Below are 144,179 nucleotides of genomic sequence, written 5' to 3' on the forward strand. Positions count from 1 at the left end.
CTATGATATCAAACAACAACTGAATTCACACATCAGTGGACTTTCCTTTATCTATCCACCATCTAACTTCACTGAACAGTTTGAGTTTAAATAATGTATGTCATGACTATAATTTTGTAATGCACAGTAGAGTATATCATTATAGCATTATAGTAGCTGTGCAATATAAATATCTTTATCATTATCATCACTATTATATAACAATTCACATGCCAATGGCAACTTGCCATTAGAACCCCTCAGTGGTTGACGACTACATTGTATATCTGAAACATTCATTATAATGAGAAGATGAACATGTTTGTTACTGGCACATAGAGTCTACAGCCACCAGGAGACCAAACTAGGTCACCTCAAAATGAGAAGACGGATCACAATGGCCTACATATTACATGATTGCACATGTTACAAATGTATGTGCCATCATTTCATACATGACACATTAGACAATATTCTGTGATTTCTCCCAAGTATATGTACAATATATCATTTGGAAATATCAATCATGAATTCCTCTCCTACTAGAGGTGTACTGTTTATCAAAGAGACATAAAGGATTGCATCGCGTACAGAATTCACTTTCTTGCTTTTTTCCTCATCCCCTTTATATCTTTTTTGTTGTTGCAAATTTGCTATTTCTCTATTACATTTCTTTTCTCTTTCTTTCTCTCTCTCATTCAAAATAGTTGGTGCTGCGTACGAAAATATCTGTAGACTGTGTACTGAATAAATGTGCTATACATGCATACACATGAGTACTTCCTCGTTTTTATTCCGCCCCGTTCATATTCTACCTCTGACTGGTATTTCATGCAAAATACAGTCGCTACCATTTAATCAAGACTTGTACTCCATTTATATGCAAAGCTGGGCACAGAAGCTCTTCTGAAGTGCCTGAACTTGTGCCCCCCTGAGTTTGTTCATAAGGGAGAATCCCTGCGCACCGAGACCACACACAGAATGGCTATGGGGGCATAATGGTGACCTAGACTCAAGAGGGGCATAACTTCAGGGCCGATTGTGTGTTCATAAAGAGTTTACAGTGCATCAGGAACGCACTCTATGCCCTGTATAAATAGGGTATTGGATAACCTGTAACACTGCTTTCACAGAATAAAATGGAGGCAACTTTTCCAATACAGTAAACACCTCTGAAGTCTCTAGCCATCTGATGAGCAGAAATACACTGTGGATATTTCCAGTAAGTGGTACATTTTTGTAATCATGGGTGCAATGTGATATGAGGAAGGAAAAATAAATGCATACCTGGGTCTACTGTACGTGCAAGTAACAATCCTCTTTCTTTGTATTTGTACAATGTACATTGTAGCATCAATGAGTTGGGAATATACTTCAGGAATCTTTCATATGATACTTGCGTGCATTACAAAACAACTACTGGTACTATTTACCCTCACATAATCTCTGAAAGCAAGGTTTAGCCCTATCTTCTAATATGAGACATGATTCCATGACTTCTCCTTGGATTGGAAAGCCATGGTTTAGAGGAAAAAAACAAAAAAACAAAACCTGAATGAACCACTGCACAGTGAACACTAATAAATTCATGGCATATACCACATTCCTTGTTCTGAAATCATAATACAGTACAATCCATATGAATCACACATGTAGGTGTTAATGAAGCTTATATTGGAGACAATGATATACTACATATCAGTCAGTATAAATGACAGGAGGTTGTTTGTTTGACTACCATAAGCCAACACTGGACTCAAATCGATTGATTATGACGTAGTTGTCTGGCCTTTGACCCTTGACAGGCTAGGAGGCAGTATTCTTTGCTGCTTGGTTTCTGGGCAATCCACATTTTACGTATATGGTATGTAAATGCATGAATCACCAGGCAACATTGTCACGTCAGTGGCCTTGGTGGACAAAACTGGTGTTTCCTCTACAGCCTCTGGCTGAATAATATTGTCCATTTTCTTGCTTTACAGTACATCACAATCTATTCAGAGTACAATACGTGAGTGACTAGCTCAAACAGTATACCTTAAAAGGCAATGCTGTCTTATTTGGTTTGATGATTTAAGAGCACAATGGGTGTTCGTTTTGGGGGTATTCTTTAACCAGGATTTATAGGGTGATAATTGGTAGCAGATGGAATATCTTTTGGCAATGACTTCATTTTAGAGTGCCAGTATATAATTGCACAGTCAGTAGCATAACACTGTTTAGAGATTAAAAAGTAATAACAATTATTAAAGATAAAAATTGAAATTGTAGCAATTAACATGATTTCAATGATAAAATGACTAAAACAGTCATTTATGATGATAATAATAAACCTCATTATCATCTTGATCATGATTAATGATAACACTACAGAGAAGTAAACTGAAATATCCACAGAAAGTATCTTTGAAGCCAAGCATAAGGTCCTGCCACAATCAGTTTTGCTATCTAATGCCAATTTTGCAATGTGCCATTCACCATGTGCAGCTGGATTATAGTTAATGAACATAATATTATGAGGGCACATAGTGGTATTTTGTGCTGACGAGTACATCAGGATATTGTAACTTCTGTAAATTCATGTCACGCTTCTGTTTCGGATGTACTTGTCATGGCCAACAGAACTAATTATCAGTCTTTGGCATTTTCTACAAATTATGCCTGCCAACTACAGTGTACACGCAGGTACACATATTCCCATTTGATAAAAATGTAATATTCTACCATATCTATGAAAGAAGCTTACATCAGCTCCAAATGTTGTGATGCACAGGACATGGGTGAATATAAAACAGAATCGGTATTTTGCAAAATGTTTTTTCCATTCATTCCAACTTTTAAATTTCAAGATTGGCAGGCCTGACACAGCAGGAGGAGCAACATTCTTGGTGACTGATCAATATTGGGTGATTCTGCTCCAAACCATAACATAACGAATATTTGCTAGTTATGCATGCTTGCATTATGAATTATGTGTATAATAGCTGTAAATTAAATGGCAGCAACACAGAAATGCTTACTCCTAATTCATTCGTCTTCAGATTTATTATGGTTTTATGGTCACAAAGTGCGCTATCATCCCTTGTCAACATTCATAAATTTTGTTTCATATGATCAGGCAATGGGTAACCTTACACATTCCCAGTAAGTCAAGACATCAGTTTATTTGTATCTCTACCATTAAAAGTCACTCCATATTGATAAATGAGGTACAATAAGACAAACAAAACATAGGAAATTACACAGCTATGATATTGAATTTTACAGCTTCTTATGTCTTTACTTGATAATGATACTGGTTGCAACCACATTAGCAAATCAGCTGACTGTCAAGTTTTTAGGCCACAACATTATCATCTGATTTGATCTTTGCATGCATGATGTAGCTAAAAGTATCCCTGTTTTTGAAAACATGTCGGTCTAATTTTTGATGAAACCTTGACTGTTTTTTTTTTTTTTTTTTTTTTTTGGGGGGGGGGGGGGTTTCTCACTTTTTTAATCATATGTAGTCACCTTGGTTCAGTGGGGAATTGTGCTCTGAACTAGTACCTGCAGCAATGTTGTTCATGCTTTAACAACAAATGTATTAATATTATCAAGTGGTATTTCCCAAGTTTGTGACACTTCTCACAACAAACAGCTGGTTGTTTCCATAACTTAACAGGCTGCAGACTCTACTCATCCAGCTGCAACACACATTTTTCAGATTTGCTCTGCACAATCCAGCATACAATACTGTGATCTTTGTGAGCTATCTGCCATGCAAGACACAAAAATGGCACTTCTTACTGTGCACCCACACACAAACCAACAGAAATAAATGGAGTGTGGCAGAAAAAAAAAGAACAAAACAAAACAGAGAGCAAGATCAGATATAAGTTGAAAGAATATACAGTCAAACCTGTCTATTGCAACCATCGTCTACAGCAGCCACTTGCCATATGCGACCACTAAACCCAATACCCTCCAACAGAAAAGCCATGTTAATGACCCTGTCTATAGCGGCAACCTGTCTACAACGGCCACTTTTTTCGTCTCCCTTGGGTGGCCGCTATAGACAGGTTTGACAGTATTACACACATTGTCTCTCATGTCCAAGGAGAATCAACCCCTTATGGAAACTGTTTATCCTTGAGGATAGCGGTTCGCTTTTGCAAAATGTTATCGAGAGATGTTGAACAACAATATGCTCTGACGCAATTTGAATTACAATGCATGCTATATAAATCAGAATTTCAAATTCACAGTCACAGATTTTTCACAGTTTCAGATAGTATACTCAATGGTCTCATACTGTAGCATACTACCTCAAACCATGAAAAAAAAAAATACAGGACTTGTACTCTTTGGGTGACTGGACTAACTTGTTCCTTGACTACAAATAGTTGTAGTTCTTGGTGTTAAAGCAGTTAATACAAATCTTTCACTCAGTCAATAAATACGTTCCATATATTTCGCAATATGCTTTCCATATATGCTAGCAATTATAGGAGCAAGGACTTTAAAGGAAATGGACATAATGCAGGGGACTAAACATTCCTTTTGTGTGTGTGTTTTTTTTTTTTGTTTTTTTTTTTGCAACTGGTATCCCATTGCACAAAATGTGAAATTTCTCAATTGTAAATTGTCCCATATAACAGGGTTTTAATTATGGCAAAATTGCTGTTAGTGTGCTTTTGCACTAAATATTTTTGAGGAAAAAAAAGAAGGAAAGCTTTGGAAAAGAAAGGAGCACCTTCTCCGCAGCACTTACCTGTCTCAGACTGACAAGGTAATCTCGAAGAAAGTCCCGCAGTCTCTTGTACAGCTCTAGCCCCACAAACTGCGCACCGCCTTGCACTGTGCCCTTCTTACTCTTGGCTGATGATGTGCGTGCCTGCTGGAGCTGGTTGACGTTTGTGCAGTAATTATATACATAGCTGGAGCAGAGACATCCCAGTCAAGGAACCTTCTCTGAAACTCCACTTTGTCACAATTTGCGAGAGAAAGAAAGAACGTGAATCTGCAGTTGCTGCACTGCAGGAGCTCTGCTGGCGTTACAGTGGGGAATTATTTTATATTTTTGGTCAACCTGTCATTTCTATGCCAGGTTTATTTACAAATTCAACCCCACACTACATAATCAGTTTCAATGAATAATATTGCGCTGTATCTATACCTATGGCTTATAAATGTTGTACCTTTATTCCACAAATATTGTCCATCATAACAAACATACTAGAACATACTACATTCATCACCATCATCAATAATCACACGTCATAAGGATGGTTTGATCACAGATGGACTGACAGAGACTAAAAGATAGATGGATAGATAGATGGATGGCATCTAGACAGATTAAAAAAAAGAAAAGAAGGGCTATGTTTTGGTCTCCTTTTGTTTGCTAACACTTGTACTTATGCTCAGCTAATACAAAATATTCATGCCTACATCCTTTACTCTCATTTCTGCTAGTCTACATCTTCAACATAAATACAATATGTACCTGGTATGCAAATACAAATGCTTAAACATAAATTTTGAATGGTAAACAGGTCAGGACAGGACCCTTTCCTATCAATTTCACGGAATGTAAGAAAGGATACGAGTACAGCTCCATGTACCGCTTCCTGGCCATGGCTTGACTTGAGTAAACCTGCTGGATGCCCGCTCGCAAGTCGTCCCAAATCTGATCTAAGCTAGTCAGTTTCAACCCGTGTGGGTTCTGGCTTTTGCTGTTCTGTGGTCTCGCCATCTTGGTATATATGTGCGAGTCAATGTCCCCTAGGAGTTGCACAAGCCAAGAAGTGACGTAGATCACACAGGCTTCCTCGAATGGAGTCTGGGGACTCTTCTGGCGTCTCCGTCAGCAGCACCGCAGATGATCACCAAATGATTCTTTCCCTCTGCTCTGTGCCGTGTATTGGCAAACCCTTCTTTTACCACCTTTTTGATATCAACACTGGCCACACCTCAACAGATTCTAGCTGAAATCCACATATCTGATTGTCATTTCTGTAGAGTACAGCCGTCCCTTGATGTCAGCATTTGATTCTGTGAACATGTCAGTGATGTCATTGTTGCTGTGGCACAAAGAAAAGAAAAGAATATCACACTGCAGTGAAACATCACAATCTAAATCATAATAAAAGATAGACCCATAATCAGACTCACAATCACTGTACCCTCTCAGAATGATTTTTTGCCAACACTGGCTGCTATGCATGGATAAAAATGTTCAAAAACATTCTACGTCATCATAACCAGACACATAAATAGACAACCTCAAACAAAAGATACTGGTTATTGAGTTGCATAGCCCAAGGTCCAGCTGCACTAAAGTTAAAGTTTCTTTGAAATCTATCACAATTGTGAACCCAATGAATGCAAAATTGATCACAGTAAAATAAACACCAATTATGGCAAAATACCAAAAGACAAGAAGTGGAATCCACAATAAATCTTGCCATATTCAGTTCAATAAAAGTAACGAAAAAAAAAAACAATTACATGTACATTGCAACATCATTTGTTGGATAGCTTTCTAAACTTGTACTGTACAGCATTTGAAAGGTACCTGTAACTCGTTTTTTTTTTTTTCTTAGCAGCAATGATGAAAGTGGACAGCACAAAGTAACATAACAAGTTTTAATATAATCTTATCTAAGTACTGCATTTTCCCATGTAAGCATCTGCACAAATTGCAACTACTATTCAGTATGCACATGTCAATGGTGGCACTAGATGAGTGTTCCACATACCATGATCTATAGTGACCACGGTAACAGCATGCCCCTATACAGTCTGTCACAACACATTTAGAATACATTGACCCATCTTGATTGCCACTACAGTATGTTTGTACAAAGAGGTTTACATGGCTGACAGTGGATATGTTTTATGTTAAATACAGCAATCTAAGAACAGCATACAGACATTTGACACAAATGCATCATATTGGACTGTTAACAGGAAGCACTTACTGTTCCCATGGTGTACAATAATGCAACATCAGCTGAGGAACTGTGGCACAAACTCTTCTGTCTCAGCAGACCTAGAGAGAAGAAATCAACAATAACTGTAAATGTCTCTTATCAAAGCTACACAGATAATATGTACTGTTTTATAAGATCAAGACAGTGCAATTCATATATATGAAAATGACACAATATCAGCATTGAGATAATTGTCCCTCTTATAAATGTGGGTGCTTTGATTTTCACTAGATTCCATGCATAATGTACAGTCACTGGATTCATGACTCAGCAAAAATGCATGACATGGAGCCTTCTACACTGTTAAGTCCTGATGGTTGCTGTATTATACAATAATTCACAATAACCTATTGACACAGTAGACTTTGCTAAAATTCTTTTTCTACTATTTCAATGGCTATCTTTATATGCCTTTCTGGAAATCAAGTGAATGTTGCAAAAAGGCTAGAAGCTCAGTTTCTCACTATAAAAATTGTGATGCCACAGGATCATGTTGTGTATATGTGAACATTTATAGGACAGGCATAAAATGTAAGTCACTGAATTCTCTACTTTATGCCCAGAAGTACATTGAAGTTGAGAAGATTTTGTCCAAATAGTGTGAATATTTGAAAAATGTGTGGTGTGATGTCTGACAAAATGCATCATTGACACAAAGTACACTAAATAAACAAACATGTACAAGCCATTGTTTTACACTCACATAAAATCAAGGTATGATATTTTTGTAAGGAGATTACAAATATTTTAAATATGCAGTCCACAGTCATGTTATCCTGCCATCTTGTAAAAAAAAAGGGGGAAAAAAAGAACAAAATGGGTGCTGATGATAAACATCATAAGGCTCTCTTGCAGATTATTAGAGAAATGTACAAAAATGCTGCAGCTATAGCATTAATTGCCTCTTGGAAGTTTTGTGAACTGATTCATTTTGTCAGTACTGCAGTAAGCTGTAAACTTCTGAAAGAGAAATACATTACCACATCTATGGAGAGGTAATGCAGTTCAATTATGACATACAATGTATCTCCACTATCAAGCAAAATGTTGCTCACTAAAACAACCATACACAGTAGCTGGCATATAATGGACCATAAATACTAGAGCATCATACCAAAAATTATCAGACAGCTTGTTTGTGAGTTAAGAGAAGTATGTTGGGTAAATGTCACAAATCTTAACAATCAAGATTAAGATCTGCTTCTGTTTGACCTTGTTAAGTATTATTGACCATGTTGATGTTGTACCTTCCACCTCAAAACAAGCGTACAAGTCAAACCTATCACCATGCTTTGCATGGCATCTGACGAGTACCCATACAATTTCATAGCAACACTCCTGGAAATAGCTATTAAAAAATACTAAAAATTTCTATATTCTACCTCAAACTTTAAATTTCACTCACATGAAATTGATTGCTTGAGCCTAAATTTGGTATTACAATCCATAATGAGCCATCACGCAATGTCCATGGGGCAAAGTTTGCATCTCTCACTGCAAAACCTGTCCATCGCTGCAATAATTAATTTGAAGTGCTTCGTAGTGTGCGCGGCGTTTGCGTCACTTAAGTTTTGATAATCTGCAAATGCTATTTAAAGCAATCATTTCCATGTGCGCGCTGCTTGTGTACTCCGATCCTGTGCTGCACGCTGGCGACTCATAGCTAGTACTCTCGTTGGGTTGCCAGATGGAAAATACCAAAAAGCATAAGTTTTTTCCCCATAAATTTATGAGTTGTTTTCATCATAAACTGCATGGAAGAGAAAGGTGAGAATTTTGATTTTCACATGAGGAGATAGAAAGGATGAAATATCAGTTTTACTTGTTTTTAGTGTTATATTTGATAATCTTTATTTTAAAAAATGGCTCAAGGCTGTGCGTGCGGATCTGATGCAAGTGTGTTAACACATGATGCAAACTGCACACTGCTGGCGGCTCATCGCTAGTACTCTCGTCGGGTCACCAGATGGAAAATACCAAAAGGCAAAAACATGTATGCTTTTCCCCATAAATTCATGAGTTGTTTTCATCACAAACTGCATGGAAGAGAAAGGTGAGAATTTCAGTTTTCACATGACGAGATCATCATATGATAAAACATCAGTTTTATCTGTTTTTCATAATCTTTTTTAAAAGTGGTGATTTGATGGTAATTGGCGTCAGATTCCATGTCAGCAAAGCTTGCTGGCTGCTCACTGCGTGGTGGTTCATGCAAGGGATATCACCTTGTTGCCACACTGGGAACGGGGTACCACCATTACTACCAATAATATAGGGCCGTAACTAAAGTACATGATTGCCTGGATCTATACTCAGTATGCCATAGAACAAATTAAAGATTGCCTAGCTAGATAGCATATTCACAGAGAGTTCAAACACTGGGAGACTATTGGCTGTCGTTGAATTGATCATTTCGTTTTGTGACAGTGACAGCTCGACAGTGTAGCCATGGTTGAGATTAGTAATGAGAGAGTTGCCCGCACCTCGCCAGGGGCCCGAATACCGCCACCCGGCTTAAAATTGTTACAAGCGCACTGAACAAAAAATTATGCCCGGGACTGTGTTCAGTATCCCTTAAAAAACTTGAAACTTGGCAGGGTTACCACAAACAAACAAAGTGTGGTAAAAAACGAGCAGTTTTTTGCGAAAATTTGAAATTTATATTATTAGGAATTCGTGTTGTATCATCATATGGTCACCCGCCGCATCTTTTACGTGCTTGTCTATGGCCCATGGGAGCATCACGGTCACCCGCACACATATTTTATGTGCTTTGTCTATGGGAGCGCAGGTGGCGAGTTGCGGGCCCCTTCCTTAATAGTATAGCACACAACTATTCCGCATCGTTCGTGTTTGAGGACGATAGCCGCAAATTTCCGGCATCAAACAATGAACTTGTAGTTCCATTGGAATCTTCAGCATTTTTTCTGTATGTGAGTGGGATTTCATAGAATTTCAGTGACAAAATGTGATTCAAATATGCATAAACATTAACTATGATGGCGAGGTGCGGGTCACCCAAGACCAGTAAGTTTATAGACCCTACTAGTATAGTAGTAGTACAACTACAATTTACAAATTCAATCGAACTGCTTCATCATGTATGATGTAAATTAACGCTGGGAAGAGGCCCCCCCCCCCCCCCCCCCCCCCATCAAGTATCACAATACCCACAAGTAAACTAAATTGTTTTAGACAACTTTACATCGACATGTCATGCACAGACAGGCTTGCGTTTGACTTAGCAGTGACCGACCGAGTATTTTACCAGTGGCAGTGAAGGACGATAACCCAGATTTCATTATGACATCAGTTGATCAGAGCCATTCGAAATCAGTCTAGTAGAAGTGACAATTACAGAATCTTAACACTTACATATACAACATCATCTTTACTATTGCACTCAGTACCTTCATTCGAAATCCACCCGTTGAATGATCGCCAAAATATACGTCTTTCATTGTGTTTCTCAAGTTAGTTGATAGGAACAGGCGCAAATGATGTGTAGCCCAATCATACGCAGTGGTATGGTGTATGGACGGTAGATCGAGTAGGATACACTGTAGTTAGTCTTGGTCAATTCTCAATACGCTATGCATTAGGGTCGTGCCGTGGAACGTAATTTTCATCGTTGTCGCAATTGCTATGTGCGATCGGCGAGCTACCCGTGGGTCGCACGCACGCACGCGCTCTGCGAAAGTCATCGCATGTTCCTGGTACGGTCAGGCAGGGGTACGGTGCAACGCAGATGCACGAGACTTGTACCTGTCCTGTGCAACTAACAGTACATTAGGTAGTGGTATTTGAGTAAGATAGTATAGCGCAGTGCACAGCAGAAGGTAGCAATGATAAAAAGACAACAACAAAAAACTGGTTGTGTGTGATCGAAAGCTGTACAAAGAAATATGGAAAACACGTTATTCCAAAAATCACTAATAGATAGTTCTACCCATTGAATTTCAACTTCCACTCTCCATTTCACTCTTCGAATGAAAGCTCAAAACTGGAGACAAAATTCAGTATCTAATTATTTCGTCCAGTAATTTTGAGTACATTAATTTTTTTTCATGCTCGTTCTCCAACCGTGGTCCCATGGTGTAATGGTTAGCACTCTGGACTTTGAATCCAGCGATCCGAGTTCAAGTCTCGGTGGGACCTCTTCTGTTTTGCCACATTTTAGTTTTTGTCACATTCTTCTGCTTTAGACCTTGTGTGTATAATATGTGAAGATAACAACAATCATGGACTTTGTGCAGAAACAATTTCCAAAAATTTGAATGAATACTGAGATATTCATATTTTGTTATGCTTTATGCTTGGCATGTGACAGAATTACTCATTGGAAAGTATCATATGACAAGTTCAGCGTCATCTTGAAACATAATCTCACGTACTTCACACAAAAGGTCGACATTAAAAGTAAGCAACATTTATATAGCAAGTAGATTTTTTTTTCTGACTACGCAGGAAAGAGGAAAACACATGATGGAAAAAAGACACATAAAAAGAAACAATATAGGCCTAATGTACATTACTATTGTAATAAAAGGTGAGGGAGTTAACCACAATATGAAATGAATTTTATAAGATCATAATTTATGTAAAAAGACAAGATTAAATCAATGGTTCAGCAGATTATATTTAGCCCACATGTACCGAAATTCTAGAGCCACAATTTATAACCGATTGGTAATCATTCGTCTTGAACCCAGGTATAATTCTGCATTACAGAATGTTCACTTAGAAAATTAAAAAAAAAAAAAAAAACAGAAAGAAAAAGAATTAATTGGCACTGTAACTAAACTAGGGGCTGAAATTGAATTCATGAGATCTTGAAATTTCACAGGTCCTGGTTGATAATGATATTAGTGGCAACCCTATTTACGCAAATTGGTGACACAACATTTGCTCCTGCGACAATTGCTCCGATATTATTTTCTCTAAGGACTTAAACAATTATAGGTACATTAAAGTTAGTGTTGTGATGGTGTTTTTGGTTTAGATTGATGTGAGGATTAGGGTAAGGGTCATGTTTGTTGGCAGAACTTATGTTTGGCTTTAATAGCATGCAGATATTACATGGGAGCAATTGTCACAGGAGCAAATTAATGTTGGGGAAACAAGCAAATTAACTGTGGACTTGGTGTCAAGCTCATAGCTCTTGATTCAATTTGTACACAATTCATATTCAAATTAATGTCTGGCCAATCATTCAGCAGCTAAAACCAATTAAACCCCTCTCCATCCACTTTGCAGAGTAACTTTGCAAATTGTTGCAAAACTACAAGTTGATGTGAAGGATAAGTTCACAATCCTATCTACTGTGGAAAAGGGGGAAATGTAGGTAGTCAAGATCTGCATGTAAGTCAATACACAATAGATATATAATAGTATCATCACCTCTACTATGAAATGCAATCATTTTGCCAATTGTGTTTCACTGTTTCATGAAAGCCTCTCATATTGTCATATTACAAAGTTTCTTGTTTTTAAATCTCAATTTTTATGAAAATTATGCCATTCTTTTTGTTTGAGTTATACTCTACATGTATTTATCTATGTATTTATCAGCATTCTAGGCCAACTTGATGTGCCAAATTAGGAATAATGTAAAAGCTAGAAGAGGATATGAAATGTCCATTTTGAATTAGACAAACCAAAAAGTGTTTGACATATTATCTGCATGATTTTGTCATTATTATAGCCTCACTACATGCTGTCTCAGTATTTCCTGTTAATTGACAAACATAATAATAATAGTAATAACAATAATTATAATAATAATAATAATAATAGTAATGATAATGATAATAATTATTATTATTATCATTATAATAATAATAACAATAATAATAATAATGTCAATATATATATATATATATATATATATATATATATATATAACACAAAACTGATAACAAAACAAGATAAAAAACAAAACTGGAACAAAGTTCATGCTGTTTTCACCAACGGTTTATTTCTGCACACAAATTTTCGAGCGACTCCCTCTTTCTCAAGTGTTGATACAGAAAGAGCGAGAAAGAGTGAGAAAGAGCGAGTCGCTCGAAAATTTGTGTGCAGAAATAAACCGTTGGTGAAAATAGCATGAACTTTGTTCCTTTTTTTTAATCTTATTATCTCACCAACACGTGGACAACCTACTCAATATATGTACATATATATATATATATATATATATATATATATATATTAAATATTTATAGATAGATATATTGTGCCAAATTCACTACGTAGAGTGCTCAAGGAGCATACTATGATTAATGATATATAGAGGATATGGTGATACAAAAGAATGATATCAGAGCCTATATGAAAAGATTAATTTTATTGGGGATATATTGTTATCTGCCCAGGTGTTGTCCTAGGCCTGCTCTTCCATTTCACATACAGTATGCTACTTTCCCTTCCATCCACCACATACATCAAGGTGAACTCCATTCCAGCTTCAGTTAACTTTTCTAGAAGTCAAAGAAACAGAAATAAGCAGAGAATGAATTTCAAAAATGTTCCCAAAAGTGTAATTTCACCCACAATCACATAAACAAATAAGATGAGGTAATGGAGTCATCTTACTATTAGTATGTGGCTTGTTTGTTCATAGAAATTAGGTAAGTCTTTCTTCTTGCCTGCAATTCAGTTCTTTCAGTCTCCCTCTCTGCAAAGTAAACTTCTACTTCTTCTTTTTTTTAATTCCTGATGAAAATTATGACATAATGTACGGTATCTGTTACTTCACTGTTCTGAGAAACAATTCCACAACTTTCTTTTTGTGTGTATGTAATAAACACTTCAGTACCGAGTTTGTTTGATTTTACACTACTAAGTCAAATTAAGAATAAAGACTAGAAATGTCGCTATGGCGACTGATGCCTCCGCCATAATGCATGATTCTCCCAATAGGTGTATAGTACAATGTCTTCGCAATGTGTGATGACACTTTCACATAACTGGCAAAATATTGAAATGACAGGTTTGTCAGAAATATCTTGAATGTTCACTTTCCTTGAACTGGGTTTGCTATAATTGTCTAAGAGTGCAGGTACACATATTTGGGGGAATTGAGGATTTTTACTTGACTTCTGACCAACCCTTTTATAAGTTTGTGCATTGAGTAATTCTCAAGGTATGAAGAAAGAGTGTAATTTCAGTACAAAATAGGGTTTTTTTTCCATTTAAACCTGGCCTTTGACCCTTAACCTTTGACCTTTGACCTTCTGGCTGGAAATTTCCCAGAGAATCTCCATTAGGTAATACATGTATATATTAAGTTTTAAAACTAATAATGCAAGAATTGCATATACATGTACTAGTATATGAGGGAAATAGTAAAATTTTGAGGAGTTGACCTTGACCTTTGACCCCCTGACTATTGACCCATGACCCCTAAGTTCCCTAGATAATCTCTGCCAGTCAGTACATTCATATGTACCAAGTTCCACGAAAATACATTGAACCATTCGCAATTAAAGTGAAATTGTAACATTTTCCCCTAACCTTTGACCTTTTGACCTTTGACCTTATGACATGAAACCCTCTCTGGAGAATCTTTACCAGTAGTACATGTCTACACTAAGTTTCAAGAAAATACCTTCGGGCATTGCATAGATATGGGGGAAATAGCAACATTTATAGCATTTGACCTTGACCTTTTGACCTTTGACCTCTTGCCAATGTCACTAAAATCTACTCATCTAATTGCCCCATCATACATCATCCTTGGACCAAGTTTGGTGAAAGCTGCTTCATCCAGTTTTGAGTTATCACGTAAACAGATGAATTTTAGGATTTGACCTTGATCTTTGACCTTTGACCTCTGTCCGATTTCACTGAAAAACTAATCAATTGTCCCATCATACATCATCCTCGGAAAAAGTTTGGTGAAATTTGCTCGATCCAGTCTTGAGTTATCACGTAAACAAATACAATTTCATGATTTGACCTTGACCTTTGACCTTTGGCCTTTGGCCGATTTCACCCAAAATCTAATCAAGTAATTGCCCCATCATACTCTATACTTGGACCAAGTTTGGTCAAATTCCAGTCAATATTACTCAAGTTATCGCTTAAACGAATGCGGACGGACGTACGGACGGAAGGACAGACAACCCGAAAACATAATGCCTCCGGCACCACTTCGTGGCGGAGGCATAAAAAAAAGAAATGTGTGTACACTATGTGTGTTGTTGTGATTGTGTGAGGGGGGAACAGGAGAGAGAATGGATAAAAGAGAAGCAATTGGGGGAGTGAAGTGAGTTGAAATTGAGTAATCATGTCCATCTCTTCTTTTCCTCAAGTTAATCACAAAAGTAACTAGAAAACTGCAGGAGCTTCAAGCAAGTCAACTCTTGGGGTCTATAAACTTGAAAGGTCACACATTCTTCCTTTTTGTAGAAATGAAAAGAAGAGAGGACATTGTGCTCGATGCAGATAATTATCATGGTTGACATTACGAACAAATGAGCTGGAGGAAACAAGCATGAAACAGGGGCGGATCCAGGAATTCCGTAAAGGGGAGGCGCCTTTACAAAATTAAAGGGGTGCACGTGCCCCAACCCCCATTTTGTTCTTTTTATTTCTTTTGTTTTAACAAAAAATAAATAAAGAGGGGGTGCACGCCCGGTGCGCTCCCCTCTCCGCCACTGTGAAAGCATGTGAGCTCAATAACTTGTGAGTTTCAGCCCCTTCCCTCTCTTTTTGTTTTCTAGTTTTGGCAGGGGAAACAAAACAAATACAGTGTATACAAAGTCCAAAGTAACGCCTTAAATGAAGAAGCATGGGTTTCATAAAACATATCATATAGTAGGTGGAAAACAAGATGGAAGGAAACTCATACACAACTTATTTCATAGGTTATAGACACCACATAGGTGCTGATCCCCCCAAAAAATACTATGACAACATTTACATAGAAAAAGAAAAAAAAAATGAGGCATGCTGTATGTGTTCTTTGGTAGTTTTATTTGTCATTTCAACAAATTTCAACAAACCACATAATATTCGCATTTCATAAGTGCGTCAAAAGTGGTGGGATGTTGGCACATATGACAACAGAGTTATTTGTCATAGGTTTATGATGATATGCACACTGAATCGGCTGCAGCGATTAGACACGATTCAAATATGGGCATGGTTCATACAGAAACGAGGTGACACCATTCCAGAATAAAAGGGCTTCTATCAAACATACGACCCTATCTGCTAAACTTACACTGGTATAGCAGTGAAGTCTTTGGAGATCACAAACAAGTAAGTATCAGGACGAGAACAAAGATCACATGTTTACAGCTTACAAGTAATCTTCCACTTGTGAGGACTGAATGACCCATGTATAAGCCAGTTCACAGTTCCCCTTTGAGCATGAGCAGAAAACAAGGTCATTCGTACCAACAGGCATGTTGGTTTTTAAATTCACTGGGATAAGTATCTGTGATGTAATGATTATTCATATACATGTAATCCTCCTAATTGCTGCTTGGCAGCACATCCACCTGGCAGCAAAAATGGTACTGCTTATTTGGCAATATCATAGAAAGAGATTGTTAATACATTCCATGCAAAATAAAGAAATAGATGCTTTCCCAACTGGTCTACGCAAGTTTATTCTTTGTTTGAACAGGATTGATGAATCCCATAAATTGTTACATTAAGCTTATGTATTATGCTGCTCTGAAAACGAGTGAAGTCCTAACCGACTGAGAAAAAAAGAAAGGTCATTCGGACCAATGTGCCCATGAGCTAACTCCAAACTGGCTTATTCAGTCTATGGGGCCCTGTACTACATATATTTTTTGACATGAGCAAAATCCCTCTTTATGTCTGCGTTTCAGTCTCAACAAAACTCCATCCGCATGAGGTTTTCTAGAATATGAATGGCATCTATCAAATGTTTGATCAGGCTGACTTTGACTCTGGCAAATGAAAACGTCAAGTTTCCATTTCAGGAGCATATTTACAAATATCTTCCTGATACCGTCACAAAAATAAATGAGGATACACAGAAAATAGACCACTCATGAACTTTCTTCATGGAGGCTGTAAAACTTTACTGGCGGGACAAAAAAAAAACCCCAAAAAACAGTTCAGTGAGTCACTTTCCATGTTGTATAGCAATGAAAGCAGTTTCAACACACTGGGTAGAATTTTGGGAGAAGATGAATAATTACGATGAAGCAACTGAGCAATTTTGGCATCCAAAACCCTTCATACCCGTATGGGAGTAATTATTGGTAATCTTAGGGGGGGGGGGTATATTTTCCTTCTATACGATCATGAAATATTTATGTCATAAGATGTTTACACATTTTTTAGCAAGTGCGGGATCATTCAAAGCCCCCACTGAAAACATATAAGTTTGAGGCAAAACACTTGGCATAATGAAGAGAAGTTGTGCTTTTCCATAAAGTTATACAGGGCACATGTCCCAGGTAACCATAAACACACACACGTACTACAAGTTATTGTGCAGTCTCACATATAGCGATAGAATACGATATTTTGTCTTGCGGTCAAAGTATTCTAGAACCTCAATACAAACTTTCTCTCTACAAGTATGACTTGTCCACCATACAAAAATGACATGACCTTCGCAACCGCACATTCTATACTGTGTATGGTTGTATCCCATGCAGTCAAGTCATATGATAAGAGAAAACATACCTACTTGTATATCTGAACATGGCACTAAATAAAAACTGTGCACTTTCTAAATACCATACTCTATTATTTTGTGGGGGGAAAAAAAGGATAGCACCATCAAAATGGCAGTGAAATTATTCTACTGATGTGTGTGTGTGTTGTTGTTGTTTGTGTGTGTGTGTGTGTGTGTGTGTGTGTGTGTGTGTGTGTGTGTGTGTGTGTGTGTGTGTGTGTGTGTGCATGCACACATGTGGGTAGGTTTGTGTTTTGTCTTGTTTTATTTTTTGCCATCATTACATTGTTCTGCCATAGGCACTGCACTTTAATCCCCTAGATGCAAGCATCACATTGCCAAAGAACGAGCAGTATTGCAGGATATCTATGAGTGAGAAACAATATACTTGAATTGCCAGTGTGAGTTTAGTCATGGTGCATCATGAACTACTTTTGACATCACACACAGAAAAGAAGTATTTGAGGTGGCATTTTTGTTGCATGTCTGCACAAGAACTATAAGCTGGGCAGCTGTGAAAATTTGGCTCCATGGCAATCTTATTTGAAACAATTTCCACTGCTTCTTTCAAATACTCTGTAATTGCAAATATGTCTACATTACTGTCAAATGATACCAGTATATGAAGCCTTCTGATTGCAAGTATTGTCAACTTTCCAACACACTGTAATTGACTCTCAATTTTCAACAGTGGGGGGAATAATGGTCTAGTGGTTTGTGTGGTGTACTTTTTGCAAAGGGAAGTCCACGGTTCAAGACCTGCCATGGCACATGTCCTTGAGAGGGACACTCCCATCCACAATGAGAGAGACCAACTAAAATGCTCCCACTGAAGTGGAGTGAGTTTACTGTGGATGATTGTTGGATTCCAGTGACCAGGACAGTACTAATCATGTAGAGCACTTAAACACATCCTGATGAGGTGCTTAAAATGAAATAAAAAAACATAACTACAAATCAAAATGATTAGAGCTTATCTGAATTTTACCTTCCAAATAGGTTATGAAGTACATGTGCCAAGTTTAATTCAAACTGCCTTCCAGGTGAGAAATGCCAGCAAAAGAAGGCTCTTTGAATCTACCCGTATTCTGCACTAATTTCTACTCACAGTAGCCTCAGAAAGATATGGTACCCAAATTCAACATTGTGACTATGGACTCTTTGCAAAGAAACATATATGTGCTGGACAGGTGGTAATTTCAGGCAGGAATGGGCCCGCCTCTTTTGAAGAACACCCCACACTTTCATGCGACATACATTTGGAAATTAAGTTTACAGCATTGGTCACTGTATGCCAGCAAATGAAGATGAACACCTCTTTGTTGTAAGAACAGTAACCCTGAATATACAGCACTGCTTATGATTTTGTGGTACAGACATTATATATATTGCAGCTAACATCATTTCAAGAATTCTGACAATGTCTGACAAGTAGTAAAACATTGTCAATCTTCTGATCTGTGTTGATGAACATTTTTTGTTTGTTTGTTTGTTTGTTTTTTCTGGCAGATGGTTAGCAGGTTTAGATTTAGAATAGTAATTTCCTATTGATATGTCTTCTGGAAGATACACACATATTGATGTGTTATTCCCCATTGTTTTCACTACACTTTAGGGCTTTCACTACTCAGTTCCTTTTCACATTCTGAGAATGCTTGGGTCATCATCAGGACACATTACATTAAAGGTAGTAGTCTCATTCTCAGTAGCCAGGACAACAATCTATACACTTACATCCGTAAAAAGTGGAATTGCTGGATAGCTATTCGACATCACCAAACCTTACCCATAAGGTAACATGGGACAGGAATTACTTTTAAATTCATAGCCATGTACTGTGTCAAATAAAACTTTCGCTTCACATGATGATCTCACACCTATATTCTAAAAGATGGAGTGAACTTCCAGTGATTCATATCCATCACAAGGTTTTAAGTCTGGAACACTGTCAGCTGCATCAAAATCATACACAAGAATTTTTTTTTTTTAAAGTAAACAAAAAAAGACGAAAAAATGGTTTGGGGATGAAGTGCATTCATGACAGGCAAAACATTTAAAGAATTATGTATCATTCAAATAATACAGTACCAAAATGATGATGTCACAGTCTTTGTTATAGCCTGGGTTGGAACCAGGTGCGAGCATCGGTAGCAACAATAGTGTTCACAGACCGAACCACGTGAGGTTGTTTAGAGTGAGTTTCCCTGGCGATGAATGGCTCTGACATCATGCTTTGGTACTCTACAAAGAAGTTTTCAAGGGAGCATTCATGTGCATTGGTTTTAACCTTCAAATCATTTCCGACTTTTTTTCTTCACAACATGCAAAGTTAGTTAGTATTCTATCTACAGCAACTGCAGCACTGATTATGAGCCTGTTTATTTATTACATGTATTATCATCATGGTAGAAGAGCGTGGAAATAGACAACAGAATGGAATAGCATCAGGAATTATTAATTGTTTCTTTACTTCCATGACATGATAACAAGAAGGGGGAATATTCTATGCTATCGCATAAACACACTCATTTGTTATTATGCTGTACGCCTGATTCTGGTGATCATGCTAACCAGGCATCCCAGAATATTTTTTTCAGAGCATCACACACATTTCTGAGTTTCAATCTTCCAAACTAAGAACATCAGAATTGACCCACAAAGGTCAACAGAATAAAGTCTTTATTCCTGTCACTTTGTCTTCTTAACAAAATAATATCAAAACAAGTCCAACACCATATAACATGTCTTACACTGATTCCTGCACTGGACACTTCCCGGGAAACACATAAGCTGGCTGGACTCTTGCTGAACATGACGAAACAAACCTTCAAACCATACCTAGCCTCTTGAGGAGCTACATCTGAGCCATTACTTATGCGGCTGCATGCAGATCAAGAATCACCCACCCTGGACACTTCCTAGGGAACAAGCTAAGCTGGCTCAAAACTTGTTGAACATGACACAACAAACCTTCAAACCATAACTACAGCTGTAGCCTCTTACGCGACTACATCGGAGCCATCTGTTCAGCGGCTGCATGCAGCCCAAGAACCACCCACCCTGGCTTACTCTGCCACTCTCTCTTCCCAATATGGGAATGCCTCTTGCACCAGCAGCAGTGAGTGTATCGCAACCTCCTACTGTACCTGAATAGGTAATTCCTTTTTAGCTGCCCTTCAAAGAATACTATGTATACTTGCATATCCTGCAACTGGTCTTTCAGCAAAACCTGACATTCACAACATAATTTGCTTGTTAATGATGTGCTTACTGAGGTAATCCTCCAACGCTTAACTCATAGCTTGCTGAAGTGGCACTTTGCACCACTGACAATAATGCATCTCCAAGACAACATTCATATGGCACGCCCAGCACGGGAAGAGTCAAGGACATCTCTTTCCTCGTGTCTTCTCTTCTTTCTACACCTTCATCCACCTCGTCTCTCACTATCTCTCTCTTTCTCTCTCTCTCTCTTTCTCCTGCAAGCTTCTTGGAAGAATATCATTGTCTCATGGAAGCAAGTAACTTGTTACCAACTTCAAACATAACTTTAGGAACAGCCTGCTCTCTGCAGACACCTTTTGTCAGTCTACAACATCGTATTGCAGAGTTGCAGCAGAAGCAGCAGGCACAGAACCACTGCTTGTCTGCGACTGAGATGAGGGAGGGCGCTGTTTACTCTTCTTGCGGTGGGTCAGCTTGGTTGGTTTTTTCCGTTTCTTGGATGCTTGGCCATCGTTGGAATCTAGCACAGAACATGGCACAATATGTAGATATATTTCCTTTTTTTTAATGGTAAGAACAGCATGGAACAGAGTAGACGAAAACAACATTCTGGAATTTGAGTCTTCAGCAGATTTAGATAAAGATGTGGGCTTAGATGTACAAAGCCGTGCTTTAATTGACAGTTGTAAGAGCTACCCAAGGTCATTCCCAGTGGTGGATCCAGAGGGGGGCGCAACCGGTGCACACCCCCCCCCCCTTTATTTTTCGTTGAAAAGAAAAGAAATTAAAAGAAAAAAAAGAAATGAAACCCAGAAGTGGCACCAGAAATATTAGTTCCCCCCCCCCCCCCCTTTTACAGAATTCCTGGATCCGCCCCTGATTCCATCAACACTGGCATCACAGGTAGGAAAACAGCTTTTGTCTATCAGTTTATTCTATTGATAATCTCTTTGAAAGATGCACTAAGCTGTTCACATCCAATATGAATCATCTTCTTATGTACACATTATTAAGAAACAACTTTTCCAGATGGTCTATCTAGATCTGATCATAAAATTTGTCTCTTGGTAGACCCACTGACATGGTTGGGTATGGCTCTTACTTGTGGTGGACGTGGACTCCGCTGGCGATGGGTTGCTGATGGCATCCCACTGCTGCAGTCTGTTTAACCTCTCTCTCAGGGCCTGGCCGTCTCCATCCTCGTACGTGTCGATGTCAATCTCGTCCGTCTCTAAGACCCCCGTTCTGTGGTGGGTGGCAAGAGAAGACGAGGGGAATGGGCTGCATTACTCTTCAACTTCACGTCCAGAAATCCATGGTTTCTCATCAATCATCAATAAAAAAGCGAGTGACTGCAAATGCTGATAACAAGTCCGATAGTTGTGAAGAGTGAACAATTATCACAAGACCTTTGTCCCTCTGCTCAAAAAGTCTTGGAACCCACCTATCAGGTCTTGCTATGGAATACCCTAACTTCATTCAAAATCATTTTCCTTTGAAAGAGACACAGCAGAGGTCTAATTCAGGGGGTATTAAAGGTATGGTATAGTATTGGTGGAGATGAGAATTGGGCTTTTAACTTTTTGCCAGATACCAAGAAAACACTTATGATATAGTACAGAGCATACAATATCAAAAGGAATTCAAAGTTTATTTGATGAAAATCGGGTTTGGAATGACTGAAACATCAAAAAACAAAGTAAAACAAAGCGATCGCAATAAAGTGTGGGTCCCACACTTTATTAGAATCGCTCTTTTTTGGATATCTCAGCCATTTCAAAACCAATTTTCATCAAATAAATGTTGAATTCCTCATAGAATTACATGCTCTTTTATATTTCACAAGAGGTTTCTCCTTATTTCACCAAAAAATGTTAGAAACCTGAAATTAGGTCTCAACCACAACTGTACGATCCCTTTAAAGGATAGTGATTGGGAAGGGGAGAAGCAGATAGGAAGCTCACATTGGGGGGCTGGCATGTGGACTTAGCCCCTACCTCCTGGTGAGCCCATTCTCTTGCCAGTATATTATGCTTAATCATCAGCCAGCTTTCGAAGGGTCATCCAACCATACCCAGAGTCCAAGATGATTGCATATGGATCTTAAATTAAAATGAGGTTGCTGCTTCAATTAGGAAAGTTTGCCATTTATTTACCACAAGTTTTTACTAGACACTCTGGCCCTTTTTAGAATTCTCAACCCTGTCTTTCTTGAAGTATTGGCAATGGAGGGGGGGGGGGGATAAATCAAATCATGATCAAATCTTATCAATCAGTACAACCCATTATCAGTGGCACACATTAAACTAGGTGAATGATAATCTTGAACATTGAAAAGGTACGAGTTCCAGTTTGCATTGTTATATTTTGATGAGTTGGATGCATCAGTGTATATTCTTTGGTCCAATCCCACATGACTGGCATCTGTGAGTTGAATGGCTATTGAGGAAGAAGCTAACAAATTAAGATACTCCCAAGCTTTCTTCCGTAGTCTAGCTCACCCATCTCCTTTATGTCTCAGTCTCTCTTCCGTCTCCAAACCAAGAAGAAATCTCCTCACGTTTTGTCTCTGTTCATCGGTGTGCTGTGGACACCTCAAGGTTCTGGCCAGGAAAGACACACACAAACAGAGTTAAAACAAGGACTTAGAAATAATAAGATAATCCTGGGGTTCTGTGAATGAGGACTGCACTAAAGAGTGTCATTATTGGAAATAAAATGAAACGTCAGGGTATGCAATGACTCTGGATTTGTGCAAAGGCGATACCAAAACAGGGTCAAAATAAGAAATGTAAAAGGCATCATAACACACGACACAGAAAGGATTCATAAAAGGGGGACACAAAACAGGTCCATATTGTGAAGAACAGAAAAGACAAAGGACTAAACAACAGAATGACAACTCCATACTATAACTTCTTCATGTGTTTATACCTTGGTGGATATTGTTCATCACTTTTCCACCATCTTGTTCTATCAATATGATATCCCCTTCTTAAAAGGTTTGCAGTACCAGTATGTCTAATTACCTTTTATATTCTGTGATGCTATAAATGTTTACATGACATCATGCAAATACTTAAAAGCTGATGAGTACTTGGTAGTAAATATGACATCATGCAGGCCTGACATGAGTGTCAATATCAATCAGATTATTGTTTGGTTCTCCTATACTGCTATACAAGGAAAGAACTGTCCCGGTTTCCCAGGAGTGAAAGACATGCTTCTACTGAAGGTGATCAGATTATTGCAAATTCCTTGGAGCTGGTGACAAAAGAGTTGATTTTCAAGGGCATAGACAGCCACAGCCACTAACCCTTCCACCTGCCAATTCCAGCCCAAAGTTTTGATGCAATTAAAGCTCAAAAGAAAATAAAACTAGAAATGTCGCTAAGGCGACTGGTATGCCTCCGCCATAATGCATGATTCTCCTAATAGGTCTATAGTACATGTGGACAATGTGTGATTACTTTTTCACAAAATTGGCAAAATATTAAAATGACAAGTTTGTCACAAATGTGTTGAATGTTCACCTTCTTTGACCTAGGTTTAATTGGATGAATAGGAGAGCATGCATTTGGGGATTTAAAGGACTTTAACTTGACTTTGACCCATTCATAAGTTTATGCATTGAGTAATTTTCAAGGTATGGAGAAAAAGTGCAATTTTTGTATTGAGAAGTACACTGTTACCATTTTCATCTGGCCTTTGACCCTAAAATTCATAGGATAATCACTGTCAGGCAGAACATGCATAAGTATGTAGAAAGTTTCAAGATAACTTGAGCCACTTCCGAGATATGGAGGAAAAAGTTAGTTCAGCACTTTCCCTTGATCTTTGACCTTTTGACCTTCGAGGCAAAAAAAAAAAAAGAGAGAAAAAAAAAGAAAGTTTCAAGAGAATCTCTATTAGGTTATACATGCATACACCAAGGGGAAAAAAAATAATCCTGCTGGCATTGCATAAATGAGGGAAATAGTAAAATTTTGAAGTGTTGCCCTTGACCTTTGACCCCTGACCTTTGACCCATGACCCCTAAATTCTCTAGATAATCACCGCCAGTCAGTACAGGTATATATATACTATGTTCCATGAAGATACCTTGAACAATTTCCAAGTTACAGAGTAAAAAGTGAAGTTTTAATGTATTTACGTGACCTTTTGACCTTTGACCTTTGACCTCATGATTCCAAACTTTCACCAGAGAATCTTAATTGGGTAATACATGTATACATTAAGTTTCAAGAAAATATCTTCAGGCATTGCATAGATATGGTGGAAATAGTGAAATTTTACATATTTGACCTTGAACTTTTGACCTTTGACCTTGAGCATCTGCACCCAAAAGTTGATAGGCACAACTTCACCCCCTAATACATATACATGCCACGTTTCATCAGGATACCTCAAAACGTTTTTTAGTTACACTGTCCACAAAATTCATTACGGACGGACGGAAGGACGGACAGACGGACAGAAGGACAGACGGACGGACGGAAGGACGGACGGACAAACCGAAAACATAATGCCTCCGGCACCACTTCGTGGCGAAGGCATAAAAACAAGGAAAGGAGAATTTGAGGAGAAAAGGGAGTCTCTCCTTACTTTGTGCACATTTTCTTGGTATGTTCTGATATGACGCCGCATGTTGACATCAGTACCCGCTTCCTATCTTCCAGAGACATGGCCTGGGCAAGTGTAAACAGAGATGACAGTAATTAATATGTGTGATGATTATTTGTTCAAATTAACAATACAGAGATATAATATGACCTATGACATATGAATACCTAGGAGAGGTATCCATAATTTGCAGTGCAAAGGTGATCATCAATAAATGAACAGTAAGTTTTGCAGATATAAAGAGATTTGCACATGCACTGTGCGACAGCATTCTTCATAAGAATGAGTCATACTTCACTTTTGTCTCACTTTTGATTAACAACAATTTTTTTTTTTTTTGACACCATGTGATTATCGATTATTTTTTCCACATCATCGCAAATTACCTATCAGCACACTAATGTTTCTTTTTTCCAGTTTGACTGGACAGGAAAGATACATCAAAGTAAGAAGGAAATCCTGGCTAATTTCTTGTGTCACTGCCAAATGTCAAAAGGGCAAGATTAGCATGTTCTGACTTTGAGTGATGCCATAATGTAAGCATGTGATTTTTAGTGAGAATCAAAAGGCCCGCCTACAGTGAGTGTGCACTTTGTGCCTCAGAGTAATAACAAGAGTTCATATCAACAAATTATAGCAGCAGTTGGACCATGGAGCTACCAAAAAGATGGAGTAACAACGAAGGCCACCAATATTACGTAACCTAACTACGAGCGGTCAGTTCTGACAGACTTCAAAGCACCGCACTCGCTGGGACGGCTTAACTCGTCCCGCAGGGGATACTTTGGCAAACGATGCTCCGAGCCGCAAAAATGACGTCATACTCACCAACATTGCACATACAATATAGTGCTGTATCGAGTCGAAAACTCGACTTGCAACAACATATGGCTGCGCAAAACTTTGCTGAAGACCACGCGCATGCGCATAATATCCACAGGCAAAACAGAGGAGATACCGAGTGCAGTGCACTTTGAACGAACTGAATTGGCCCATGAACAGCGAAGGTACTGTACAGTGTATTGTCGTCATGCTTTGTGACTGTGGTAAAGTACATACCCTAAGAATAAAATTCTTAATAAAAATCCCTCACATTTCTCCACATATTTCAATATCTGTCCGTAAAGCTGACATTTGAAACTACAATCTTACGTAAGTGTTGACTGCGTACAATTGCGTACATTTTATCTATACCGTTGTGAAGCCAGCTGTTATTTGTCTTTGTGTTTGTTCGGGACAGCGTGACGGCCATTATTGATCGTGTCGAGAGTGCAGTGTTTGTTTACATGCCGGTCGTATCATATCGTGATTTACATACTAAACGACGGTATGACATGTTAAACAATTTGTTACACTGCAGATTCACTATTTGTAGCTATAATTAATTCAGAATCATGTTAAATCGAATATGCTCGAAGTCGACGGGGCAGTTGCAGTTTGTGTAGTCCCATGCATTGACGTTCCATGGTGGAACCATGGAGCTAGGTAGCTCCATGGTAAGAACCAGTTTGCGAACGCGCTGCGGATGACGTCATTGTGCGTACGCACTGTCTCATCTGTCATCGCTCTCGCTCACGGGGGCTTAGCGAGGATTACTTTTTACGAGTCGGCTTCGAGCATCACTTCAAAAGGACCCCAACCGTTGTTACTCCATCTTTTTGGTAGCTCCATGGTTGGACGACCTGTTCTTTTGTTCTCATCAAACAAAAATGAACAAAGATGAAATGTTTTCAGTCTCCTTTCCTCCATTTGGCCCAGAATCAAAATGCAAACAATGCACATACGTTCGACTCACCTTAAATACTGCCACACTGCTTTCTGAGTTGACACTCCCCACAGCCAATTCAGCCATATCTAAATGGAGTCAAATTGTTAGCGACATTATGACTATTCACTCCAATATGACAGATAACTAAGTTTATCATTAGTGCTTCTTTCTGCAAGTTGATTACAACATTAAAGGACAAGTTCACCGTCATATACATGTGGATCGAGTGAATGCAGCAATATTAGTGGAACAAATCAGTGAGAGTTTGGGGAAAATCCGACAATCCATTCAAAAGTTATGAATTTTTAAAGTTTCTGTGCAATCCCTCCTGGATGAGAAGACTACTACAGTGTATGATGTCACATGCGTACAACAATATCAGGAAAATAAAAAGAGAATTTCACAAAACTTCACTTTTTTGATAAAGTGCATATTTCTTCGACTTGTTACTGACGTATGCTAAGAGTAATATTATTCTCCCTGCCTTCTGAAAGAGAGAAGTCGAGTGTTCTTTTATTATGCGAGAAAAGTGAAAATATGTTAAATTTTCTTTATTCTTTTATTATATCATTGTACACATGTGACATCACAATCTATCGTAGTCTTCTCATCCAGCCGTGACTGAGCAGAAAGTTAAAAAATTCATAACTTTTGAATGCATTGTCCGATTTTCCTCAAACTCTCACTGATGTGTTCTACTAATATTACTGCATTCACTCAACCCACATGTCTATGAAGGTGAACTTGTCCTTTAAAAGTATTGAGTGCATGAATAATCGTACATCAATACTGCAAGATATAACTACACACAAATACAGAACGAGAAACACATCATCTTGGTTGCATATGATGTACATTGTGCATTTTGCACTGAAGACACACAGCATGTTCTGATTCTTCTGTAATTCCACCAAACATTTAAAAGTGCTGAATAGTTTACAAAATGCCTTCAACATTTATTTTAACTACAATTATTTGATGTATGCTGTATCTATTAGGAAAGGAACTGAAAATGAAATTTAGTTAATAGAAGTACAGTACTAGATATATTAAATTTCCTGCAAAGTCACACAAATATTCTTATGATAACTTGAACATCAGTATATAATCTTTACCTGCAATATATGGGCTACACAACATAGTATTCAATGTTGTTTCTCTCTGATGTCACTCACATAGAACTCTAAACCCAGTTTAATTAGCCCAGACTGTTAAAGATGTGGTTTGCAACCACAAGGACGGACTTATAAAAGCAAGAAATTAAGCACAGGGGAGAAGGTTAAAGTGTGAGTTTTCTTTCATTTGTATATAGGGAGATAAATTAAAGAAAACTCACACCTCAAGGATGGACTTCCTTTGACTTTGATGATAGTGTGGGAAAATAATATCATTAATAATCATCAACTTTAGCACAGGCATGAGAAAATATGATAGCAGCAATAAACAAGTAGATGATATTTGTTGTTACAAGCTGCACACACAGATGATATATCTCACCGCCCTTCAACTTGGACTTGCTTCTCCTTGGCGAGTTGTTTCCTAGTTTGTCCTTTCTTGTACGTTTTGAACCTAAGACACATAAACCAAAAATATGAGACAAACAGTGCTAGACTTCATATCTCCACATCAATGTTCATATCACTTGAAGCATAGTTAACACTCAAATTATTGCATGTTTTAATAAATAAGCCTACCTGTTATGGTTTGGATTTGAAATGGTATCATGGGTGTTTAATATTTCTTGCAGGAACCTGTCCACCCAATGAGCCCAGTGAAGATATTAACGGATAAGCCGTTGAGGATGAGTCCCCAGTATACTCAGGCAAGTGTCTACAAGAAATGCGTGTTGTAGCAAAATCAGCCCGTCCTCAACAGGTTCAGACAAGGATGTCAACCTTGGAAAACAGCATTGCAGTATTCCGAGGCCTGAAAAGCTATATTTTTGGTGGAAAAACAGTATTTCTACCCTTTTTGTCATGTCACGCTGAAATTACAGCTCATATATCTTGAGATTTGTTACCAAAATGAGTGTTGACAGGATGTTGCTTACTTTAATGAAAAACGAAAGAAAGAAAAAAAAAGCTTATGTCTCTACAAGAAGCTATATCTTTTGGAGGAGTAAGAATAGAAAATACCTGTGCTCACAAAATGTAGATCGTGATACAGGCACCATGGTTCATTCAATGACGCTAAAGTTTCAATGTATACACTTATTTTTTTTTTAGAATGCATTACTTATTCTTTATTCTGCAACAAGCTTTTTGATACACTGTACTGACGACCTGATATTCAATCTGAAGATGAGCATACATCATCCATGTATTATTTTTTTTTCTGCTTCCTTTGCCCTAAGTCTTTTCTATGATATTCCACTTACTTCAAACATGACTTACCTGGCTTGATTACATTAAAAACAAAATAAAAATCTGTTTAAATGCTCTCGTAGCTAACTTCCATTATGAGTGCTAACAACTACAGAACCAATAAACATTACCTTCTGACACATTCAAAGCTGACAGTCAGGCAGACTGTACTGACCTCCATCTGGCCAACTCACCTTTGACCGTGTAGGGCCAGTCAACATCCCTGTCATCGTCCTCATCGCTGTCAAGCTTTGCCGTGTTTGCTATTGCTATCCTGCAAAGTTCAACCAGTGGAGAGAGATAACAAGTCATGAAAAAATCTGACCTCCTGGTAAGGTCACTATAAATTGCAAGAGACGCTTCCCAATAATCTGTTTAACCTCAGACGACATTGCCTCTGCCAGTTTTTTTGATAATTCTTATTCCTTACATTGCCATGTTCTCAAATTAGCCAAGCTAATGGCAAGCTATCTCACTGATCACCAATGCAGCCATTTACCTCAGCGCAATCTCTTCAGCCATCTGCAGAAATATCCTGAATCAAACTAAACAGGGATCAATCACATTTAAGCAAATTATTGACTTCTAAGCTTAATCCTACGATATCAGTACATCACAATAGTCTTTGAGTGGGACTATTGCATTGTTACACCTATTTGGATTTGTATTTTATTACACTGTGGCCAAGATAGGGGAGGGGTGAGCAAACCAAATACCTGGTACCTAAGATACAATAGCTTGGCAAGTTCTGACCAAGAATACAGAGATATAGAGGGTTACTCCACTTTGTCCAGGAACATGGGAGTTCCTGATTATGTTGCTTTTACCGTTTGCTTGCCAGTCTGCTGCTGTTTCTTCCCATTCCCATACACTTCTCAAGGTGTGGGGCGAATCTGCTCGCTGCCAGATTCCGGTGACAGTTTGGACAGACACACTCTAGATGCTTCTTAATCAGGGGCTGTCCAAAGACATCTAGTCCAGGTTGGTCCACAATCTCATACTCCTGAAAAAAAGGTAATCATGTAAGGAGATGATAGGAGGGGCAAAGGGGGGAGGGGATAGGAGACAGGGTTTGGAAGAGTTCAGGGAGAAATCTCATTAGCGCAGCAACAAACAAACCAATCTGCCGATGTAGCATAAGAAGTTCAAGGAAATTACATTATGGAATAGACTGAAGAAGCTTCTGAATGAGGGAAAATTCATGAATGCAGTGCAAATATATGAAAAAAACCTGCATTCATTTGGATAATATAATTAGAAAAATTCTTAGATTTTACAAGAGCTCCAGAGAAGACAGGCATTATAATACTGTACCTGCTGTGCCTCTTCAGTCATGTCATCCATGATCATTAGTCCCAGCTTCACTGAACGATGAACGTCGAAGCACAGTCCTAGTGTCATTTCATCAATCAGCTCAGTCCAGAGTTCCTCTGCCAGTTCCTGCTCCTACAGTTAATGGGTAGCAGTGGAAGCAAATTTTGTAACACACTTTCCGCTCTTCACATACAATACTAGGGTCAAAGGGATCCACAGCATCATGGTTAGAACATCTAGGCTATTTAGCACTTTTTCCTTTCTGAAATGTTAGTGTATACATGAAATGCAAAACTACTCTAAATTTCACATTTTAATGACTACAAGTCAAAGTTTTTTCAGTTGGTTATGTCAAGTTACTTGCCTAAAAATGTCTTTTTTTAGAGGTTTTGAGCAAATCAGCGCAGTTATTTATTCATTTTTGTAAGGTACATTCTACATGATAGACAGACAGCGTGTCTTTCTGTTCTTTCTAAGTAACGTATCTACACAAATCAGGGCTGTTGCAAACTGCGTTTAGCAACCACATACACATTACGCCATGCGTATTTGACTATGGGGCTGCTGGTCGCAGTTTAGGCTTTTGCCAACTGTATAGACAGCACCAAGACTATCAAGAGTAAGACCAAGTGAGATAGATTTTTTCTACATCATCCATGGACTGGTCTATATAAACTAGCTTAGATTATGGCATAGCCATAGATAGGGTCTAGCCTAGCCCGACCAGACGCTGTGCGAAGCACAGCGACTGGGCTGTGTATAGTTAGGTCTAGCCATGCCTTTCATTAAAAAAAAAAAAAAAGATATTTAAATGTGCGCATTATTTGACAAAACACACAAAGCTATACGTGGGACTACGTAGAAGATTGCCTTCGAGGTTTGGAACTGAATCATTCATAGTCTACCTCTTCATCGGGTTCGTATTGCCCAGTATCTGCAAAAGTCAGCAACCGAGGTTCCATGCTCCCTTGTGTTGGAAATCCCTCAAAGTAATTGTTTTCTTGGTCTGGTGGTCAGCGCCCTTAAAGCTAATGAGAATTAAGCTGACGTCGTTGCCGTATTTCCGTGCACTGTATACTCAGCTCAGTAAACGGCTAGGCTGCCGTTAGCACATCAAGCTATTACACACACAGCTGGTACTGGGGATCCCTCATCAGTGGTGATCAATCCAGCAAAAGCACTGCATGCACAATAAGCATGGGCCACAGGTTGCGCAGGTACTAGCAGGTTTCGGGCTGCGACGGGATGGGACGGATCTCCCGCATGCGGGGAAGACATACAGTTTCAATGCCTCTCCTCCCCAGCGCCAGTCATATATGATGTATATATATTTTTTCACACATTCTGGTAACCAAACACAAACAAAAACAAAACTTTTCATACAAAATATTGACATCATATGCTATACCGTACCCCACATCACAAACTAGTAATAGGCCTACTAGTCTGTGGTATCTCCCTCTCCCATACATAGACATTGTTTCAACAATCTTTTCAAAAATCGTTTTCACTATGAAAAACAAAACAAAACAAAACAAAAATAAAAACAAAAAGCTACATTATCTTTGAAATAGGATTGTTCTGCATCCACGCCGGTTTGATGGGCTTTTTTATCAGGCATCTTGACATCATGTGAATGTTTACTGACATTAATTTTGGCAGCCAGATCATTTACTTGTTTTCTCTTTGTTTTTCTTCAGAAGTCCAGAAGCAACATGAAGCTGCAGAAGGGTAGCACTAACCACATTTTGTTTTTGTTTTTGTTTTCCTGCTGCCTCTCCAGTTCTCCATTCAGAAATGAAATATTTCGTGCTCAACCGGCGCCATCGCAATTCAATGCACATAGTGTTCTCCCAACTTTATACTGATACCAAAAACCGGACATGATATAAGGAAGTTCGTTGTATTAATATCATGTCACATTCATCACAGTTGAGGAAGATAGGCCTGTATACAATGTACACCCCTGTGAGCGAAATACTAGTAACTAGGCCTACTAGTAAGTATTCCCTTTACATTTTGAACTAAAAAAAAAAAAAAGTACCATAAACACTCACGAATAACGCGCACCCTGACACTGGACATCGAACACTAAAAACAAGCAAACAAACAAACAAACACGGACACACAGGTAGGCCTAATTTTCATAAGAAATGAAATACGGCATCTTATTTGCATAACTTTTGCAAAGCTGCGTGCAGTCACCAAGTGTCCGAAGTATACCTCCTCAATCCCCTCTTCTGCTTCTCTTGTTCAGAGTGTAGGCATTCTCTCTCTCTTTGAATATTCTCTCTTTGCCCCATTCCTTTCAATCGCATCCCCCTCAGTTTAGTCATGTCATGTTGTTGTGTCTCTGTTGTTTGTTCCATTCTGTCTTAATTACGTTTGTGTTATGTAGGCCCTATTTGTAATTACAGTAAGTATTTTTGAAGAAACTCTTGAGTGGTCCACAAGCATTGCTTTTTAGTGGACCTCTCAGTTCTCTTTTTCCCCTCTAAACATAACTAAGTATTTTATATATGTATATGTATGTATATCTTTATTAGTTTGTTGACTATCGTTATTTTTCGTACTTTGTAATATATATTATGCTTATGATAGAATTCCTGATTTACTTTGTGTCATGTTTTGTTGGAAGAAAATGAGAATGATCTAATGAATTGAACTGAATTGAATTGAATAATATACCCCCAACTTGACGATAGTTTTTTGGACACGAATGGGTGCGCCTTATCACACAATAGTTAAACGTTTGTTTATTTGTTTGTTTGTTTTTTTGTTTGTTTGTTTGTTTGTTTGTTTGTTTGTTTGTTTATTTGATTGTTTGTTTTCCTATTTTTTCCCCTCTGGGATATTCATTATTCTACATCAAACATCATCTGAACACATAATACATCATAATATTTCAAATAAAATACATGTAGCCTACTTTGAAAAACAGACAATGAAATATCGTAACTCAGACCAACAAATTATGATATACAATGTATATCAAGAGAACAGGTGTCTAAACTTTTCGACGCCATTCTTCTGAAACACTTGCAACTTATGATTATTTCTTGAAATAAATTTTTCTTTATCATTATATTCCCTTATACTATCTTTGCATAAATCAAAACGAGGTATTATTCTTTTTATTTTGCAAACATAAATTTTATATTTTGCAAGCATAGTAATACAATTCAATGCCGAATTGTTAATAACCCCGAAACCAAATAATTTATTTTCGGTTGTAAATGTTATTTCTAACCCAGCGTTAACGTTCATTCTCTTACTTCAACCCACAATCTATTAACATATTGACACTCACTCAAAAATGTATATTAAAGTCTCAGCATACACATTACAAAACGAACATTCTTTTTCTTTCAACTAGCCCAATTCTTTTCAACATCTTATTTCTTTATAAAATTATATTTATTTTAAACTGAAACCACCGTAAATTAACATCCACCGTGCTCTTGAACGGGGCCAACGAGAAAAATTGTCATTTCTTTTCCTCAAGTTGTATTGATTGTTGCCATTTTAAAAATCCTTAACATTGATACGCATGTACTCTATTCTCTGACAAAACAGCATGAATATAAAAACATCCTTTACGTTGTTTAATAATCAAATTTGACAAAACTTTTCCATATTATTCATACTTCTATCACAACCTGCTATTTTAACTGCTTGACACGTTCCACAGTAATCTAAAAAAAAATTAAGATCAACATCATATTTCCTCTTCAAAGCAGTAAATGCTAATACATTTCCTTTTTCATCTAACAAATCATTTAAAAAACGAATTCCATTTTTATACCACTTTCGTTTAAAAACTGAAACATTCCCTAGAGTAATAATTGTATTGTTTTTCTATAAAAGGTTGGCACTAAAAATGATTATAATAAGCTGAAAGTAAATCACCGTGAGCTGTGAATATTACACTTCTTTCAAAAAAGGATTACAGGAATGCGAGGTTTGTTCAAATTCCCATCTTTCTCGTTCTCTCCTGTCTCATGTGAAGGACAAAGCGATTGAGTAGAGAGGCAATAGGTAAAGGAGAACCAGGGCCCTGTTTCATAAAGTTGTTCGTAAAGTTACGAACGACTTACGAGCGACCGGTGATCAGTTCTTGTGGTGAATTATTGAAATTCTATCTAGTAAGTATAACACATCGCAACTGATCACCAGTCGCTCGTAAGTTGTTCGTAACTTTACGAACAGCTTTATGAAACGCCCCCCAGGTTGCTTGTCTGAGAATCCCTACTTGTAATTATTACAATGAAGTTTGGTTTGTTTGTTTGTTTTGTTTGTTTGATTTATTTTTCTTCCAACACAATTTCATACATAAATCAAAATTATTTTCAGTAATATCACATGGAATATCAGTAAGCAGATTACAAGTACATGATTCAAAGAAGGAAAATCGATGTGTAAATTAATTTCATTAACAAATTATAAATCGTATTACCAATTTTCAAATAATTATCTGAGAAATTATGCGGAAGAAGGACTGCCACTGAAGGACTGATTTGGTTCGTGAGATAGGTATGCTTTTGATCGTTCTGCTTTGTTGTTGCCTGTTAGGCCTACTTACATGGTTTCAGAACGCCCGCAACGGAATTATTTCAGTGCATAGATACGAAATTTGAAGAGTCATCTATCTATACAGAGCTATAAAAGCCTCACAGGCAGTATGGACAGGAGTCTGTGGTGCTTGTGCTATATCGCCATCTACGTTGCGAGTTTGGCACGTGGTCATGGTGGTGTTTCAGATCATGTTAATACCAAAGATCCTTACTAGTGATTTTTGATTATACCACGGGAAATGGATCTCCATGCAGTCGTCTATAAATTATTATATGAGATAATCTATGTTTATCACCAAGGAGCAAGGCTTTCTGAGCCGTAATCGTTCTTAAGGATTTAGCAAATTCAGGAAATGGTTGAAAGTGGAGTTCCTGACACTGCATGCGCGGATAGATAAGTGCAGTATACTCTCTCACTTACATAATGATTATTGAAGTGATAGATAAGGAATTTATATAGAGCTACACGCAGATTGAATCTAAAAAAAAAAAAAAAAAAATGTGTGTTGCTGTAGATTAGTAGCCATCGAATCGTGTTTTTTTTTAATCATTTCGTTTTCTTTGGTGCACTTTTTGCATTGTTTGAACCATAACCATGACCATTTACAGGGGAATTTAAGTGCTTCTGGATATAGGTCCTGATAATATGTAAGTGGGAGGATGAAGAAGAAATTGTCACTCTTTCCTCATGCAAGAAAGCTGATTCAAATGATAGTATAGAGACATCAAACAATAAAAATGAAAAATTGGAAGAATATCAAAAAATGTCCATATCTTACACTGATTGTGATATACCCAGGATTCCAGAGACTTCAAGAGACAGTGATGTGTAAACCGGATTTGAGACAGCAAAACGAAAGTAAAGAAATGACTGTTTTCCGTTCGCGAACCGCCTTTTGACATTGATCTACAAAATAATGTACATGTTATAATATCTGTCATGTTCGGAAATCCATACACAAAGATCCATATCCTCTTCTCTTACTCAAGAACCAATAAACACAATTTTCCGGTTGAGGATTAGGTGAATTATTGCAGGATAGAATGGTATCAAGGCAGGTGGGTTTCCTCACTTATACAACGAAAAATCGTCGATGTAAAGTTTTTTAGTGAAACATATCGCCTACAATATTGGCACAGATTTTCTATTTTACATGCAGAAAGTGATCTGATGAGACAAAATGAAAGAGTACAATACGTATACATCGACTGAAGACAAAACTGGGCTTTTATTAATTTTCGTCGGTTTCATTCACTAGACAAGCCACAAGAACAATTGTGTATAACTGCTTCTGGAAGCATTGTTCCTGCTTAGTAGTCACTGCTCTAAGTGTACGCAGTGTTTTGTCAAACAAAGCTAGCTGAAGGAGTATACAGTCCTCGCTTGGTGCACTTCGAGAGGAGGTTATTTTCACACACACACAAAAAAAAACTTATCCTGTTTGCTATCGTTATCTTGTGTTAATGATCGAGCTGCAAGGGAGTTGTCATCAAGATATCTCCATTGTTGTGTCTCCCCTCGCATCCATTCTTTATCACCGACTTTGGCAAGCATCAGTGTTGTTGTGGTTGTTTGGATATCACATAAAGGAGGTATACCTCTTTCAATACATGCAAACATCTATTATCGCCGTTTTAAGACTCCTCTCTTTTTTTTCCAATGAGAAATAGTCAATGATAAGCGCATTGGCACGGCTCTATTCTCTAGTTATTGTATTGTATCTATAACTTTGAATTTTGTTCTCTATTCGAAGACAAAGCTTTTCTTCGTCTTGATAGCAATTCATATTTTATAGAATGAAACGATAACAACATTCAGACAGAAACATGAAGCCTATATGAAATTAAAAAACTAATTTTTTTTTTTCGTTCATGCTACTGGTATACGGACTGGCGGTATAACATTTGCATGGATATCAGCATAATAAACTTGATGCTTTTTGCTTATCCTGGTGAAAAGGGAGCGAACGTGGGAAGAGGTCGCGGGGAAGGGCGGGGGGGGGGGGGGGGCATGACCATTACTTGTTGACTCTGGTTACGCCTCTCAGCCGCGAAACGTATATCAGTGTACAGAGTTCCCCGCCAGTCTCGTGACTTCAAGCGACTCAGCACAGAGGTCTGTGATGTTCTGAAAGGTATTCAGCAGACGACATCCTTTCATGCGCTCAGGCAGCGGAGTGAGAGCAGGACGTCCTTTCCGCCAACTTACCACAGCTTCTGTTAGTGCCTGGATCACCTTAAAAGCTGTGCAGTTGTGAAGACAAAGTTCCCTTTGACATCATTTTACAGGGAGGACAATTTCTCCAATTTGATCTTTTCGGTTGGAAACCGCGAGATCACCATGGCATTCGATCACGAAGTATCAATGTCGTTTTTGGTGGTGTGCGCTATCTTTGCCTCGCATGTCTCGGCTGCGGTGGCCCAGGGTACGAACACAAATGAAACGGAGGCGAAGATTTTCCTAGACACGTTCAACGAAAGGGCCATGGAGGAATACTACAAGTCCATCTCAGCATCGTGGACCTACAACACGAATATCACGGAATACAACCAGGCGAAATCGGTAAAGAAAGCGTTTTGGTTCAATTCATATTTATTTCAATCTAACACCGGTTCCGTCACCTTACTTGCACAATGATTTACCTTCTCACTGATCCGTCTAATTCTCAATTCCATTTTGTTTTGTGTTTTTTTAATGAAAACCGGTCAGATCTGTTTACTAATGCATTCACATTCATAAAAACGGTTTTCACTGATGATTTAAAGGCGACTCAATGCGAGCTATATTATATATGTATATATATATATATATATATATATATATATATATATATATATATAGGGCCTATAGTATATATTTATATATATATATATGTGTGTATATTAATATATATATATATATATATATATATATATATATATATATATATATATATATATATAAATTGAAACAAGAAAGGGAAAACTGACCAGAAACAAATAATAAAGAGTGAAAACTGTGAGCAAAGAAAATGGGTTTTCATCGGGATTCGAACCCGAGACCTCCGGATTACTAGACCGGTGCTATATATGTATATTGCATATACCTCCTTATGTTCAATGCACCTGTTCCAATTGAAAACATTAGATAAGAATCCATGTAACGAGCTTCAGTAGTTTGCTGTCGTCTTTTTTTTTAAAACGTCTATTCAACTATACTTTGACAATTCATTCCTTGAACAGCATTTAGAGCATGTCTCAAAATCATTTTTTTTTTCACAAACCATACAAGAACGAATATAATTATGACATATACGTATAATTATATATGTGTGTACAAATACACAATATATATATATATATGTATATATATATATATATATATATATATATATATATATATATATATGTATATATATTATATATGTATATATACGGATAATTTGCGTGTATGATTGTGTCAGTGTGTGGCTGTCTCCTCAATTGTATACATAGAAATCTACAGGGTGACTAAATGCAGAAGTATTTGTTTCCCATTATCAAGAACGAGAAAAGATACGTTATAAAGTACATAATAATGATGTCGATGAAATAGTTTATGGACAGCGAAGCAAAACGCGCGAGAGGAAATGCTGCGAACAAGCTTCGGCACTCTCAATTAAAGCGCAAAACAGGTGCCGGGGTTATGGACAATAGTTGGGGCGATCTCTGTGGTCACTACCCTGGGTGGCAAAGGGGCAGACACCCTGCGTTTGATTTCATTAGGGGGCACAGTCGAACAACCGTGTCGTGTCGTCCACTACCAGTGGCGACAAGCCAAGTGACTAATGCCAACGTAACATAGGAAAGAAAGGGGCGAAAACATAACGTAAATGTATGCATTGAAGGCTATAAAGCTTGGAGTAAAGCAATACCTCCCACCCCTGCACGGAAGTTCTTACACACAGGTGTATACCTGGAAATTCTATATCAAGTTGGCATTACTTTATACATTGAAATGCTCACCTCGTTGTCTATCAGATAATCCTTTCATAGAATTCCAATGTAAGTTTATAATTACGTCAAGATAATGTCGCATTAATCGCTTCATTTATTTACCCTTTGTGATCATATTTTTAAATCCATCAATTAATACGTTAGCTTAAGTAAGACCTCTAGCTGTGTCTGTATATGAGACATTGAGTCCATTTAACTATATAGGCTATCCCCTTGTGTTTCCCTCAAGGGCTTCAGAGAATTCATTTACAAACCGGGCGGATCCAGGAATTCCGTTAAAGGGGAGGGGGGCGCAAAGCGGTTTATTTACAACTTCTGGTGGCAAGCAAAAAAACAAAGACAAAAACAAAACATAACAAAAGCAAACAAAAACAAAACAAAACAGGCCTCAACCAGGTATTTTCAGGTAGTGGGCGTGCCACTTGCACGCCCCCTTTCATTTTTTTTTCTTTTTATTTCTTCTATTTAAAGGGGGCTTGCGCCCGGTGCGCCCCCTCCTGCATCCGCCATCACTGCAAACGTTTAAACGGTAAAATTCTGGTAATGTGCGATCGAGTCCATAGAACGATTCTGAATGTCATTTCGTATAATGAATGATGATATATGAAGGCTAAAAGAGTTTCATCGAAATCGAATGAAAAGTAACGGACGTTGTGGAACATTCTAAGATTATTAGGTTTGGGTTTGATAGTGGCATATCGGTCACAATCACTCACATACTGTGCAAATTAGACAAGGGGATTTCACGTCCTGACAATCTGTCATTACCAAATGCAGAAGCAGGTCATAAAAATAGATCTTTCTGACAATAATTCAGCAACTATAATGATTACCCTTTCCACTGTACTATAAGGCATTATAATACGTTACAGATTTATCGATACAATTAATAGAAAACAGTTTAATGCGAAGACTGTTATTTCCTTTTATTGGGAGTTCATGCAAAAGTGCTATGGGGTAGTTCATCGTGTAATAGATCTGGGGGAAAAGAGAATGAAATTGATGCAAGCAATTTAATGAGAAAATTATCAGGAAATGGTACACCTGTGCTAAGTAGATTGCGCACAGTGGCTGCGATCAATATTATACCACTGGTCCATAGGAATACTTGTAAAATGTGATAGTCAAATCATTACACTTTCAGGTTCAGTGAAACTTCTACCATCTGTTATTGTTGTTGTTTATTTGGTTGTGCGCTATACTAGTATTTCAGTCTACCTGAACGTGGAGTATAGACCTTGGCTGCATAAGAGGTCTCGGTCATTATGTTTTTACCTTGGGGTCATTTTCCAAAACCACAGGGGATTTCTGTTACAACTGTGTTTGGAGAGATGCCAACAACAAAATGAGGTCACTGAAGGACGACGATTCGAGGGACAGGGCGCCAGACATGACTATATGCCTGCACAAAGAGACGTGCAGGTGTGTTGGTGTACTGAAGTATGTTTCCCCGAGAAAGGGGTAAAAATCCGATATTCGGACACGTATACTGTCTTAGTATGTTGACGTTCTATAAAACGCACTTTCAGAGAAGGTCATTCATGTGCCGGAAAAACGGCGTATGGACCATGCATAAGCGGATTTTTTTTCTTTTTCTGTTGTTAACACAAAAGAAATAAAAGAAAAATGAAAGGGGCGCGGCGCCTCCTTTAATCTATTTTTGGAAGATACCATCTTTTTCAGCCTATTATAGTGTGAGCAGAAAATAAATTTATTGCGCTCGCTGAAGCCTCTTTTTTTTTTCTTTTGCTTGTCAGCCTATGAAACCCGGAAGTGGCACCAGAAGCATTTTCGGCGCCCCCGCCTCCTTTTTTTCGGAATTCCTGGATCCGCCCCTGTGGACGAATATTGTTACCGTCAATACAATCCCTCGTGATCGTTTAGCTCTAAAACTTTATATAATAAGGTCCTGTGAAGAAACGCCGTTATTTCAACTATCGGACATGCATCAGAACAAGTCTGTTCTCTTAGTCAAACTCTAAACTTCTTTTCCTAATAATCTTGATCTACGCCTTCAATAAGTTTGTTGATAAGCCCTGAGTAAAATCACAACTTCACTCGTATTTGTATACTATTTTTTTAGTGAGGCAGGCAAAATATTAAACTCATTCTGCTGGCATGTCATCATGAAGATAAAGTATTTCATAGTATCGTCAACCACTGTGTTCATTTTCTTTACACCTATAGGATATGTAACATCATTGGACCGACTTAAGGAGTTATTGTGTGGAAATGTGTCATCACCAATGATAACAATGATGATGCGACAGTAATTTCGATTATGGTGAAAACGGTAATAAGGATTTATAGTGTGTCAACTTAATTTTGAAACTGGGACGCCCAAGGTACATAGCGGGAATTATCTACACATTGTTCGAAAGCGGAAAAGAAGCGCATTATCCCTACATCCTTCCCGATAACCTGCGTGGTCTCTTGTTTTCTATTCTACAGTTCCTCCATCTGTTGAATTAGTCAAATTCAAATCTCAGCACATCCTTCCTATGTCCCCTCATCATCCCCCAGCCCCCCCCCCCACACACACACCACTGCCATTAAATTATGTACCACCATCATCACCTCCCCTCATATCCCCACAGTAAGGGGGGGGGGGGGTTGTGGTGTACAGGAAACCAAAAACCCATAGAGAAATGTGGATTGAGTGAAAGCAGAAACATTAGTAGAACACATCGGTGAAAGTTTGGGGAAAATCAGACAATCAATGCAAAAGTTCTGAATTTTCAAAGTTTTGATGGTTGGATCCCGCTGGATGAGGAGACTACTAGAGGTTATGATGTCATGTTTGGACAACAATATAAAGAAAATATAAAGGGAATTCCACAAAAAATTCACTTTTCTAGCATAATGTAAGAGCATTTGACTGGCCGCTCTCAGAAAGCAGGGGGAATAATTGCTACCCGTAACATATGTCATTAGTATCAAGTTCATGGAAAGTGTAATTTTCATGTAAAATTAATTTTTTGTGGAAATCATTTTATATTTTCATTATATTGTTGTCCACACATGACATCATAACCGTCCTCTAGTGGTCCCCTCATCCAGCTGTTTCAACACCAAAACTTTAAAAATGCATAACTTTTGCATCGATTGCCCGATTTTCCTCAAACTTTCACTGATTATGTTCTACTAATGTTGCTGCTTTCACTCAATCCACATTTCTCTTTGGGTTTTGGTTTCCTTTAATGTCATCGTCTGGAGCAATGAGGAATCCATGCTGTTCAGTAATGTCTTGGCTTCTGTGCCACCTCAGCGAAAGAACCCAAATCCAATCAATCTACTGAGTTAAGTCAGTCGGGCTATATAGGGTTCAATTGGTGGTGAGGCAATTGCCTCACCACTTCATGCGGAGATCGTGGATGCATGCGACTGGTTGTCATTTAGAATTATCATGACTTCCTGTGTTAATAGTTTTCCATGAAGCAGTGGCGGATCCAGAGGGGGCGCAACCGGCGCACGCCCCCCCCCCCTTTATTTTTCGTTAAAAACAAAATAAATAAAAAGAAAAAATGAAAGAAAACCCGGAAGTGGTACCAGAAATATTAGTCACGCCCCCCCCCCCTTTTACAGAATTCCTGGATCCGCCCCTGATGAAGGGTACATAGTGGTGCCTCGCAATTCCTAAAAATTCTAGCACTGAGTATAATTATGTACCCCGGTATATACAAATTGATTGCTCCAGTTTGTCATTATGATATGAGTTGTATCATATACCTGGTAAATTAGCCAACCTACTCAACAATGCATGTATTCCTATTTGAAAATATATATCAAGACTTTGTAAAGACATCATAGCAGAGAGGGGGAACCAAAGATAGGGGTTTGTTCTTGATGGGCACGTGGTAGTATCTGCTCGAAAAATCCAGTTTTATTCCCTATAAAAGTTTCATCTTGATGTAACGGGGCTTAATTGTACCTTCAAAACCCCGTTTTTAAAAAATGTGAAAGGTAAAAGCCTTGTTTGTATATGTTATGTGTACTTTCCAAGCCCTCCACGTGAACTTTATCATTTATAATGTCTATAGGATGAGTCGCGGGAAAGGGGGATATAATATGCATCCCGCTGCTTGTCAAATTACGGCATCATCGGGATCTGGATGCCAGAACGATAGGGGTGATATGAGACGTTCACGTACAGTAGTAAGATGTGACCGGCGCGGAATGTGCACTTGAGTAGAGAGTGTCAACTTCGATCATACGAAATTGTAGTAAATGAAGTTATCACATCAGGTATACGTTAGACATAACCGGATCAAAAATATTTGCGAAGCCATATGTCGAACATGATCTGGCTGAATTTTGAGAACAGTCCTTTAAACTCACCTCCTAGTTTCACAAGGGGACGTGGTTCTGACCTACACAACGTTCAGGATTAATGTATGATGAGCCCGACAGTTTTAAAGTAGCTTGACCCACTTCTATCACATTAGTGGTATCACAATCATGTCGATTCAAAGTCGAGAAGAAAAAGATGGTTATATACATGTGATGAGGGACACAGATGGAGCGCCCAAGTCAACTATCGACATAATTAGTGTGACCATTGTTTGAATTCTTCACACGAGACAGAGTAACAGGTGCAGTCATATATGTCTCTTTCGGGAACATAGTATTGTGTGCTACCATCGCAATGACAAATCGTATCTAGCGCTTCCAATCCTGGTGTAGTGTATATTCTATCATAACCTGCTTCCATCAATAAGTCGGTTTGGAGCAATGAAGAACATAAAAATTTCATCTAGTTTTGTTTTTGTTGTTGTTGTTGTTTTTTGTGTTTTTTTGGGGGGATATCGTCAAAGCATGCAATAAAAATATAAAACCTAATCTATGGTTATATTCCATATTTCATGGGGTTTTTTTAGATGTCAATATGAATATCCAAATAAGAGAATGAACTTACACATTTTGTACCAATAATCTTGGAAATTTCGAGTTTTGGTCTTTTTCGTTTTGTTTGTTTATTGTTGTTGTTGTTGTTGTTGTTGCTCAAACGCAGCCTCAGTCAAATTATGAGCGATCTGAGCGATTATTGTTGTGAAGTTATTCGGCCAAGAATAACAGTACATTTTAACATACGCTTTTCTATAAGAACCATTGAAATCTCTTTTCAGGTTTTCTGCACTATCAGTGGACAATTGTGAGGTGATGACATCATCAGCTCACTCAATTATCGCAAAACAGTTCTCGAATAGTTGATAAGATATATATACAAATGTATCTATATCAACTATTCAAGAACTGTTTTGCGGAAATTAACGAAACTTCAACATGTCATATCTTCCCTAGATTTTGTCTGCTTTTGATACAATTTTCACTGTTTCGTGTGCTAACCAAATTTTACTCTTTCTTTTCAGACAAACGTTTAAACTGGTCTGGAATTTGTTCTGTGATGATTTTGGCTGGTATACTCTTTATCTGCGCTGGGCTTAGTATAGTGCGATTTATATCACACTATATTACTCACTGTATGTGCATGAGAACAAGGTGGTGCAAAAAATGTCAGTGATTCTATACACGGAAACAGTTTACAAATTCAGAAATATTTTCCACTATCACCCATCAAATACATAACAATCATTTTCTCACATTAATTCTATGTTACAGCGATGCAATCCAATGAAGCTATGCAACCCCAAACACATTTTACCAGCACATGCACTTATATACGCACATAACAGGGAATCCTGTTCGCACAAATTTCTTGCCAGTCCCTTGGGAATATAATACGCTGGCGTAGTATACAATGTATATGTGTAGATGCTCTCATTTTGCTTATCTAATTTGGGGTCGCAATTAAGTGAAGCTCTTCTTCCAATGGCGGTCTCCCGCAGTTTTTTTTTTTTTAATCTTCACACATTCTCATCATTCTTATGGTAATGACATCCCTTCTTTTCGATGTTGTGTTCTTCGGAACAATAGCCATGGTCATATGGTAAAGGAATAGGTCCCTAAATGGACACTATATGTCGACTTTTATCTTCTGCTTTATTTGCATATTTTCTTTCTAGTTGTTACTGGGTCTGGATACAAAAATACAGCTATAAAACTAAACCACACCCTAAAGAAATAATTGCATCTTAAGCTATACTACAATTTTAAAAAAAATAAAAAAAACTGTGACCACAAAGCCTGTTGTTCCTTTAGCTTTGCATATCAAACTATGCCGATCACAATGTTTACTCTTCACCAGTAGAATGATCCAAATAGGTCAAGGAATTTAGGGGAAGGTGAGAAGAAAGAAGAAATCTTCTTCTTCTTTTTTTTTACACCTGTTTGCTCAAAGTAACTGAGTAAAGGTTGGTGGGTGGCAAAGCAGGTAGGAGATAATTGCGGGTTTATTGTACGCTGATGGACTGTAAAACATCTCTAATCACAAAATACGCCTACTTCATAAATAGGGGGCGCCAGGGTACTTAAGGGTGTACTGTTATATACCATATTGTAACTCATATGAGGAATTACAAGTAACGGTGGCTGACTGTACGTTGATAGGTAAGCTAGCTGAACGGTAATCAAAATACATATAAAACAACGACAAAAAGGTACAAATTGTATGTGTCTACTGTGTATATATACAGTACATTAAGGATTTACTGGCTCACCTCATACGCTGCATTGTTGATTCGATGGGCCGTGTGTATAACATTCCTCTGTGTAGTCTCCCGCGTATAGGAATGCGATGTGAATTGTCTGTAATCGATGTATTATGTATAATCACGAGAAAATCAAAATTTATTCTAATTAATAGTCGTAGGCTCAGAGATACACAAAGATTCAAGAGGAATAAAAGACAAAGCTGTCACTTCGCTTGTATCTGCTTTTTTTGTGTGTGAAAATTTCATTTTAGCCACCTGAAGTCGAAGCTAAGGAGACGATTTAGATATGTCAGGGTCCTGAAATTGGTCCTTTACTTAAAGAAAGATATAGACTTATGATGCGTTGATGTTTTCATGCTTATTTGTGCTATTGTTCTCATCATCAACGTCGTTGTCCTGATTAGTGTTCTATCATAAAATTCAAAGGAGCGCATAGATAGGTTGGTTCAAGGAAAAAAAACACCTTGATCTGTAAGTTGCAAACGAATCATGACATAAGTTATCCAAAATATACATTCCATCATAATTATGTTGGAGAATCTATCCTCTAGTGATTAGTTAAAAGACCTCCATGTGTATATTCACATGTATTTTCAACTATTTCAAAATGTTACCATGTTTGAGTCATTGTACATAATTTTGGAAATTACGTCCCTTTTTATGTGCGCTATTTGTGTAATGACGTCACAAACAAATTGTTACATCACAAAGCAGTTGTGACATCGCGTGCCGCCCCGTGCGTTCACTTTTCTCCGTACGATCGCAGTATCGATCCCTCCACAACTAAAAATTCACATCCATGCACCACACGACTGCTTGCCTTATTTCCCCCTTCTTTTGTCTAAATTTATATTCATCCAAAAAATGAAATTACTATAATTTGCCTAATTTTGAGATTGTTGTCAAAATTCTTGGCCTCGGTGCCTCCAATAGTATACTATTCACTTGAGGGCACCCCTCATTCTGGCGTAACCTCTGCCAATTATGGTTTTCACCAGAATCTCTCAAGGCAAAGTGTTCGTATATCAAATTCAATTCTGCTCCCTACAACGGGTTACCAATTAACCAAATAAATCATGCATGCTTACATGAATGACCAACATAGCAAAATGAAGAACATATACATGCTATTACTCTTTAATCTTATAATATAATATTCAAAATATCAAATGCTATTACGTATTATTAATTAATCATCACTCTCCTCTAAATCGTATATTAATAAGTATCCTCTTATTCTCTTGTAATGTATAAGAGCATTTTATTTTGTAAACATAAATGATAATCAAAAAAAGTATGATATCATACTACTAAAAGTGTATAATTTGGCATTAACTGTCTGTATCTCAGGATGTCTAATATTCTTGGGTCATCCCATGAGACACCTACGGGGTCATACGGCCCAAGAACTAGACACAAAGTAAAAAAGACCCACGATCTAGACCTTATACTAGGGAAATAGGTTTAAAACCCACGACACCATAGGCAAAAACGTCCATGAGGTCGTAATGACGTAGGTTATACTCGTTGGCCCTTTTTGCCAAGTGTTAGAGAGCTCGTGGACCTCATCTGCAAAGTATCTAGCCCGTGCATGGTCTTATTGGACCAGTGTCTGTCTCGTGATGCCACAAAAGGGAACGCGTGCAATTACGAATCAACGGACAGGAGAGCATTTACGTTCGATTTGATAAGGCATGGAAGGTGGTATCAGATATGAGGCCATATTTTGACGCGTTGGTTAGAACTGGAAACCCACTTGCGACATGAAAACGCTGCACCTATGAACTTCTGAAGCTGTCCTTCACCGCAGGTCATCGTCTGCTATGGGTAAGAAGTGAACTCGCAGGAACCTGTTGCAGTACGTGCGTGGCGAGTCGGGAGAGAGATTCGAAAAAAAAAGTTGACTCTGAATGAATCGTTGCAACGGGATTTGCTCTGCCCACGGTGTCGAAATCCACGATAATTCACTGTAATCCTCTTGAGATCTTTTCTTACGAATACTCTAAGGTGAGTTGTTTGGGTAATAGACTAAAGTATACGTCAGAGGCTTTGAACTTCATGACACTGAGCTATCTCATGCACAAAAAAAAAGCATTCGGCTATAAAGTGTAATATTGTTTATGTTCAAAACATCTTAGTTTAGAGACTGGTTCACCACCTAATATCAGACATGGCCGGCGCCACGTTCTCAGAAGTAAGTGTGTGTGTGTGTGTGGGGGGGGGGGGGGGGTGTCGCACTTCATACTTGTGCCACTTCCGGGTTTCATCAGCTGACAATAAATAAGGGGGGCTTCAGCGCAACTGATGCCACTTTCGGGTTAAACAAGCAACCCCCCACCCTCGCTCCTCCAGCCCTGTGAGCAAGTGAGGTGGAAGTTGACACGTCTTTTTATCTCTCTTTTCTCACAAAATGACTTAAAACAAAATTTTTAGTGTAAGTATTTCGAATATTTTCACTCTCTGAAATCGATTGAAAAAACGGAAATTTTGAAATTACAAACACTCAATATCTCCTATAAAAGTAACGAGCTTATGTCAAAATTATTCAAGGCATATAATATAACTAATTAGTAAAAGTCATGTCAGTTTCAAAACAAGTGTTAGGGGAGGATTTGTGTTGATCATCAGTTCAATCTGAAAAGTATGTTCCTTCAGAGTGCTGGGTTGTTTGATTTACTTCGTGGGGTGTTTGTTGTTGTTTTTAGGACTTTACATTAGCCTGAAGATGCAGTGAAATTTACAGGGGTTATTCGCGACGCAAAAGGCAGTGAAAGGTAATCATGCTCTTGGGCGGGGTCTTTCGTGGGTTCTCATATTTAATGCACTAAGAGGATCGTCTACGTTTTAAGCGCGCACGCCTTCGCTTCTCTCCCGCGCATCGCTGAGTAATGCCTGTTTTGATCTTACACTTAAAGGGATTTTTATCATCATTTTATTTGTTTGTTTGTTTGTTTGTTAATTGGTCCCCTTGTTTGTTTCAAAAAGGGGAGTATTGACGTGATTGAAATATAGGGAACTAAAAATAGAAATATTCTGGGAATTATTTTGTCATGTTCATCTGCCTTACGATAGGATCCAAGTGAAAGTGACATCATCAATGACGATCTAGACGTCACAAAAATATCTGATGAATTTATTATTATACTCATTATACATAAAAAACAACCATGAAGAGGCAATAAGTAAAAGGATTATGCCGACAAATCAGAGTGACGTCGAAATGAAAAAATCCGTTTGCTATAAGCCGACCCCTCGGGGCATCAACTCTATCGAACGCATCAGTGGCAAATTCTTTCATGGAATTCCTTTTCTGTACAGCCTCGAAGGATAGATGCGCACAACACTGATCAGTTATAGGACTGAGTACCTCCTTGATTATTTTCTGCATCTCTGCTAGTATTATTCATACAATAAGATTAAACGTGAATACAGAAGATTTTGTGGGTTTTTTTCTTACACCAGCTTATACCAAAACAAAAACAAAAAAAAATCTGAGTTGTGGGAAGAGAATGAGAAAAATATTTCCTTGCCCAGCACCGTATGAAATGATAACGAAAAACAAGAATAACGAAAGTATGAAATACATGTGGCTATGGACTACAGTGTATATTGCTCCCATGTATTTCAATTCAATTCAATTCAATTCAATTTTATTTCCATTTCCATTGAATAAACAGAAAAAATATATACAATACATTTACAGAACAAATTTATAACAATTTCAAAGAAAACGTACAAGTGGTCACGAGTAACAACAGAATTTCGTTTCTAAGGTATATTATACCTAATACAAAGATTAGAATGGAAATGGAGGGTCCCACTTAAAAAGCAAAGCTTGTAGGGTATGGGACCCTCAAAAAATACGTACACAAGGTCAAAGAAACCAATGTCAACTGACATGAAATTAACTTAGGAAGGGGAAAAAAAGAAGAAGAAAAAAAAAACAAAAAGGGGGGAAATAAGACTATGGTACAACACGCGCCATCGTGGACACAAGCATACTGTACTTCATGATTAAAATGCAATAACAAAACAATACAACGCTCCCTGGTTTGAAATTGCGATTGATTGGGTGCATATGCCGGTATGAATGCATAGGAACGGATATAAGAAAAAAGAGAAAGAGAATAGACTCACTGTTGCTGGTACAATAAAATAAATATCTGAGGTAAACTTATGTTAGACAGATTGTTTTCCTTAAAAGATGATTTCTGTATGATATCTTAATACTTGTAAAAACAAACAAACAAACAAACAAACGACTTGATTGAGAGAATGAAACCGAAACTAATTTGGTTGTATATCATAAGATTTCAACAGAAAGAATTTTAATTTATTCTTAAAAGAATTCAAAGTTTGTGCTGTTATTATGTCGTTGGGAAGTGAGTTCCAATACTTAGGCCCCTCGTAGATGAAGGTTTGCTGAGCCAGCAAAGTCCTAAAAAATGGTAAATGAAATTCGTTGGATTGCCTTGTAGGATAATTATGAACAGATTGATTTTTTGAAAACATTGATTCAAATATATATGGAAGATTATTTTTATTGTAATTATACATAAATTGTCCTAAATTAAACAAATACAAATCTTTAATTTTAAATATTTTATTTTCAAAAAATAACGGATCAGTATGAGACAAATATGCAGTGTGACATATAATACGCAGTGACTTCTTTTGTAGCAGAAGTAATTTATCCAAAAGAGTTTGATATGTATTTCCCCATACAAGAATACCGTAATTTAAATAAGGCAATATGAGGGATGAATATAATGTAATATAATATATATTTTGGTCGTTTGCAAACAGTCATGGAAGATACCATAAAGATTCTGTCTTGACATGACAATTGTGTTAAGATTTCCTTCCATAATCTGCTATACCCTCGAAATTATCACACAAGTATACACATTCACATGCTTACACGAGTGAAAATAAAAATGAGACGATGACGTTTAAATCTGAGCCAACGACACATGAACGAGTTTAGAAAGTACGTGGTTGTGATACAACTCGTTTCTTCTTATGCAGACGGACCAGCTGAAAAACAAAACAAAAACAAAACAACACAACACAAAAAATACGGAATTAAGGACAAAAAAAAAATCGTGATTAACTAAAGTTCACTTTGATTTGCAACGCGGTGTTGTTACAGCGCTATAAGATTTCTAATCTTATATGTAAATAGTACAACGCAGGGGATTGCGTGATTATCAAATTGTGTTTGTATTGGCATTCTATACTTCTTTGATATACCACCTTACATATCAATATTGCAATGTCGATTCCAGCAGCAGTCTTCCGTAATCGCTTTTACAAAGCAGTTCATATTCACTTTTAACATCATGCGTTGGAAATAAATTTCTTTACTGTGTCTCAAGAAGATAATCATCAATACTTTCGTAGCAGGCTCAAAGTGCATAGCAATTACAAGAGTTGTAAGCGAATGAAGAGATTATCTGTAAACGGACCGACTGGGATAAGACTCGGGTCATAGTGTGGTTCTTATAGCAGCGAATATAAAGTGTGGCCAAACCAAGCGATGCACTTCGATGAAGGTGTCAAGTGTCACGTCTACCGTCTGCTGCTCTTTCTTGTGTCAGATGATTATGATGTCATCTGACCTTATTTCCATCTATTTTTTTCTCATGATATTAATGATTGTATTTTATTGATTATGATTCTAAAGTGAAATATGATACGTAATGCATATATAGTTGTGTTTTGTTGATGCTGTTATTCTGCCAAAAGATGTGAAATAAACTAATCTTGAAACTTGAAACTTGAGGTAGGGTTACTATTTATGGTCTGCATGATCTTTTTTATGGTCGACGACCACTGTCGTCTTGGTATCCTTTCAAAAATAATATTACCCGTAGGATTGGAAGACAACAATCTCAACAGATCATAATGTGACACTAATGCTTTAGAAAGTAGTCATTTTCATTCAAATGCTTTGATATGAGGGTCGCGTTTCAGTCGGGGAAACCCGACGTAAACTTGATTGTTGTCGACTAAACGTTGTTTTCGCGCCAATTCGTTGCCCTTCTTTCGATTCGCTGCGCTGCGCTTTACTTAGATAAATATTTGGTTGTATTTTTGTGCACTCGAGCAAAATCCCACTCTCTTAATTTCTAGGACTTAAATTTTAAATCTTTCTTACGACTTAAAATATTTTAAGTCTTTAAGACTTATTTTAGGTGGCTTCGATTAAAAGTTGAGTGTCGAAGCTGTTCGCAATCTAAATCTAACAAGGACTTAAACTTTCAGCCAATCAGATGACTTGTAAATGACGTCATGCGCTATCTTGAACCGCCTAAAACCGGAATTGGCGCTGGCCGTCACTTTGCTTCATGCGATGCTAGATAGCGTAGTCTACACACACATTCAGTGCACAATATGTACATTGTGCATGTACTATAGTACTTGTACGTACCTACCTACCATCGACCATTTGCAAACAAACGCTATTGACTCGAACAGTTGAGTTGGTCTTGAAGGCAGAAGTCATGCAGGCCGGAGTTTTTTGAGGGCATGATCTGACGGAAGCTTGACCAAGTTGCTTAAAGGTGAGCATATTACTGTATGAATGCTTAAGAATGTGTTTGATAACTCTGGGACTCAGTAACCATGGATAAAAGATGTTAAGATGTGCACTAACCGCCCTACATTTTTGGCGAGTTTGGAGCCTTGCCGCTGTATACAGCGCTGTCCATCCCTGAAGCGCCAGTGCTAACGTTAGCTGTTCATGGCTAATGTGTCTATCCAAACATTGTAACAAGTTACATGTAGGCTAACGTTATACTAGTATTGTGGGGGCTCTATTTCGGTGAAACTGCAAGTACAAGTGTAATAACACAGGGACTCTTATAAAGCGCCCATTCTACCTAATGATTTACGATGTTGGTGTCTTGACTGAAAGGTAAAGCTATGGGCATAACAGGCTACTGTAGCGTAGGCCTAACGGTTAACTGTCGTCTAACACTGAGTAACAGTAACAAGTTAGTGTCAGTTCACCCCTTCCTACACTCTTGTAAGGTTTAATTTGTCAATTTCTACGTAGAAAGGCACAGTTCTAGGCCTTATCATGCCCCACTATGCTGTGATAAAATGTAGGGCATATGCTGTTAGATGGGTTTTATTTTTAACGTTGTGTTTAGGCAGGGAGGTGCTCCCTGGTTTAGGCCACTAGTACGTAGACCCTATATGGGCGCTACAATAGAACTGCGACCAGCCCAAACACGAAGCCCCCTTTGTGATGAGCGCCCCAGGGTTTAGGGCGCCAATGTTGCAATGCCAGTGCAGTGGCGTCAAGCTCTGAACTGTAAAAACTTCTATCGCATGGGCCATATTGGCTGACATCACCAATTTCTATTGACTCCCATAAAATAGGGGGTCTACAATTAATAAACAGTTTCTGTTCCATTGCATGACTAGGTCTACTGAGTCTGATGTCACAATAAACAATTACCTTTGGCGTGTGCACTCAACACTCTTACTATCAAGCGTGCATCATGTCACTCATTTTACTGGAATAATCAACTTCAATGCTACTTGCACTCGGCTGCGTACATGTGTATGTAATGTGAATGTGCTACTGATTTGCATTCCATGAAAATACTTCTACTATTATTACTACCACTCAGTAGTAGGCCTGGACACCTAGGCCTTATGGTTGCCATTTCTGCACTGAATTCAAGACTCTTTCTTGAACTAGTAAGTCTGTTAGTGTTATTGTTGAAGGCGTTGTATGAAACAAATAATGTATGGGATTAACTCGTGCAATGGAACAAGATTTCGCACCTGGATAAAGGTATTCTACTCCAGTCTTTCTCTTTGTAGCATAATCAATGTGGTGATCTGTGTTTGAGTAGAAGGATCTAGACTTAAAAATTCTACAGATCTACACTTCTGGCTGAGATGTATGCATTAAGCATCACATACACCAGTGAGAGAATGTAGTGAAGTTTTACAATATATGAGACCTTTTTTTATTTTTTACTTTTAATATTCTTTAAGATAACGGGAATGCAAATTACCTGTTATTTGTATAATTTGTACTCCAAGGAGTACTCTGTCAGGACTATCCCTTCTTGGTGTTTAGATATGCAAGACATCCCTGGTATTTCTAAAAATTGATTTTAACGATAACATCTGAAACAAAAATCAGAGATATCGGTCTCATTTTTTCCTCCAGCATGAAATACAACCCTCGAGACCAATAAGAAATAATTAATTACATAAAAATCTAGAAATGTGGCTATGGCGACCGTTTATACCCCCGAAGCATATTTGTTTTCTTCCTTTTTTTTTTTGTCAAGCGTTTCTGTTTTTCATTTTCCACTTCCTTATCACTGATATTTCACAGTTTTTGTGTTTATTTTCAGATCAATACGGACTTTGCCCAGTTGTACCGAGAAAAGTGCAGGAGATGGTGAACAGATGGGGGCCATTTTACGTCAATAGAATCTTGCACTTGCCAAGCGAAACCACCCTTAGTTGCAAGACATCGCAAGAAGATGTGAAGACATGGATGGAGACAGTAAGTCCTTCCGCCAATCCTCATAGATCTTGTGGCATGGATTATAATTACTGGAACAATTTCTGTCCAAAGTGTAAGAGTAAAACTTACTCATTTGTTTATGCTTCATTGCTATTACACCTTTCAGGAAAGTGAATGTGTACGAGTTTGCTCTTCATAGACTGATATTGATAATAAGTCGAAAACTGAATGTTAGGGATTGTCAGAGCTGATACAATACGTCATATCTAATATGTTAAAGAGAATGGGTGAAGTACTGAAAGTTGAAAAAAAAATTGTGTTGTGTTCCATTCTATAGGAATTTTGTGGAATGTCACTACTTGCAGCGATGCTTCACAGACCCAACATCCCCATGTAGAAGAAAGGGAGAGGACCTCTCATGCTCCCGAGGGATGCCCAGCAGTACCTGGTGCAGAATGACTATGTGCCTGTAAGTACAGTATATGCTTAATGTTTATAGACTTAAAATCAGTTTATGATCAAATCATTGAGCTTCCAATTTTGAGAATTATCAATATGCATGTTTCATTGGGCTTTTAAGTACCAGCTCATGTTTAGAGAAGAATATTTGAGCTTCGTATCTTACAAAGCAAGACTCGTGTAGAATCTGCATGTACTCAGTAACAGGTGGAATTTAAAAATCTGAATTTCTCATGCTGTCGTGAGAAATGCAAAGTTTTCTTCTCTGATATATCAGTGTTTTTGAAGCGATTCTTCTCAAACAAACTTTAGAACATTCAGCAATGAGTATTGTGTAGGGGTATCTACCGTGTTTTGACAGTTTTCTTTTAAATTCATTAAATTACGGATTAAAAATGCATGCTGACTTCTATTGATTTGTAATAATATGTACATCAAATATCTTATGAGTCTGGAACATGTAAATATCAAGTAGGCCCCACCCCGATGATGGCAAAAAGTAATCTGATTTCTGGGAATTTTTTTCAAGGCTTTGAGGTTTACCAGATGAGACAAAATGTTTTAAAATAATATGTTCCGAAATATATCAGAAATATTTACTTGTACATCACAAACTAAAAGTTATGTGATGAATATGTTATTAGTACATTGTATTTAAGATCAATATGTAAAATTATATTTTAATATTTTTTCCCTCCAGAGTGCCCTCTCACTGAGAACTTAACTTCCCTCTATGTTAAGCAAAGTTTATTTGATAATAATTGTAGCCTTTGTCATTTGCTCAAACGATTCAAGTGAAATTTAGTTCGAAATATCAGTAGTGCTATACATGTTTAATCTCTTTTCAGGTAGGAACCAATGTTCATGGCATTGCTGATGCAGAGACTCCAACCCCAGCCCCAAGCATCTTCTGATCTGGAGATTCTCCCACTTGAAAGCCCTGGCAAACGGGAAACGCCAAGTTGATCTGCGCGAAACGTATACATCACGAGCGAGAAGCGCAAAGTTCAGTGATGCTAAAGATGCCACCTTCAGCCAGCCCTGCTTAGTCAGATAAGGGAGTGACTAGACATACATCAAGTATTTTCTCATCCTGGACAAGACCATACTAAGTCCAGGCTGGAGATGACCGGAAGCAAGAATTTGACAGACTCTTTAAAGCCCACTGTGTCTTCATCGTCAAATATGCTTGGGTGCTTGAAGCATTCTTTGATTTTGTGGCGGCATATTCATGTCACTGCTACAATCCCAAGTGAGGGCTTCGTTCTGGGCATTAGCCACGAACTTCAAGAACACGTCAGTGTATGATGCTAGTAAGATTTTCCGACATTGTGCCACAAACCCATGCACACAAGAAGCATATCTGACTTGCCCTGGTTGTAGTAAAGTTTCCTTGTAATTTTTTTTTGTGTGCATTTTTAAATGAAAATAACACAATAAGGAAAGTTAATGCCGCAATGTTTCCTTTAGAGGTGCTATCATGTATGTGTGTGCCTCACTTTTGCATTTGCATTGCTACGTGAACATTTCAACAATATTTCTTAAAGTTTTCTTAATTTTCGGTGAATTCTTAAATCAAAGTAACACAGGTAAAATGCTGCAATGTTTCCTTTGAAGATACTATCATGCATAATGTTTGACTCATGGATATTGAGTTATGTTATGTGTGCCTCACTTTTCCATTTATATTGAGCTACAAATCCATGCACACAAGAAGCATGTCTGTCATGCCCTGGTTGTAGTAAAGTTTCCTTGTAATTTTTTTTTTGTGTGCATTTTTAAATGAAAATAACACAATAAGGAAAGTTAATGCCGCAATGTTTCCTTTAGAGGTGCTATCATGTATGTGTGTGCCTCACTTTTGCATTTGCATTGCTACGTGAACATTTCAACAATATTTCAAGTTTTTATACATGTCCAGTTTCAATTTATTTATTGTTCATCTTTGGCTTGTTTTCTGTATATTATGTCTGGTTGATGATGAAAAAAAAAAGTAATGCCAGATCCGCATTGATTTAAATTGAAAGAAGAAAGTTTAAGTTCCCCTGAACACTTTTGTAATTATTCAACGATTACCTAATTTTCATCACTCCCACAGTGTTGTTGAGCCATTGTCCATCACATTTATTGAGCGCTGATTTGTTGCTATTTTCATTATGACGTTGTGGCTAAACACTTTAATATGAAACTCTCTATTTATAAAGAAATAAACTTTGGTTTTCCAGCCAAAGTATGTGCTTGAACCCACGAAGAAGGATAGATTCAGCGCAGATGGGCACCTTAAACAAATTTAGAGCATTTGACTTGAAATTTGGCACACATGACCACTATGGTATATAGATATGGAAACAATGTGGTGAGCAATGCGTTGCCATGGTAACAGCTTTTTTTAAACCAAAAAACATACAAAAATATTGTGGATTCAGCTAACTTCCTTTAGTCTTCGAGCATTTAGCTAGAAATTTGGCACAAAAGACCACTGTGGTATGTAGATGTGTAAACGTATTCTTTCGTAAGTGTCGATCAATGTGTTGCCATGGTAACGGCATATTTTGAATGAAAATCATACAAAAAATATTGTGGATTCAGTTAACTCCCTCACTCTTTGAGTAATTGGCTTGACATTTGGCACATGCAACAACTTTAGCATATAGATGTGCAAACTTAATCTTTCATCAATGGTGAACAATGCATTGCCATGGTAACAGCATCTTTTCACTAAAATGCATACAAAGATATTGTGGATTCATGTAACAACCTCAGTCTTTGAGCATTTAGCTTGAAATTTGGCACACCTGACCACTATGGTACGTACATGTGCAAACTTAACCTTTCGTCATTGTTGATCATTGTGTTGCCATGGTAACAACATAGTTTGAATGAAAATCATACAAAAACATTTTGGATTCAGGTAACTCCCTCAGTCTTTGAGCATTTGGCTTGAAATTTGGCACATGCAACCATTGTAGTTCAGAAATATGCAAACTTCATATTTCATCATTGTTAAACAATGTGTTGCCATGGTAACGGTGCATTTTCAATGAAAATCATACAAACATTCCGATTCTCCTGTCTCTGTTTAGAGCATTTTGGCTTCAAATTTGGCACATGTTACCTCTACATTTCCTAGATGTGCAAAAAATCTTTTGTCAGTGTGGAAAATGTGTTGCCATGGTAACAGTATATTTTGCATGAAAATGATACACTAATGTGAATTCAACTAAACCCCTCACCCTTTTAGCATTTAGCTTGAAATTTGGCACATATGACGGCTATGATATAGGGCCTATAGTTGTGCAAACTTCATTTTTTTCTTAATGTCCAACATTGTGTTGCCATGGTTACACAATTTTTAGTAAAAACCATAGAAATCGTCAGTTTATTTATCTTGCTCACTCAGTTTTTGAGCACTTGATTTGAGAGGTGGAACAGTGCATTGCCATGGTAATTTTTTTCTTTATTAAAAAGTAAGAAAAAATAATCCTGGTTGAGCTAATTCCCTCAATTGTGGGTGGGGGTATATTAATCACAATGAGTGATAATTCTAGTTAAAAATTCAGATTGCATCACTTCAACATAGTGCTTTGTTACGAGATATGACATCAAAGTAATTAAGAAACTAGTGGTCCATCTCACTTGAACAGTCTCTTGAGATGGTTCCCTGTCATCAGTTGAGATGGATTCTTAAATATCAATAAATTAAGCAGGAATTTGTATATTCTTTTGTCAAACATTTTGTCTACCAAAATGCAGTATGGAAATGTACTTATGTAAATCCATTTCAGACAATCGATATTCAAGGAATTGTAGAAGTAATTTTAGAATTTAATTGTTATTTGAGCTTCTTAATGTTTTAAGGTGAATTTACTTCAGAGTTTACATAGATCTTGCTCCCTACTGTTGTATGTAATACAGTTTGGATTCAATTGTAAATTTTCCCTACGGAATAGTGGAAAAATTAGGGAAGTCTGGTAAGAAATAAGGAAATGTAACACGTTTTCAGAAAACATTTCTTGACTAGTCCGTATGAATATGCAAATACATGCAGGTGAAAAGTGTAAAAATATTTTGAAGGAATGACATCAATTCCCTCATTTGGACGTTCATAAAGACTGGACAAGATCTGTTTTCTGGAAATGTGTGAAATTGAAAAGAGGCATATCTTCCTTATTTCGTAGCTGATTTTCATAGTCTTTACACCATTCTGTGTAGGGAAATTTCTTCTCTTTTCTAATTTGATTACACTAATTTTGGCCTTTACTTCCCTCTTGATTAAATTTATACTATGCATCATTCCAAAAAATCAAATAATTCTTTAAATTGCATGCATGGGACGTACAAAGCGTGTAAATCTAAACGTCAACTTAATGGAGGCTGTATTGTTTATTACACAGCATCATTTCTAAAATTTAAGTTATTAGAATTCATATATAATCTTATATTTGTTCATAGTTTCCATCTTAAGACTTAACGATGCTCACCAGGGAAAGAAATACATAAAATGAAAGTGAATCGAGTCGTATGGAGTCATCTTGCAAGATTTAAAAAAAAAAAAAGTGAAAAAAAGTAATCTATTTGGCAATGAAGGTTCCAGTCGTCTAGTAACTTGTTTACAGAACACAGTGAAAGAAGCATCAGTAACATGAATGTGAAGATGTGACCATCTGAGACTATTGCAAAATGTGCTCTGTTTTCATCATGTCGTATTTCATTTTTTCTGGAGCCTACATGTGTATGACAATCATCTGTATATTTTGTAACTCATCGATGTTTGTGAAAAATGCATCAGTTTGATTTTGTTAAAATAAATAGACCTTTACATGTGAAGAAAGTGCATCAATTGGCTGTCATTTTCAGTAGTCTGAGTTTAAATCCATGATGGATTTATTTGAAATAAATCCAAGGAAGGCTTAAAATAAGTCTTTCGTCGCTTAAAATAAGTCTTTCGTCGTTTAAATCCAAGCTGGATTTATTCTAAAAACAAGTCTAAGAAAGATTTAAATGTAATCTAATAAGACTTAAAAAATAAATCCTATAGACTTGAAATTTAAGTCGAACATAGACTTAAATTTTTAAATCCTAGTTAAGACTTACTTTTAAGTCCTAAGGTTTTGTCTGTATTTACAGTCCGCTAGGACTTAAAGAAATAAATCCTTAGGACTTAAAAATAAATCCTAGAAATTAAGAGAGCAAGTATATACTTCCAGATGGCGAGCACTTTCTCGATTGTGTCCTCTTTGAGGTTGTCGAAGAAATATCCGAAATTCCCTATAAAGCAGGGTCGAAGTCAAGCATGCGTGACAATACACCTGATTTGAGTTCATGATACATGGGAATTCGGGTTAACACCAACTTATCTTTTTAGCGACGAAAATATATTCCAAGTTCAAGGAAACTCAAGTGAGCGACATTTTTACAGGGTTTGAAGGGACAAGATGAGATAAATATGAGGAAGAGATTCATGCTGATTTGCTGATGACAAATGCCATCATTTCACCTAAGAAATATTGGAAGAGCTTAAAATGGCGACAGGAAGTTGTTAGTCATTGTATTTGGGTTGACGGTACAAATAAGGTTACGTTAGTGATGTGTATGGTCAAAAGAGTATTTGTATCTATAAACCGGATAAGTGCATGTTATCTTTAAACAATTCATAACAATCTAGCCAAAGTGGAAAGGGTGCACGTCAAGAGCTCAACACCCACGAATTATACAGCCCACGAGTCATACCGCCCACAAGTTATACAGCTCACGAGTCATACGGCCGACGAGCGAGACGCTAAGTGAAAATAAAAATTCCCACGAGCTCACAAGTAGAAAAGGCCAAGGAACTTTACGGTCCAGTAACACGAGCTATAGACACAAGGCAAACAACAAGAATAAGGCCCACGGGCTGTAGACACTAGGCAAACAAGGCCCACACGGTTGACATTACATCTCGGGACTTTTTTTTTCCCGATAACAGTGTCGAGCTTGAGGGCCTTATCATTTTGTCTAGTGTGTAGCTCGTGGGCCTAATTTTGGCATGTATAGCTGCATGACTCATGGATCGTTTTCAGTGACCAACTCGTGGGTCCGATGACTTGTGGGTGCCTAGTTCGTGAGATGACCCCGTGGAACGTGCAAAAGGACACTGTCATGGTCCACATGACATCAAGGAAAGGTGCCATGTGCCTCACATTTCTCCCATCAAGATATTTAGTCGAATTGAAATTAGATTAATACTCCTCTCAAGTTGTAAGTACCAAAGTTATCAAAACTATAGAATAAACCTAAACTATACGGTCGTATGGTGCATGATGTCGCTAAATCCAGTCGAAATATACCAATCTGATCTTTTCTGACAATCAGAGCACCTAACTGTGAGACTAAGAGACCAACGATGAGTCATCAGCTGTCGTTGATGCCACATTTTGTTTAATTGTACTCGCTCTGACTGATTGACTCGTCATTTCGTGTAAAGTAGCGATCCTCTGATCCGTGCTGACACGAAGGTTGAAGTTGAACATGTTCAGTAGTCTTGCCTCACACGTAGAGACAACATGAATTCAAAATGAACTATCCCTTGTGGCAAAGACAAGTTAGATATATAATCGGAGGAAAATACGTAGGGACAATCAACACTGTTGAGAAATAAAAAATGAATAAGAACTTGTAATTTTACAGTTTCACGTCATTTCACGAAATAGTGATATTGGTAGCAATCATTATGTAAATAAGATGAAGTTCTGATGCACTTTCACTCGGTATTTTGCGTTGTATATTTCCTAAAGTGAGACTCTTGAGATTTTCAAAGGCATCGTTTGAAGGTCTTTGCGACTAATTTCGTACGTCCTGTAGACTACATCGCGTACATTAACCCTTTTCGTACCGCCTTAATTACTAATTCATGATAGGTTTGGGTGCAAAATTTGTGCACATCTGAGTCATTGACACAAAGAGGGTTAAGACTGAAATTTCTCCACGTCTCGCTGGAATGTTCTGCTGCGAGTATCCAGCATCGCCCTGTGCTCTGATGAGACGAGGGCTTGAGGGGCCAGAGGCATACCATCGAAGAAGGCCAGAGCGAGAAGAAAGATTAAAAAGGAATGGAGGGATAGCTTGTTTAAAGCTTTATATTTGACCTAGAATGAGCGCAAGATGTTTGTACGCTCGCAGGAACTTTCGGAACGCACCCTTGGGGACAGAATTTGAAAGCTAGGAATATATTTACTGAGGTTGAAGTTTACCTCCTGTGTGCGCGAGGATCAAAATTAAGGTTATGACAACAGCCTCAAATTACTAATTGACAGATAGCAACTATTTGGAAGAGCGATTCACTTTTTTTTTTTCTCGCAGCTATACGAAGACCGTTTTAAGTGTATATCATAAGCATCATTACGTTGCATGTTAGCGGAGAGGGAAAAAAACCTAAGCATAGATAAGAATGCCCGGATGATATGGATATTTACACTGCATTCAAATTTCTATAGAAAACATAAATGAGACTATAGCGATTAGACGGTACGAGGTATTATAGACCTACAGATCACAGATCTCCACGAATCTCAGTTGCACGTAAAGACTCTCTTAGTGTTAACACGATTCTTCAGATCTTTCCGTGTTTCGATTGTGTGTGTGTGTGTGTGTGTGTGTGTGTGTGTGTGTGTGTGTGTATGTGTGTGCACGCGTGTGTTTGTCAGTGTTCCAACATTTCCAAACCTGAACAAACATGAAAAGTTTAATACAAAAGTCAAACCTCATCCAAGTCCTCACTTTCTCTGTACCCCCTTAAAAGAAAAATTAACAATCGAAAGACAGAATATTGAACAAAAAGGTATTTAGATAAGACAACAGTGATGATATTAAAGAAGCCTTTTTTTTGCGAAGGCAAACATTATAAGGTAGATTTCTATTCTGAACTTGTGAAATCTGTTTCACTTCATTTCCTACACGTGCAGTTGTCCTATGGCTAGTCCTCCCAAGAGCTGTTACAGTATCAAGTGAAAGCGCCTCATGATCGTGGTATCGGCCTAGACTGAAACAAAAAAGGAGGAAAAGAGGTCGTTTTGGAGAGGAAATCTCTGTGAAAAGGAGGCAGTATATCATATTCTTCGGCGACTTTGATTACATGAGCTGCCAAGGGTTCTCAATAGCGATTGTTTGGATAAGTCAGAGAACAGATGAGTGTTCAAGAGTTCAAAGACGTGTGCTACAATATTTCCAATTTCGATCATCTCTCTCGTTAAAAATCACGCCGGGCAACCCTTGGGTTAACCAGTTCAGAAGGTCAGCCGTCGCATAAATGCAAAATCACCACTACCAGATTTGGAAAGCTCGTGATAGAGCGAAGTACCAGATTTTGAAAGCTCGTGATAGAGCGCAAATCAAAATCAAGTGAGGATGGGAGAGTGCCTTATCACTTGCAATAAATCAGATCCAACCATGTACGATTACTTAGCACAAGCGTCAGTTTCATCAGATATCAATCATGGGTAATTGTCTTATTCGGGAAGGAAAAATCACATTAATAATCATGATCTCCCCATTCTGTGCAACAACTTACTGACTTATCACCAGATTAATACGAGATCTTGAATGGGAAGCTGTATCTCCAGTTTAGATCTCCGAGCCATATTTGACTGGTATATATCCGTGCTGTCTTCTGCTACCACGAGGATATACAGTGAGAGGGGAAAATTATCGTTTAGTGATAAATTCTTTTGGAAACTCCTGCAGCGAAGGAGCTTACAATGCATACACCAAGGAATAAATAATACTTTAGGACGCAGTTTCGTTTTTCATGTTGTCAGTTGACAAAATAAACTTTAGGAGTGTTGGCGCTGCTTGGATAGTGATGATAGAATGCTCCTCTATAGAAACATAGTGATCTCAATGAAGAGACTGCCCTTAGTAAATCTGAGTGTATGCAATTGCAACAAAACATTTGAATTCACACACACACAAAATCAGTAAAACATAAAAAAAATACTCTGAACCGATATACAATAAATAATGTGACTTTTATGACAAATGCCGAATCAACTCCACAATCTTTATCATCAGCAGTAGTCGTGGTACCCTGTCGTGATAGTTACCGTTGCTGTTATTATTACATCGTTAGTAGCCGAGGGAGGTGGGACGATATAGCAGTGATAACGGTAAAAACAATGGGGAACATAATGGCACTTTTGTTCTGAGCAGAACATTTCTTACGATAAGGGGCTTGTCATTAAGCGGATGTATAGAACGGTCTTTGGGCCTCTCCGCTTGCATGAAATCATTAGTACGATTTTTTTTTCTTGCTTGCCAATTACAAATCATAGAAATCTGCCCAGTTAGCGGACGTTGGATCCCCAAGTTGATCACAGGTTGTGTTGTTGCCAAAACGTTTGATTCTGTTTGGCACAGATAAAGTCCCAGCACCAGTGTCACTATCTCGGGGCCAAATTCGCAGAAAGGTTAACAAAGGTGGACAAAATGATACGAATATGATAGAATATAGAAATAGTGAACGTGTTGGTTGAATGTGCGGTGGTAGTAGTAGTAGTAGTAGTAGGAGGAGGAGGAGGAGGAGGAGGAGTAGTAGTAGGAGTAGTAGTCGTTATAGTAGGAGTAGTTTGTAGTAGTGGTATGTGTAGTAGAAGTAGTACAGCAGTAGAGTAGTACAGCATTGTTGTAGTAGCAGTGGCGTATCTAGGGGAAACGGCGCCCGGGGCAAGTGCGAAAATTGCGCCCCTAATTTCTGAAAAAGTGTTCAACCCCAACCCCATCCCGGTAGGGACTTTAAACAAAGTCTACATGATATGCTTTTTTCAAGCACTTAAAAGGGGTCTTTTGAGGGTGATTTAAATGTAGCGAATTTTGATAAATTTTGGCGAGCGAGCGCAGCGAGCGAGCCGAAAATTTTTGTATTTCAGCTTACAAAACATGGAACTCTTGCCATTTTTTGCTTATCAAATCTTACAATTCTAATCAAGATATAGTGACGGCCTTATAGATAACGATTTATACCAACAAACTGAGGACTTTAAAAAAATACTCTAAATTAGTGCGCGCGAGTGAGCCGAAATTTGTATATTTCTGCGTCATTATCACGTTTTGTTCTTATCTCTCTTTTTCATATATATATATATATACATATATATATGAATTTTGGCGAGCGAGCGCAGCGAGCGAGCCGAAAATTTTTGTATTTCAGCTTACAAAACATGGAATTCTTGTCAATTTTTGCTTATTAAATCTTACAATTCTAATCAAGATATAATGACGGCCTTAACGATTTATACCAACAAACTGAGGACTTTAAAAAAAATACTCTAAATTAGTGCGCGCGAGTGAGCCGAAATTTGTATATTTCTGCGTCATCATCACGTTTTGTTCTTATCTCTCTTTATATATATATATATATATATATATATATATATATATAAATTTTGGCGAGCGAGCGCAGCGAGCGAGCCGAAAATTTTTGTATTTCAGCTTACAAAACATGGAATTCTTGTCATTTTTTGCTTATTAAATCTTACAATTCTAATCAAGATATAATGACGGCCTTATAGATAGCGATTTATACCAACAAACTCAGGACTTTAAAAAAATGCTCTAAATTAGTGCGCGCGAGTGAGCCGAAATTTGTGTATTTCTGCGTCATCATCACGTTTTGTTCTTATCTCTCTTTATATATATATATATATTTTTTTTTTTTTTTTTTTTTTTTGGCGAGCGAGCGCAGCGAGCGAGCCGAAAATTTTTGTTTTTCAGCTTACAAAACATGGAATTCTTGTCATTTTTTGCTTATTAAATCTTACAATTCTAATCAAGATATAGTGACGGCCTTAACGATTTATACCAACAAACTGAGGACTTTAAAAAAATACTGTAAATTAGTGCGCGCGAGTGAGCCGAAATTTGTATATTTCTGCGTCATCATCACGTTTTGTTCTTATCTCTCTTTATATATATATATATATATATATATATATATATATAAATTTTGGCGAGCGAGCGCAGCGAGCGAGCCGAAAATTTTTGTATTTCAGCTTACAAAACATGGAATTTTTGTCATTTTTTGCTTATTAAATCTTACAATTCTAATCAAGATATAGTGACGACCTTATAGATAACGATTTATACCAACAAACTGAAGCCGAAATTTGTATATTTCCGCGTCATCATTACGTTTTGTTCTTATCTTTTTTGATTTTTTTTAGCGCCCCCCCCCCCCCCATGTTCGAAACCTTTGGCGTCCTCTTTTGATCCAATCGGCGATCGCCTTCAGAACGAAAGAAATTGCAGCCGCTGCTCAGTGAAACATTTTGCCTGCTTAATGTTAAATGACATGTGTGAACACAATAGACATTGTCATTTTGTCCGCGTCGTCACGTTTTGTTCTTATCTTCTTCTTCCTTTTTTTGATAGATTTTGGCGAGTGAGCGCACCGAGCGAGCCGAAAATTTTTATATTTCAGCTTACTAAACATGGAACTCTTGCCATTTTTTACTTATTAAATCTTACAATTCTAATCAAGATATAGTGACGGCCTTATAGATAACGATTTATACCACCAAACTGAGGACTTGAAAAAATACTCTAAATTAGTACGAGCGAGTGAGCCGAAATTTGTTTATTTCCGCGTCATCAGTGCGTTTTGTTCTTATCTTGTTTGATTTAGGGGTTTTTGCGCCCCCCCCCCCCCCGTATGTTCGAAACCGTTGGCGCCTTTTGATCCAATTGGCGATCGCTTCAGAACCAAAGAAATTGCAGCCGCTGCTCAGTGAAACATTTGGCCTGCTAGGCTAAATATTAACTGACATGTGTGAACACAATAGACATTGTCATTTTGTCCGCGTCATCATCAAATTTTGTTCTTACCTTTTTTATATATAGATGTAACGAGCTGAAAATAGGGGGCTTCCGAATAGGATGGGTATTATAAAGAGAATAATAAAAATTTAGAAGGTCAGGAAGAAGATAGGGCAAAGCACAGGGTGAAGGAGTAAAGAGAATAAAAGGGAAGGGAATAAGGTTCAGACAGCGGGCTTAGGGCATGGTAGGACATTGTAGGGAATCAGACAAAGGGAATAAAGAAGAAGGACATTTGATAGACATCAGGTGATTTTTAAGGGAATAAAGAAATAGATAGGACCGGCAGGATGTTAGGAGTAGATGTTTGACGAGGAGTTGAAGTGTTTAACGAGAATATTGTGGTAGTGCGAGTTAAATTGGGAATCCTACCGGAGGAGTAAGTTAAAGGGCTCGTAGCGAAGCTAGGTTTTGTTTTATAAATATTAGGAGGAAGGGAGAGTGTCAGGTTGGGTTCGAAACGCAGGTAGGTTACACAGGTGAGAGGAGAGGGTCAAGTTGGGGACAGGTAAGCGGATTGGTCGAAAGAGGGGTGTCAATAATTCAGGTGTGGGAAATTAATTAAAATGATTGGATAATGGAATTGTAGGAGGGATTTAAGGGTTAGTTTAAAAGGGCATGCATGGTAGGGAGGAGACAGATTTTTCAGAATTTTAGATTTTCAGGAGAATTTTGCACATTTCGAGATAGATTTCTGCAGACATTTCAAGACAATTTCCGGCACCCACTTTTGGGGGGAAATTCCGCCCAGATTTCTGCGCACATTTTTGGGAGAGACTTCTGCGAGCAAATTCTTGCGAGAACTTTTGCCCGGCTCGAGAGAGAACTCTGTCAGATATTTAAGTTTAGCAAAGATGAAGTCCTCAGAGCAGCAGATTTGAAGATGTAGCCCGTTGGCATAATTTCCCTTTGAACGTTTGTGAGGAAAGACCGAGTTTGGCAACACACAGGTGGACTGAATTGAATTATAGTGGGGTGTCGTCCTGAACAATGATTGATTTTGCCAGACCATTCATTAAGATGTAGTGCCGTGGGCCGAACTTTAATTTCTGATGTGGGGAACGGCTGGTAATTCCGAATGACAATATAATTAGCGGAAAAATCGGAATTTGATCCTAATGGTAACGCCTAGCCGTGCCACTGTCCGATGAGTTGCCGTGTAAAAAGTGATTGTGAATTGTGCACAACCCCCACCCCTGATGCCCACTAATATCCCGATGAGGCTGAGGAGCAGGTGGAGCGAAGCCCAGACAGCCAGATCGACGCAGCCGCATACCAGCCGTTAGGGAGATGCTGCGACGAGCCGCCGGTGCGACGGAAGCGGTACGGGTCGAAGGCGACGAAGGCAGCCATCAGCAGAGTTACATGTAGTGCTAGCGAAAAGGACTGAGCGAAGGAAGGACTTCCGTACATGATTGCAGTAATCCACGGACAATTTCCCCTCCCAATTAACCCCCCCCCCCTTTTGCACTTGCACCCGAAGCTGTATGTAAGTACAATAACCGAGATGAGATTGTTATGCGCATGCCCAGTTAAATTGTGTAATAGTGTTTGAACCGCCAGTGTCAAGTAATTATGGATAGAAATTGATTGAACAAGAGGAGATTTTCCCCTTGAATAAAAGGCAATTAATTTTATGAATTTGATGCAATGTTTCCTTAATTTTTGTCCGTAAATTAATTTAATGAATTGCTGATGATGTGGCAGGTGTGTCTATTTATAAGAGTGCACTAACCAAATCCCCTCGCGTCTTACAGACCGGGCGCGAGCCCAGCCATCCCCTGCCGCTGGTAGCCCCAGCCCAGGGCGGTGTGTTGGGTCGGGAGTAGAGGGTTAGACAGAACTCACTCCCTTTTTGCCGCGTTTATCAGCACGATGTTTTGAATAAATTTTAATTAATTATAAATAATGCAAAATGATGTATTAGAAAAAAATCTCCTTTTGGTCTAATAGTAGTTGGTAATTTGTTTATTGTTGAGAAGTGCGATGTTGAAGTGATTGTTCAATTTCAGCTTATATGTTGGGAGGCTGATTATCAGTGAGTATTGTACAGTGGTTAGGATAGCTAAAGCGAACTTTAGGAGGCACAGCAGGTAGGGTTATAATCAAACATTTTTCTATTACAGTGAGATTGGTTGATGCTTTAACCATGGATACTGAAGTTTGTATGGATTTTTTTGTCAAACATTGGTGGCTAATGATGTTTTCCGCGATAACCTTGTTGGTGTCGTTGATCGTTTTGCTCGTTGTCGCGTGGATTTATATGTCGTAATAGGGTTTTAGTATTCATTCATCTTGTGGTATAAATTGTTTTTAGTGGATACCGTCTATTAGATTTCGTGACTTGTTTTGCGTGTTCCAGTTTTTTTTTTTTGGCACAAAATTCGCATTGATTTGTTGATATTTTTTTGCATGGACGAGAGCAGCAGGGGAATCTCCATACCCTGGGGAGATATCCGGAAGCTAGCTGCGAATTCGGGGTATTTCGCCTCTATCCGAGAACGAGGGTGGGGTCATAAGCTGATCCACTTATTGATATTACCGGAAGAGATTCGCAGGCCCCGAGACGCCTTTAGGGTTTTCTATAGGTATTCTCTGTGCCTGCCCTTGACCCGATCCAGACAAACATACCAATTGAAGATTTCATTTATCTTTGCGGGTACTTGCAAGTCCCGCAGGGTATCCTCCGACATATAGTCACACGCTTTTACATAACACCAAGCCGCAGCGTGGAAGCGCTGAGCGATGCGCTGCACTATTGCGCCACTTTGGAATATCATGACTTTGTTTCATTTTACTTGACCTTGCTGGGGATCCCAATCTGTATCCCTTTGCTGACCCAGCCGGCGACTCGCGAATACGCCCAGTGTGTCATGAAATGCGTTCTGGCAGCTTTACAAGAAAATTACCCGCGCCATCGCACCGCACACCTCTTCCCGCCGATCACCTGCCCCAGTGCTCTATTTTGCCTGAGTCCGGGTCATAATTATGTAAGACAACGGATCAAGTTGTTTTGTTGTACACCTAGGGCGACTAGGCGCTGTTGGTGCTTGGTATAAGCACATGGGATTATGCAGTAGTGGATAAATGGTATCATAGTAGGCCTATTATATTATGTTTTTGTTCATGTGGTTAATTTTGATATGTGTGTAATTTGAGTTACAGTTGTATTCAGATTATTAGAGGTTGTGGATTGATTTTTTTTTGTTGTTTTGTTGTTACATTAGGACTTAATTCCGATATCATGGCTTCATTGGCAGGAGATTGTTTGGTTTTAGTCCAAAACTTGAAACCGGATACGAAAGACGAGGAATTGAGGAAGTTTTTTGAGGGTGTGGGCTTTTTGACATATATAAAACTAGGGAGGGACTCCCTTACCGGTGAGCCCACTGGCACAGCTTACTGTGGCTTCAAGACAGCTGAGGAGGCGGCTAAGGCTAGAGAATTGAATGAAACGACACTTTTGGGGAGGAAAATTGGGGTAGCATGCATGCCTCGCACTTGCCTTTCTTTAAACATTTCGGAACCCAGGGTCCCTGAACAAAAACCACAAGTTGTGGTGCAAAACCCCTACAAATTGTCCTTTTTTAGTGGGGATCCAAAGCCGAAGGGGGGCGAAGTTTCGTTCGAATTGTGGAAATACGAGGTGGAATGCCTCGAGCAGGACGAAACGTGCCCCCCTGACGCCCTCAATAGGTTGGTCAGACGGTCGTTGAGGGGGAGGCGGGACAAATGGTCCTTAACATGCCTCCCGATACGACGGTCTCCGGCATTGTTTCAAAGCTGGAAGGTTTTTATGGGACCCTGGAGAGTGGGGCGATGCTCCTACACCAATTGCACTGCACTAGACAACTCCAGGGGGAGGCGCTAGCAGCTTACAGCGCGCGTCTCCAGCTGTTGATAGACCGCGCGGAAAAGAGGGGAGGGATCCCCTCCTCCTCCAAAGATGAGACCCTGCGAATCGTGTTTTGGAGGGGGCTGATGGACGAAACCGTGAAGCAAGCGATCCGGCATCGGTATGAGGTCGCGACGAGCTTTGACGAGTTAGTAAAAATAGCGCGCGCGATGGAACAGGAGGCGGCGGAAGCGCGCGAGTTCCGAGGTAGTGGACCGTCGCGGCCTCGCGCGCAACACCAGCCGGCTAGCGCGCAAGCGAGCGCTGCCCCCAAGGAGCTAGTAGCAGGGCTAGAAGAAATTAGGGATAGATTACAAAAGTTAGAACAGGGAGGGATGAATCATATTACTAATCAAGCTAGACCTAGGCAGGGAGGGGCATGCTACCGCTGCGGCATGGTAGGTCATTTTGCGAGGGAGTGTACCTTCCCTCCGGTACCTCGCGGCCCACCCTATATGGCTGCACATCCCCCTGCCCCTTTTCGCCCACCGCCCCCTCAGCATGCCCCGCCACCCATGCCCCCGCCCCCTGCACAGCCGTTAAACGGACAGGACCCGCGTCCGTGGGGCAGGCCGTGGGTCAGGAAATAAGTAGCCAGATTCCTCGTAGTAGCAGCGAAGAAGCCACGGTTGTTGACAGGTTAATAGGAGGGGCGAATGAGGGCATTGCAAGAATAGGGGGGAAGACGTGTCGATGTTTATTAGATACGGGCTCACAGGTCAGTACTTTGTCAGAGGGGTTTTATAGACGTTATTTATCGAGGTTCCCCCTACACCAGATCGACAATTTGATAAGGGTCGAGGCGGCAAATGGGAATGCCGTCCCTTATTTTGGCTATATTGAAGTAGACATTTCATTTGACGGGGCCCTCCCCCAGGCAGGGAAAACCCCAGTAAGTAGTTTGATTTTGATTGTCCCCGAGACCCCGTACAACAAAACCGTCCCCATGTGTGTAGGTGTCAATGTAATACGCGAGTGTGTTAGATTAGGGAGGGAGACCGTAGGACCCCGTTTTCTCGAAGAGTCTGGGACTATGGAGGGCGTGACTGCCGCCTGGAAGCTAGTCTACGCGGCCGTCAGCGGCCCAAACTCCCCGAACGCTAAGGGCAATTTAGGTGTAGCTCGAAATGCCAGTCGAAAAGCGGTCCCCGTCCCGGCCCAAAAGGCCATTGTCGTGTCCGCTAAGATTAAGTTACGTCCATCCCCAGTCCAGTATGATGTGGTGTTTGAGCCGAAATTTCACAACCTCCCGTCAGGGTTAGTTGTCGAGTCAGGCTTAGTGACAGTTAGTGAAGAGGTGCAAAAAGAGCAGAGTATCCCAGTTGTAGTTCAAAACCCGACAGACAGCACATTGTGGATTCCCCGACATGCCAAATTGGGGGAGGTATATTTGTGTGAGGAACTCACTACTGTACAGTCCCAAGAGCAGGTAATTGAGAGTCCCCCATCCCAGGCCGAGATAGTTGCCTCCCAGTTAGATTTTTCGGAGTCTAGCGCCCCGGAAGCGGCTATCGACCGCGTTAAACAGTTAGTAGGACAATACAGTGGTGCGTTTAGCACCTCAGAGACGGACATAGGCCATAGTAAAATCGTGGAACACAAAATCCCCTTGGTAGACCCCGCCCCCATAAACGAGAGATATAGGCGAATTCCTCCCGGTCAGTACGAGGAAGTGCGGAAGCATTTACAAGAAATGCAGGACGCAGGCGTAATTCGCGAATCTTATTCCCCATACGCAAGCCCAGTAGTGTTAGTACGCAAGAAAGACGGGTCCATGCGTTTTTGCATAGATTTTAGGAAACTCAATCAACGTACAGTTAGGGATTCTTATGCCCTGCCGCGGGTGGACGAGGTGCTGCAGATGATGGGGGGTGCCCGGTGGTTTAGCTCCCTTGACCTGAAGGCGGGATATTGGCAGATCGAAATAGCGGAGGAGGATAAATCCAAGACTGCCTTCGTTCTGCCACCCCCTTTTGGTCATTGGGAGTGTAACCGGATGCCCTTCGGACTCTGCAATGCCCCGTCGACCTTCCAAAGGGCTATGGAGAGGTGTTTAGGTGAGTTAAATCATACGTGCTGCGTTGTATACCTTGACGACATCATAGTTTTTGGTAGTACCTTAGAAGAACACACCGAGCGCTTGGGCAAGGTCATTGACCGATTGGCCACCCATGGGTTCAAGCTGAAGCCCTCCAAATGTCACTTACTACAGTCGAAGGTTAGTTATTTGGGCCACGTGATTTCGGAGGAGGGCATAGCAACGGACCCTGGGAAAACGGCCACCATCGATCAATGGCCTACCCCCACAAACGAACGCGAGCTGCGAGCTTTTTTAGGTTTGGCCGGCTATTATCGAAAGTTCGTGCCGAACTTTGCCCGCGTAGCGCGCCCATTGTACGAATTATTAGGGGGGACAGGGGGGAAGAAGGGAAAGAAGAGCATGAAACCACCCCCACCATGGACCTGGGGGGCACGGCAAGCGGAAGCGTTTCAAACATTAAAGGCCAAATTAATTTCTGCCCCAGTGTTACAGTACCCGGATTTTTCCCAGCCTTTTATTTTGCACACGGACGCGAGTAGGACCGGTTTAGGTGCTGCGTTATATCAGAAGGACAATTAAGGGAGGGAGCGCGTTATTGCGTACGGTAGCCGCGCAGTTAACAAGGGAGAGCGCAATTACCCCGCCCATAAGTTAGAGTTTTTAGCCCTTAAGTGGGCCGTTACGGAGAAGTTCCACGATTTTCTCTATGGTAACGAGACCCATGTGTACACCGACAACAACCCCCTGACCTATGTGTTGACCACTGCAAAGTTGGACGCGACCGGACACCGATGGTTGGCTGCTTTGGCAAATTATCAGTTGACCTTGACTTACAGAACAGGTAGGACTAACATCGACGCTGACATTTTGTCAAGGAACCCCCACCCCCAGACAGAGTCCCATAGTAAGGAGACAGAGGGTGATGTGGCACCCACAGTAGTTCACTCGGTGATCACCGCCGTGGCCCAGGGGCTAGGAGAAGCCCGAGAAACAGGTACCCCCTTAGTGGAAGTAGTAGGACATGACGGACTGGTACACGCCCCACCCCCCTCCCCAGATACGAATGACGCTGACCCCTTAGGTGGCCCCCTTGACTGGTGCAAGGAACAGCAGACCGACCCCCACATAAGTAGAGTAATTGATTTGAAATCGAGTGATAGGTTACCCCCAAGGAAAGAATTAAAGAGGGAAAGTCCAGAGGTACAATGTTTAATGAGAGAATGGGATAAATTAGAATTACGGGAGGGAGTACTCTATAGGAGAAGACTGGTAGATGGAAGCACCCAATATCAGCTGGTATTGCCTGCAAGCCGACGGGAGTTTGTTTTAGATCTATTACATTCCAAACATGGTCATTTCGGTGTTGAGAAGACACTGGATTTAGTCCGAAGTAGATTTTATTGGGTTCACATGGGGCAGGATGTGAAGCATTTTGTAGGAACATGTGAGCGGTGCGTGCGCAGGAAGGGCGCGCCGGCAGCGCAAAACACAGCCCCTTTGGTGAACATTAGAACCACACGCCCAATGGAATTAGTTTGTATGGATTTCCTTACTGTGGAAGAGGGTCAGGGCAGTTGCGGAAATATTTTGGTAATAACCGATCATTTCACTCGGTATGCCGTCGCCGTCTCGACTAAGAACCAAACAGCTACCACTACAGCCAAAGCACTGTATGAGCACTTTTTTCTCCCCTACGGTTTCCCCGAGCGGTTACATTCTGACCAAGGTCGAAATTTTGAATCCCAGACAATTAATGAATTATGTAAATTGGTCGGCGTAAAGAAGACTAGGACAACCCCCTACCACCCCCAGGGTAATGGCGCCTGCGAGCGCATGAACAGAACGCTGTTGGGAATGCTCGGCACTTTGCCTGAAGAGCAGAAACGGAATTGGAAAGCGCATGTGTCAACTCTCGTCCATGCATATAATTCTACCAAGCACGGGTCCACTGGACACTCCCCATTTTTCTTAATGTTTGGACGCCATCCAAGATTACCGGTAGATGCTTTGTTAGGGGCTAGGGAAGGAGAGGAGTTTATCTCCTCCGATGAGTACGTGGCGTGCCTCCGAGAAAGACTGGAACATGCTTACAAACTTGCGGTGGAAACCGATCAGTTAGTCCAAGATAAGAATAAGAAAAGGTACGACGCCAACACTAGGGAGAATAAACTTGAAGTTGGGGATAGGGTATTAGTGCGTAACGTAGGGTTAAAGGGAAGACAGAAAATAGCCGATAGGTGGGGTAGGGATGTGCATATTGTAGTGGGGCAGCCCAACGTAGATATACCGGTGTATCAAGTAAGATCAGAAACGGGGGGAAAGAGGATGCGAATGCTCCATAGAAATTTATTAATGCTTTGTAATTTTATTCCTATTAAGGTGACCCGGGCCGTCAGCCCCAAGCGAAAACAAAATGTCAGCTCCCCTCCCCCAAGTGAAATTGAAGTAGTAGAGGATGAAACTCAGGATGTAGGGCGGGGTGAGGCCGTCGCTTGGCGTGTAGAGCCGAATGTCGCCGATGAAATTAATCAAATAATTGACAATGGGTCGCAGGATAATGTTAGGGAGTTGGACCCATCCATTGATAATGTAACAACAGAGGTTAGGGAAGGAGATAGTAATGATAGGGAAGAATGTATTGAACTGGAAGAGGTAGTAGATACCAAACCGTGTAACGAAGAAATTGAGGAACAAGTTGAAGCCCCAGGGGACGTGCCTGCCCCTCGGGACGAGCCAGAAGCCGCCTCGTTAGAGGAAGATCCTCCTTTGAGGAGGTCACAAAGGTGCTCCCGCGCTCCCGAGAGGTTGGCGTATTCCCAAGTACAAAGAGGTATTGTACAGCCAGTTGTGGAGACCTTAAGTAGGTCCACTATTGTTCATGTCTTGTGTATAATTTTGTTAGTGAAGTGTATTTTTGCTTTCTTATCTGTAACAGAAAGTATTGTTGTATTGGTTTTGGTGTTGCTTTGTAATGATAATGTGAGAAGAGTTGCAAAGCGCTATATTGCAGAGTGTTTACGTGTCATTATGCTCCAATTGGAGGAAGATGCGGAGTCTCCACATAGGGGACGCCCTAGTTCAGAATAAGCAGATTTGTGATTTTCATAAATCAATACAGTAATTGCAAAATAGGCGAATGGCCAAAATTCAGCCTGCTGGTTTTGCTGTTTTATGCTTTGTGTTTTATTATGTAATGTTGGATAATGTTGTGTTTTGTGTTACGGAGCGGTCGGTTGATGTGCTATCTCTTTTAATCGATTTAGTAATCAAGCTGACGGAGTTGGAAGTAGGGATATATTTTTTTGTACCTTTGCAAGGACTAAGGAGATTTGTGCTGACAAGTCAATGTAGCAATTCTGAATAGGAAATTGGCCAATTTTAGCCTACCAGTTTGCTGCCCTTACGTTCGCATAGGGAATATTGTTAATTTGTTAATGGATATGTGCCTTAGGGGCGGTCACCGATGTTCCATATCACATAATCGATTGGCCATCGAGTTGACGGTGTAGTGAAGGAGGATAGTTTTTTTTGTAATGAAGCAACAATTAAGGAGATGTGCTTCGGAAAATTGATGTGATGTTATTATATAGGAAGGAGGGCCAGAATTTAGCCTACCCATTCATCGTTTTGGTTGACGTTATTTAATGTTGTGAATGATATTACGATGATTATATGCTTATTTGATTGTATTCGCGAGCATCAACCAGTGCATGTAAATAGTCGTAGCAGTAAGAAATTCGGGAAATGCTTTGGTTAAGCATGTGGTTGCCTCTTTATGGGAGGTTTCGTTAGCTAGAACGCTGTGCCTCCGTTTGAATAGTGTATAATGTCATGAGTGTTCAGTTTAGGAGTCATTGTGTTGTTGAAATTTATGTGGCATGTGGTTAGGGTTTGATGTTATGCATATATGTTGTAAATATTTTCGCTGACAGTGGCTGGCGACATGACAGAGTTGGTTCCCCACAGGCATTCCTGGTTAAAGGGTAGGGAAAGCAAGACCGGGCTGAAGGGAAATGATGAGGACATCATTTTGTGAACAGGGGGGAAGATGTAACGAGCTGAAAATAGGGGGCTTCCGAATAGGATGGGTATTATAAAGAGAATAATAAAAATTTAGAAGGTCAGGAAGAAGATAGGGCAAAGCACAGGGTGAAGGAGTAAAGAGAATAAAAGGGAAGGGAATAAGGTTCAGACAGCGGGCTTAGGGCATGGTAGGACATTGTAGGGAATCAGACAAAGGGAATAAAGAAGAAGGACATTTGATAGACATCAGGTGATTTTTAAGGGAATAAAGAAATAGATAGGACCGGCAGGATGTTAGGAGTAGATGTTTGACGAGGAGTTGAAGTGTTTAACGAGAATATTGTGGTAGTGCGAGTTAAATTGGGAATCCTACCGGAGGAGTAAGTTAAAGGGCTCGTAGCGAAGCTAGGTTTTGTTTTATAAATATTAGGAGGAAGGGAGAGTGTCAGGTTGGGTTCGAAACGCAGGTAGGTTACACAGGTGAGAGGAGAGGGTCAAGTTGGGGACAGGTAAGCGGATTGGTCGAAAGAGGGGTGTCAATAATTCAGGTGTGGGAAATTAATTAAAATGATTGGATAATGGAATTGTAGGAGGGATTTAAGGGTTAGTTTAAAAGGGCATGCATGGTAGGGAGGAGACAGATTTTTCAGAATTTTAGATTTTCAGGAGAATTTTGCACATTTCGAGATAGATTTCTGCAGACATTTCAAGACAATTTCCGGCACCCACTTTTGGGGGGAAATTCCGCCCAGATTTCTGCGCACATTTTTGGGAGAGACTTCTGCGAGCAAATTCTTGCGAGAACTTTTGCCCGGCTCGAGAGAGAACTCTGTCAGATATTTAAGTTTAGCAAAGATGAAGTCCTCAGAGCAGCAGATTTGAAGATGTAGCCCGTTGGCATAATTTCCCTTTGAACGTTTGTGAGGAAAGACCGAGTTTGGCAACACACAGGTGGACTGAATTGAATTATAGTGGGGTGTCGTCCTGAACAATGATTGATTTTGCCAGACCATTCATTAAGATGTAGTGCCGTGGGCCGAACTTTAATTTCTGATGTGGGGAACGGCTGGTAATTCCGAATGACAATATAATTAGCGGAAAAATCGGAATTTGATCCTAATGGTAACGCCTAGCCGTGCCACTGTCCGATGAGTTGCCGTGTAAAAAGTGATTGTGAATTGTGCACAACCCCCACCCCTGATGCCCACTAATATCCCGATGAGGCTGAGGAGCAGGTGGAGCGAAGCCCAGACAGCCAGATCGACGCAGCCGCATACCAGCCGTTAGGGAGATGCTGCGACGAGCCGCCGGTGCGACGGAAGCGGTACGGGTCGAAGGCGACGAAGGCAGCCATCAGCAGAGTTACATGTAGTGCTAGCGAAAAGGACTGAGCGAAGGAAGGACTTCCGTACATGATTGCAGTAATCCACGGACAATTTCCCCTCCCAATTAACCCCCCCCCCCCTTTTGCACTTGCACCCGAAGCTGTATGTAAGTACAATAACCGAGATGAGATTGTTATGCGCATGCCCAGTTAAATTGTGTAATAGTGTTTGAACCGCCAGTGTCAAGTAATTATGGATAGAAATTGATTGAACAAGAGGAGATTTTCCCCTTGAATAAAAGGCAATTAATTTTATGAATTTGATGCAATGTTTCCTTAATTTTTGTCCGTAAATTAATTTAATGAATTGCTGATGATGTGGCAGGTGTGTCTATTTATAAGAGTGCACTAACCAAATCCCCTCGCGTCTTACAGACCGGGCGCGAGCCCAGCCATCCCCTGCCGCTGGTAGCCCCAGCCCAGGGCGGTGTGTTGGGTCGGGAGTAGAGGGTTAGATATATATTTGGCGAGCGAGCGCAGCGACCGCGCCGAAAATTTTTGTATTTCAGCTTACGGAACATGGAATTCTTGTGTGAACACAATAAACATTGTCATTTTGTCCGCGTCATCATCATGTTTTGTTTTTATCTTGTTTGATTTGGTTTTCTGCCCCCCCCCCCTCTTCCGGGCGAGTTTTTTTTTTCTTCTTCTTCTTCTTCTTCTTCTTCTTCTTTTTTCTTTTCTTCTTCTTCTTCTTCGTTTTTTTTTTCTTCTTTTCTTCGTTTTTTTCGTTTTTTGCGCCCCCAAGGAGTGGCGCCCGGGGCACGTGCCCCCCTTGCCCCCCCCCCCCCCTAGATACGCCACTGTGTAGTAGAATTATGATAGCTTATAGCAGCAGCAGGAGCAGCGATATTTGCAGTATTTGCAGTTGAGTTATCATATCAAATCATTTCATATGATATCAATCAGCAAAATTCACAGAAAATGGAAACTATGAAAATCATAAGTCATATTATGCAGGGAATGAATCCCATCTTTTCATTGATTTCACTCCACAGCCTCAATCTTGGTAAAATGTATCATGGGGCACTAATATAGAGTTGATTTTCGGATCCATACCATCTAACCCTTCAATTTTAATTAATATTCACCCTTTTCCTTGATTACTTTCAGTATTCATCCAATATGCAGTTGTTGTTTTTCTTCTCTCAATCTGATACCTCCTTGGAAATTATATAACAGAAAGGTTGATTGCACTTTCCAGTTCAAGGGCATTTATTCGCGCACTACACACACACACACACACACTCACACACACGCACACACAACACCATTATCACATACACACGTACAAATTCACGCTCTCACACTCACATACACACACACTCACACAACACACATACAAACACGCACGCACACACGCACACGCACCCACACACAAACACAAATCAACCGGAACACTTGCGTGCCGTCACACAATCATAGTTATAATCCACTTAAGAGTCGAAATTAATGAGAGTGCTTCTGCTTAACTTTGGCAGATCTGATAGCGTGATGTGATTATGACTGGGAAAAATATTTGGCGGCGATACATCACATAGTTGAAGTACATGTACAATTGAAACTCCGCTCGACACCCACAAATTTCATCATCAAAATGTGTTTACGTCAAACAATTTTGTTTGTCTCTCTCTCTTTCTCATATAGTCCTCTCTCTAGATTTTATCTTGGTATTTCTTGTCTTCTTCCATATACGCACGCATATCACTATAGCTGTCTCTGTATCTATATTTGTCTGTCGTTTTAATTGTCTTGATACTGATTACTTTTCCAGTCGTCTGAATAGTCATCTGGTACATGACAACAAACGCCTCTATACCTTCACATTTCATACTGTGTCTGTACATACCTTATTTCGCTCTGTCGTAAGAATATACAAGATCATGTGATTTTCGGTGTCTCTTACCTAGATACATAAGAACTTCACCCACCTGCATAATCTGTCTAGCAGTACCTATCAATCTATTTATTTATTTATTGGTGTCTATCTGCCTACCTGCCTATGACGTCCCAGACAAGCTTTGAATAGCTTATGACGATCCACACAAAAATATATATGACATATTCCTTGCAAACTATCTATATTATTTGTGCATAATGTATGTGTATGCATTTTGTGAATAAATCAAATCATTTAAGTCAAATCAAACATGATAAAGGACATATGCAATATGAAACGCATGTTAACTTGTGCGGACTTATACTGCCATGATCGTTAGTTGATAATACGTGGTCAAAAAAAGCAAATATTGGCAATTTATTTCATAATATTTTTCTGCTATATTTTTTCTTTCAGATTACGGTACTTGGATCTGCTCACAAAAGTTTCCAAGCAAAGAGTCTGTCATCTGTACTATCAATGCTACTAGTAAACTACTAACAAAAAAGACATTGGAATTCACCTTCATATACCCTTTAAACTCACCATTGCGTAAATTGCATGTTTCCACGTTACTAATTAACATGATAAGCAAACGATATTGTATGAAACATCCAAACTATGTTCAGTTTAGGGGAAGGTGCATTCAAATGTCTTTTGTTAGTCATTTCAAAAAGTAAGCAATGATCGACCGCTGATGTTATTGAAAGAATTTTTGTTTGGAAGCTTCTTTTTAGGGCGGATCCAAGTAATAATGATAATAATGATAATAATAATAATAATGATGATGATGATAACAATTATGATAATAATAATGATAATGATAATAATAATAATAATAATAATAATAATGATAATAACAAAACAATTTTTATTCATTTCATACTTCTCATATATCAATATTACATTAAGAATAATAGTACAAGTTCTCTTATATCCTGTCGACAATGTACAAAACAAATATATATATGTATAATATATACATACATGATAACACAATGATAACTGGTCGAAATCGAAATGGCGTTGTACAAGTATGATGGGACCTACATGAAAGCAAGCTTGTTTGGCTGAAAGCCCCGAATAATCAGTGTCTGTGAGAGAGAAACGGTGATTTACTGATACCAAATAAGGGAATAATTATAAAACATAGATGTTATCAGTATGACCCATACAAAGATATTCTGTAAGCCACTTAATGATGGTCATGAAACTACAAATCAATTTGGTCAGCAAGCATAGGTCCTTTAAGCATGTAAAAATAATGTAAGCAGACACGCAATGATTTACAGACGATCAGGTAGTCAATTATGTATATAGGAGATGTCTTATGATGGCAGACATTTCTTACCCTTTCCCATGGCTTATGATGGTGCTGCTTGGGACTTAGATCATACTAATATATTCATACTATTTTGAATTATCGCGATGGTGGAAATTATGTATTCATGACATTATGTTAACTTTTTAAAGCATTTAATTGTTCTACGTCACACTCACAGTTTAAATTAGAGTACACTGTGAATCGCACTGTAAACCATAATTCCTTATTGCGAACTCAGACACTTGAATCAATAAGACAATATCAGAAATATGTTTACTCTACCACATTGATATCGCATCTTTAATTTATTTTGTCATTCACTGTCCTATAATCTATTATGTTTGAATTAAAAAAAACCCCGCATCTCACTTTCAGAGTAACGGCCATTGATTGGTCATCTAAGAAGTACCATCGCGGGATTATATAAAAATATGATGTCAAAATTATCGTTCTCATTATACAGCCATATGGGTATGGTGTTGACAAGATGGGGGAAAACTAAAGTACCTTGATAAAGAAGCAAAAAAAAAAAAGAAAAGGGAGGTCCAAAAATAGCAAAGAGGCTGTATTTTAAAGCTACTTTACACTGTACGTAACATGTATTTTATGTAGGCCTACACTGTATGTTGCATGTATAAGGCAGGCTCATCAAATGGACAGGCCTATGTATGCCTATGTATGTGTGTATGTGCGTATGTATGTATATATGTATATGTTATGTGTGCGTATGTACGTGTATACGTAAGTATGTGTGTACATTATGTACGTCTCTATCCATTGTACACCTAACTTGCTAGATATCTACATATTTCAAAAAATCGATATAGCAATATCCCTTATTTCAACCATTTTTGTTTTTAACCTCTCTCGCAGGTTGAAGCGAGCTTGGAAGCATCGGCCTTTTCAGCTGAGATGCGACTCGAGGCTCTCAAGTTTAACCGGACGGGGTTCTCTTTCGACACGGAGCGCCAGCTCAACAAACTCGTCTACGTTGGTGATGCCGCTCTTGGAGAACAAGATCTGGAAGAGGTATAAGACAAACACATGTCATGAGTTGTCTCACTTCGTACAATAATATAGTCAACCCTGAGGTCATTCGTCTGTAGTGATCACCTGTCTATAACTGCAGTCTTTTCGTGTTCCTTGATTTGCCGTTATCTAGAGACAGGTTTGACTTTTTAACTTCCACCCAATGCACCTAAAAATGGGTGAAGATTCGCCAAACCTATTCCAATTGCAACCACTAAAACTCCTCTGTCCTGCTTAATATGGGGAACGACTGTTATATACATGTATATAGTATTTCGAAATGTTGATGAATCACAGCTCATTCTCGTTGATACACCTTTTTTTTCTTATATTTCTTTTTTTATGATAAGGTAATTTTCTCTAATTAATTCAAGTATGAACGTTCCTATACATAATCCTTATAAGCAGAATATAATAGGTTTAAAATCAGAGTGATACGATACAATGTGTGAATGAGCAGAGATTAATCGACAACTTTGAATGTCGTGACACAAGTGCTTTAGGGTATTTCTAATATGACACTTGTTTCTTCCCTTAATAAGATTAACTTAAGATGCTCTGCCGTATATAACGAGTAACAAAGATACTAGTATATAATATTTCGCTATATCTTCAGATGACCTGGAAGTCTCCTTAATTCTGTTATTTGCGTCCCCTTCTTCTGAAATGGAATTGTGCCTGCTATTGGTGGAGAAACTGCTTACTGATTATCGGGATACAATTGTTGGGTGACTCTTTGATGTTTATTTCCATGTTGTTTGTTTTTTCTTGTTGTTGTCGGTTTTTTTCCTGTTTAGAATGCAAGCAAGATTATGTAAGCCTGTATGAGAGCCTTATTTTGAAGCTGTTTTTGAATCATCTTTCTTTTTATCGCAGTTGACCAACCTGCTTGCTAACATGGAGACTCGCTACTCGACCGGAAAACCGTGCAAAGAAGACGGCACATGTTACTCGCTGGAGCCTGGTAAAATAATGATCTGGTGTTCGATAGATTTTAGCTAGATACAATTCTGACAGTGTGTTAATTCTAGTGTTTAATGCAGAGATGTGATGGAGCCAGTGACAGGTATTAATGTAGTTCCTGCATAGTTTCTGCCAGCTTACATCCCATAGGAATCCTGATTAGTAAATGTGACCAATGAAGGGGCAATATTGCAGCTACCAAAATAACTACCAGATCGAACTATGACCATTGCTTTTATAGTTATACTGCGTCATGGCTACTGCAATTTATTGAGCGGAATTTGCATTTATTTCGTATATAATGGTACTGGGGAGGGGGGCTTCGATATGTGTCATTGCTGTTTTGTGATTGTTTTCGTTTTCTAATCTGGACCTGGTCCAGTTGGATAAGGTACAGAGGCTGACCCTACTGTTTTTCTGGTCATCTCCTGCACCGGCAGATCTGACTCGCATAATGGCCACATCTCGGGACTACGCGGAACTCTACTGGGCGTGGGATGCCTGGCGGGCTGAGGTGGGCGCGCCGGCGAGGGTTGACTACGCCCGCTACGTGGAACTTAAAAATATGGCAGCTCAAGCGAACGGTATTGTAAATTCACTACTCATAAACATCGATCTTGAGAAACGTTTCATTATCACAAAATAATGTGCTTATTTTATAAAAGGTGTATTGAAAGCGAAATAAGAAACGCTGACAACTGCGATAAAACCTTGTGATCGTGTATGTCCCTTAAGCTTCGTCCCCTTTGTCTCTCATTCACTTTTTAATGCCACTTGAAGGGAATTAGCTCCAGAAATTAGCAGACAGATGTGTCACTTGTACTTTGGAAAATTGAATCGGAATCTTAAATTCTTTAAAGAAGAGGGTGATCAGTGAATCGAACTAGTGAGTAACTTGTCACTTATGACATATTCACTTGCAGGTACGTTACCATGGTAATAGTTACTTCGTGTTATCAGATGATAAGCTTTTAGGATGGAGGCTGACCGTGTCCTGTAAAATTTAAAACAATAAGAATTATTAGTTGCTGCCGTGACGGAGCCCGATGACGGGGGTAGATTTAGAGTGAGGATCTAATTTAAATCATTCATCAAACGGTTGAGCTTTTATTATTCTTTCATCATGTCCACTGTCGCCCATGAATAATTTGACTCGAACTAATGAGCACATAAACACTGCTATAAAATCATTCGCTTGACTACTTGAGAGCCGCTCAATGCGTCCTGCCGCCAAGCGGAGACTATAGCAACACTTCAGGCACACTTGAGGAAGCTTTTTTTTACCCTTCTTCCGACTGTCGCGTAACCCTTGGCGGCTGAGGCTTTTGAGCTTTGCCCTTCGGCGCAGGAAGTGTCGCCTTTGAATTGGGACGATGTATAATCAGAGGCTCCATCACGATCAATTTGCTCTAAACCATTGCTCTTTAATTTCGGAGGTGACGAGTTCCCCCTTAATAATTCAAAATTCCACCATAGTTGGCTGTTATTGACATCACGCCAGGTCTATGTTGTTGGGTCCTTTGCAGACAAAAGTAAAACCTGCATCTAAACCTGCCTCACCTCCGTCGCTATGGCGACGCCGGAGAACGGGGATTCGCCGCATCACCTTTAGTGATTGTTGCAGCTGTGATGCACGTTGGATAGCATTGACTTGTCACCATACGTTGTATAGCAATTATGATTGATGTCTCGCGTTAATTACTCATCCTCAAGCTTTGGTATATTAAGAATGATTCTCTTCCTCTACCATGAGTGATGACCTATCTCGCTCACCTTCCCTTCCTCTCCCCTCCCCCTCCTCCTCCTCCTCCTCTATATCTACCCTCCTATCCTCCCGCTCTCATTTCCTCTCTACTTTTTTTTTTCCTGCCGGCATCACTGACACTCACACCCATCTTTTCTTATGTTCTGTGATCTCCCTCTCTTCATTTCCATGTCCCTCCCCTCGACCGTGTCTTTCACAGACCAACCGGACAATGGAGCGTATTGGCGATCGTGGTACGAGGTGGACGACCTGGAGGATCAAGTTCAGGATCTGTACAATACGCTGTCACCCCTCTACACGAATCTGCACGCTTACGTCCGCAGGAAGCTCTACGATGTCTACGGACCGAGGTTCATCAACCTTCGGGGACCCATACCAGCGCATGTGCTTGGTAAGACTATCAATGCGCGCAGAATCTGTCCCCTTCCCCACCCCTATCCCCCTCCCCACATACATCTCCTTGACAAAAATGATGATTAAAGATTAATATTAAGTGTCGATGAAAGGAAATAGATACCGTGCATGAAATCAATCAATTCCTCGATTGTGATCGGAGGGCTGGTATAATAATGTGGAATGTTCAAGTTTGAAAAGCAGTAAGTTGTCTGAAATAGAGCATTTCTTGAGTACAGAATCGTAGCTTTTTGGATAGATGCTCAAAATAGAATTCCTCTATAGCTCAGATATTCTTTAATGATCTGATTCATTCCAGCCACTTTCAATGTCAATCTCTGGGTGCCCAATCTTCTATTACTTTCTTCTTTCGTTTTTATATTTATGGGGGTGACTCTGTATCCATACCCCTAGCCTGTACCGTTTGAGAACACACATTACACACACACATATTGTAAACGACACCTCAAGTAAACGTTATTATGAGTGACTTCAGTATCATGTCACATGTTCTTGACATGAGATCAAAGTAAACCCATAAATCGATTGGGAAATATTCTTATAGATTCAAGTCAAAGTTACTGATGTGCTAATCGCAGCGAACTTTGTCGATGACTTATAAAACACAGCTTAATCGACTATCGAAAATACATTCGATTCAGCTTCTGTTTATCAAACTCCATCGAGACCTACGTGATAATGTTCCATAATGATGCCATGACGCTATTGTTATATTGGAAGGACTTCTCCTCGTTGACAAAAATAGTGTACAAGAAATTATTAGAACACACGAGAAGGAAAAGATGAGGAAAATGTCATGCCTGAATAAAACAGCTAGAATTTTCCTCCAGTTAGGTATCATTGGAGAATTGAATTGTAAGACATTGTGACATTTTGCCCTCGTGCGTGCATTAATGATAATCTCTATATCTCTTAAATTGGTTCATAGAAGGGAAGGCAGATTATAATATGACCTTTACACAGCAATTATAACACTAGTGCTATTGAATACAGCACTATGCAATACCAATTTTGTTCCCCTAAATTGCTACATCATGATTACACGTGATAAAGTATATCATGAAATCAGTCGACTTCTGTAAACAATGCCTCAATAATACGATAATTGACATTTAGGGCACCACGAACGCAAGCGAAATTGCGTGTGTTCCAGAGTTCAGATCCAATTTATGACGGTAGGATTACTCGATGGCAATACTGCAATGCTGTTATACACGTGAAAGGCCACAATCGGTTCTTGGAGTCAGCTGACCATATATGTGTCTGTAATTGCAAGGGAGTCTTTCAAGCTGCGTTTACACCATGTTCCCGGCGGCCACGGCAGCCCCATTAGCCAGAAACGGTATTAGTGCGCCGTGGGTAGATGAGACATCTCCTACATTTTCCCCCTTCGCATTCTAGTCTTGTTCAATCTAGACCTGGCCCTGATAAACATAAGCTATCAGACGCTGTTCTTTCGGCGTCTGGTCAGGCTAGAATATCAATAATTTCAGTAACCCGCGGCCTATTACATGCAGCCCCGTTTTGTTGCGTTCACCCCGTTTTAACACTGCATCCAAGATTCCTCATTAGCACCGGGACTGCCGTGGCATTTTTTTTTTTTTTTGGACAGTTTAAAAATCTGACAAGGCATCCACGGCAATCACAGCCTGTCGCGTTTGCCTATTCCCTCTCACCGTGTTGTTTCAAGTCCTTTCCTATTTGTCCACGGTGGCCTGAAACGGGGCTGCCGTGGTTGCCGGGAACATGTTGTAAACGCAGCTTTGAAGACACCTGAGAACACACACATCAACCGATGGTAGATAATGCAAACATCAGAACTCGACATTAACCTGTTTTTCTCTGGTGGCCCGCTCAGGCCATTAAATTCTTTGAATCTGAATTATTGGTTGTCCGCAAGAGAAACGTAATGGCAGAAAATAAAAGGAAATATAAATATTCATTTTGAATTAAAGCTGCCCGATCGGGCCACCGATAACTTGTTGAAATTTGATGGCTACATATCATTTTTTCCCGTGACCCTGGGCCAATATATACGTATTGGGACGGTTATCATGTTGTGCTTTGTTTTTGTTTTGATTTTTTCTTAATTTCTTCCTTCTAATTCTGATGATGTCACTAAAGGACAGGGACGAGGGTAGAGAGTCAATATTTGTCTTCTTCCGAAAGTGCTATAATTTGATCTGATCGGAGGAGATAAGGTGACATAGATACAGATAACCATAGATCAAAAGTCAGGTATTATGAGTATCACCCGTACTCTCGAGGGCGTAAAAGCTAAAGATAATGTATCTTTATAATAGGCTATAATGGGCGTGATGTCAAACAATGTAATCAGCGTGAGTGCGAACTATAAGCTGGTGTATTTTACCCAACATCTGCAAAGATTCTGGGGACGCGATTGGGCAGTTGCTCATTACGTCATGGCATCCTATAGCAATATACCACTTCAGGCTTTGAGGTTGAAAATAATGTCAAAACAGTTTTGGACATTATTTTCAACAGTTCTTGACAGTAATGAAAATACTGTCAAAACAATTTTTGACAGTGCACGACAGGAGCACTTCATCCAACCGTCCTGCATTGCCCATTCGTTTTGCCCTGAGAAATATACAGGTCTTGGCTCTTATACTATGCCCGTTAACGTCAGAGACGTTGTATAAAACGCTTGTTTAAAAAGCGGTTGTTAATCTTTGAACTTTCTTCAATGGTGCTCATGACAGTTCACTATAAATGTAATGCTATTTGAAGTTGAGTTGGTCATTGACATTCTGCCCCATCGTCATTCATATTTTGATGAAGTTAAGTTGCCGAAAACAGACGGAGGCAAAACACTCACATGCACACACACACACACACACACACACACAAACAAACACACAAACAAATGATCCTGTAAATGGGTGCCAAAACTGTCATGTGGAAAATAAGTTGAAAATTACACTTACAGTTTTCCTTTTGAAACCTTGGAGGAACGAAGCCTCCAAAAACAGCAACTGCGTGCTGTACTGTATATCCAATATAGTGGCTGAGAACAGTGTTACGAAACAGGGGGCATCTTGGTCCATGGCCACCGCCACCTTTTTAAAAGGGGGGGGGGGGGGTAGTTCATATTTCTGGTGCCACTTCCGGGTTTCCTCAGCTGACAAGGATGGGAAAAAAGGCCTCACCTGCGCTTCTCAGTCATCTGGTACAACACTGGTGCCACTTCCGGGTTTCCTCAGCTGGCAAGCAAGGGAAAAAAAGGCCTCACCTGCGCTTCTCAGTCATCTGGTACAACACTGGTGCCACTTCCGGGTTTCCTCAGCTGACAATCAAGGGGGAAAAAAGGCCTCACCTGCGCTTCTCAGTCATCTGGTACAACACTGGTGCCACTTCCGGGTTTCCTCAGCTGACAAGCAAAGGGAAAAAAGGCCTCACCTGCGCTTCTCAGTCATCTGGTACAACACTGGCGCCACTTCCGGGTTTCCTCAGCTGACAATCAAGGGGGAAAAAAGGCCTCACCTGCGCTTCTCAGTCATCTGGTACAACACTGGTGCCACTTCCGGGTTTCCTCAGCTGACAAGCAAAGGGAAAAAAGGCCTCACCTGCGCTTCTCAGTCATCTGGTACAACACTGGCGCCACTTCCGGGGTTAAAAAAAAAGAAGTGGGGGCCCAAGTGGTTAGACACTATGTATTCCTATGTAGTCCTATGCATTATCCAAAAAAGTTCCGCCGGCCCCGTGATCTGACAAGGCTCGCGCTAAGACTAGTTTAAACAGCGAATTAACTTTGACTTCATTTATGTCTGAAAGGTGTAACGTGTTTATTCAAGAATAAATGTATATATACCAATGCATCAATAGAGCGAACATAAATTAAAATCCTTTATTCTTTATTCTGTTAACGGCACATCGCTCTGAATTGAAGAAGAAAATACTGAAAATAAGGGCAATAATTCGTTCTACCCTTCCACTTCCAACTTTAATTTAAATTCGGTTTCGGTTTTATGGAAAAACACCAAATAAAAGTAAGAAGGCTAACATATTTAGTGACATCAAATTTGACAACAAAATGGATAATTAATCTGTAGGTTAAAGGAGACATAGAGAAGGAAATGAATTAAAACAAATTTACAGTAAAAACACACACACACACACACATTATATTGAAATGAATGTGTGAACGTAAGAACGATGAACATTACAAACTCGTGCCCAAGTACTTTAAACGCTTCTCATTGAAGGTCATCCGTGAACATGAAAATTGAATGTTGAAGAAGGAAAAATAGCTTTCTACACATCAACCTAAAATATATCATGTTAGCCCCCCCCCCCTCGAAAAAAAAAATGATTGTCGCTCTATGAAAAAGTTAAAAAGTCAAATATATATTGATATAGTCGAATACTAATCAATGTTCAGAGAACTGAAACAATAATTGCCTAAGAATATTTCATTTTTTACCTTGCGTGCTGGGAGTTGTTGCTGTTCTTTCGAAACTTCAATCAATTCATCACTGGACGGTACCCTATACATTCCCTGTATATGTGGTGCCATTTTTTCCCTCCAGGTAACATGTGGGCGCAGAGCTGGCTGAATCTGAACGATTTGTGCCAGCCATTTCCGGACAAGCCAAGCGTCGACATCACACCAACTCTCGTCGAGGAGGTACGATCACGGGTCGTCTTCTCTCCCAGGAACCTTGTTTTGATGTTTGTTTGGAGATATTTGAAACCCTAACCGACCAGGCAGGGACACCTGCTGAAGTCAGTGTGGTTGGATTACTCTCTCCCGTCATTTCAAAATGCAAGAAAAGAATCATGCAACTGTAGTTTGCTGTTTGCTTTGGTTTTGTGCATTTTTTGTAACTTTCTTTGCTCTTTGTTTCTCAGTGTTGATCTTGAAATCGATAGATTAAGAATGGCATATAAAATAGCTGCAAAAATGACAATACAATGTAGTAATAACCGATTCAGCTGTAGCAGCAACAACTACGAGTGAACATAAGCGAATAGGATAACCATCGTATCATTTCGAAGGATCAGGACAGTCGTTCGAAGTGATAATAACTATGATAACAATATTTTCAATAATTTTCGTTTCAGTCTTATGGCTATTTGAATAACACGCTGCGATATAATGGATTGATGATATGAGCAGGTCTTCTGTTAAAAAAGAATACCATGAATATAAAAAGTAGTCAACGGACTGACATCCCTCAAACGTCTTATTACAGACAGACAGTCCTGCGGAATAGGGTCACAAGATACCGTTTTTAACGTTCTCTTTAAAAAAAAGAAAGAAAGATGACAATCGCTACCCGTTCACAGTTCCCAACTCCCATTTCTACCTGTTGCCGATCTTGCGTTGATAGGGTTACACCCCCCTGCGGATGTTCGAGGTCTCCGATGAGTTCTTCGTTTCGCTTGGACTGATCGAGATGCCACAAGAATTCTGGGATCATTCCATGATCAAGAAGCCCACTGACGGTCGGGAAGTGGTCTGCCACGCTTCCGCCTGGGATTTCTACAACCAGGTCGACTTCAGGTTGGTTCTCTCAAGCTCAATAACTCACTTTTTTTTTTAATTCCATTCAGACAACTTTATCCTCGTGCAAGGGCTTTCACTCCATTCTCACGGTCTTTTGTTTTATAAGGTGAATTTAAAATCAAAGCAAAGTTACGATTGATTGGGGAACATAGGTTGATTTCGATAGTCGGAATCAGAGCTGACAAGGCAAGGGTCTTACTGTATGGAAGCCTAAGAAAACCTGCAGTTAAACAAAAAATGACAAGACTGGAAAAGGGAGAAGAAAAGACAATAAATAATGAAGTGATAACCACTGTAAGAACATGCAGTTGTTTAGACTGAAAGACATATTAAGTGATATTTTCGTAATGGTGGTTTGTGGTGTGCATAATCTGTGTGTTGATGTGGCTGTATCCCGCCAGTCGCACTCGGGCTATTGATACAATCACACGCGTGTGGTTGTACATCCAGCAAAAGAGATTTTAATCTCTTTCATATCCCGCTACTGTGGATACAACCACACGTGTTTGGCTGTATAATACGCCGCATTTTTTTAATCCTTATATCAAAATGTTAGTCTCACAAGTTTGGCCCAAGTATTCACAGTGTCATCAATAATCATGAATGTAAGGCTTGTCATTTTTGAATAGGGAAAGAGAACATTAAATCTTATGTAAAGATTGCAAATCGTTTTGGTTGATGATAATGTGAATAGCTTGTTTTTAAATATATTTTGTCTGCATGAAAACATTTCGATGGATTATGTATGACTCGGTCGGCTCAAGTCTCTTAAAGGGAGCAACTTATTTCATTGTTCCGATATTAAGTAAAAACAAAAAAGAATTGAATAACCAAATTTTTGGTTTTGATGACCATAATATATAACACTTTGTATTATCACATTGTATATTGTTTTTATAATAGCCTTTTTTTTATACAATACACCGTGTACCTTATAATATGGTTACTCTTTTATTATTTACAATATTTATGTATCCATATGCTATAGTTCATCATATTATGATATGTATTTTAAAACCCAGTTTGCATTTTCATTTTAGATTATAGAACTTAACTTAGAATATGTATTATAATGTACTAAACATAGCATAGCTTTGACAAATCTACAAAGAAGGATGTTCATAAACATGAAATCATGTCACTCTTTGTCCCTGCCACCCATTGACGCTCCTGTATCATCTATGGAAAAAACAAACAAACAAACCAACAAACAAACAAACAACCCTGCATGTCACTTGCTCATACAAGAATCCAGCAGTGTACCACAGTCTTTATGGAGGATTTCGTCACCATACACCATGAGATGGGACACATCCAATACTTCCTCCAGTTCAAAGACCTCCACGTTGGCTATCGCACGGGCGCCAACCCCGCGTTTCACGAGGCCGTAGGGGACGCTATTGCACTTTCTGTCGTCACGCCTGGCCATCTGTACAAAATAGGCCTCTTGGATGAAAAGGTGGAGGACTTAGGTATAGCGGTCGTGGTAAAAGAGTGTCTGTACTGCGTCTCGTCAGTCGCGTCGTTTTTTTCGTACTTCCTGGTGTGGTTTTGTGAGCCGGTCCTGTTTTCCGGTAGTTACGTTCCTTTGTGTATTTTGTTCGATTCCGCCTATTTGTCCTTTTGTATTGGTTAGAGACAATGTCCATGTTATTGCTGTGAAATGTTCGTTTTGACACTGTTACACCTCTTTCGATATTATCGGCGTAATGGCATGCTTCTGGCCAAATATTTAATATTTGCCTCAATTTTGTCGGTACTGATGTTGCTGTTGTTGTTTTTGTTGTTATTTCTTTCTTTTGCTCTTTTGCCTGATCTTTCGCATTTTACAGGCTTTCCTCGAATATTAGCCAATAACAACATGGTGTGTCGAAGCCACAGAGTCTTGCCAATAGAAATAAACAGTGCATCAGATTCAAATACATTCGGATGAGTCAGAATATCTTTCTGATCACGATTCTAATTTACTCTTACTACCATGGAGCTACAGCTTCGTGATCTAAGTTCGAAATAATGTCTAGTGCGACAAAGTCTACGAGAGCATGTCATCACCACTGTTGTCATCATATCCATGAGTAACACTGTTCCTGACTCACCTAAAGAACATTCAGAGTACATTGTATTAATGAAATCCAGAAACTAATTGCCCAGTTGTCAACCCCCACCCCTCCTATATTGTACGCCCCACACACACCTTCTTTTTTCCCTTATAATAGTTGCAGCAGATTGTCCACATATTTGCTTTGGGGCGATCTCTACGGCAGGACTTGGCATGAAGATTTTCTTTACTGTTCTCTTTGTTGATGTTGGGTGTTGGTGTAGATGATGTCGAGCAAGCATGGAATTCGCACATTGTGATTGTGAAGCACGAACAATGACATAAAACACCTTAAGATTGTAATGCCTAGTTTTGTTTCCAACAACAGATCATGTATGCAGCTCTCTAAAATAGTGTGCATGTACCATGATTATCAAGTTCCCCTTGTCCAGCTGTTTTGTGATGTTTTTGCTTTGTTGTTTCTTTTACTAGAGAGAAAATGGTACCAATGAAGAAAATTAGCAATAAAGAGGTATGGGGTTATGTGAAGATGTAATGAAAAGTGAAAACTAATCGCTATGTTGACCCATAAGATCAATACCTTAAGGTCACAAATCCATTTCATACAGTCTTGTGTCGCAGACAATAGAACACTCGGACTTTGAGGTCATATCCGTCACCGCGACCAGAAGGACCATAGAACTTAAAGATTTTCTTTTCAATACGTTATTTCCTCCGTTATGCACACAATAATTGCGTTCCGACTGATTTGATTTTTGTTTTGCTGGTCCGGGCTTATAGGCAGCAAACAAGACTGGTACGAAGACGATACGAATGACTCGATCGACGAGCTCTGTCCGCAGGACACGTCCTGCTGTCTGTCATAAAACTTTCCCGGCGGTCACGGGGCAGCCCAGTTTGCCCGAAATCGTTGGCCTAAATCCATGGGTCTTTGGTCATTTTCCCCCTTATTTATTCACAATTTTGTCTTTTCGCTCCGTATCGGAAATGCAGTAATGGGGTCGTTCACCCCGTTTAACCTCGCCCTATAGTATGTTTCTCATCCGCACCATGATTGCCGTGGCGAATTGTCTGACAGTAAATCTGATAATGATTTAATCAAGTAGCCGCAGCAATCACAGCCAGTCACGTTTGTTGATCTGCCCCCCCCCCCCCCTCCGCATTATTTCACGTCCCATCCCAACATTAGCCCATCAGCCTAAAAAGTCTGTCGAAGAGGCAATCATTATCACCCATCAAATTCACACAAAACACTAAACAGTGTCAGCTAAACAAATAGTGTTCTTCTTGGGAGAAGTACCGTGTTCACCCTTTATCATAAATCCTGTATGATGTCATTACATTAACGTACGAAATCGCATATGCACGTGTAGTATTCTAGATTCATCACGTTCATGACGTTACTCACTTTATTGCTGCAATGATTATGGTCCCAGTGTAACAATTTCCTTTCCACGCCAGGCTAGTGTAGAACCGTTGATGTGTTGCGTGCATTATTTTGACAAATAGATATTATCAGATTTTATACCATGCCTACATCGACTGCGTAGTTCAGTTCAGTTAAATCACCTATCTTGCCTTTTCTTTCCTTTTTGTCTGTGATCGAATTATTAGAGTCTAATACTTGTTTTCATGCTTATAATATTCAAGAATCAAACAATGCACAGACATAACAATGGATGACTTCATAACCATACACCACGAGATGGGACACGTGGAATATTTTCTCCAGTATATGGACCAGCCGGTGGTGTACCGCGGGGGCGCCAACCCGGGCTTCCACGAGGCGGTCGGCGACGTGTTAGCCCTGTCCGTGACAACTCCCAAGCACCTCTACGAGGTCGACCTCCTGGACGAAGTGGTGGATGACGAGGGTACAGCCACTAAATGCATCGTCGCTTTCACTTTGCCTCAATATTTCACGTGCTCGTCTTTCGCCGGTCTCCAAACAACAAACTTTCCTCACCCCATGATCATAATTATCTCACAACCGTCTTACCCTTTGATTTGTGATAAGCGCGATGCTGGATCAAGATCGAATACTTGTTAGCCTTTTTAGTCTATGTACTTAAAAGATAGTAAAACAACGAGTACATTTCCAATGCATTTTTTCATTCAAACGTTGCTAAACATTATTCAGCTATGCTTGACAATGAGAACCAATTGCTATACGCCAAAGATTACCCGTGTATCAGAAATGGCGTCATTTTATACTACCGCGTCATTGCGTGCCAGAAAATAACAAAATACGGCTCAGTGCTCGTCACAAAATCATTAATTCATGGTTTAAGGTCATACCTACATCACATTCCGCCTCATACTCCGCCTAATGCTGTCTTGCATGCTACTCAAGAAAGTGATACTGATATGCATTTTCCTCCGCCCTATTAACCATTATAAACGGCAATAGCGATGCAATAAAAGAAATAGTGAAAGGGGAATAGTGTATGGAGGTAATACACGAGAAAAGGTGGTATACTATGTAGGTGAATTGTATTTTCTTATTCGACACCTCGTCGGGCTAAAACTCGGCGGTCCAGAATCAAACAATGCACAGACATAACTATGGATGATTTCATCACCATTCACCATGAAATGGGACACGTGGAATACTACCTCCAATACGAGCATCAGCCGGTGGTCTACCGTCGCGGGGCCAACCCGGGCTTCCACGAAGCAGTCGGCGACGTCCTCGCTCTGTCTGTGTCAACACCTCAGCATCTCTTCGACGTCAATCTCCTGCCTGAAGTCGTAGATGATGAAGGTAGTCACGAGTTCAACACCACGAATCATACAGCCCAAGAGCCATACAGCCCACGAGTTGTACAGCCCACCAGTCAAACAGCCCATGAATTCGACACTAAGCAAATAAGGCCCTTGAGTCGATCTGACTAAGTCAAAAAGGCTCACGAGTTTGACACTAAGTAAACAAGGCCGACGAGACCGACACATTAAGCCCCGTAATGTCGAACTCATGGGTCGATTTTTTTTTCTTCTATATAGTGTCGAATTCGTTAGCCTTTTTTTTTTCTTTATGTCAAATTCGGAGGTCTTGGTTGCTTAATTTCGAATTATTGGACCTTGTTTGCCTAGTGTCGAACTTTTGGGCTGTATGCCTCATGAACCCTTTTCCGATGTCGAACTCGTGGGCCGTTTGTCTCGTGGATGTCGGTCTCATGGGATGACCCTGTCTCCCCGCAATCCTCTCATCATTACTAAAAATATTTGAAGAGATGGAAAATGTACTTGGTAGAGTTATTAGTGAAGGTAGAGAAAAACAAAATATGAACGTTGACTTGTATCGATTTTTTTACAAAACGTATAGTGTCCAGCACGGCATCCAGTCATTTTGATAGTAGAATAAGCATTGACCCCACCGTATGGTTCATGGTATAAGCGCTCCAGAGAGTCAGTTGGTTTTGAACTTCTTTACCAATCGAATGCGCAAATTTTGTTGCATGGAAAATGGTTTTGAAATATGAACAATATGGTATACATTGTGTTCAACATGCATAACTTCTCATTTATAGCGACGAGCGCGATGCAGTGTATAGTTTTTAGGTTTGCGATGGCAGCGCGATGAAGGCGCATCAAGAGAGGTAGTGAGTATCATTCTTTTTTTTTCTGCTTAATTTTCATCCCTGGAAAAAATGATTAAGACTGATATCCACTTTGTTTTCATTTTTCATCAATATTCTGTGCATGCGCTGCTTCCTTCTTTGTCTTTGCATTGAATGTATTTGAGTGTCTTTGCCAAATCACTTATTCATGACATAAAAAGAAACAAAGAGTGGTTAGTTTGCTTCAGCGGTTGCATATTATTTTTGTACGCGAATGAAATAATATTTTTTTTTTATGCCATGTGAATTTTCACACCACCCCCTTCAAATGTGTTTCTAGTTAACTCTTAAAGCGACTAAATGCCTATATTATGTGTCACTATGAGTAATACACGTTTGAAGATGAAGTCACTTTCAAATAAGTATGAAGCGATTCCTTTGCTCGTTAGCATTAAAAGTACAAGAAAACAAATCAAAATCAATATATCATAAAAAAGACAACTTTATCATGGTACTATCTTATTTACTGCCCTATACCGATTTGCCAAACCGCAGAACGGAAAACGTCTCTAAGTACAAGATTCAATAACCCATCAAAACGGCATAGCAGCGCTAATCCTGTCGTTGGTGATTTAAAAACAAAATGCTTATAATCTCCCGCTTTCATCCAGTACAGTGTGACATTCGAATACTTGAGTTCCTGCCTCATTCACCTTTATACGTTATTTCTGTCTGAATGGGGTGATGTAATTAATGTATCCATTTCTGTTTCTAAGATCACTGTTTATTTTTGCTAACATTGATGTTTTTGACGTGAATGCAAGGATATGAGTATATCCTGCGCCTTGGCTCCACCTTGAAATACTCACAAGGGACAATTCTTTCAACACAATGGTATGATTATTAACAAAGAATGGAATAAGAGTCTATTTGAAGAATATTATTCAAAGAGCAGTAAACAGCGCGTTTCTTACAGGCAAGCACACTTTATCTGTTAGTTTGTCGTTTATGATTGAAAGCTGTTTGAATAATTACTAAGATAGATAGGTTGATGAAAACGAATTATAAGGAGCCTATAATACATATATACATAAATATATTACATTATATACATACATATATTATGTGTGCTTATAAGAGCTCTCAAAACAGAAAAATTTCTCTCATCACAATACATGCATTTGCATAATTATGTTTTGTCCAAAATACTCATGAATATCCGAATGTCATACAGGGAGTGGGTTGCATTTTCCCAGCAACATGCATCTTCATCGTTATACAAACTGGCCATATCTGTTGTACCGGGTCATTCCCAGATGTGTCTCGTACTGAGAGTACAACCCCATTACATCACTTCATCTGTGTACATCAGTGTATCCGTTGTAGTGCACGCGTGTTTATTTCCCGTGTAACGTTTGGCAATTTGGTGTTTTATGCTGCGATACGAAAATCAAGCATTTAGTGTCATGTTGTCAAAGTGATACATTCCTCTTATGTCTGTTGATTTGTTTGTGTCAGTCCATCATGTTCGATGTCAAAATAGAGTAGACGTGCTTTCCTGTTATTAAGTCATTAAAATTTCGCAAAAAATTCTAAACTTGCCCTTTAATATAGTAAAATAAGTCATATTCCGAACAAAGGCCTAAACACATCATCCAATCCAATGCACATGAGTTTGTTAAATCAGTCTGTAAATTGAAAGCTTTGGCAAAATTACGAAGACTGTCATTGTATCGTGACAATTCAAATAATGATAAATGCCAAATAATAGAAAGACGAACAGAAACGATGAAAGGCTTCTTCTTATCATCTTTCGTCTCATTATTCTCCTTCCAAACCAAGAACATAAATACAATGTATACCGAACCCGGGGTTGTACCTTCCACTTTGCAACTGGTTACACAAAACCTTATGTATAGAGAACACTATAATGTGAGTTCTTTTCCTCACCGATAACAAGACTGGGCCACGATAAGATTGAGAAAACGGTGATACCTGTATGACGATGAATTATTACAGTTGTATACCACCTGTATACCATCCAACTCTTTCACCTGCCTGCATTCCTTCACCCCACAGAGGCGGATCTGAACTTCCTCATGAGCATGGCTCTGGATAAGATTGCCTTCCTGCCATTCGGATATCTCATGGACCAGTGGAGGTGGCGTGTCTTTGATGAGACCACGACTGAGGACATGTTCAACGAGGAATGGTGGAAACTCAGGTGTATTCAGAATTTGTTTAGTCTCTCTCTCTCTCTCTCTCTCTCTCTCTCTCTTGTATTTTATTTCCTTCTTTTTCTGTTCCTATTTCTATCAATTTTTTTCTTTCTATCTATCTATCGATTGATCTCGTTGTCCATCTATCTATATAATGCTTTATCTTCCTACATTATTTCTCTCGATTTCTCTTGACCGTTCAAGCGTCAAACAATGGCATTTTTGGACGGTTTGGAGGGGTAATTTATGCAATCATTGTTTTATAAAGTCGACTCTTATTATACAACTACGCTGCGCAGTAATGTGCATCACACATAAAACATGCACACACAAACACACACCCACACACACACACCCACACACACATCCACAACACACACACACACAATTATGTAACATGATACTAAAAAGTGGGTGTACTTAGTATGTATGTGATATTATGAATTGCAATTTTCGATGTCTCCTGCCGTAAGTGAGGCACGCCCAAAAGACTCACCTAAGATATAGGCCAAATTTTAATTGCTTTTCTTCCCCCATCTACCCCCTATCCATCTCCCCTTTCCCATTCTCCTCTCCCTAGACTGCTATATCAAGGCATCATTCCACCAACCAATCGCACGGAAGAACACTTCGACCCGGCCGCCAAGTACCACATTCCAGCTGATGTACCTTACATCAGGTAAGTATTTTACCCATGGCGCCGCTTTCATCTATTCTCCTTGATCTGCATCGCATGCAGACGACATGGCCTTTATCTCACGGTTGGGTTTTCGTGTAGACCATCAACGTTCGCATTAAAGTGGCCACTTTATTTTGCAGTATGATATTGACCAGCTGTTGACTTTCGTCAATATCTTTATGGCGAGGTTGTGGACCAAATTTTACCATCTCTGAGTGGGTCACTGTTTTTCTATGTAATAAGCCGGAAATCTAACTTTATCAGTGCTGTATGCAAGCTATGGTGACATTTTGGCAGCTCTGCACACATAAACGTTACAATTTATAATGACACAATGAGGAAAGAACACATTCTTTTGTTAAGTTCATGTCAGTAAAAAACAATGCTGCAGTTAAATCTCTTTGTGTGTATAGATCATTGGGAGACTAGTGACGGTATGACATCACCAAATCATTTAATTTACATAATGTGCTACGTAAAAACACGTGACTCATCCACTTGTACAATTTACTTATCTCGGGTCCGGATTGTGACGAAATGTCTTCCATTTTCCTCTCTTTCATTATCACTCTATGGTAACTGATTGAAGCCAATTCGGAAAAAGAATGTTGAATCGCACTTTAGATCTGTTAACAAAGTGAATCTGCGGTTAGGATTAATTCTTTAAAGGCAACTAACCTCGGGGTAGGCCTATACTGTCATTATCTGGTAATATAAGTAAAACTTAAATGTTAGTAGGGAATAAAGGTTGCCTCAATTTCATTTCCATTTCTCTTCCTAAAGCTGATGCGCTTCGATCTATTCTCACCTTGCCTCCTCAGGTACTTCATCAGCTTTGTCATTCAGTTCCAGTTCCACCAGGCGCTCTGCGACGCCGCCGGCCACACCGGCCCACTCCATAAATGCGACATCTATCGGTCTGAGGAAGCCGGCACGCTGTTGTCGTAAGTGTGATGTGACGTTAACTCTCGCCTCACCATCGGCAACCCGTTTAAAGGAGTGTCGATGTCATGTTGAGTTTGAGGTACTAAGGGGGTTAATGGGGACAGTAAACTTTATTTACCGCTATCCAAGTCTTGTAATGTACAGTATGAGATGAGAATGGATGATCGTATTAAATTCATGATGGCAATGTTGGTAATCGAAATGCCAGGTGTAATGTTAACGATGACGATAAAGGTATTAAAGATTACAATAACGTTCGTGATATCACAATAATGGCACTGATAACATTGGTAATGATCGTGCAAATAAACCTATGAAATATTAAACAGAAAAATTCATGAGAATTCAATTTTGAAGACAGAATATAGAATGACCTGTCACCCCCTCGTTGCCATGGCTTTGGAATTAACATAAGTAACGAGGAAGCCAATATTTCGAGAGCTCAGTAGACCAAGTTTACTTTTAGCGTATATGCTTGGACGAAAAGGTAGAGTAGGTTTTGAAGTGCGAAAAAAACAACAACGACATTTTTCATCATCATTGTTAAATGCTACTTTGATCTCCAGCGACATGCTTAAGATGGGCTCAAGCCAACCGTGGCCCGAGGCTATGGAAGCCATCACCGGAGTCCGCATCATGGACGCATCAGCGCTGGTGAATTACTTCCAGCCGCTTATTGATTACCTGGAGGAGAAGAACGCCGAAAACGGGGACGAACCTGGATGGGATGAGATGTACTATCCAGATGGTAAGACCCCCATGTCCAACAAGCATCAAAGCATAGAATTACGGTTTTTGCCACGGTTTTTGTCAATATAGAATACAGGCTCTTTCAAAATTGACACGTCGAATTACGTGATAGACAAAGCGTCATAACGCAATGTCCACAGCCTGTTCAATTCAATTCAGTTCAATTCAATTATTTATGTTTCCATCAATAAAAAGAAATACACAATACGAGGTATACATCAATGTTTTAACAATTTATTTGGATGGACAAATCATTGAAAATGATTCAAAATGTATGTAGGAGTAATATTATAAAGAAAAAGGGAACAATGAATATTTGCAGTTGTAAACAAAAAATAAGTAAATATGACGATGGAAAAGTGTTTCATAAAAAAAAAAAAAAAAAAAAAAAACGTTTGTAAGACGTGGATCGACGGAATTACTTTATCAAAGGGGATAACTATGAACAAGCCTCTTTTGTTTGCATTTTCTGATTCCTCCACTATCATATTGTATGTTCGGTATTTTTTTTTTGTATGTGTATTACCAATGTTGTATGTTGTTTTAATGCCTGATGTGAAATTTGGAAATAAACTCAATTCAATTTATCATGCTTATATGGAACAAACTCAGGTTCACACAGTGTGGTTTGTGTGAAAATGTCACATATTATTTATGATCACTCAGTGAAAAACAAATAGCAACACCATTGGTCTATGTACCATACTACCATTGGAACTTTTTAGTCATTTATAATGATGCTGATGATACAGAGCATACTACTACTAACAGTATCAACAGCCTAGGATTATTAAAATGCTTTGCCATCTCTCGCTTTGAATCATTCATCAGCATTCTAAATAGCGTTCCCGAGGTTTTTAGCGCATAATACTTCCAGGATACTTAATAAAAGAATAACGAATTACAATGTTGAAAAAGAAAATACAGCAGGGTAATTGATAAGTTTACGACACATTTATGCTCTGGACTTGAGAACAAAACATGATTATCGTGTTTCGTGTGCAATGCTGAGTTTTCCCTGTTTACAGGACATCGGACGCAGGTATATTATTTCAGCATACAAAGACATACCTAGACCCAATGAATGGTAACATACTTTGGAATAAAAACAAAGACATTTTGTATACAATTTCACCTGCATCTGGCTCCGTCATGGTAAGTATCGCTTAGTCATGGGAGACATCGAATGGACTGAAATCAACATGCACAGAATTATCTCTAAACACCTCCAAATAATCATGGATTTTTTTTTTGTTTTGTTTTGTTTGAATTGTCTCACCCAGATCCATATACATTCGGAAGCGGAACAATTCTCAAGCCTTCGATTGTAGCTCTGCTGTTCCCTCTGATGTACTTCTTCATTCAGCTGTTTTGAGTGGCCAAACGTAGTCAAGTGGAGCTTAGGGACCTTCGAAGCATCGCGTTGTATAATCTCACGTGCATATCACACGTCTTCGTCAATGGCAGCCTTTCAAGTTCAAGAGCGCCAGGCATTATACTACTGTATATGGTCTAATGAGGAACACACGAAACACCACTCGTTTTAATTTGTTGATCATATTCACTGATGTGTGGTTGCTGTCAAAGGCTTTCGAATGAAATTGTTAATGAATGTTGTGAAGATGCGATGAAGTTCATTATCATCAGGGAATGTTTGCACGCTTAGGGATATTGTTATTGATCATTTATACCTCAGTTGAATTTTCTGTCATTTAAGTCATTTCCTTACTTTGTATAATAAGGTGCTTTTGAATATGAATGTACATCTTGCAATGAAAAGCACGAATCGACGTACGCATACAATACAACACGAAGGTTCATTGGGTGGTGGTGTCTACTGCGTTATGGGAACAAAGAACAGCAATTAGCAATGAATAAGAAGATTTAAAATCAAACGAACCGTTATTTCAATGGGGAGTTTAGGGCATTGATGGTTAATTGTTCTTCTTTAAGGGAAAAATTCATTTGATTTATCATTTGACGAAAATATGTGATTTTTTTTCTAAAGCGACTCCCCCTATTTACCCGTCTTTCGTGACATTATGTAAAATACGAAATGCACTTATCTATCAATATAAATGGCCCACGTCAAAGAATATTTGGGAGTAAGTTAGGAAGAACATAGTATTATGATGGTGGTGTGAAATGACAGCGATCGTATAGTATATAGGGCCTGTGCCTCTCATCTTCAGAAGTAGGTTAATATGAAAATGGAGACGATGTCCCTTACAGCTTTGTTTTTAATTTCACTTCAGGAATTGTTGGCACTCAGGATATACTTCCTTTCTTCGAACCTGTTTACTGAGATGAAAAAAAGAAGAAATGTACAAGAAAAGCAAGTGATATTTTACTCACTAACAATGTAAACTGTGGGTATCATCTGTACTCAGGCATTGATACTTAAAGTAATCATTTTTTATGAAATGGTATATCAATGGATGCACATTATCATATTATATTTCTCGTTAAAATATTGTGTTGTTATTCTATCAGCAACGGTGTTTTATCTTACCATGTGTAATCCAGGATATGAAAATAAAATGGCAACCTGGATCCTCGTGATAGCACCATTGCCCGGTTTTTGTTTTTGTTTTCAAAGACAAGGCAATCATGTTTTACTTGTGTAGTCTCTGATAATGATGTCAGCAGAAAATGATTTCATAAGGATTTATTAGCTGGTTACAATCCGCTCATATGTATTTTATTACCTTTGTGCAACAACGAGCAAAACTTTCAAGTATATATCACATTTCGTATTGTCATTTTGTGTGTAATTATATAAAAACGTATAATCGCAGAACACTATATTTCACAACGTACCGATACTTTTTTAAGATTGAATATTGTCGATCAATCTACTATGATGTATACTCCGAAGCAATGTGGGGATATTTCAACTTTATTTCATTCACGTGACCAAAGGCAAAGGCGAAGAGATTGTTTCTATGCAGTTGGATTCTTCATCCGCGTCTTACAATTTTTCGTTATTTAGTCACATCATATTGACTGAATATTTTCTTGTATATTGAAAGATGACGGTCTGAAACTGATGGAAGTGATTTGTAGATTTTCAATTGTTCCCTTTATTTCTGAAATTTCTCACTTCCGTATGATGTTAAAGACTGCATGTTAAATTCATTAATCGTATATGTATATGCGCATTTTAGCAGAAGAATGATCTCGTATTAGAAAAAAAACAACAACATGACAATGTCACGAAAGAAGAGAATCTGTATGAAAAGGATTGCAAGAACTTATGACGAGTTTTAATTCAAGCAGCAACTTTCTGAAGAACTCGTATAACAGACTGTGAAGATAACGTCACACGAACAACTGACGAAGGCCTTTTATTGATAGGACGATGCCAGTTACAACGATTAATTTTCATCGACGTTAGTGCTTTGTCTCCTCATTTTTTTTTTTTAGTTTGTTCAAAGAGAGGTCTGCACATTTATAGTTATTTTGACAACATTGGTGGTATCAAGCGAGGTATATGTTATAATTTTCAGTACACTTTTTGTACTCGACAGAATGGATACAAGTAGAATAAGACGCAGTGTTTGAAAATAAAACTGATTTCTCTGGAATAATGACCGTTTTTCACAGTATAATGCGCAGATTTTAATGAATTGAGAAAGAAATGAAGAAGAACCATATAGTCACTATGAGGTTTCGAGTGAAATTTTCTTGGCAATGGATATATCATGTGAGCTCACAAAAACAACAAAATTGCAAACTGTAAATGAGTATGGAGTGGTGTTTACACTTTGATGCTCAAAGGAACATTAGTTAATTATTGTGTGGGATACATGCACGAAACTAAGGTCACTCTTTTCATGTGAGTAATTGTGTTGAACTGATATTCTTTTGCACGTCAATGCACTGTGTATAAGCTTGCGTCAAATAAATCTTTTGGATTTGACTTAAACAGCGACAGATGTAACAATTCATGCCCTTTATTTCATAAAAGTACTTATAAGACATCTTCAATGAAAACTCCCATGTATCAACACCATATTTCACCAGTTATATTGATTCCAGATAGAGAATGAAATTGGCATCTGTATATTGGTTGCAAAGGTTCGTTACCACATGACTTCTTTTCTTTTTCGGATTACCGAACCTTTGGATTAATGAACCCTATTCATTTTCGGTTTCACGAACATCTATGTAGGCATAGAAAATTGTTTATCTTTGAAATGACAAAACTTATTTCATTTTCGGATGAACGAACCTTCGAAATAACGAACATCACCCATCCGTCTCAATATACAATATTGACAATGTGCAAAGCGTTTGCAAAATGTTGATAACAAAATAAAGTTTTAATGACTTATAATTTGTATTATCTTTAAAAGGTGACGCCAAAAGTGTTTCGCATGTATAATAAAAGGAAAAAATAAACATGACAAATACCTTTTTAGATAATCTGGCGTCATGACACGCGAAGCAAAATACAAACAAACGAACAAACAAACGAAACAAAACAAAACAACAACAACAGCAACAGCAACAATAAAGCGAAACAAAAAGGCTATATGTGATTTGGCAAAACCACGGTATCTCGAATTTGTCCAGTCTCTGGTTTTTTACTTTTCCTATGCATTTCATATAATGCGAGGCCTCTCGTCTGTCAAATTACTGGCCTTCAGCAAGACCTTTTCTTTTGAAATCACATAACCATAAATTTTAGTAATTTTTTATATTGACTCAAAATAAGATTATGCCAAATTTAGAGTCTTTCGTAAGAGCTGCAATTGGATTTAGGAAAGTCATATATCTCTGTATCTAATACGACAAGACTTTTTTCTTTGAGGGGGTGGGGGAGCAAAACCGCGTATTTTCTGTGGTAGAGATCCGTGGTTTTGCCAAAGTTCATCGCACTCATGTGCACCATTTTTTTTTTTTATGTCGGTCATCCTCCATCAGCACAGTTAAAAAAAAACAAGTATAGCACACACCCGTTACATCATCGATATATATATATATATATATATATATATATATATAGGCCTATATATTTTAAATAAATCACTCTTTTCGGTCAATTCCAGTGACAGCAAAGAGATAAAAATGGGAATCAAATAACAAATAGAATGTATCAGATTACCAGGGGATTATGTTTGACTTTGAGCTAATTTTTGTATTCATGTTCAAGTGGCCTAAATTATATGAAAATAAAGAATGACAAATTGACAAAGTACTTTTTGATACAACCGACTGGGAATATAGTCTATTCGATAACAATTACTGTGTTACGTATAACAAAGTAAAAAAAAAAACACCTAATTTTATGATATACACAATTCATTTGGGATTGAGAGAAAATGCAATAAAATGAAATGTCATTCCCTTTTCAAGTAAACCTCATGGAGATAAAACAAAAACAATCGAAGTTTGATTGACACTGGATGTACAGTTTAGGAGAGAGATAATTAAACATTCTAATCACACCCCGTGTCTTCACGACATAGTACACGTAATAGCAACGATTTCAATTCAATTGAAATCAATTCAATTCAATTTATTTAATTGTCAAATAAATAAGACATTACAGGAAAGTCAATGATGGATTTTCACATATGTAAATAATGGTGTTTAAAAAAAATGTGGAGAAAAAGAAATAAATACCTGTACATAGGTACATGCTATGTCAGTATGACAAACTGGAAGAAACAATAGCATGACATAAAACCGACTCAGTTGGCATAATGTAAAACTCCATAAATGTTTTCTGTTACCTACATACTCTACTTGCAAATCAGATGAGGTTTATGCCTGCGTTAATAATACTATCACCAAATAGGTTGACCCATACACAAACCACGTTTAATCGTACATTACCATACAAATGTTTTATGGAGCGAATTCAGCTATAAAGGAATCGCTAATCCATGGCATACCTATATCAGAGATTATAAAATTGTAGTAACTTAGATAAAATGACTGATAATTAGGGCAAGAAGGGGTAGGGTAACACCGTCTTGCTACGTCATTGACTCAGAACACGATTTTCATTTAGTTACAAGTATGCACATCTTCTAATTTCCATACCAGAGTTGTAAATCCAAAATTAGATCAAAACTCTAAATCTGATAGATTTAAAAGTCAATATATTACATACATGTATATTCAATATCTAATGCTGGATTGGTCCCTCACCCCAGTCTTATATACTAATAGATTGATTTCCACTCTGAGGAATTTTGAGAGGGGAAAGATTACGACCAACGCAACACAACTGTTTCCGTGGAAACTTTTCATCGAGAGTTTATTGTAACTTGTTACATTCAAACGAAGCTCTTGTTTTCTTGATTTTACAAACCATGCACAAGTCAACTTGAACACGTAGATCCTGTAGTATTTTTTTTTTTCATTTCAGAAACCTAAAAAAAAAAAGACCGCTAGACTCTTTGACAATACAATTGATTGAAGAAAAAAAAAAAAGGTCCCCAATAACAGGAGTCTAGCTATTCAGTCTTTCAATGTTTAAATTATTCAATTAAAATCAATCCTTTAGGGCCCTAATTTTGTTCTGAAAGGTCTATGTATAAACCTAAAAGAGTAGTAATTCGATGATAAGTGATAGGCCTGCAGAAATGGGACAGAAATTGAAGGTGGGTGAAAATTTACAAGATGTCGAGGGCAGAGTTTTCCTTTCCCACTACAATTCAAAAACAAAAGTCTCCCAGATACAAGAACATTCAACATCATCATCATCGTCATCATCGTCATCATCGTCGTCATCATCATCATCATCATCATCATCAGCGATTACAACAACCAAGTAAGTTCACATGGTTTTTAGTGAGTCTCGTCTCACCTCCCCCGAAATCTTTTGACCGATACATCGTTTGTCTTTGACCCACGTGTTGTCTGCTGTGCGATTGCGCGTATTACGACGAAGTACGAAGTCACTGCACAGCAGCGGTGTCTGTCCCGCGTGTGTACAAAGATCGTAACACTCAATCTTTGGTGGTGTGTACACACGATCCAACGTACGCCGTTTCTTACGTGTGGGTCACGGCTAGGATCCTGCGATCTTTGGTCACGGTATATCATATCTTCCTAGCTAATTGCATAGATAGTATCATCTGTGAATAGGAAATGGAAGAGCTTCAGAAATCGGAGATTCACTTTCTTCAGAGGCTTCAAGAAAGCTTCTCAAATTACGAAGGAGTGATGTTGACCATATCACATTTAGGCGACCCCCGCAATGCGTTTCTGCTGTACTTCCCGATAGCTTTCTGTTTCATCAACGCCAAAGCTGGGCTGCAGGTGTTGTGGGTTGCTGTCGTGTCGGAATGGCTGAATGCAGTCTTGAAATGGTAAGACTTCGGAAATTTCATTTCTCCGTTTTGGTGGCTTACTCGAGTGAACATGCCGAACATACATAGAACCATAAGAGTTTGACCTGTATACAAGCTGTAAACTGCACATGTATCACAGACAGTGACACCACTGCTGCACTGCTTGACATTTTACAGTCGTTGAGTACCAGTGGTACTCACATTTGCAGTAGAACCTCTACATTTTAATTACACTTGTACAGCCTAGATCTATTGATTTCTGCAATTATGTGTCTAGTTTCTATGCACTATGTAAATCAGTTCCAATAATTAGTCATTCTCATTGTTTTCTGTTGATATATAAAATGTGTGTTTGGATGGTTTTATTGTAAATTTAATACATCTCTGCATATCTGTTTTTCTCTCAATTTTCTAAGGATCTTGATTGGACAGCGCCCCTACTGGTGGGTCATGGAAAGTCCAGTCTTTTTCGGAGAAGAGCGTCCTTTCATAAAGCAGTTCAGGCTGACCTGTGAAACTGGACCAGGTGTGTATGTCATATAATCTTTTCTTCTTCTGATAGTCATGAACAGCTTGTAATTTAGAGCAGCTACACTCTTTTGCAGTACCATGGACATTTTTACCAACACCTATACAGAGCACTGTAATTGTATATAGGCCTATATGCCTTTTGTCTGTCTTAATATCCCTTCTCATTTCCCTTGATATTATACAAATGATGCACAGGATAGAGTGTGTTAGTGGAGGCGTAGCGCACTCGAGGGTATTTACAATTGTGAAACATGCACGAGGCAAATCCGAGTGCATGTTGCACTACATTGTAAATACCCAAGAGTGAGCTGCATCTCCACTAACGCCACGAAATAATCCTGTGCATCATTTGTTTTATAAAATGGGTCGAAAACTAACAGCATTTTTCACGTACCTTTGTGGGTCAATACCAGTCAGCTACATGTAGCACTCGCTCGAGAGAGTCGAGTCAAGCACGTCGCACTCGGAAATCCCGCACATGTAAGTACTGTACGTATAAGAGTACTGTATACGTACGCCACATAATATGGTATGCACACAAGAAAGGCCGGCCGGCAGCCCGAACTAGAAGTTGTTTACAGGATTGACAGCGCGTAAAGTAGTGCGCGACGCACTTGTAACAACTGATTGAGTGCGCACTGGTACTGCAGTGCAATGGTACTAAAGTAATCAAAGCCCACGTGACTCATTTCAGCGCTTCCTATTGGCTGCGTTCTTGAACCCATTTTATAACAGTTTTTAAATCATTTTACTGCCCACTTTATGTTCGCTGCTGCCTGGTACAACAACAAACCTTTCAGAGAGTTGTTCGGATTTATAAACATGATTGATAAATTTGTTGCTAAGGGACAATTGTTCTACTAGAACTTTACAATTCTGTAACACATTCATTTTTTGTCCCCGCCAAACGAGTTCGAGCAGGGGACTATGAAACGGGCTCCGTACGTGTGTGTGTCCGTCTGTCCGTCCGTGCGTCCGTGTGTGATCAAAATTTTCAAAATGCTACTCCTTCGCCATTTCTAACCCGATTTTGTTTCTGTTTGCTTTATATGATAGCACTACATAGGAGCTTTGAAACTTCTATACAGAATTTCAGTTGTGACCTTTGACCTTGACCTTTGACCTATATTGTACATTTTGCTTCAAAATGCTACTCCTTCGCCATTTCTAACCCGATTTTGCTTCCGTTTGCTTTATATGATGGCACTAGGTGAGGGCTTCAAAACTTCTACACAGAATTTTGACCTTTGACTTCTTTGACCTTTGACCTTGATTTTTGACCTATATTGTACATTGCCTACAAAATGCTACTCCTTCGCCATTTCTAACCCGATTTTGATTCCGTTTGCTTTATGTGATGGCACTAGGTGAGGGCTTCAAAACTTCTACACAGAATTTTGACCTTTGACTTCTTTGACCTCTGACCTTGATTTTTGACCTATATTGTACATTTTGCTACAAAATGCTACTCCTTCGCCATTTGTAACCCGATTTCAATTCCGTTTGCTTTAAGTGATGGCACTAGGTGAGGGCTTCAAAACTTCTACACAGAATTTTGACCTTTGACTTCTTTGACCTCTGACCTTGATTTTTTACCTGTATTGTACATTTTGCTACCAAATGCTACTCCTTCGCCATTTCTAACCCGATTTCGATTCCGTTTGCTTTATGTGATGGCACTAGGTGAGGGCTTCAAAACTTCTACATAGAATTTTGACCTTTGACTTCTTTGACCTTTGACCTTGATCTTTTTACCTATATTGTACATTTTGCTACTAAATGCTACTTCCGGCGGGGACATATATTACGCACCGCGTAATTTCTACTTTTCCTTGTTTTTCTGTTCTTTTTGTTCAGTCAGTTTTTGCTTGTACAGTGTTTGAATGTTATTTTTACATTATGGCTAGTAACCACATTCTTAAATCATAAATGAACTTTCATAGGCCAAATATTCATGTATAATTTTCCCTACCCATAATTCAAATTAATTGTTTAATATAGTATGAGATGGAATTCTTGAAATTATTTTTTACTGCCAGAAACCCATACTTGAGTCATTTTGAATAAGAGTTCAACATTTGGTTATGTAATTTTCATGTTATTTTTCGATTAACTTCATTGAACTTTTTAGGGGTGCCATAGGGGGAGATTCACCATGTCAGTTGGGATAGTAAATGGACATCAATGTACACAGTGAAAAAGTGTTTTACAATTGATGAAATTTCTTCAAATTACTTTAAATTATTCTCTCTCTTCTATGCAACCATAAGGCTGTCCATCTGGCCATGCGATGGTCACCTCCGCAGTCTGGTTTGTTCTGATATCATCTATCAATGAGGTCATTGTCTCCGAGGCCACACCCAAATATTCTCACCACATCGCGACAGTGAAGAGGTTGATGTGGTTTCTCTTTGCTCTCATGGCAACAGTCGTCTCAATATCTCGAGTCTTCATAGCAACGCACTTTCCCCATCAGGTCATTCTTGGTGTAGTTAATGGTAGGTGCAGTTGATTTGCCCATTTGATATTATTTCTCAATATACAGGTACTTGGGCTGCTTGTTTGGATGCAATGCATGCCAGTAATTGTGCTTTCCCAAAGGTAAAAGGAAACTCTGATACAAAAATACCAAGTTAGAAATAAATGTTCAAGTTGTCATTTGCCATATTAACTGCAGCAGCTCTGTTTTTAAAGCTCCCCTCTGCCCTTTTCAAGCAAACTCACTTCATAAAATGCATTTGGTCAATATGAATCACAATTTACACCTTGTTTTCCCCTATTCTGTAAACTTGTTTTTCTTCAGAATTTAATGCTGTACTTTGTCGCATTTGGCTGAATGAATGTATTTGTATTAAAGAATTCAATGACTCTTGAGGGATGAGGATAATGCATTTATAGGAAAAATTGATGCATTCAGATGGCATTATTGATTGATTCAGTATGAACTAAGTCAGCACAAATAAGTTACCAATACAGTATGATTTTGATAGTAGAATAGCAATTCAAGAGAACTGGTTAAATTTGTCCTGAATATGTAATCATTTGGAGTTTATTTATGTGGCTCTGGTACAGATTTTGCTCATAGATTCTCTTCTTTGAGCCTTTGGATTTACTGTGTGATGAAGCATATTTTCCTCTTAATCTATGATAAATGGGTACCCCGGTAATAATTGATCCAGTACAGTGTAAAGATGCATTTCATATCAGCTCCCTTTCCTTGTGAGTTTATACTGAAAAGCAAGGCTCGACACTAACGGTGGCCCGATGGCCCAGGGCCACCAAAAATGAATGTCGGGCCACCAAATTTCAAAAAAGGGCAAATTTGGTGGCCCGCCTCGAGCCACCAAAATTTTTTGAAAAGTGTCATTTATTTATGTTAAGATGTTGCAATCCATGTGCCTGTCAATGAATATTAATACTTAGTCTTACCATTCAGCAGTTAAATTTCTTTAAAGGATGGATGAAAAGGACTGAATGAGTGCCTGAGAGTGAGTGTTGCGAGTTTGTTGAGGTTTATTTATGAGTAGATATGTCCAGCTTCCAATTCTTACTATGATAAAACTTAAATATTTGACTCATCAAAAAAAAGCAGGAATTCTAATGTTTTTTATTTTTTTGGGGGGGGCCACCAAATTTTTAGCTCACCTGAGCCAAAGGCTCAAGTGAGCTATTGCGATCGCCCTTCGTCCGGCGTCCGTCGTGCGTCGTCCGTCGTGCGTCGTGCGTCGTCCGTCGTGCGTCGTGCGTCGTCCGTCGTGCGTAAACTTTTTACATTTTCATCTTCTTCTTGGAAACCCCAAGACCGATTTTCATCAAACTTGGCAGCTAGCATCCCTAGGGGGTTAGGAATTCAATTTGTTAAAATGGGCACCATGCCCCACCCAGGGGGCCCCCAGGGGGCCCAAACCCCCCAAAATTAAGGAATCTGTAAAAATCTTCTTCTCTAGAACCAGAAGTGATAGAGCTAAGTCAATACTATGAGTTAGTACATTGATGACTGTAGTTTCAGGTTTGTTCTTGGCAGAATCAGGGGTGCCCCCCTTGGGACCCAGGGGAGGGGGGTGGGGAGGGGTTCTAATGGGGCCTAAATGGTACATTTTCATCTTCTTCTTAAGAACCCCATGACCCATTTTCACCAAACTTGGCAGGTAGCATCCCTAGGGGGTTAGGAACTCAATTTGTCAAAATGGGCACCATGCCCCACCTAGGGGGCCCCCAGGGGGCCCAAACCCCCCCAAATTAAGGAATCTGTAAAAATCTTCTTCTCTAGAACCAGAAGTGATAGAGCTAAGTTAATACTATGAGTTAGTACATTGATGACTGTAGTTTCAGGTTTGTTCTTGGCAGAATCAGGGGTGCCCCCCTTGGGACCCAGGGGAGGGGGGTGGGGAGGGGTTCTAATGGGGCCTAAATGGTACATTTTCATCTTCTTCTTAAGAACCCCATGACCCATTTTCACCAAACTTGGCAGGTAGCATCCCTAGGGGGTTAGGAACTCAATTTGTCAAAATGGGCACCATGCCCCACCCAGGGGGCCCCCAGGGGGCCCAAACCCCCCAAAATTAAGGAATCTGTAAAAATCTTCTTCTCTAGAACCAGAAGTGATAGAGCTAAGTTAATACTATGAGTTAGTACATTAATGACTGTAGTTTCAAGTTTGTTCGTGGCAGAATCAGGGGTGCCCCCCTTGGGACCCAGGGGTGGGGGGTGAGGAGGGGTCCTAATGGGGCCTAAATTGTACATTTTTATCTTCTTCTTGAGAACCCCATGACCCATTTTCACCAAACTTGGCAGGTAGAATCCCTAAGGGGTTAGGATCTCAATTTGTTAAAATGGGCACCATGCCCCACCCAGGGGGCCCCCATGGGGCCCCACACCCCCAAAATGAAGGAATCTTTAAAAATCTTCTCTAGAATCAGAAGTTATAGAGCTAAGATAATACTATGAGTGAGTACATTAATGACTGTAGTTTCAAGTTTGTTCATAGGAGATCCAGGGGTGCCCCTCTTGGGGGCAGAGGTGAGGGGGGGGGGGGGGGGCGGTGGTTGGGAAGGTCCAAATGGGGGCCTGAATTGTACATTTTCATCTTCTTCCTGAAAACCTCATGATGGATTTTCGTCAAACTTGGCAAGTAGCATCCCTAGGGGGTCAGGATCTCAATTTATCAAAATGAGCACCATGCCCCACCCAGAGGGCCCCAGGGGGCCCCAATCCCCCCAAATTAAGGAATCTTAAACAATTTTGGCCCTTATTGTACATTTTCATCTTCTACTTGAGAATGCCTGGTCAAATTTTGGTAGAGCTGGGAATAATTTAGATTTGTGACTGCGTGAAAGGTGAACTTGCGATACTCAGGTGAGCGCTAGACCCGCGGGTCTCTTGTTTTCTCGGGCCACCAAAAATTTGAAATTGATGATTTTGGTGACCCCATCGGGCCACCAAATAAAAAAGTTAGTGTGGAGCCCTGTGTAAAGGTAAACAGAAAAAATGACTTGAAGAGGTTGATACACATGGAGACTTACTGTATTTGTCTAATTTGAGGAAATGTTCATGTTTTTCCAAACAGACAGAGGGACTAGGTAGTATTTAGAGATGCATTTGAGAATACAATATGTAATGATGAATTTTTTTATTTTCTTGAATTGACAGCATAGTACACCCCCACTGCATGAAACATATCATTGACTCTTGATCTTTACCTAGCATGTTGAAATGACCATCCTATTTGCCATAATCCTAATTCTCTGATTGTTTTTCTCACCAGGGGTCCTGCTTGGGATTACAGTACGAAAATATCCGGTTGAAAACTACGGCTTCGGTCGTTACTTCCTCGGAGGGCTGTTTGCTATCACATCCGTGATCCTAGAATACTACGTCCTGAGCTATGCCGGCCTCAACCCCGACTGGTCGATGAAACTGGCATTAAAGCGATGCGTGTTTCGTGAGTGGGTGCACATGGACACATCGCCTTTCTATGCCATCTCAAGGGATGTCGGTGCCTTCTTCTTTGCGGGGATGATGTGCAGCTGTTTGACGCTCAACTATGACCCGGTCAGGGGGCATTACCCCAGGAGACTCTCTGCTACACTGCTGACAGTAGCTGCAGCGCAAGTGATCGAGAGCATTCACTTGCCAAGGTCGTATGTGTTTCTGTTCTACATGCTAGGGGCTCTTAAGTATGGGATGGTTGCCATGACTACCATAGGACTGAATCAAGCTGTGACATACTTTGGTGGGAGTAGTCCCACCTCGTGACGCAGTGTCTCAGGAGATAGAGCTAGCTTTGTTTATCTTTGTTTTACACTAGACAGGTTTGTAAGGACCTTTTGGATGGTTTTGGCACATTGATAGCACCGTGAAATCATTTGTCATGAAGACATTATACAGTGGAAACTCGATCGAGAGATCTGATATAACAAACTAATTTCTCCGGTCCCAATGAATTCATTTCCTTTGTTGTATACTGTTTGTTGACTGCCGAAACATCAAAATATCTGATATAATCAAAGAACAGATTGTCTTGGTCCCAAGGATCTCATTGTACTGAATTTCCACTGTAGCATTATATTGATGATTTGACAAAAAAAAGAAATTAATTGAACACTTTGTATGTCCTAGCCATGAGAGAGAAATATGCCTGTTCAGGAAATCCATTGTGTAACAAGCTTCTTAGGAACCTATGTTTATCCAATGTGTGTCTGTTTTCTTCCTCTAAACTATGGTGGCAAATATGTCAAAAGAAGAAAAAAATAAAAGAGGCTGAAATTACAGTGAGATCATGGAGAGCAAGCTTTTCCAGCTTGTATTTGGGACAGAAGTATAATTTACATCTTATTTCTATGTACATATGACTTGTCAAATGTGAGTCTAAAAAAAAAATTAGAATACTCAGTAGTTTAATATCGTTGAGTGGAAAAGATTTAACAGTTTTACATCAAATTCAAATGTAAAGGAAGTGATAGAAATTACATGTGCACACATGAAACTTGTCGCACATGTCAGACTGAGACTATTTAGGGTGTGGTTCACTTGCCAGCTAGCTCAGAACTAAATGCATGTGGTCAAGTTATATGAGCTAGGACTCGACAGTATGAAATTAAATGAAATGATTTTTGCAATGCCCTGATGTGGTATATTATTTGTCTTTTTGTTCAAGATTTGATGAATGTACTATGCACTTTCGAAAGTAGGCCATTTTTTTGCCATTTGCAGACATGACATTGCCCTCATTTGCAAGGAAATAATGTCAAATTTGGTTTATTTTCATGATGACCAAAATATCCAGGAATTAAAACTAGGGAAGAATGCATGTGATAATGTTATTGTGCAGCACGTACAAGTGTAGGGAATTGTGAGTGCACACACTACTCTGCATCTTTTCTGTCTCATGAATGTGCTTGTGAATGAGCGCACTTGCCAACTCTGAGTGGTGGATCAAGCTGCCTGGAACATTGTGATATGTTAGGTCTTTTGGAAAAGTTTTTTTTTTCCGGAGTCTTTATCTTTTTTTTTTACCCCAGCTGGGAACTGAGCAAAAGAGCATGTGCAATTTAAACACACTAAACGTCCTTAGGTTTGCGATTGTGTAGATATTATGGCTGCCAAATCTTCAAATGACGCAACTCTGTGTACTTGCAAAAAAAATTGACGATGTGAAATTGAACTTGTGGGACAATGCGTCACAATAGAATGGATTGAGAAGTGCTACGTATGGTGCTGCATCAATTCTGTCACCAAAGTCCTCATCTTACTGCACTGTTCTTGTCTTAGCAACATCATGTGATGATGCAAATGTATTTCCTGACATGTAATTTTGAGTGAAGAGAATGGATTGGTTGTAACTGAAGCACAACATTATTTTTTTATGTAAGGTACATCTTGTAGGAATGTGATGGGGATAGATTCATTGCAAATGATATTTCAGCATTTTTTTTTTCATGGTGTTGGTTGCATTTTGGTTTTCAACCCTTCCCATTACCTGAATTTATGTTATTCAATATTCATTTTATTGATGATATTTATTGCTTCTTTGTCATGGTGACAAAAATGTTTGCACATTGTGTTTGCATACAGGTAGTAACTGGCAACCTAGAACCAACTCAAGCTATTTAAATGAAGTTCTGTATATTCAAAGCTTACAGAGACCTGTTCATGTTATTTTAGGGGTTGAGAGATATAAAAAGCAGCTTTTTAAACAGAAATCGGGTGTTGTTCCATGTTTTTTCACTCTTTTTAAGCTCCAAGTCAAAAAATCAAAAGAGTCATAAGTTATTGTCCTTTATTTGTGGAAAATTGAGCAAAGAAAATGGGATTCCATCGGGATTCGAACCCGAGACCTCCGGATTGCTAGCCTGGTGCTCTAACGACTGAGCTATAGAAAGCCCTAGTTCAGTGTTCGTCCCAAAAACCCTAAATTCTCAATGCTTGGATGGTCAGAAGCTATAGCAGTGTGTTTGTGTGTGACACACACGTACACACTTGAACCTGGCATAAACCTGAAGGATAATTCAACTTGGGGCTAAATGCGAGGGATCACTGAAGTGATGCAGCTTTTTGAATATGTAACAAACACAAACAGAAAAACTGACCAGAACGAATATTCATTCTGGTCAGTTTTTCTGTTTGAGTAAGTTATTGTCTTCATACACAAGGCATTTTATTCTTCAGTAACCAGATGGTAGCGTCAGTTTTGCTTGAAAGTAGCATGTACTGTATGTACATGTCACTACATGGTGAGTGGTGGGATCCTTTTTTCTTTATGTTTTGGAGATATTTGTAATTTCTTCTTTTTTTTAGAAGAAATATGTAGGCTTTAAAGGGGAAGGCTAGTAACTGATCAGTGGGAATCAGTGGAAATGCTGGGAGATGATTGTTCCAATCCTTATGGGATTCATTCAAGAGTTCATTGTATATCTATTGTTGTGTGAAAATGATTTGCTTCAGAACGGTCTCATATTCAAGTAATGTGCAGATTAATGCTCCGTCACTGACCAGGGATGCTAACCTGGAAGCATTAAACTGCACATTACTTGAATATGAGACCATTCTGAAGCAAATCATTTTCACACAACAATAGATATACAATGAACTCTTGAATGAATCCCATAAGGATTGGAACAATCATCTCCCAGCATTTCCACTGATTCCCACTGATCAGTTACTAGCCTTCCCCTTTAACACACACAAAGGTGGATTCTAGTGTGGCATGATTCTTTGATAGGTAATGTGGTTTGTTTAAAGTGCCAGTTACATACCACACATATTACTTTAATACATCTTAGTTGGGATTTTCCCCCACATACAGCCTAAGCTCTTTATTCTACTGCCTTGATCATGTCATTTCACTACCAGAACTTCATTGATATACACGGGTGAAACTTGACAATCAATGAGTGTGCTTTCTTATATGATGCGAGTAACACAAGGCATTGATTTGAAATATGCAATCAGATGACAGAATGTCAAAAGATGTTCAGGCTTGTAAAATGATACTTAGTTTTGTCACCTCAGAGTCAGAATGTAACATTGTTGGACATAAGTCAGAACAAAATGATTCATTTCTTAATCTAGGTTTGTGCTGCCATTTCCTTGTTATTTAACAAGGGGGTTACATAATCCGTAGATACCTTGGTAGTTAGATCTTCAAAAAGGGGAGTGGTCTTTGGATTTATTCAAGCATAGGATGTTTTACTCTTCATGAGATTTTATGAGATTATTTTGAGCCATATGAGGTATTCAAGTTACTTTGGACTCTTCTCGCTCATCATGAAGCAAGTTGCTAACATCTTTACAAGCCAATGTATATGTATCACAATAATCGAGTGTGTGTACTGTTCATGTTTTGAAGAGAGCAGTGCAGTGTAATAGTGTTCCCATTAGACTTGAGTTCATATGCAAAATATTTTTTTCTCCTTGAACTTGTCTGATATTATCGCTCTTGTCAACGGTGGGAGAAGGGAAGAGTTAGCTTACATGGATCTGGATGTTACTGTAAACTGCCAGTATAAAAATCGCGCCATGATACATTCTTATACAACTGCATTCTCTTCACAGATATGTGATGCCACAGCTTAAAGTGAATTAAGAATTGCCAATCACGCACATCAAATTTCTACCAATGTCGATTCACCGACTGGTCCATTTCTCTGAAGCTAGGACATCTGGGGACTGTTTCATGAAAGTTGTCGGCCCTGACAAGTTGTCTGTCTCCAACAGTTTCAGTTATATCCTTGGTTTTGATTGGCTGTGAAGCTCTGCTCAGTGACTGTTACTATGGTAACTGTCGGAGACTGACATCTTGCCGGGGCTGACAACTTTCATGCAACGGTCCCCTGTTGACAAGACCAAGGTAGCAAGATATACTGCACTGGTATATTTCATAGTGTGAAAAGTTCATATTTTGTGTGTATATAATATGCACAAATAAAGAAAAGGTCTCACAAATTCTATGCCTGCAAAGAAAAAGAGTGTCATGAGAAAATGAGTGTCTTACGAAGGCAACATTAAGGAAGATGTTTTATGTTTGTATAAACTATGTTCTTTGTATTTGACAGCTAGTCAGACCTCATTAAATTGGTTTAAAACTACAGTATGACTGTGATGTCTGTGTTTGTGTAACTCCAAGAGTGCCTCTGTGTGTTCTAAATTACTTGTGATGTTTGATAATCTCAACACATTAGTGAACTTACTACATGGTACAGGAAAACCCTGTTGTAGCAATGTCAGCGTGGCTAGCAATTTTACCTTGTCATAAGCAGTACCTCGTACCTTGTTATATAATGCGAGCTCGTTAAAACAGATTTCTCTGTATGTCAGGGAAAAAAAAACAAAAACAAAGATTACTGGAAATATAAGGGAGAGACATAACAGTACACAAAATATGTGAAAAAACAAAGTAAACCTGCATCATCAACTAGCAATGGCATACAAATATTGGTATAACAAACTCATTAAAACAGTCATTTTTATCTGATCCCAAATTTCATATTAACATTGTGTTCATTCTGAATTCAGGTGTTACCGGAATCCAGAACAAGCTTGTTCCTAGATGAATGCCTAGAATATGAACAATGTGTTAATTAACTGGGCTTTTGTGGCCTAATTTGTGTAATCACAACATTGCTTTTTACTGGAGTCATGCACAGCATATTATACAGGTTTGGTACAGGTTATAAAGCTGTTGACCATTTGGACGCATTTACACAGGACACAAAAGACATGAAGCGGATGCATTTGTGTACAACTTTTTTTTGTTGTTTTTGTTTTATTGCAAGATTTGCGCTCCAATCACATACTGGATAGAGATGCTATGCAAAACATGTATACATGTATTACTTAGTGATCTTCACACAGCTGTTAGACGTGTGGTACAGGCAGGTAACCAGTGCTTTCCTGTACATGCCATCTACGGAGTATAAGACACGAAGCGGGTTTCATCATTGCCAGTGATGTACACATTTGACTGACGTAAAGTGCATACACTGTAACATACTAAATGCAGAGTTAAATATCACTTGGTCCTCTGAAATGCTAAGTACCTTCGCTGCTGAAATGTGGCCTTTGATGCACAAAAGTATGCATTTGCAAACTATTAATTTGTCATATCAAAGAAGGTACTCCACGCTTGTACAGAATCTAGAAACCAACGTAACTCACCTTGCAACATTTTTGTGTTTTTTTTTTACATTGTTTTGTTTTATATCTTCACAAGTCATATACATGTTAATGCAATATAAATTAGGTGGCAATCTTCAGTATCTTGTACATTGTAACATTTGTAACAAAGATTACATCTTTTAGAACAGCATCACATTTACTCATAAAATTCCAAAGTGAGCATAAATAATTAGAACATTGATATGTACAAAACAAAGCAAACAACACAAAGTATCATTATTTCAAAACACATTCTGAAGGTAATTGTCCCTGCTAAACCTCTTTAGGGAAGTGAAGGGAAGGGCCATAGTAAAGGGAGAGGAAACAGAAATTATACACAATGTGAGCAAAATAATATTTGCTTTCATATTCAAATATCATTGACATCACATGCCAGAAGAGATTGAAACAGTATGTGAAGCATTCTAAAGAGTCTAGGACACAGGTTTATCAAAAAGTAACCAAATGAGATGTCAAGTTGACACACATTACATTACTCACCGACAAATCTAGGAAGCTATATGATATTTAGTGTACATCGGGAATATGGGTCATCTGTGAGCGAACAAAAAGTGGCTCAAACACTATGAACTTTGGATGAGATGGTCAGATAATCTCCCCCCACCAACCCACCAAGAAACACTGATCTTTATTTCCATTAACACATACAGGCCATGCAAAGAGAGGGGTACACTCTCAAAAGCTTGCCTAACATATGTGACACAGGGAAATCTGGTATGTATCAACAACACCAAAATATTACACACTTACATATGTATGATGCTAAAACGCTACAGTACTTTCTGGTTATAGCACATACACAGGGAACTGATTAAGTTCTGATCTTGAAAGAAAAGTGAGAGGTATTTTTCCCCCCTGTAGCCCTTATACCCCCCCCCCCAAAAAAAAAAAAAAAATAAAATAAAATAAAAATAAAAAAAATAAAAAAATAACATTAGCTATCCTGTACACAGAAAAAGCATTGTCTTGAACACTGACTCCAGCTTTTGACTCTCAGTAGCAGAAATGTGAATTGTCATGAGGAAAATTCTTGTTTCTGTAACCATTATAATCAGTGGTCAACTGTTCAGAACAAAAAAATGAATGCCTTCTAAAGAGTTGCGTAAACATTTTGATTGAAAAAAAAATTAAAAATGGTGGCAGTTCTGAGTTGTCATATCCATATTCTAAGACCAGTATCCAGTTAATCACAATGATATATAAACTGTCTGAGACAATCAAATTTATTATTCTGAACACATTTTAATCACTCTATTTATGAGCAAATCAACTATGTTACAGCATCCAAAGCACATGCTTGATATATAGGTCTACTAGTAACAATGATGATGCACATTACTCATAGAAAATGGCAGTCAATAGAGCCTAATTATTTGATAATCATCAAATCACAAGAGTGGTTTATCCAAGCCCAAAATGGAAATAAAATAATGATAATACATGTATAAAATAGTACGCAGCATGTACATTTGTATAAAGCATATCAAAAGTATGCAAGCATCTGGTCCTTTAGGTTAAGGGAAGGATGCAAAACAACAACAATTATGATAAAGATGATAATAATAAAAATAACAAAACATTGCCAAACAAGATTACAAAAGCACACAAAAAACAAAAAAGTTTCAAAATAGGAAGAAAAGATTGAAATAAACACTGTTTGAACATTCTTAATCTGTTAATAATCTTAATACTCTAAGAGAATCCAGGAAACTGTTCCTTTGAATGTAAGCACCAAAAATGCTGAAGTGTTCACCTACCACTTAGATACACACCGGGTTTTTGTTGTTGTTTTTTGCTAAATGAAGATTTGTTTCTTGACATGTACTGTATTTAATCTGAACTTTTGATATACAGTGAAAAGAAATTTAAGTGGGTGTGGCAAGGCCACATTATGAAAGTAGATATATGTCAAATGTTCTTTCAATTTAACAAACAGTGTGATTCATATAATCAAAGAGACTGAACAAGACTGAACAATGCCAATTCTGTCAGAGAAGAAATATGTTTGCATATATCCAAAGTGGACACACCTGACATGGTCTTGTTTAAACATCGACATTGGTAACGGCCTTCCATAGGTGGTATTCTGAAAACTCTTTAATCTCTAAAATTTTCTTTGAGTCGGTGCTAAAATGAAATCGGTATTCCGACAACTCCCTGATCTTTCCTTTGATCTATTCTGTCCTCCCACTCTCCTCTCACATGTTGAATTCTTGCCCTTTGGCCACAAAGTAACTGCACATTTATGGTACCCTTGTGCACTGGTTCACACAAGATAGGTATTCTGAAAAGCGTTTCATTTTAACTTCTCTCATCTTATCCAAGATGAAACTTCAAGACAAAACGTTTGATAGGTCATCATTATTTATTCTATCTTCTTGGATGCACAACACGGCAACAATGTTTTTGGCCCAGCACAATGTTAATCGTAGAAATAGAATTATGAAAAGGAGAGTATACAGGTACATAGAGATCATCCCCGAGGGCACATTTCAGGATTGTAGAACAGAGAGTGAGGATTTCCGCAACTTGTTTGACCTAATCAGTGAGGAGGACATGTTCCATTGCCACGAGAGGAGCAACAGATGGCTCCAACTACCTTAAAACCTTGGTGAGTGGTACATTTCAGAATGTGACGGGGGTGTTTTACAAGCTTTAGCAAGCATTCACAGAGCCATTATTTAGCAGCAGATAAGCACTGCAAGCAATGAAATGAACAGTACGTAAGAAGAAGAAGAAAAAAAAAGGTAGTATTTTAGACAACACATACTGCATATCACTTTGCACCTCAGGGAGATAATCTCGGCCTTTTGTTGCATACAAGGCATTAAAAAGATAAATACAAGGCATTTAAAAGATAAATCTACTGAAACTGTGTGTGTGTGTTCATTAAAGCTCAGAGAGCACATGGAATAGGATGACATACACTCATGTTCTTTTGCTTCAGAAAGTGATGTTATTGGTTAAACATGTTTAAGAGAGATGTCTATAAAGAAGTTTTTCTTTATTGAGTACCAAATACGCAATGGGCATGTATACCCTGGTACAAGATAAAGAACAACCAAACTAATTTTCAGAATACAGATTTAAAGTTGTCATAGCAGTCTCTTATCTTTACAGAACTATACGACATGAGAAAAGAGAAGAGTTTTCAGAATATCAATCCAAGCAATTCATAGTTATGTTTTTGTTATGTTTTGTTTTTTCACTAAGCCAACAAAGTTACTTTTTCATTATATTCATTTGATATGGCTGAAAATATGTACATTGTTACAATATAAGCAATACGATAATACTGATCGGGATATCAACTGTAGTGACACTACTACAGGCAGTGTATCTTGACACAAATCTGGGGGGATGAAACATTCATTTGTCAGAATTTGGCAATTATGGTTACCTCCAAAATGAGCAAGGGTAGGAGAGAGCATGAACTGTATTCATTTCCTCTTCTGAAGAAGGTGGTGGATTGAAAAAAAAAGAAGATAACAAGCAAAATGTTGCCCCATTTGTTTCACCGCAAAGCTACCACTGGAATCACAAAGAATAGTTCTCCCACAAAACAGATTGAAAACAACAGCATGAACCTGACATTCCTATGTACTGCAGAATGTAATAAAAAAGAGAAAGGAGAAATCTAACAGAATCTCAATAAATACGTAATTAATTAATCAATCTATCTACCAGAAGCAAATTTGGTATTGACGCTATTGGTGAACTGAGGATAAAAGTCAAGGTGACCAGACTGTCATCAAGGAATGAATAGCGATCAGTTTTAAAATGATGCAAAGTCTACTAAAAATACAGGTCAGAATATTCTCTTACTCAGAACTCTGTGTGCTGAAATTAGAACAACATATCCCAGTGCACATTCAAGTGTGCTCCAGACATTGTAAGGGAACACAAAATTGGCCACAAACCAAAGATTTCCACAAGTGATGATCGCCTTTCAGTTATCAAGAACATCAGGAATCACCTGGAACGTACTCAGATCCCTTTGCATCAAAAATAACTTATCAAATACACATTATTGAAAGTATCACAGGTGGTTACTTTTTGTCGGTGTTCAATGTTACTATCTCTTTCTTTTTTTTTCCTTGCCTTTGTCACTTGCGTGTCAAAATGATGTAGCATAAAAATGATATCATGTACAAAATACACTCACTGAATTATGCTGATTTCAGTCACCTTTTGCCACAAAACCAACATACATTTCACAGGAAGAAGCAGTCTTCCTAGTTAAATGCAAAGATAAGGAATAGCTCTGGATCAGCCCATCAAGACTGAATGCCTGTCAGAGAATGGGTGCATTCACCCAAAGCACTTTATATGATGCTTTTGGGAAACTCTTCAGTATCTGATCTCAGCAATACATCGACAGTGTCTCTGAATGCAACATCAATGACTTTTAAAACTACCAAAAAAAATCACATGTGGTTTCAGAATGACCTACTTTTGTGTTCACTGCATCACAGTCAATCAAATGTTGGGAATAACTCAAATTAACAATTGATAGCTAAAAATTGGCAAGCAAGAAGCAAAATCTACACATAATAAGGTCTATTTGCCATATAAGGTTTCTTCAAATATGCAAACACACACACACACAAAACAAAAACAAAAACACACATGCAAACTCAAAAAGTACTTCAATTCTTCCTCCCAATTTGGGCTCAGATAATGATATCTTCAACCACTGCATTGCTTGGCACATATACATGTATACACATTTAGACTTCTTCAACCCTCCGTGATTTATTTTGTCACACAAGACACAGGATGGTCATTACTCCCAGTTTAAGCTGGGATTACTGTGAAAGGCGGCATGACTATTCTTCTCAAATTCGCTAATTTTAGAATGTTAGCTTCCAAAGGTTTGCATTCTTTCCCTGTAGACGATGAAACCTATATTCATATCATTATGCCATATACTCATCCAATCGCAAACTTGTTAACCACCATACACTTTGGGACACAAAGAGAGCCTAGATGGTACAGAGCATGTGTTCAACATTATGGAGTATTCCTAATCATTACCTCCAAATACTTTCTTTCTGCAAAAGAATTCTAAATTGTTAAGAGAATCCTCAAACAACAGTAATAAAACACATGTGTGACTCCACTGTTTCGCTCGCTTAAATAGAAGTACCATCCCATGTGAAGCATATGGCTTAGACGTCATAAAAATTGTGTGAACACCCTTTTGGATCTCATATACGCAGTTCGAATTTGGAGATTTTGTTCCAGGCAGTCAGTATTGACTGTTCACTGGGGCAGAAGAGTGGCGATATTGATCATCAATTGGCTCATTTAATATTTGAAAGGTGTGTACAGTCCCAGAGTCCAAGAGTGTACAGCTGTTAACGAGTGTTCAAGCACAACATAGAAACTGCAGGCATCACAAAACTGCCAGCTAATTTGCACGAAAATATTTGCAATTTCAGAGTAAGCACAGGCATAAACACTTCTCAGTGGAGACAGAAACTCTGCATGGCTGTTAAAACAGGCTTCTGCAAACAGCAGTTTACCAAAAAGATAAAACAAACAAATGCACAAACAAAACTGTGGCTAAACACAGAGAAAACATCGAACACAAATCAAACTCTAGAACATGTGTGCAGTACCAGAGACAAAATCACAACAAGAGAATGTACCAGACTTGGATACATATTTGTCATACATGACATCTTCATCGGTCTTTCAAACAATCAGAATTCTGTAATATACACTGCCTAACAGAGTCAAGAACCCCATGACACATTTCTGGGACCACATTGAGTACAAAGAAATAAGAACTGCAAGAAACAGTACCTCAGTAGTTGCTATGACAATCTTTGAAAAGTATGCAATGTTCTACAAGGTTGCTTTATTGTTGTTGTCGGTGGAATTGTTTCAGTTGATTCTTTTTATCCTATTTTTCCTTTAAAATAAAAAATTTGATGACACACTCTATATGCTGTATTTTCATATGATACAGCTATGGCATGGTTGGAAAATGGAGTGTGCTGGTTTTGACAAGACCGCAGAAACCTGTTTGAATGTTTCTACCAACACAAATTCTGTTCACACTGAGAAAAACATGGAAAATATATTCTACTGTCACTGTTCCTTTAATCCTTTCTTGCATCAGGAACATTGTTCTTGGCTCTCCTCATCATTGCCACTGGACGCTAAATACTTATTTACAAAGACTTAGAAAGAATTTATTACTTCAGAAATTTTTTTTTCATATTTCACATTTGAGTTGACAAGGAGATCAATCATATACATAGTACTTTTCCTTGGTAGCAAAAACACGCATTTCATATGATCAAGTAGTAAGCACATGTGATACACTCAACATTTTTTTGTGTGTCGTTAGTGATATACAAGAACTTTCATTTTTTTTTGTGTCCAAATTTCATTAACAAACTGAACAAACATATGGACAAATAATAGGAGGATGTTGACAAAATACACACACATTCAGAGCAAATGCGAGTCTGTTTCACACACACATTCAGCCTTCACGCTTCGAGTGCAGTAGTTCCGTTCTTGACGCTGCATCATTTATATCAGCATTACTTGTCAGAGACTGACTTGCAGAAGGAGAGCGTATCCGTATCAGTCATTTTGGCTGACTGTCGATGTCGCATTCGCTGTCCCAACAACATTGACTGCTTTCCACGCTGGTCGCAGTTTTGACGATTTGCGCATCTTGTACACGTAAACACGCACATTGTTGACGATATAGTCCCGCACAGAGGCAGTAAATTTGTTGACGAGGCAAGACGCTGTCGCGACGCCAAACATTGCGTTGTACATCAACACCATGTAGAAGTTATGTAATGAATCCAGTCTGCCATATTCACCGAGGAGATCAAAGTTTGTGATGCCTGGAGTTAAACAAGAACAAAAAGAAAAAAAAGGAGGGGACACAGCGATGAGAAACTACTTAACTAGCATACACCTCAAGGAGACTACTGACATATCATTACTCAATGTCATTGAAGTGTCCATAGTGATTTTACAGGCCCATTTCCACTGAAGCATTGTTTTGTTTTGTTGGAGTTTGTTTTCTTTCTTTTTTTTTTTTGGGGGGGGGAGGGGGGTTAAGTGCACTTTCATTTAAATGACAGGCAGTACTTCCAGTTAAGGGAAGAATCATAAATTTGACACTATTAGAATTGACAATACAGACATGTGCATTAATAATAAAGCATGTAATTATGTGACCCTTTAAAAGAAAAAATTCATGCACAACAGCACAAATCTTAAATCTTAGTTAACTGGCTTCTGCAATATTTCCTCTTCAAAAAATGGATAATGACCACAGAAAAACAAACAAAAAAACAAAACAAAACACACACACACAAAATAATGGACTGAAATCATTGTTTATATTGAGAAGCACTGCTCTAACCAAAAAACAAAAACAAAAACAAAAAAACAAATTCTTCTCATAATATCCAAAGCTGTAATTAAACAATGTGTGCCATTTACAAGATTTTGGAACTCCAATGTACAGCAACTGCTGCGGGGAACCTTGGAGAGTAGACAATCACTAAATCTAGCAGTGTGCACAGTGTCTACTTTTGATAAGTTGTTTTCCTGCAGTGTCACTTTAAAGTCGGACAAGGCGAGATATTTCAATGTAAGGATGACAGTGATGGCATGCAGTGTCTTACCAAGCACCTTGGATAGGACTGGAAGGGCGGAGCTGAGGATGAGCACTACCAGACAGTTACCGATGACTTTGGTCATAGGCGTGTCCATTCGCTTGGGGATGAGGTGTCTGAAAATGGGTAGGCTGTAGAGACCAACGATGGAGGCAAGCATCAGGTAACTATAGAAAGGAGGTGATGGGTCAAGGAAAAGGAAAGAGAAACACTTCTTAGAACCATTTTCTCTGGGACAATCTGTAGAGGTGTGGTGTTGCAGCCTGGTAGATGGCCCACTGAATTCTCGTGGGAAAGCTAGGGATGTAAGCTGTGTTGCAGTGCTTGAATCCTAAAGTAAGACATGTCATTCACAGTGCTCCTTTCTACAAAAGTATTACCAACGGGAAGCTGGCTATGATTGTAGATATATTCCCCATAGGTGCTCCTGCATGAGATGACTTGACTAAACACTACTCAGGGAGTGGAGTCAGTGCAAAATGGGGGGGGGGGATGCCATTTGATTCCACTAAGTACAGGATTACTTGGAATACATTGCACAGTGTCTTGGGAACCAAAATATGATGGACGGGGGCAATAAAAATGTACATACAGTCGTATCTTAATTTTTACAGATTTCTTCGAATTGCTAGAGCGCATTCTGAATCAATTCATGAATAAAAAGTGCAAGTGTGATATACTTTTTTCTTTTTCTCTTGTGATAATGAAGCCTATTTGATCATGAGTTATATAATTTTTTGACACAAGATTCTTTGACAGCGAATCCTACTTTCGTATACAATACCAGTTATCATCACAGGGCTCGACATTAGTGGTGGCCCGGTGGCCTGGGACCACCAAAAATTGATGTTGGGCCACTAAACTTCTAAAAAGGCTATTTTTTTTGTGATCTGGTCGGGTAGCTAATATTCAAAATGTATTTTTATATTTCTTTTCATTTCGGGCCACCAAATTTCTTTTTTCGGGCTACCACAATTCAAAATTCAAAGATTTTAGTGGCCCTAATGGGCCATCAGAAAACAAAGCTAAGTGTCGAGCCCTACATTATGACGCAACACCAGTATATTTGGAGCAATGCTCCAAAAGCCCCGATGTGTCTCTCTCCAAACCAGAAAAAGGATACAAGATGAGACAGACTTCCAGCAATGCTCCAAAAGCACCAAACTTGGAGAGGGAAACTTTCCCAAGACCGGCCTCCTGTAATTTGCGGAAATATGGTGAATGAGAAATATTCAACAGGTGACATACGGGCAAGATCCTCACGGAGGATGACAACATTTCTGGCTTGTGCCTAAAATCCATCATGCACATTCCATTAAAGGTAAAATATTTATGGATTGAAGGGGCAAACCTGTTATCATTTCTGAAGATCATAAAGGAAGCAGCAGTATTGCTGATAGAAGAAATTTACAATACATGATGGCATATCACACAGTCATATGTTGATAAATTCATTAAAATTTTAACCTCTTACAATCCATCCAACATTATACCAGGGAGGTGGCCCACCTCTCTGATTATACGGTATATATTTACTCATGGTACACATATGTACTGGACTAAGAGCATCTAACAGCTATCACCCCTATGAACAGAGATCTCAGACATATAACCACCTCTAAATCATCCTGGTGATGTCAGACATTCTAGAAGGCTTTAAAATAGAGAGGAAAACGTGGCTGATACAAGTAACCTTGAGCAATACAGTGTAGGTGTCAGGAAGAGTGCGAGGAGCTCACATTTGAGAATCCAAAGTGAGTGATGTTTGTATCTGAGAACACTGGTTTGATAATAGATCGCTACAGCCTCTGCACAGTGGGGCAGACAATGTAAAAGATTGACGAGGGAAGACCGGTCTAACCTTGATGGTGACGGGCAGAGCGCCGATGCCAAAGAGGAGTCTAAAGATGTTCCATCCCACCATGCAGAGGGAGAGTACAGTCAGCAGGAAGAGGAGGATCCAGACCAGTGGGTAGCCCAAGTTGCGCTGGAACGACGACGCCTTCCGCCTCCGGTCCAGGACCCGGCGGTCCCGCGACACCTCTCTGAGACGCTGGTGAAGATCTGACAGGTGGCCGTTCCCATTGACCATATCTGCTCGCTTACCTGTTCGGGCGGGGGAGGGGGAGGGGGCAGAGGCTGTTGTCACATGAGTGGAATCTATTCAGGTGCCATTGTCTTATTCACCATCTTTGCTAGGAGTTTGTTACACTCTGTTCCAGTTCCATTAAAAATCTATAAGGACCTCCTTGGCATGTGAGCAAGCCTACATAGTCATAACAACATTCAACATCATTTAGACAGGCAGGATCTTAGCATGCTAGTGACAGTGCTTCATCGCTGTCATTCACAGGTAGTACAAAGAGGTAACAGCCTCCTCTCACAAATTTTTCTTGCATACCCTAGATTTCTTCTGAAAATGGCATCCTATGATGATAAAGCATTTCACATTACAGTTCCACCCTACCAATACCTTCAGCAGTACCATATCAAAGAGGTATAATCACATCTCAATTTTCCTGACTCTTTCTCTTTTTCTGCTCTCTAGAATTAAGGCATCTTTCATGCTGCTCAAGATTGATAGGTCTGCAATGAACCAAGACGGGTAAATTTTACATTCAATAAGAAAGTTTGCTATCACACAACTCATATCAGTGGGTCAGGAAATGCAAGTAAAAATTTTGAATTGCCACGAGCTAATTTTTCAAGTACATATCCTGACACAACTTTGGCATGAAATTTCGGATATTGTCTCTCATGCATAAATCCACAAGGCTATCTTCTGCACGGATTAAACTAGGGCCTATCAAATCATATCAAATCAAATCAAGGCAGACAGGTACCCAGATTGATTTGGCAAGGTCTAAAGTACCAATGACAAGCACACAATAAGTCTACCATTCCCACTAGTCAAAGGCTGGTACTTCAATGTTGAAAACTTTTAATGCATCATCCAAATATGAACATGCAGTTTGAATAAAATAATCTCATTTGCATTTTCAATAAAGATGACAGCTCCTAGGTATGATGACTTCCCCAAAACAAAACAAAACAAAACAAAACAAAACAAAACAAAACAAAACAAATCTGTACAGTGTAATTAGAGTGTTATTTCCTTTCCCAAACATTCACAGAACAACTGGAGTAGACTTTCCCTATTATCTTTTCATCATGATATGATATAATGACAAATGGGAAACAAATGACTCAATTAAGTTCAATTCTTGTGAAAGATGCAGTGAAAGCCGTGCTCATGTCATATCTTGCCCTAAGAGCTTGACTGAAGCTTTAATCCCACAGCCTCTCCGTTGTAAACAGAGCAGAGTTCGTTGCCAGGTTTCAGTGAACGTCAGGAAACAGGAAGTAGCAGTTTGACAGGATAGATTGTGCATCAATGGGATGTATCATGTGATTAAGCGCCAGAAAGTTTTTATAGGTGAACACACTATGTAACATCAACCACAGACACACATTATCATCATCCCCTCTTGTCGTATTCCTATTTATATCACCTGTTTGCAGTGATTTGTTTGTTTTGTTCTTTTTCGTTTTTTGGGTTTTTTTTGCTCTTATTGCTGTAATGGTTTGTGCATACATACAATGGTTTCTACTAGTATAACAAAGTGTGTTCTGTTTCGAATGCTTTTATTTTGACCTTGCTGCTGAAGGTGACTTCCATCAAAATAACTTGTGACCCACTCTGTGGTTAGCATTCCATAAGCCATACTACTTACTCCATACACCGGGCAAAGCAAGAATTTTGAAATGGTGCCTGCCCAAATCCCTGCTACCACATCCCCTCAGCCTTGCGCTCACCCCCCCCCCCCCCCCCCAGCACATACAAGCACACATCTACTAGTTGCGGTCACACAGAGTTTAAACATTATGGTATCAATGACTTTTGCCATATCTGGAAAATCTGGGGAAAATTCGCTTTTTTATCTACTTGTAAAATTGCTAAACTTGTCTGAAAACTAAAGGACGTTTTGTCTCAAAAGCAGGACAGCTTAGGGTCTCATGCTCAACTGAGTATTGCAAGGGGGGGCATGGTGCCCACCCGGGGGATGTTATCTGCCAAGTTTGGTGAAAATCTACAACGAGATTTCAATAAAGAAGCTAAAAATTTGAAAATTTGACCCAAATTTGGTCCCCCATGGGTGCATTCTAGATCCATCATGAATGAACTTGAAATGACAGACACTAATGGACTTGCTCAAAGCACTAATTAAGCTCTTTCACTTTTGGTCCTAGGTATTAAACTTCTAAAATGCCTTAATTTGGGGGCTTTTGGGTCCCCTGGGGGACCCAGTTGGGGCATGGTGCTCATTTGAACAAATGGAGATCCCATAACCCTAGGGATGCTGCCTGCCAAGTTTGGTGAGAAACTTCTACCACAGCTCAAAGTGAACTTGAGCATCCAGACACTAGCAACAATGCCTGGTCTTTGCCCCTTTCCCACTGTTTGCACACCTTTAGATAAGGTTCGTTTTATGCAAGGTGCTACAAGCCATTACGTGCAGCTGTGAAAAAGACATACACGTATCGGCTGGAAGTGTTGGCCTTGTCATTTCAGGTCATCTTCAGACCACCTTTTCTCTCCCAGGCTGAGATTTGATACCCTAGTGCGTGCCACAATCAAAGCTTGGTACTTTGTATTTAGGGTATAATTATGCTTTCTTTAAAGGGATCGTATAGTTTTGAATAAGACCCAATTTCAAGTTTGTAACATTTTTTGGTGAGACAATGAGAAACCTCTAATGAAATATGAAAGAACATGTAATTCCCAGAGGAATTCACCGTTTATTTGATGAAAATTGGTTTTGAAATGGCTGAGATATCCAAAACAGAGCGATTTACATCGCTTTGTTTTACTTTGTTTTTAGATGTCTCAGCCATACCAAAACCAATTTTCATCAAACAAACTTTAAATTCCTCTTAGAATGGTAAGCTCTTTACTATTTCATAAATGGTTTCTTGGTATCTCACAAAAAGTTGAAAGCCCAATCCTCATCTCCACCAATATTATACTATCCCTTTAAGGCAGCCAGAATAAACTCCAAATCTCACATTACGTCATATCACAAATTACCGAAAATATGCTAGTGAATGCCTAGAAACGATTCTTTGATGGGTTTCTTTTCCCTCTAAATATATGCTTGCAGAAAGTGTAAGACAGTGATGTTCACATTAGCAGATGGACAGCATTTTAATTTCAGAAGTACCAGCATTCTCCAAAAACAACAACAAAACTTCACAAAACAATACTTGATATAAATAAGAATTCGCATTACTAAAAGGTGATGCATGTTTTGTTGTCTTGCGCGTGTCGATGAGATCTGGGGTGTCAGAAAAGATGGAGTGACAGAGAGACCAAAAACTCTATCTCAAGCACACTGTGGGGGCGAAGGTGTAAAACTAAGAGCTCTGCCAACACACAAGAGCCGGTGATCACTCTTTTACACTTGCCAAAAGGAGGCTCTCAGCACGACACGCTATCAATTTTCATAGGAGTCATAGGTATCAAATTGCTGATATTCTACCATCAATCAGCTATTAACATTGTGTGCATGTGTGCATAAGGAGGCACAAAGGTCCCTCAAATAAATGCAACCCCATTGACCGAGTTATGCTATCACAAAAATTATCTCTTTGCATAAAGCTGTTTCCTTAGCTTGTCCAAAACCTGTACTTTTCTCCCTCAACCCAGCTTTGCTGCAAGACTTGACTTCCTCGAGTGTTAATCTAATCCGTTGAGTCTTCCTGGCAAATGATTCTCACCATCTCTTCCAATTTTCACTCGGATATGTTTTTGTTTTCTTTTGTTTTCTGTTTTGCTTGGCTTCTGGCCTTGGCAGTAGCTATAGAACCTTTATAAGCCTGGAGAAAACAAGTACAACATCGGTCACAGAGGTAATGAAAATATGGTCACCACGTTTCCTCATTTGGACAAGACCTTTTGCATAGCTGGTGACATCTACATATGCACTGAGCTGTTGGCACAATTTCCAAAATGGATGCCTCTGAATGACCTCCAATCTTAAGCCATCGATAAAAAAAAACAACAACAACTGAGATTTGTTTTGACACAAATATGCTAGTCTAATTAGAAATTTACTAGAGTTATATTACCAAACAAAAATAAAACAAATTATTTCCAGTAGGAATCTTATTGCTCTTTGTCATTTTGCTGCTGATAAACACAACAATCATGCATCACATTTGTTCCATCTCATACTCACCATCTAGTTTCCTGATAATATCTTCCTCCTCAAACTTGGCTGTGTGAAACTCCTCATCAATGTTCTCCATGAATTGTGGTTTGACCACAAGCTTTCCAATGACAGAAAACAACCTGCCAAAGCCCACAGGGGTTGAAACTGCAAGAGAGAAATAGAGTGGAGCGTAAAGTTTAAGGAATTCTTGACAGAACTGTGTGCTCTGCCTTTAAAATTTGCTTCATTGCATTCATTTGGGATGGAGCATTTTATGGAAATTCAATTTTACTCTCGAGCATGTACCTAGTCATCTCATCACAAGGATTTCATCATATCTCATGAAAGACGCATACCTGAAAATCATGTACAAAGTAAGCCACAAATATACATTTTGGAAGAAGGGAATAATTCACCAATCAAGAGTCTGAATGCATTCTCCTGAGCATGTTGCTCATTCATGTCATATCCATATTAAGTAAAACTACAAAGAACAGTGCTAAAACAGTATGGACATTTTCCCCTTTATTGAATTCATCATGACACAGAATAATTGTTGATGATAATGCCTGTCAAACTGAATCTTCAGCTCCAATTGGCACTAGCCTCATACTGAACAGACCTTGTATTGGTGCAAAGATTTTACTCTATAAATGAGATGCAATGCCTAGCGCAGAGTAAATCATCATGCTGATTTTTTGTAGCCTTTTTTTTTCAGCTTTTAATATACTTACTGAGTAACATCAACACGCCCAACAACGCCATGAGGGAATACAGGTAGGGAAGGTATGAAGTCCACACTCCTGTTGGAATTAATAGAGTGAAAAACAGATAGAAAGAAAATTGGGAAAAAAGTGAAGAAGACAGAATGAAAAATGAGAGATTGAGAAAGCGGATGAAAGAAGAAAAACAGAAGAAATAAATACAACTCAAATGGTTACTGACTTACTGTATCTGCACTGACAGCATAAACAGATCCATTCACAGCAATACTGTTTTCAAAAAGGTGTGAATACAATGTACCCAAACTCTGCACACTAAACCACGCCTTCTTTACGAGGTAACATTGTGGCAGAATTTCTGTATGATATTGTGCTTAGTGATACAATTTACTGATGCATACACATCAAATATGGTAATTTGAACATGTTGTTGAATCACTGCTCCCAATTGTAAATCACTACTTTTAATAACCACACATACAAGTAGTATCTAAACCTGGCACATTAACCTAGTCTTCCATACATGGTATAAGTCTGACTCTTCGTTGGTTTGTTTGTTTCGTGTTCATTTATGTTCTTTTGTTTTGCACTTTCCTTAAAGATGGGGGACTGTCAGGAACGATACCAAATTTGATCACTATTGATGCATGTCTGTTAAGAAAATGTGCGTCGTCCTTTAATTCATACTTGATTCCACACATCAGAACACTGCTTGTAAACGATGTTGTCATCGAAATAATTCTGACAGCAGTACTATCCACACTGTCTTTACACCTTTGCATCAAAACAGACAATTAATCTGATCTATGTTGATAAATGTCTGCTCTCAAAGATAAACAAGCTGTTGTTACAGTTTGAATCGGAAATTCAATCCTGACAGTAGATATCTTTCAATGTGCTGGCACCCATGCCCAGAAGCCCCTTACCTTCCCTAAACCCCTCCCACCTCACTCAGTAGACATGGGGTATAATGGTTTCACATCTGACAACCATTAGATTTATTGACACATCGAGCGAAAGATACATGTTTATTACTCTTGCGATTTTTAAAGACATTGGTAATGGTTAAGATGAGTAATATATCTGAATACTTACTATAATCTTGTAACCCAACAACATTAATTATTATATCCGTGTCACTGATAACAGCTACAATTCCCTTCTCCTACCACTTCCTCTTCTACCAGTGAAACATTATCATTACTATTACAATCATTAATTTCATTATCATAATTAAAATTATTACCATTATCATACTTGATATCATCATTATTACTATCACTAATATAAATGCTACTACCACTACCAGGTCTGCTACAATCACTACTATTCTTGTTATCATGAGTATTAGCAGATGCAGTGGTACCATCATTATCACTCCATCATTTCTACCATGATATGAAGTCCAATCCATGAATTTGGATGATGTCCTGACGCTAAATGACACATATCAATGAGGAACCACACGCACAAATCTCATGAGACTGCTTGCTGCCTTAGTTCTTCTCTGCGGGGAATTGTATATTTGAACACCAACCGCTTAAACAACACAGTCAAGTGCAAAAGTCAACACCACTGGGCAGAAATGATCTCCATGACTTATGGAGTATGCCATGCTAAATGAAATAAAACTGCACGCTGCCAAACCTCAAAAGCACTTTGGTTTAAAGGACACCCTCATTTACAGGCAGAGTCTGGAGCATTTCACTGTGTGCTGGATTCGATTATTTCTGACTAACCACAAACTTGCACCTTGTGCCTTGCACCTAGCAAGCAGCATAAGTATGGATTTTTACGTAATGAAAGTGACAACATAAAAGGATCTCATGTCATAATCCATTTCCCCCAAGGTTTATCAATGTATAACCTTGACAAAATGCCTTGCAGTATTCACTGACAGGCAATGGAAAGCTGAGGGGACCATTTCATGGGAATATTTGCAATCATTTATAAGATGAAATAATTACAGTAACCACAACAATGACTCAAACATTCAATTTAAGTCCAATGACTGCAGTTTAATGTTTTCAACTTTTGAATAACTGCAAACCTCCTGATGGAACGGACTTCTGGAGTCCCAACCTTCCATGTACATGTAATTGTGTCAAGACATCAAAGTTACTTACTCTGATATTCAGATTATCAGGGCAACAGTTGAAAAAAAAAAACAAGTTGTAGAAGATACATCATGAGTATTGGCTAGTGCACACTTATATTTTCAGTCTTTTATATGCATCCAGGCCTGTGTCAGTTGCCTACATTTGGCACTACATGCATCCCACACCCCGAAAGCTGACTAATCCTTCGTCCGAGAAGAAGATAAATCACGATATTGACATGCCCAAACTTTTGAAGCTTGATACAGTTCACCATAAATCATGAGCATATTACTTCATTCCCTGCATCAACGTGATTCAAAGCACCCTTTCACATGATTTATTGACAACTGTGGTACCTATTGAGATCATATTGCATGGCTATGCTCCATTACCAATTCAAGCGTTGTACAATAAGAACATCCAGTTTCTACTAACCCAAGTTTTGTTGTCTGTGCCAATTCCAGTACTTCAGTATCTTGATTACTTTCCCATAAAATTACCGACTGCAATAATGCACATTGTTCATGACTCAAATAACAACGAACTAATCATATACAATGTACATATGTAATACACAGACAGAGTGAGAGAATTTTGCCATTGTGTATTAATTGATAAATGAGGATGCTAGAAACATATATTCTGCTCATTTCACTGGGATATTCTTCTCATAGATGTGCAAATAAGACCTTAGCTAGAATTCCTATTGGATCATCTTGATGTACAGTACAGGAAGCACACACTCACTTTGCAGTGTTTCTCTGCTAGAATCTGTATCGTCGAGGAGGGCGTTGAACACCAAAACCAGTCCGAAAACCAGAACGCTCAGCATCACCAGCACCAGGACTGTCTCGTAGACACGCCCTCTGATACCCTACAATACATCAAGGAGATTGATGGGAAAAAAACATGATTTAAAATGTTTTTATAATTTATGGCTAAACAAGTACATAGGGGTATATACTGTACATAAATCATGGTATCCGAAGTGTTTACATTCGTGCATCTTGAAACATAATCTCTTGAAATTATTCACAATTCTTTAGTCATTTTCCTGATGAATAACCAAGTGCATAATAAAAATGTGCATACCAGGTATGTGAGATCTGTATGCAAGATGTGCTTACAATGTCAACTGTGTACTCTACACTCATTCCTTCACATCTTATTTCCCAAGCCTGATCATTAAACCTCTCAATTTTCCTGCTAGAGCAGGTTGATAAATTCAGTATAAATGATGCATCATCCTAGAATATTCTCTGATAATGTATTATATATGCTTAAATTTTCAGCCCTTTCTTCTACACAAGTATATTCTGTGTTCAAAGCTGGACCATTGTCTTGCATCACACGCCCAAAAGATGTTTTGCTTTGTGGGTACAATTCCAGTCTAGATCACAGTATATCGACACAGCATGATTTCATCAATGAAGGAATGAGTGCACTGAAAAATAACATCAGTCCTACAGAGCTTTATTAAAGCTCCATGGCTCTTCATCAAAAGTGAAATCCTCAACCTCAGTGTGAATACTAGGCATTATTCTTCTGTCAAAACTGGGTCATGACATATCACAGCAAATCTAACTGACAGCTTGTTCATCCATCTGTCAAGGAGCTCATTACAATGTACCTCAGACTAGTGTTTGCATACTGACACATGATTGTGTAAATAATGGAGCTCACACATGTTCTCCTGCCAACCATTCTCGGGATTCACCATAGAAGTGTGCAAACATAGATTTGAAAGTAGGTCCACCCTATAAAGGCACACTCCCATTGATGTAGCTCATATCAAACTCTCCTGTTCTTTATTTGCTATCAACGAAGGATCTGCACGAGGCAAAGATTTATCATTTGCTGATTAAAAAGGGAATCAAACATAAGATTATGTAATATGTGTGTAATATACAGTGTCCTAGCAACAAATTATAGTATCACCAGTAAGCAAAGTGAGTGCAGTTGTTGCTTTCAAAAAAAAAGGAGTCTAATCAATTCCATGTGTAACAGAATAATTATTATTTTGTACAGATCTTATCTGCTCAGAAAGTAAAATTTGTCAAATTTCATTCAGCTTCTAACAATTTTTTTTTTCATTCTTTGCTTATTTCTTTCAAGTTTTGATAGGAGCAAAATTAGAATTGTGAAGAGGAACATTTTCTTTAAAAAAAGTAAAACAAAACAATACAAGTATTAAACTATGCCAAAAGCAATTCTAACTTAATTGCAAGGACTGCAGAGGATGTGAAGGAGATGAAAATTTACTTGTATTCCAGAGACTTTGTCTGGAAGGGATACATGTATAAATAATGTGATTTCAAGTCATCTTGATATGTTCATACAAGTGCATTGTGTCATGCTCATGTAGCACCGAAAATTTTAGGGTGGGGGAGGATCGGTTAATTTATTGAATTAATTATCAAACCGATGTAGTATTAATACGCAGCGGAAGTCTTTGACATTATTATTAATAAGGAATGAAAAGTTGTTCGATTCAACTTGTCCCTAAAGAGGAAATGTAGAAATATACCCCACCTTTCGGCCTACTGATAACTGGAATTACACACCAATGTCAGACTATACAATACTCACAATTACAGTCATGATATATCACATCACTAACCAGATTCATTCACTACACACAATCATTCATACTTTACTCAGTAGTAATCATCACACCAAACATCCTCATGTACATTTGACACTGCCTATACAATACTAGGAGGCATTGTTTAAAGGAATAATATCCTTTATTCCGTGTTAACTAACAATCAACGTATATACATTATTTTACAAATAGGGAGTATGAACTCCAGATGCTTCTAGTCCCACATGGTACGTGTGTAGTAAGCATTTATAACCGAAGTTACATTTAAAACTATAAGTTCCACTACTACATATCAAATTACAATACAACAGACTAAAGCCTAACACAAGGGATTGTGCCACTAAGGCATGAGGGTCTCAATGATTTATGTTTTCGAGTTCATCGTATGGGTTGTCTGGATGTGGATGGCTGTAATGGGTAAAAAATAATATCTTAACAGCAATCTGGCATCAACTCCTCTCCTCTCAAAAGTTAATTCAAATATATATGCAGAGAGCGTTTATAATCAATCAATATATTAAATATTTGACTACTAATTAACTGAAATATCATTTATCAAAAATCATTGCTTAGAACTAAGGGTTAATAATAATTTTGTTCCCATTTAAACGCATGCACAGACAAAGAGGCTACTTATGCAATCATTGTCTTGTAGGGCTTTTCATTATGACATTCAAGCTCTGACCCTGTGACATTGATGCGTCAGATAGAAGAGCTTGTGTCTATCTGATTGACCAGACAATGTCACTATTTGGGCTTATATATGATTATTTTAAAATGCATCAAATACAAAATCTATTTCGGAAGTTATGCAATTTGGGCAAATTTGGAATAAAATGCTCCACGCAGCTGCATAGCCATAAACTCAACAATGTGCATTTCATATCCACTTAACAAGGTGTGGGTGTTAGTCACAAACATAAAGTTTAATTCATAGTATCATTTTACTAATCTGCAAGATATGACACCACATGGTGCTCTGGAATAATTAAGTTGCAAGTGGTATTTAAATCCATTTATATCTCACTAAGTTAATGCCATCCACAAATATGAATCAAATATGTTGAAAATATAATATACAATAGTTCAAAATAACTGTAGAAATGATGTATTTGCTTACCTGTAATGGGTAAAAAATAATATCTTAACAGCAATCTGGCATCAACTCCTCTCCTCTCAAAAGTTAATTCAAATATGGAGGATGAGAGTAGTTCCAAGATGCTGGGAAGGGGGCAGACCCTACCATTTCTCCTGCTAGAAGGTAAAACTGCCTGAGAATATGGCTAAATACCAGGTCATGATAAGCAAAATACACAATAATAAGTTACATATCAAAATTCATTGAGTAACCCTCTTTGACACAATATTAACAAAGTGATATATTATCACTAGAAATAGTTGGATTAATTACAAAACAAAAACTTTCACACCTAAATAACATGGACCAGTCTGCATATATTAAAACGACAAGTCAGAGAGTGACCTTCCATTCCTCAAGATTCATCGTCCTTGCGGACTCTCGAGAACAGGATGAGTTATTGTTTCTGGCTACTGTACTCCACTCCATGAATGGAGGACTAGTACTATGTGCTTTATGTGAGCAGGGGTGCCTGTGTGTTGGACTTTGGTTACAAAGTATTAAGGCACATAAACTCTTGTGATATGCAAGGCATTGACTTTAGACTTCTCTTTTAGTTTGTTGGTTACTGTATTATAGAGAATCTTGGCCTGCTCAAAACTAGTGTAAAGCATATGCTTAATGCATAATATCAATAGCACAGAATCATAACCATCAAAACAGTAGTATACATAACATAGCCAGTACTTGTGGCTGAAATGACATCCATCATACATTTAAAAATATGATGCGACTATAGTATAGCCTATAGCCAGTATGACTATAACTAGTCTATGACAAATAAAACTATAATGTAGCCTATAAAGAAGGGCTACATACTCTTCCCCCCTTAAAAGAAGGAAGGATCAGGAAGCAATATAGGACTCTTGCGCTCCACAATAGAGCCATGTGGATCATGTGAACCAATGGTGGTTCACAGAACGTGCAGCCCAGTTTGCACGAACGCTGACATAATAATAGCGAAATAATGAAGACGGATCAAACATTTTAATGATGAGTATTAAGAGTCATCATTTCAATGTGCAAGGCAGGAGCAGTCCAAATCTCGAAACACCCTGCAGACTTTCTTCAATGACAGGAACGCTTTGCAAAGAGTTCGAAGTTCATCTTGAGAAGACATGCGTCCAAGATTGTCGAGGTTCTATCCAGCTGCAGTCAAACCACGTTTGTAGCTAAGCTTTTTATAAAGTCTCAGCTCAGTACAGATCGATAAACATGGTCCTTATAAGTTGGTCCATTATGATCACAGTCCACCATGGCAGGAATCTCTCAGCACGTTGTATAGCTTTACTGCTTTGACGGGGTCACTCTAGTCCTGACGTGTAGAGTCAAATGCAAATTCACAGAGAAGCATACATTGTGTTCTGTTCAAGTATTCCTGTTCTACTATTCTGCACTTTCGGCTCTGCATGCAGTCACATCATGCCGCAATTGAGTTCATTCTCTCGATGAAAGTCCTGAAGCCTTTCATCTGGACTCCTAAAGCCCTCCATCTGGACTGCACGATGATGCTGACCTGGCCAGGAGTTTGCGGGGAGCCTCGTTCAGTTTGTGTAGTGACTGCCGATAGACCTCCATCCCAACACTTATCATGAGAACCCTCAACCTCTAGACACATTCTAACACGTGCAAATCCTTATACTTTAGGATATTAAATCATTCTTCTTGAGCACATAGATTTATTTGTAATCTGAGTTCTCCTAAATTCAACAGGTTATATGCCCTAGAGCCTCCTGTATCTACATTTAAAAATAATGCCTCCTACATTTTCAACACAAAACATAATCATTAGATCTGTACAGTTATTAACATACATGCACATCTGTGCATTTATTAATCATAAGAGATTCTCCATAAAGGCACGCATCTGTTGGACTAGTGCCAATTTAAAGTCAGCATTATACTGTTCACCAGGGTGACTATAAGCAAGTTTATTAGGTCCTATACCTTTGCTACTTCTTGCAGACCGTCTTAGAGGTACATTAGTCTCCAATGGGGCAGATTGTTTGCTGCACATGGGATCAATTTGATTTTCAAGATGGTCATTTTGGGTGTCAACACTACATTCGGGAGTTGAGTCGGCCGAAGAGTCAGTTGGTGGGTCTTTGTCAGTGTCGTTCGAGAGAAAGTCAGTCCCACATGTTATGGCGTTCCGTTGGCTGTCAGTTTCACATGTTTTACCATTATCATCCTGAGGAATATCATTTGACGAATTCATCGGCTCATCTGAAGGGATATGATCACTTGGGGTTTCACAAGTCTGACTCGTCCTGTCATTTGGTGGGTTGTGAGTCTCAGTTATTGGGTCAGCTGGGGGGTCTATGTTGTCATTGGGTGCATTAGTCAAGTCTTCATCACTCATTTGGGGGTCATTCACATTTTGGGAGTCTTGTTTTTGATTGCAAGGTGGTGTGTCATTCCCACCATTATAGTTTGAAACAAAGAGTATGTCTCTCTCATCCTCGTCCTCACTCTCGGACTCTCCCGTGTTGGGAGGAGCATTAGGTGTGTGTCTTGTCACCTTCCTCTTGGGGCGTGGAACCTTTTCCGGGCCCTTTTGTGTTTGTGGTGGAGTAGCATTGGGTTTTGTGTACGGTAACAATAGGTTACGGTGCAATACTCTTGGTTCGTCATCACTACCCTCCTTTTTCACTCGGTATATGGAGGAATCGTTAATTCGCTCTACTACGACATACACATCGTCACCCCAGCGGTTAGCAAGTTTGTGCTTTCCCCGTAGGTGCACGTTCTTGACCAAGACAGTGTCTCCCTCTGTCAGAACAGGGGCTTTGGCGCTTTGGTCATATTGCTTCTTGTTGGTTTGTGCACGCTTTGCCATGTTGTTTGATGCCATTTCATATGCTTCACGAAGACGATCTCTCAGATCG

At 38.9% G+C, this 144,179-nt stretch overlaps 4 protein-coding genes and 1 non-coding gene across 5 annotated transcripts in view; 3 read left to right on the forward strand and 2 right to left on the reverse strand.

Annotated features, from left to right (window-relative positions):
• LOC139741893 (cullin-1-like) overlaps positions 1-6,961 on the reverse strand; it is a 22,233-nt gene extending 15,272 nt beyond the window's left edge. The window contains exons 1-3 of the mRNA XM_071652467.1: positions 6,945-6,961; positions 5,568-6,044; positions 4,733-4,898 (exon numbers count right to left, since the gene is read on the reverse strand). Of these exons, the coding sequence (XP_071508568.1) occupies positions 4,733-4,898; positions 5,568-5,716 (315 nt within the window). The 5' untranslated portion in view covers positions 5,717-6,044; positions 6,945-6,961. The remainder of the gene's footprint in view (positions 1-4,732; positions 4,899-5,567; positions 6,045-6,944) is intronic.
• Positions 6,962-11,042: 4,081 nt separating this feature from the next.
• Positions 11,043-11,114, forward strand: Trnaq-uug (transfer RNA glutamine (anticodon UUG)). Its single transcript has one exon. It is a non-coding gene; the product is annotated as a tRNA-Gln (tRNA).
• A 10,095-nt stretch (positions 11,115-21,209) lies between these two features.
• LOC139741894 (ataxin-7-like protein 3) lies at positions 21,210-31,941 on the reverse strand. Its single transcript, XM_071652469.1, has 10 exons — positions 31,824-31,941; positions 30,919-31,050; positions 30,432-30,607; positions 29,799-29,878; positions 28,739-28,810; positions 27,269-27,327; positions 25,456-25,538; positions 23,352-23,453; positions 21,953-22,095; positions 21,210-21,370 (listed from the first exon to the last, which is right to left on the reverse strand). The coding sequence occupies exons 1-10, from the start codon at positions 31,878-31,880 to the stop codon at positions 21,210-21,212; spliced, it is 1,065 nt and encodes a 354-aa protein (XP_071508570.1). The 5' UTR covers positions 31,881-31,941.
• Positions 31,942-37,659: 5,718 nt separating this feature from the next.
• Positions 37,660-102,715, forward strand: LOC139741887 (angiotensin-converting enzyme-like). The gene is made up of 13 exons (XM_071652462.1): positions 37,660-38,055; positions 82,301-82,456; positions 83,333-83,420; positions 83,860-84,003; positions 85,384-85,575; positions 90,149-90,246; positions 90,953-91,125; positions 95,728-95,951; positions 98,827-98,971; positions 99,547-99,645; positions 100,467-100,589; positions 101,157-101,338; positions 102,624-102,715. Exons 1-13 carry the CDS (start codon positions 37,834-37,836, stop codon positions 102,713-102,715), a joined length of 1,938 nt encoding a protein of 645 aa, XP_071508563.1. The 5' UTR covers positions 37,660-37,833.
• Positions 102,716-108,447: 5,732 nt separating this feature from the next.
• On the forward strand, positions 108,448-116,193 carry LOC139741895 (glucose-6-phosphatase 3-like). The gene is made up of 4 exons (XM_071652470.1): positions 108,448-108,668; positions 109,067-109,176; positions 111,452-111,679; positions 114,946-116,193. The coding sequence occupies exons 1-4, from the start codon at positions 108,448-108,450 to the stop codon at positions 115,434-115,436; spliced, it is 1,050 nt and encodes a 349-aa protein (XP_071508571.1). The 3' UTR covers positions 115,437-116,193.
• Positions 116,194-144,179: the final 27,986 nt, after the last annotated feature.

Source organism: Diadema antillarum, unplaced genomic scaffold (assembly GCF_040938485.1).
Source record: "Diadema antillarum isolate AM-2024a unplaced genomic scaffold, OU_Dant_1.0 seq00000961_RagTag, whole genome shotgun sequence".
NCBI classification, from domain to species: Eukaryota; Metazoa; Echinodermata; class Echinoidea; order Diadematoida; family Diadematidae; genus Diadema; species Diadema antillarum.

Excerpts from the sequence above, each read along its gene's own strand:
- LOC139741895 (XM_071652470.1), top strand. The coding sequence starts at position 108,448 with ATGGAAGAGCTTCAGAAATCGGAGATTCACTTTCTTCAGAGGCTTCAA. Across the intron at positions 108,669-109,066 it reads CTGAATGCAGTCTTGAAATG|GATCTTGATTGGACAGCGCC; the intron begins GTAAGACTTCGG and ends CAATTTTCTAAG. Across the intron at positions 109,177-111,451 it reads GACCTGTGAAACTGGACCAG|GCTGTCCATCTGGCCATGCG; the intron begins GTGTGTATGTCA and ends TGCAACCATAAG.
- LOC139741894 (XM_071652469.1), bottom strand. The coding sequence starts at position 31,880 with ATGGAACCTCGGTTGCTGACTTTTGCAGATACTGGGCAATACGAACCC. Across the intron at positions 31,051-31,823 it reads AATACGAACCCGATGAAGAG|GAGCAGGAACTGGCAGAGGA; the intron begins GTAGACTATGAA and ends CATTAACTGTAG. Across the intron at positions 29,879-30,431 it reads AGCAGACTGGCAAGCAAACG|GATAGCAATAGCAAACACGG; the intron begins GTAAAAGCAACA and ends TGAACTTTGCAG.
- LOC139741887 (XM_071652462.1), top strand. The coding sequence starts at position 37,834 with ATGGCATTCGATCACGAAGTATCAATGTCGTTTTTGGTGGTGTGCGCT. Across the intron at positions 38,056-82,300 it reads AATACAACCAGGCGAAATCG|GTTGAAGCGAGCTTGGAAGC; the intron begins GTAAAGAAAGCG and ends CCTCTCTCGCAG. Across the intron at positions 85,576-90,148 it reads CATACCAGCGCATGTGCTTG|GTAACATGTGGGCGCAGAGC; the intron begins GTAAGACTATCA and ends TTTTCCCTCCAG.